Below are 141,734 nucleotides of genomic sequence, written 5' to 3' on the forward strand. Positions count from 1 at the left end.
GCTGCACGGGACACTCCGGGGAAGAGCCCCTCCGGAGCCACGGCGGGCACAGCAGGCCCAGCGAGGCAGCGGGCGGAGCGCGGCGGAGGCGGCGGCGCGGGGCCGCTGCCAAGCGCGGGGGCGAGCCCGGCTCCCCGCGGCCCGGCCCGGCTCCCCGCGGCCCTCTGCTCGGCGCAGTGGAAATTTCCACCGCCGCTGCAGCCCGAGCGGGCGGCGGGGCGGAGCCGGAGCCATTCGGCGAGCCGGGCTCGGGCTGCGATAATCCCCGCGCCCCCTCCCCGGGCCGGCTGACAGCCGCTTTAGTGGGGCACTGGGTCAGCGGCAGGAGCCGCTACTCCCGCCTCAACAAGAACTGCAGGCAAGTTTAGGTGGAAGGCAGATTTGCCATGAGCTCAATTCTGCCAGTAACGTCAAAGCTGCTTACAGCTCGTTTCTTTTCATTATTTTATGTGCAAATGTTGTACTTTCCCCCTCAGGAAGCACTGCCCCAGGCAAAGGGTCGTTTGGAGAGAGTTATAAAATACAGAAAAGAAACCTCTTTCTGCATTTAGATTTCACACCACTATTAAAGACTCTCATATCTCAATTTTAATGCACAAGCTAAAAGTGCATCATTTCTTTAATACTAAAAACCCGTAACTTTACAAAACCAGCTTTTCAATGCATTTTGTTTCAGGCCACTGACATGGAAACTAAGTCGTACTTCAGTGATAAATAATCTACTTCCTTGTTTTTCACCCCTGGTGACACCAAGCAGTGTTCCAAAACAAATAAATGAGAAAAAAACCCCACCCCTACTTCCCCCCCCACCAAAAAAAAAAAAAAAAAAAACGCCAAACCAAAATAAAATACATTGCCACCTGCAGTTTTAGACTGCAGTGGGGTAGTTCCAAGCCTCCAGCTGGAGTTCTCAAAGCAGGAGTGAAGGATCACAAAAGACTGTCAAGTGACAACTTCACAGAAAAGGAGGAAATGCAAGAGGCAGATTAGGCTGCATTAGAGAACATCACAAGCTGAGCCTCAGAGGGAAACAAGGACAAGTAATCAAGAACAGCACAGACTGAGCAAAAAAATGTAAGTGCAAAACAAAGTTAACTCAGGTTCGAAATAACATAAAAAGAATCTTGTAGATTCAACCTTGAACACATTAAGTGCTGTTAAACTTAAAACTCATCACTGTTACTGATAAACAAGAGGGAACTGAAAATTAGTATCAAACTGGAATTTAAATACACCACACTTGAAAGCATTAAGCACTTTAACCCCAGGATCAAGAATTGTGCTGTTCCTTCACTCAGCACGGGCAGTGCGTTGAGATTAGGGAGTCATTTGCACATATTAAAAGTCCTTAAAAAAAAAACAAAAAACAGCCCATGAGGCATTGTCATGGATCAAGAGCCCACTTCCCCTCCCACCACCCCCATAAAGAAATCACCGCTCAATACCAGTGTAAGTATAATTTGAAGTTTTAATACTAAGATCTTCCCGTTTCTCTGAAGCTCAGAAGCCTGCATGCTAACTCACAACGCCTGGCAGCTGTGGGTACACAACACTCAAGCCTGCTCTGCACATATGCTCGTGTGAAGGCGACGGTTACGGTGCTGCAGAAGCTTCCTACGCTCGTAGCAGCTTGTTAGCAACACCACTACAGAGTTTTGATCTTTTCCAAGAACTGGCCCTACGCTAGTGAGACAAGGAAGAACACTGCTTCCAATACTTTCCTGGAAGCCAGCTTTAATTTTCTTCCCCATCAAAGCAGAGCCTGCCATGCTAAGCAATCTAGCCCAATCAAGGCAAGGCTGGTATTTGTATAAGCTTAAATGTTTAATCAGACACAGTTGAGAAACCTTTCTAGAATTTAATATAAAAACATTTGACATATCATTAATGTAAAGTTGTGCACATGTTGAGAAAATTGTCATCTGAAAGAAAAATCGGTCTTCAAATATCTTTATTGGAAGGCCATGCACTGCCTTCTGTTACTGTATTTCAAATCACTGTACATTTACTTTGAAAACACTGTCTGCATTTTCTAGTACAAAAAACTAAAAATTGTTTCAGGAATGTAGAGAAATATTCAACTTAAATAGCGAAAAAGTGCACCATAATTACTGCTGCACTGCAGTCATTTCTGCATTTCCCATTTCTTAAATAACTATCCTGTTTTGATAACACACAATATAAAGAGCAATTATGAAAAACTGAGACATTTAAATACACTAAGTTATTGAGAATAACTTGTGGGCATGGGGTAACCTATCATAGGAGCAGCACCAGTGGCAGGGTAGGCGTACTGCTGCTGGTTCATGCCGTTGTGCATGTTGGCAATGTTACTGCCGTACTGCTGCTCGTAGCCGTTCTGGTACGCTCCTGTGGGGTTACCGCCGGCCCTGAAGCCGGCCTGCATGCCTGCAGCTGCAAAGCCATTCCCAAAGGGAGTGCCATTGCTGAAACTCTGGGCGCTGTAAGCCCCGTTTTGGGTTTTTGCTCCGAAGTCTCTCTTGCCTAGCGCACCATAGGTTCTCTCAAAGTTCTCCCTCTCTCTAAAGCTACTAAATCCACCCCTTTTGCCCGCAGAGTATCTGTCACGTCGGTCACCTCGGGAACGACCTAGTGAAAGAGACAAGACAGTTACATGTATGATAAAGGCTCTTCAGTTCAGCTAAGCAGCATTTATTTTCTGTCCCAGCAATTCAAACCTACTCTTGGTGCAAAACTGTCCCTACTATTCAAACCTACTTCCAGGGGCTTGCTGAACTCCAGTTAGATAAAGCTGTCTCACTTTTGGGAAGTCATACACTCCCCCCCATAACACAAGATGTGGCATAACAAGGCAAAAAGGGAATTTTGCCAGCAGGACACTTGGGTCCATCCCTCTTTCCAAGCCATAGGAAACAAAGTGTTTTATTTCAGGGCAAGTATGAAGCACCTCTTTGGCCTGCTCTAGCTATAGGTGCACCACAGCATAGGCTGGGGGCATTTAGGTGCTGCTTTTTGGCTTTTGTATAAATAAATACCTGAGGTCACAGTAACTGGTAACTAAACCACCTTCCACATTTATTGGGAAGAGAGGCTGGAGGTGGAATCAGAAGTTTCTATTTTGTTCTGAGAGGAAAGCTATGCACCGAGATCAAGAACAGCCCTTACCTGAACCTCTGTCTTCAACCAGCTGAAGCAATTTGGGGTTGATGGCTTGATTAGCCTCGCGAAGCACAGAGATGAGGTCATTTACTTGCTTAATATTGTTAGGAGTAAAGAATGTGTATGCTGTGCCTGTTTTGGTACTGCGGGCAGTTCGTCCAATTCGGTGGATATAGTCCTCTGAGGAGTTAGGGTAGTCATAATTGATGACAAATTTCACATCTTCCACATCTGTAAAGTGTTGCAGTGTGGCAAAAAGCGAGGTACAAAGTTTTGCACACCACAACAGCCAAATCGAAGATAAACATTAGACAAGAGTATTTTAAAGGGAATAATGGCTGCAAAGAACAATGTTAGAATCATCCATTTCTGCAAGAGCATAGTGGAAGAGAAAAGTTACGCACACTCCGTCTGATCCCGTTCTCATCACCCACCCTGTGAGCCAAAACCTTACCATAAGGAGTGTGCATTTGCTTGTCATTCCCAACTCAAGTGTCCCCTTTACAAATCATCAAGTGACATCTGAAAGCTTCTTGCAGTAGGGCCACTAAAGCTCACAGCAGCCTCTTCATGTGCTCATTTGAGGACCTTAGAGTAAAAACATACAAGGTCCTTCACATACACACTCATTAGAAGCTCAAAAAAAAGGGGCCACACTGCTCGTCTTGCCAAGACCTTTGAACTGCAGCTGCAAGAAAAACATACCTGTCCCCCCAAAGTCACCAAGTTGTTTTTATGCACTGTGTCTTGTCTAGGCAAGCGCTTCCAAGAAGCCAGGGTTCACTTGAGAATGGGTCTCTGGCAGGTCTCGACATGACGACTATGTATAGGTGGAGGAACTTTGACTTTCAAAGGCATTGAAAAGCCATTGCTTTCCTGCCCCACTTGTTAAAGTGAGAGGTGGACTTTTATTCTCAGATTTCATGTGCCAGTACTCACCAATTTGTTCAAGGCTTAGTACATTTTAAAGCTGCTCTCTCCATTTCATGGTTGAAAAAAATTTCATTGAACATTGAAGTTTAAAATTATGTTCTTCAACATTTCAAAAAACTCACTGAAATTCAAAGACCCACAGATCACAGCAGACAGTATGCACAAAACTAACAGTACTGCACCATGGCAAATCATGCAAAGCATGGAGAGAAGAGAAATACCAGGGCAAAGTGAACTGTGAATGAAACTGCTTATTTCATGAGAGAACAGTTTATGGGGGAGTAGTTTAAAGGATGATCTTTGCCTTTTGAAGATTACTGGCACACAATGCTCTCAGCTTTCACCTCTCTATTTGACTGGAAGCAGCCAGCCGATCATTTCCACTAGTCCTCCATCCCCCTCGAGTCCTCCGATTGTCATGCCTAGGCCTTGCCACAAAGACTGCACCTTTATGTGAAGAAAACTTAGAAAAATGCAGAGGTTAAAGAAAGCAATAGACTTTCTTTAAAAGCTGTGGACAACTGCCATTACGAGTTTTACTAACCTAGACCTCTGGATGCAACATCTGTAGCAATCAGGATTGGTGCTTTTCCATGTTTGAATTCTGTAACACAAGAAGTGAATCAATTTTTTTTCTCTGAAGCAGCACACATCAGATGCTTGCAGAAATGGCTGAAACACTCACCATTTAGAACCCAGTCCCGCTCCTGCTGACTTTTATCACCGTGAATGCCCATCGCTGGCCACCTGAAAACACAGAACTTACTGAACCAACAACACTCCAACTTGGTGGTTTCATTAGTCAAAACCTGGGCTACTGGCAAATTCCAGTCTGGGCATTGTAGCAGACAGCTGCTGCCACTGACAGTTCTGACTCTGAACTGTAGTGTCAAGAGCACATGCAAGACTATTGGGGTTGCTCAGTGAAGTCCCAGCTACTACTCACCCATCTCTCCTCATTTTTCTGGTAAGATCATCACAACGCCTTTTGGTTTCCACAAAAACAATTGTTTTGTTTTCCTTCTCGCTCATGATTTCTTCCATCAAACGAATAAGCCTATTTTTAAGAGATTATGGTTAGAGCTTCAACTGCTTTCTACTGTGCAAGTTTAAACTGATTTCTTGCCTTTAAGTTGCCTCAGACTGATGTCAAAAATCCATCAAAATAAGGCCTTCATTTCAGTTTATAAAGCAAAACTGACAGAAAACACAGAATGCTTTGCCCCCAAGCCTACTTACTTGTCATCTTTCTCTACATCATGACACACATCCACAATCTGAAGAATGTTGTGGTTTGCACTCAGTTCCAGTGCACCAATGTTGATGTGCACATATTCTTTCAAGAAATCTTCAGCCAGCTGCCTCACTTCCTTAGGCCATGTGGCACTCCACATCAGAGTCTGCCTGTCAGGCTAGAAAAGATCAGATCAATGAAAGATCAGTATAGGGTTAAGTTAAATGCCCAACCAAAACTACCCAGGCTTGCACTGCCTTTTAACAAGGGTAGTGGCAGTAGTTTTTATCTGCTATAGTGATAAATACATGAACCATTTATACTCACTCTGATCTGATCCACAATTTTTCTGATCTGAGGTTCAAATCCCATGTCAAGCATCCTGTCAGCTTCATCAAGGACAAGGTAAGTACACCTCCTGAGATTGGTCTTTCCAGCTTCTAAGAAGTCTATAAGTCTTCCAGGTGTTGCAATGCAGATTTCCACACCTAAAACCAAGCAGTCCCATCAGCTGAAGCAGTTTCCACATTGCCCCAGACAGAGATGCACTGGAAGCTGACCCATACCTCTTTCCAGGTCACGGATTTGTGGTCCCTTTGGAGCACCTCCATAAATACATGTGGACTTCAAACGACACGCTCTGCTGTACTCTGCAGCTACCTGCTGCACTTGCTGGGCCAGTTCACGGGTTGGTGCCAACACAAGACACTGCAAAGAGGATGTCCATCTTTTAGTTCAATACCCAGTACAAGATCCTAGTCTGAGACTAATTTTGAGTGTCAAGTTTAGTGCCAGACTGACTGAAGTAGATTTAAGTAGCCAAACTGGCAAACCAAGTTACCTGCCATCTTAACTACCACCAAACGTGTGAAGGATACCTGAAAGTCACTAGCTCCCAAGGATAGCAACTTCCAAAATATAATCCAAAATCAAACCCTGTTCTGTACTATTTTCAGGACAATCCTATCAGAATTTATAGAATCTGCCTGGGAAACTATCCCAACAAGAAACCACTTTATTCACACAGAGAAACAGAATGCAGCTATGCACTCTTACAAGCAGGGCCAACTGAGACTGTAAAATACAGTCCTTAGAAATTAAAATCCCCTTTCACTTAGGAATACTCACAATAGGTCCATCTCCTCGCTCCAGGAATGGCTGATGATTTATATGCACAATAGCAGGCAGTAAGTACTGTTTGGAAGAAAGAAAAATCACATTACAATCTCTTCCTAGAGGTGTTCACCCTGCACCAGGCTGCGCCATACTGGCACTGCTGAAATCCAGCAGTATTTCAGGCTATAATCAAAACTTACAGAGAGTGTTTTCCCTGATCCAGTCTGTGCCACTCCAACCATATCCAATCCACTCAATGCAACAGGCCAACCTTGTGCTTGAATAGCAGTTGGTTCAGTGAAGTTCTGCCTCTGAATTACTTCCATAACATTTGCTTAAAAACAAATTTAAACATATAGATTCAGATGTTGCTGTAACCCAGTCTGAAGAACAACCAGTAAACTGGTCTTCACTTACCAGGGAAGTTTGCTTCATAAAAGTTGATAATTGGTTTTGGACAGTTATGGCCCCTAACTGTGACCTCTTTGCTCGCTCTGTACTGTTCAACTTCTTGCTGCAAAACAAAACAGCCATTATTAGACATAACCTCTGATACTGAAGTTATATTTTAAGTTACCCCATCTGTACCTGCTGGGCCCCATGACCCTCAATATGTTTGCACTTTCTGTTTACTTTTGCTCGAGCCAGATCAGGTACGTACCGCAGTACGTCTAACCACATCCGGATGTTCTTGGTAGAAGTTCTTCTCAAATTTGGGCAGCTCATCCAAGTTCCATTTCTTTTTTGTAAGTTTCTCCCCAGGGTTTCCAAATTTCTTCCCAGAGAGAGGTCCACCTCTACTTCCTCCAAAACGAGGGGCTCCAAACCTAGGCAAAAAGAATACATCATAGAATGCAAGAGAAACATTTTGGTCTTCTTCCTGAAGAACTTCACCACCATCTCTGCACTCCACCCATTACTTTAAAATACAGATGTATAAACTCTACCTACCGAAATTTCAGGATACCAGAACTTTAAAAATCATACTTTAAGCTGCAGATGCCACAATCGGCCTAGCCACAATTCTTACTCACAAGCTAAGACAACGTGTCTTTCCTATTTCCATACAATGCAATTGAACAGCAAGTTACAACAAGCATTAACACCTTGGCACTACCCCGTGATCAAAATGGTTTCCCACCCCAGGGACACTCCTATTGCTGGAAAAGGGCAGGGGCAGTTACGAAACCTTGAGATAACTTTCCGTAAACCATTTTTTTTGCATATCCCAAAAGACAAGACTTCTTTTAACCACGGTGTTTTCTGAGGCCATGTGCTTTATTAGCGTTGCAGGTTCGGTCCCTCCGTTCGGCTGATCGCGAGAGCCCCGGGGCGCAGCTCGGCGCCGCGCTGAGCCACGCGCTGGATCCGAGCGCAGGGCTCCCTCCCCCGCCCCGACCGCTTCCCAATTTTGGCCGGGCGGGCTCTGGGAACGATCCTTCGCAGCACAACACGGCGCTTCCCGAGCGGCCGCTGCTTCCTGCCAGCGCTGTTTCCTTTGTCTCTCATTTCTGTCTACGCCACATTTTCCAGCCGCTGCCATTTTAGAGCCGGGGCTGGGCGGGGGGAGGAGGAGGAGGAACAAAGGCAGCAGCAGCAGAGCCGGCATTTTGATTCCCCTCAGCCGCCGCATGGCGGGGCCGGCCATTAACATCCGCTTACACAACACAAAGCGGAGCCGGCCGGCTCCTGCCGGCCACAGCCCGAGCCTGGGAGGGGGAAGGGAGGGAACCGCCCTGCCGAGAGCTCCCCAAGGCTTCGGCACTGCCAACCCACTGACCCACAAACCTCCAGCCCGCCCGCCGCTCTCAGCGGGGGGAATCGGGCTCTGCGGGGACCGTCTGTGCTGGGGGGGCGTCCCCAGGGGGTTGGGGCGAGTCTTTTAGTTCCCAACAGAAGAAAAAAAAAAATTAAAAAAAAAATTAAAATTACCCCGCGCTATTCTCAGCGCTAGCACGCCCGCGGGGGGTGCTCTGAGGCGAAGGAACCGACAGTCGTCCACAATCGGTGGCCTAAAAAAGCCCGATACCCTCCCACGGCCACCCCTCGCGGCGGGAGCGCTGAGGGAAGGGCTCAGGGCCCAACCCCCGCCCCGCCGCCATCTTAAAACGTCTGAAAAACAACCCCGAGAGCTCCACGGGCAGGCTCAGAGTCCGGACGCTGGCGGCGGCTGGCGCCGGCCGTGCCCCCGGACTCACCCTCTATCCCTGTCGCTGGAATACCCGGGCATGGCGATGGTGGCGGTGGGCGAGGCGACTCCGGTCACTTAGAGCGGGTGGCGAAGGGTTGAACAAGATCCAGCGCCGTTGGCGGGGGCCGCTCACTGTGGGCGCCCGGCCGCGCGGTCGCCGGTTATAAAGGGGGCAGCGGTGGCTGCCGGGAGCCGGCGCGTGACGCACGCGCGGGCCCCGCCCCCCCGCCGTTATGTAAGCGGCCCGAGCCGGCGCGAGGCTCCGCCCCCTTCCGCGTGGGCGTGGCCGCGGCTCGCCCGGCTGACCGGCTTTGAGCTCGCGGCCGGAAGTGGCCCCCACCCCCACCCCCTGCTCGCGCCTGCGCGGGGCGCTGCGGGCGGGAGCCTCGTTCTCGCTGAGGGCACCCCGGCCTGAGGGGACGGAAATGGAAATGGAGAATTCTCTCTTCCAGCCTGCACAAGTGCAGGCTTTCGGCCGCCCGGCGTATTCAGAACGCAGCTCAGCTCCTCAGCACTTTCGGCAGGGCAGAGCCGGACCCTGTTGTCTGCAGTGCAGTCCCCCAGTTCTCACAGATGTTTGTGAAAATCCTTGTGAAATAGCTCGAGATGAGCCCAGGTTTTTAACTAATAAACATTTTAACTAATAACTGATACTTCACCGTCGATTGGCCTCATGCCCACCTGTGACTTTCGCTCTCAGAAGGAGCCAGATGTGCAGATCCTGGAGAGCCGCACGCGAAATAACCTCAAACCTCTTCAGGCCAGTTCCTTTATGCTGTTACATTGCCTTTTAAAAACGTTTATGAATGTACACGTAAACAGAAACATTTATAAACGCACGTCAGCAAAGTTACCAGCGTTACCCTTTTGGATTCCACAGCAGGGCCGGTAACCTGAGTCAAAGGTCGCCTGAGGTGCAGCTGCAGAGCGGCTCCGAAGGCACGGGCTAAAAACACCCAAAACATACCCCAAAGGGTCACTGCTCCTCACCCACCGCCTGGCCAGCCCACCGGCCGCCACCTGAGGCTTTACACACGCAATAAGTGAAGTTTTAATCGCAAACAGCCGCAGCCACCTGCTGCAGGCAGAGAGGGAAGAAATGAAAACAACATAAGGAAGGAGAAGTACCATAACAACACTTCCCGTTTATATCCTCCCACCTTCTGGCAATCTGTGCTTTAGGGCTTTTCTGGGACAAAAATATCTGTATTTGATGGCCATTTCTTCACGTTTTGGTTCTATTTATGCCCTTAGCTTGTAAGATACCATGACAATGTGTTTTACAGTTTCAGTGTATCACCCTGAAACACATTTACTTTCACTTTCAACATATTGCTGGATAAGAACAAGGGGCATAAAACAATGAGTTAGTAGAAGTGGTGGGTAATAACTTTTTGTTTATTTACACTGTTTGTGGACATTAATACCTTCTAAGTCACCTCCTTTATAATAAACCAAAGCTGCAGTGTAATTTTTCCTCCTTTTAAAACAATTCCACACTTACAATTATCCTTGCCTTTTTTTTCTTTACAGTCAAGAAATTCACAGCATTTATCTCGACCTATACAGATCTACATAATGAAAATATAAAGACATTTTTGATCTATTGTGTATTATTTTCTAGCATTTTGAAAAAATTGTTGCTAAGAATAGAGCAAGGTTTGCAAAGACTAGAGTTCTGCATGATATTGTCCTCAAAAGCAACACCCAAGTCAGGCTTATTTTGTTTATGAAGAGCCACAGCTGTTTGACCCTCAGTAATCTGGAATTCCACCTCACTCAACCATTTTTGTTGTAATTAATTTTTTTTATTTCAGTAGCACTCCAGCTTGACTGGTTTTGTTAATACTACCCCAGTAAATTTCTAGTAGAGGAATCTCCCCTTTTTTTTTTCAGCATAGAGTTACTTATTTAATACGGCTTGTGAAAGATTTTTGTCCCCAAACACCCCTATTAACACTCTCCACCTTCTGACCCTACATGCTTCCTGTTCCTGACAAGTCTGAAAAAGATTTTTGCAAAGGCTGTAAAAATAATTTTTCTTGTTCTATTGCATTTATCTTAACACAGATTAATTTGATTTTGTTTGTGTATAACTTTGTGGCTGCTGTTACTGTGCTGTTTAATCTAAGGTTTCAATGAATTGAAAAGACTAAACAAAAACAGTCTCAGCCTTGTCTACACGCAGTTCAGTCTGCAAGGAACTCCTTTCAATTTCCTTGGTAAAAAAACTTCCTCATTTTTCTGTTCCACCCTCCTAAGTTCAACATCGTTGATTGTCTTAATTGTAGCCAACACATGGAAACAAATGAACACAGCTTTGTAGAGCTGTGTATGTAGCAGACTGAAATCCGTATTTAGTTTAGTTCCGATGGCGCTGATCTGTGTTTGCTTACACACAACAAAAGCTCGTTTGTGTCCCTGGGGTGCTGTGTGCACTTGGGTTTGGACCTACAGGTGACCCCCGTGGGCTCTGCAGCTCACAGCACCGAGGTTTCATGGTCTTATGGTCACAACCGTGCTCAAGGAGTTTAAGGATAAAGGACACCATTTTTGCTTGCAACACGGAAAACCCAGTGAGGTTTCATGGTCTTATGGTCTTATGGTCACAACCAGGCCCTCAGCTGCTTTGTCGTGCTCAAGGAGTTTAAGGATAAAGGACACCATTTTTGCTTGCAACACGGAAAACCCAGAATTCCTAAGGAGTGTGGAATGCTGTTGGTCAGAACGGAAAATAATAGACTTTCACCATCCAACCTGTCCAACAAACTGCATGCTAGCAGCCAATAGAGTAACTTTCATTTATAGATCTTGTTTTTAATAAAGGTTTTAGCTCTCCTTTCACGCAGAAATGCCTTCGGATTACCGTGTCAAACCTGTATCGTGGCAATTAACACAAACCCCGGTAATGGACATACCGGCCAGCAATGTCCCGGGTCAGCCTGCAAGGTCAAGCGCTAGCACCTTCCCCCTCTCCCGCCTCGGCGCTTTCCCCACCTCTTTCACCGAGGGAGCGCCAACACCGCCTCCCGTTCAGGTGACCCAGGCGGAACCTCACGGACAACGCCCCCCCCCCGCGCCGCCATTTTAGGCCGCCAGCCGCGCTCAGCGCCCCGGGCCTGGGGCTGTGCTGTGCTGTGCTGTGCTGTGCTGAGCTGTGCTGTGCTGTGCTGTGCTGTGCTGAGCTGTGCTGTGCTGTGCTGTGCTGTGCTGAGCTGTGCTGTGCTGTGCTGTGCTGTGCTGCGCTGCCGGGGGCTCGGCCCGCGGGGCCCTGCGCTGGCACCGGCCGGGCGGGGCCGCACCGGGGCCGCTCGTCACGTGAGGGAGAGCGGCGGGGAGCGGCAGTGACCGGCGCTGGGGCTCGGGCTCTTTCTCCGCTCCCAGTCCTATCGCAGGCCCGTTCCCAACCCCGCTACAGAGCGATCAGCCCCGCCCCGTTCCCGTAACAACGGCCGTGACCGAGAGCCGCGGGCCCCTTCCCGCGGCGCCGCCCCTTCCCGCGGCGCCGGCCAATGCGCGCGGGCCCGGTTCGAATGGCGGCGGCGGGCGCGGGCCCGGCTGTCGGTGCCGCCATGGGCAGCGCTGAGGGCACAGGTAGGGCCGGGCCCGGGGCTCCGAGCGCGGCTCGCCGCGCCCGGCCCTGCGGGTCCCGCTCCCGAGCAGCGCCCGGCCTGGAGCGGGGGGTGCGCCGGAGAGCTTCCTGCTCCTTCATCACCCCCCGCTGCTCGCATCGCTGGCGCAATTTTATTCAGCTCATTGTTTATTAATTTGTAAAGCTCCTCCATTTAGCTCGTGTTTATTCATTTATAAAGCTGTCGTTTTCTTGTGTTACGGCTTTTTAAGCTCTTTGCGTTAACCTCCCCCTTCCCCTCTTTTGTCTTTGTTCCTTTCCTGGCGACACTTTTAACTTACTAAAGCTGCAGATAAGCAGCAATTTAAATGTTCCAAGACATCAGCCTGAAATGTAGGGGCTGCTTTAACCTTTTGTGCATCTAAAACTTAAAGTGATGTCTGGAGCTGAAGGAGGAGTAGAGGGATGGAAAAGTAACACTCCTGTGATCGGGAGGCTGAAAACTGTACAAATTCGTTGCTGTTGTAGTCATTCTATACATTTTCCTCCCAAAGATGACTTATGCCTTCTCTCATAAGTTAAAGTTCTTAATGCTTGTTAAAATAAGTGTCCTTCAAAGCACTTTGATCTCAGGACTCAAATTTTGGGGAAAATCAGGATGTTAATGCACATCTTACTGCACTCAACACAGAACTTGGTGGGACCACTTCACTATTCTTCTAATCCTTAAATAATTAATTAAAGTAGAATTTACTTTTCATGAGGAGTCTTTGCATTAGCACTGATGACATTGCTGAAGACTATTAGAGAACCTGGGTTTGTTAGAGAAGCTCATGTTTTCCAAAAAGGAACCTGTTGTTTCTGATCATTGATAAATGGTCTATCAAAGCTTGGCTTGTTAAGGTCTTGAAAGTTTGGAGTTCCTGGCTATGAGACCAGATTCAAATTTGTTTTACATTACATGGGGAAAAAAATAAATTAACCTGCCCAGCCTGTGTTCCTTCAGTGCTTTTCACCTCCCAAGTCCAGCTGGGCTATGATTGCACTTGAACAATATTTAATGTTTTGAATGGATGGGTCAGGCTCCTGTGTTTGACCACCTCTGGTGGAATCAAAGACACTTACAGGGTTACCTTTCACTGTAAATAACCACATCTTTATTTCTGTATCTTTCAGTTCTGACATTAACATGTTTTTCTTCTGAACAGATTGGGTTGATGTTGCCAATGATCTTTTAAGGACCTGTCACATAAACCAGCACATAAAGCATATCTCAGAATGTGGTGCTGACCTGTTTGTTCATCTTTATGAGTCAATCTTAGGAGAAAAAGTACCAGGTAGGAATGATAACTGCTAAACCTGCTTTTTATTTTTGTCTCTGTGTATTTTGTAGTTAAATAAAATTGAAATTTGTAGAACTTCCTACAGATGTAGGGATTTAAAGTATTTGCATCCTTCCAAAGACAAAAATATAAGATTGACATTCAAGAGATATTGGCAAATTGTATTTTAACTTTGGCCTGCTATGAGGATAGCCACAACAAAACTATAAATTAGACCTTGAAAGCTGTCTGTGGGCATAATACTTTTGAAGGGTGTGAACTGGCTCATTTTATCTTACAGCACTGTTAGCACTGAAGTCTGCTCTCATAAAATGCTTGATACTTAGAGTCTGCTAAGAGCTGAGCTGAGATTGAGCCCTGCTTTAACCCAGCTCCACTGGACTTCAGCATAGCTAAGCAAAGGCTCTACAATTAGGCATTTGCTTTGTCTGTAAACTGTTATGTGTAGGAAGTGTCAGACTACTGATTGCAGAAGATTTTAAGAGCACTGAGGTAACTGGCACCTAGTGAAGGTAGAAGTCTTGTTAAATGTAAGCACAGAACTAAAAATAATGTTGTTCCCCATTAAGTAGAATACACTGTAGTGCAATTAGTGTGTGACAGGGAAAGAAGAAGCCCTAACACAAACTGCAATTCCAGTCTGATGATCTGAACTAGGTGTGTGTGCTGGGAGTGAAGGAGGAGAAATGCTTCAGTAATCTCTGTTCTTGAATTTAATCCTGTTAAAACCCTCAGATCTTCCAAGAGGTGTTCTAAGTTTGTGCTCAGTATTTATAAAAGGTTTTGTAAGGCCATATATGATACTTGGGCTTTTCATGAAGGACACAAGGTACTGAAAAAATACTGGCTTGTAAGCAGCAGTTAAAGTAGTTTCATTGTGAAGGTACTTGCAACAAGCTGTCCATTTAAATAGTCTAAAATCTATTATTTATTTTAAATAGATTTCATTGCTACTCCCAGAAGCCAAGAGGATGATGCACATAATGTACAAGCAGTAATAGATTCCCTGGCACTGGATTATTTGCAGGTCAGCTTGTCTCACATCACAGGTGGGTACTTGGTTTATGACACAAACTCAGTTGAATATCTGTGTGGTTTAATTGAAACCTTTTAAGAACCACGTGTTACACAGCTTGCTTTCATACTTGCATGGAATCTCTTCTCATGGTAGTGGCTGTCACAGAACACTGACCCATTGCCTTGGACATCAGGTTGGAAATTGAAACAACAAGCAGAGAATAAATAAAAGTAAGAAATGTTAAAGCTGACATCCAGCCATGCTTCATCTGGCTACCAAAGTGTTATCTGAAATCTGCTGCTGGCTCAGGCTTGGGCACTGTGCATCATAATGTACACTTGGACACTGGGTTTAAGACATGACCCTGGAGTTTCAAACTTGTTATTAGATTTTTAAAAGTTGGTGAATAAAGAGTTGAGCTGTGTTGTGTTATCTGTACACAGATAATGGCTTTCCCTGAGTATTCCTGTGTATGGTCTCACACAGCATAATCTGCAAAGAATGAAAACTGCTTGATAAGAAGTATCTGACTTGATTTCTGTACACAGTGGCTGGTGTTTGCAATCCTGCTGCCACTCCATAGACTGCTTCATGCTGTAGTTTTATATATATAAGAAAAATATTAAATATCAATTGTCACTGAAAATGTCCCAGAATATTCATTTTGTGAGTGTGTCAGCATGTACTGCATCAATAAACTTTTTAGAACTGAAAAGATGCAAATTTAGAACACTTAAAATATACTTTAAGCTTACCTACATAGTCATAAATAAGTGACCAGGTGTCTTCTGAGCTGACAACCATACAAGACTTTCCAAGCACTCTTCTACAGAAAATGCCTGCTTTTGAGAATTTTTCTTCTGTGAAGTACTAATTATTAATATGTGTCATTACCTTCTCTTAAGGTGAGAACATTGTGAAAGGAGACAAGGAATCTATCAAAAACCTCCTTGAAATATTTGATGGTTTGTTGGAGTATCTTAGAGAAGTCAGTGAAACCTCTTCTCAGACTGGAGGTGAGATGTAAACCCAAAGTGTTTCCAATGTAGCAAAGATTTATTTGGGGTTTTTTGTTACTTATAACCTTGACAATGGAGAGAAGAGAAGAGAAAGACAAAACTGACCCCAGGGGAGGAAAATTTCAGGGGTGAAGCTGAATATTTGCATTCCTTATTTTCATAAACAATAATAAAATAGATAATTTTCCCCAAAACTTACATAATCTTTCTGCTTCATTCTTGTGGCAGAAACCTACTCTAGACAACTCATCCTTTGTTAGTTGCTTTTCAGCCTATAAGTAGATGATTCAGGATTAGGATTCAAGGAGGGAAATGTTGCTTTAATTGGAAGAATGAGCAAATGTCCCTTTTACTTACTAGGAGAGAAGGGGAGCAACAGTCTTTCCTGGAAAGAGGGTCTTGGAGTAGTCCATAGCAGGGTTATTTTGAGGAAAATGGGAAGAGAAGCTGCTCAGCCCTGCAGAGGCATCTCACTGCAGGCAGAACTGGTCTTCCTATGTCAGAGCTGATAAGAGCTGTCACCACTGGCTGTTGCACTCTGTGATAAGGGGAGAGAGCACTTGGTGCCTGCGTTCCCCCTGGCCTGGTCCAGAGTGGACACAACTGAGGAATGTGCCTCTATGCTCTTCCCTTCCCTCAGACTGCCAGTTTTGTTACCCACTGGGGGTTAGTGGCTCAAATTTTCTAGCTGTAAGTCCACAGTTTAATTCTTTTGAGGAAGAAGAAAGTTTTATTAATAAATGGAACAAGGGGATATATGGTAGTGGTATAATCTTTCAAAATTTACCATAAAGGTTGCCCCACCTCCCCTACCTCCCCCTCCCCTCATGGGGAACATTACATGTCATCATTTTAGATGAAACACTACAATGTTGATATTACATAGAAACTGTTTTGATGATATTGGAAGTAATACCTGTTAGTTTATAGGTAGTAGTTTTCCTGAAAATAATTACCTCTTGGTTATTAACAGCTGACATAAATGTGCTGTCCCCTGATGAAATTCAAATTGCATCTCAAGAGCAGCTGGAAAGCACTGCTGATCAACTTACAGAACATACACTACTCTCATCAGTTGAAAGGTAAGAACAGTTCTGAATATTTGCTTAAACATAGTGATTGACTGTGTATCTGTAGGGAAATCAGTAGGTTTTTTATACTATAGACACCTACTGATTACATATGCCAAAAGGAATGTGAGGTGTCTCTTCTGGTTGGGCTAAAATTACATCTGGGATTTCTTTTGCCCTTGGAGAGTTGCTGATTTTAATTCCCTTAAATTTACTTTTTATGTGGAATGAAACAACTTAAAAACTTTGATCAGTTTTAAGGAATTGATTCATTCAGCTGAGTTCAGTTTGTGGCTGTGACTCCTGCTCTGGTGTTAGGCTCAGTTTTGTGACTCCTGCTCTGGTGTTAGGCTCAGTTTTGTGACTCCTGCTCTGGTGTTAGGCTCAGTTTTGTGACTCCTGCTCTGGTGTTAGGCTCAGTTTTGTGACTCCTGCTCTGGTGTTAGGCTCAGTTTTGTGACTCCTGCTCTGGTTGCTCTGTGGCAGCAGGGCCATGTCCTGCACGGCTCCTCGGCAGCTCCATCTCGTGGCTGAATGGGCAGAGGCTGAGAGAGGAAATATTTGATGGCTTTATGTTCCCCCCTAGGTCCCAGTCAGAATATTTTATTCCAGCTTGTGATACAGATGGCTCAGGATCTACCAGTGAATTAATTAAACTTGGAGATACTGCTTATTCATTTTTCAAGAGAGGGGAAGGTGAGTTTGGGTGAGAAAAAATTTTAACACACTTCTCGACTCTTCTCTAGTTAGACTTCTAGGCTTTTTTTTTGTTTCCTTTTAAAAAGTTACTTCTTTCAGATAAATACTGTTTTAAATCCTTGTTTAAAAAAATCCAGACAACCCACAATAAGCAAATACATCTTGCTGAAGTTAAAATTTCTGGAAGAAAATGTTCCAGGCATTATTTTTCATGAGTCCTGCACTACCTTATTTGGATAAAGGTTTATTGTTTGAGTTCTAATTCAGTTCTATGAATGCATTTTATCTTGTTCAATAGAAGAGGAGAATTCTGAAGACTTTGTTTCATTTGTTGCAGTGTAACATATATTATTTAAGACTGTAAAAGAATTAAGTTCATTCTTAAAGAAGACTTCTCAGGAGTGTCAACATATTATTTAAGACTGTAAAAAAATTAAGTTCATTCTTAAAGAAGACTTCTCAGGAGTGTGTGCCCCTTCCAAACTTCATGGATGGCTCTGAAAGGAGTAGTGTGCAGATGACTTATATTGAGATCATTCTTATTTAATATTTTTATAAGAATATTCTAATTCTTCCTATTCTTATTGATGATTCATCTCCTCAAGTAGAGGCATAAAGAAATATTGTGAATTATGAACATTTCATTGACTGGAGTTACAAATAAGAATTTAGCAGACCTATTTTGAGCTTAGTATGGATTGCTAACACCAAGCAATGAGCAGACATTAAAATTGTCCATCTCAACAGTTCATAGCAAGATGCTTTATAGACCCTCATTTAATTTTTTCAAGCATCCACTTCTAGAATTTCAGATGCCTGTACTTTGTCTAGCAGAAAAGGACACGGAAGGATCTGGAAGCACAGAGGCTCTTGCAGCATTGGCCAACCAGTTCCCAGAAAGTGAAACGGGGACTGTAAATGAAAGGGAAGATGGTGAGTATTGATTGTTCTGACAGCTCATCCACCTGATTTTGATTTAGGGGTGTAGGGAACTAGGGTAGTGTGGAGGAGAGCTTTAGTTGTGAATGGAAACACTTTAATCATGTTTTAAAATAAATTCTTTTCAGAAAAGCAGTATTTTAGTCTCTCAGAGTAGGCAAACTTCCATTATCTGGGGTATTTCTGCTTAGCTAGGATTTGGCTTCAGCTAGGCTGTTTTTAATTTGTATTGTGGTTTGTATTCTTTTCTTTTGTGGTTTAAAACACTAAAAGGTCCTTGTGGAAGATCTTCACATCCAAAATCATGTTCTCAAGGCTGAAAAATGTTACAGCACTGTCCCGTGCAATCCAGCAAAGGTGGCAGCTCACATTAGCTATCCCTTTGTTATGTACACACAATGCACAGAACAGGCTCTGCTTTCCCAGATAACACTTCAAGTTCTTTGTGTTTGCCTCTTCAGGAGGGATGGAGTCTGTTCACGCTGCTGAAGCTCACAGGGGCAGTTTGAGTGTCAGTGCTACCAAACTGGGGGAGCCCATCCAGCAGGCAATTCCTCTGCTGCCCCCGTTCCAGCCCTCGGATCCAGGATGGAGAGATCACCACAGCTCAGACAGACAGGCAGCAGCTCTGGCTTGCAGTCAGGCAGTGAACATTCCTACTGTAAGGAAAAGCTACCCTTTGATTATTGAATTTTCTTTTAGTAACCAACACTGCTTTCATTTGAAAACCTCCTAGTTTACTTGTAGAATGGGAGTAGATGGTCCCTGAAGAACACTTTTGAATGTGCCAGAGTTTATTTCAGTTCCAGGAATTTTGGATTGTGGATTCATTCTTCACTAAATGTCCAGAGAGGAATTTAGTTTGAGGGGTGTGTTTGTTTTATACATATATACATACACATCTCCACAGTCAATGCCAGAGTTTACAGTATAATAAACAAAGTAATTATAGTGATTTTTATCTATCTATAAAATCAGCATTGATTTTCATTTGCAGATAGACCTAATGTATGAGCTTCCTGTCAGCACTCTCCTGTGAATTTATAGAATACATCTTGCTTTTTATTTCAGATTGAAAAGTCACTTACCCAAAAATTTAATGGTGTTTCTGATGGTCTTCCTCTGTCCAGAAAAATCCCTGGTGAGAGAAAATTTGGCATCCTCTAGGGTAACTTTAAGTGTTATAATGTTGCATTTATTTTTACTGGCACCACAAAAACCATTGTTTTGAATCTACTACTGCAATTTTTAAATTCAGCCACAAGTTCATATTTCTATCTCTGCTTTACAGAGAAACAAAAATAGGTTACTTTTAATCTGTTCCCTCTACTGGAAAAAAGTAATCCATGTCCCCAATTCAACTCCTTTCTTAGTTAATCCTGTTAAGATGGGTCTATACCACAGAAACCTCTTCCAGCAGATAAGTCCCATGGCTGAGCTTATTCTGAGCAGAGAAACATGGACCAAACAAGCCAGTTTCAATTCTAAGAAAAAGCCATTAACTGCTATTGTAAAAAAGGTTTAGAGGCTATTTTTTTTCAGTACTCATTTTCTCTGTTGCCTTGGAAACACTGCTTACCTTTTTTAGTTTCCATAGCATTCCCATGACACTGAGCATTGAAGACTGGAGAAATTACCAAAATGAATGTCACAACTGGGTAACCACAGTTGCTTTGTCATTCTATTCTCTGAATAATTTGGATCCACAGGCCCTGGCTCACATCTTTTTTTCTTTGTTGCCCACATGAATAGGCACAGTGCCATTAACTCACAGTTACCTGTCATCTGCTTCTGCAGTGGGAGAAATGCTGGGAGATGATGCCAAAGACAGTATGACAAAGGTACATGTTGCATCTTAATTTTAGGAATTTCAATCAGTATTTTTTGATTTCTGCTTAGTCTGTTATCTTGTGGCACTTCTGGGCTTATTTCAAATCTGCTTTAGAATTTCTTTCCCCAATGTACAATCAGTGATGCAGTGTTGTTAGACTGTGATTCTGTGCAGTCTGTGAGTCATGTCAGTTCTTAGTTCTTCCTGGAGCTGTTTGCTCCAAAATGTACAGAGCCAGCACCCACAGAGTTCTATTTATCACAACCAACCAGTTACTGGTTATCTTGCTTTTTCATCAAAAATGTACAAAGCACAGAAGTACAGTCATGTCCTTTCTCTGAAGTGTATCAGCATTCTAAATTATTAAGAATTTTGGGGTTTTTGGCCAATAAAACTTAGATTTACTAATTTTTAAAGGTCCATGAACTGCTTATTATATTCTCTCCTTTTATTTTCTTGCATTGTCCTTTGCTTTTCAAAAACTGAATAATACAAAACCCACAAACTGACCAGCAGTTACCAATCTGTGCCCATAGAAATGTGTCTGTAAAGGAAGTTTCTTTCCCTGGAAACACAATTTTGCCTTCTGCAACCACAAGAGGTACTCACAGACTTTGCTTGTTCCAATAGTTTAAACAGCTTTTACTTCTGCATTGTCTCTGAAACTCCCTTTCCATTGGTGCATTTCCCAGGATGTCCATGCCAAGCCCAAGCTACTCCAGTTTGAATGGAGAAGTTACCAGGCAGAACTAAACCAGTGCAGCTAAATGGCACAAGAACAGGAGTGTTCTCTTTTGGCTCCCTGTGAAGTGCAGCTCAGTCTGTACTAAGGGAAATTCAGCTTATTTCCACTGCCTGGCATCACTCCCAGGCTGGTGAGGTGGAATGTGGAGATCCTCATTACCTTAACCTAACCCTGTTCTGGTTCCATGGCATGGCTGTGAACTGATCTTCCATATTTTACTAGTCCACTTCTTTAAACATCAGTTCTCTAAAGCACACTGTCTGCAGTCAGGAGCCTAGAAATAGAGCTACTTTTCTATGTCTATAGTCACAGGGTTTGGGATGGTTCTGTTACAGCATCTCTACTCACATGATCTATAAAACCTTCATTTACTCATTTTCCTAGGTGCCTCTGGTATCTGAATCTTCTATATCTACCTCTTTTGAGAAAAAGCTCTCACTATGTGCTGAACAAGTAACACAAGCCCCAAGACCTGAATCTCAGCACTGGCCTAGAACAACAAGGCAAGTTCAGATTTTTGGTACTGAAGCACACTGGCACTTTGATTTCCATGGCCAGCCAGCCCCCTCCTCCCTTTTAAAATAAGATCTTTCTTTCCTTGGCTGTGTGACAGTGAAAGAATAATTCTCACAGAAATATTTCCTGTTTCTCCTGACATATACTCATATTGTTGAATATGGTTATAGGCATTTACACATTCTGCTTTACTTACTCCTATAAAAACAAGCTTAGGCAAAAAGTGAGCTGGAATTGTGTGAGATAATGCTAATTGTCAAGTTTTTAGAACAGAAATGAAATCTGTCTGTTTTCTGCTTTACCAAATATGAAAATTCCACCACAGATTCAGTTGAAGATTCACTTTCCCACAGAACAACAAAGAAGAAGGTGCCTGAGCAGCAAGAGTTTAATGAAGCATCAGAAGATCTGTCTCACAGGCTAAATGAACTGGATTTAGTAAGTGCAGTCTCTTCTTTGTTGAGCTGAGCAATGCAGCTTTAGTAATGACAGTGGAGAGAATTGAGAATATCAGTGCAATATGGATGAAAAGGAAATCTGCAACTAACACCTGGCTTTAGTTCATTCCAGCTTTAGAACTGTCTCTTGAACCTGACCCCACAAAAAAATCTGTCCCTTAGATGTTGACGAGAGCTTTGGGTGAGCACACAAGAGAAGAGGAGCTGAGAGATGAGGACAGCCTGTCCCACCACAGTGACAGTGTCATGGACTATGGCCGAAGGACAGCTGGGAGAGGTGACAATCCTTATGCCAGTATTGGGATGGAAACAATATAAAAGAAAGCTGCTACACTGAATTGCAGTTAGTTACTAAGTTTTGTATTGCTAGTTAATTTCTAATTTTTTTTTCCATTTCTATTGCTAGTTCATTTCTTTTAACCAAACCTGAGCTACAGTAACAGAATTGCAACCAAGTTTCTGTTTGAAAAACCCTGGTAAAACTTTGCAAAAATAAATACAACTGAAACATAGTTGCAGTAAAAAATGTTTAGCACATGGAGGGAGAGAGAATACAGGCTCACAGGATGTAGTTCTGAAATGAGGGCCTGGTCACAATGCACTTCACTGGGGTTTTTGTCTCAAATTTGATGCTCAGTGAATGCTCTTTCCCTACAGACACATCACATCCAAGGTACCCAGGCAGGCCACGCTCCCTCTCTCCAGCCTCCCCCTCCTCCCAGCAGCAGGACCGTGGACTGAGTGGCAGTGGAGCAGGCCAGATAAATACAATACGCAGGCACCTGCGGGAAGAAAGGGACGAAAGAACACGAAAAACAAAGGTAATGTTTGGGTTGGACCTTGTGGTAGCTCTTACCAACAGTTATACTAAAACCTCAAAAAGAGAACTTTTATGTGATGGGAGCATCTGGTCTCCTCTAGTAGTCATATGCTGTTTATCTGTAGCCTGCTGAGGAAGAGACTTAAACCCCGAATTTTGCAAAAAAGAGTTTAAAGTGGAAGAAGCTACTTTGACCCATGCAGCAACCAAGTTGACAGGGTGGCTGTATGGACTGATTATTTCCTCTGAGAAGACCTTTTATTTTTGTTTTCTAGCTGGTCACTAAAGCTTATGAAAATGAGCTAAGAATTTTTGAAGCGAGGGGGAAGCGTAGAATTTCCAAGCTCAGAGAAGCTGCCAAAGAAAGGGTACGTGATGCACTGTTGGGATTGCTGGTTGTGTTTTGCTTGGTTGATTTTTTTCTTTTTAAATTTGTCTAGATGGTTTGTTCAGACACCTTTGGGAACAAAACCTCCTTGACTTCCAGTGTCATAGTTACAACACTGTACAACTGAAATAGTAACTTACTAATGCTGAGTGCTGCAGAAGAGCTGAGGTTATGTAATGATGAGATTTAACCTTTATTTGAACCCTGACCTGCATTTTGTAAATTCTGGCCTTCTGGAGAATCCAATGCAATATGTCCAAGTTCTCATTCTGAAGTCTGAAAGATATTTAAGTTCTGATGGCCAAACTGTGTTCTGTCAGTGTTTCCCTTCTCATACCTGTTCTCCATCTGTTTTACATCTGCTCCTAAGGAACAAGAGTACAAAGAAAATGTCTTTCAAGAACCTCCAAAAGTGTCTCAGCGAGTGAAAGTTTATTCTAGAAAAACCACACCTCAGTATCCCAAATACAGCCAGTGGATTCCAAAACGAGGGACCATGAAGCCAAAGCAAGCAGCTCCAAGTAAGAACTGCAAAACTATACTTGCTGGAAAACTGGCATCTTTTGAAAGCATGTGTTGAACTCCAAGATGAAAGGCACCAGTCCAACATATACCAGTCAGCTGTAGCATTTTCCCTTCTTCTGACCTCTATATGTCTGGATTTTTGTGAGGGAAGATAATGCTTTACGTAAATGTAAACCATCAGTGCACAATCAAATTGTGACCCATTTGCTACTTCCTTAAAATCCCTTGGATTATTTTCAGGGCTTTTTTCCATTGCTGCTACTCCTGTGCTTATTCCACTACAGTCTGAGCTCTCCTTTTGTCATTTTTCTGAGCACATATCAGATTTAAAATTGGGCCTGTGGCTAGAGCTGAGCCAGGTACAGGTCACTGAGCAGGATCTGTCAGGACCCTGCCACTGTGGTGTTACTGCTGCCACTGCTTCTGCTGAGTAAGTGATGCTTCAGGAAAGCCAGACTGCAAATCCTAGGCCCAGTTTTGGTAACCAGCACTGTGCATGCCTAGGGATAAGATCACCAGATAATCTACATATCTGGATGTTGCTCAGCTACACTGCCTTATTATTATTCCAGTTTTTGAAGGCCATATACTTGGTAAATACCCTTTTGTTTCATCTCCCCATCATCTTTTCCTGCCAGAAAGATCAAAGATGTAATGGATGGGAATGAGCTGGTTGCAAACCAGTTTATTTTGCACCTGTTTACTTGACCTGGATCTGTCATTGCCATGGCTGTGCTGGCTTTATTTTAAGTTGCTGCAACCAGAGAGAGAGAGAGAAAGCAATCTCTGATTAGTGATGGTCATAACCACATGAAGAAAGAAGGGGATACCTGTCTTAGTTGGATGTGGTGGGGGTAGGGAAGTGACATCTGAGCTATAAAATCAATTCTTCAGAGAAAACAATAAAATATTGGGATTGCTTTCTCTGTGCTGTACTGGCAGGATGATATGTCCTGCTGGGCTTAGCTTGACATGGTAACAGTAGCATGGTGATTTTATACAGTGTTCAATGTAAAATATTTCTTGACTTATGCTGACACTGGATGAATTTACAACTAAATGAATTTATTGCTTACCTCTTTTTTTATCTTACAGTGACAATAAGAGACAATGACCTCCTCTTGCAGCTCCTGGAGGAGTTTCCCCACCTGCACATTTCCCCCAGTACTCTGAATAAAATGTGGCATCAGCAGCTTGCACAAACTCTGCACCTCAAGGCACCCTCTGCCAGACCTAGACCAAAACTCCAGAATGAAGTGAGTGTTGTCATTCTTACCTGCTGAATGGCAGCAGAGATGCTCTGGCAGGGCACCTGCACACCCCCAGCACAGTGTGGAAGGATGTTCTGGGGGCTTGGTTAAACAGGGATGTACAGATTTTACATAAACAAGTTCAACTTTTCATCAGCCACTTGAGTATTATGGTCCTTCTTTGATACTGATTTCTTGAATTGCTGTTGCTGTTTTAAAAGCATTTTGTAGTTTCCACTGCTAGTTCTGAACAGTGTTTTAGTTTAAAAGTGAGTTACAAGATGCAAAAGTTGATTAACTTACACAAGGCAACTCTCAACCAAACCCCAAAATATAGCAGAGGGGCAATATTTAAATCTGCTACATAGGACAGCTTGTCCTGCAGCATGATGCAAGTAATGAGCTTTTTTTAAATCTCCAGGTTGAACAAGCCTTGAAGAAACATGAACTGCTTGCTGCAATTATTAAGAAAGATCAAGATCACAGCAAGAGACTGGTATGTTCTTTGAAGACTGTTTGTTACATAATGCAGAGATTTCACATGGAGCTATCTAAAATGCATATTCCCACATCATGAAAGTGGCTTTTTGTGTTATGACAACTTTATACTTTTTGAGTAGCTGTGGTCTCAAAATGCCACATAATCTGTTTGTTGTGCAGCTACTGGGGTTATGAGAATGGAATGTCATTATTATTACACTGCACTGTTGCTCTAAAAGGTAAAACAAATTCTAAAAAGGTGCAAGGAGGAGAATGTTGCAGTTCCGGTGACAGTGACACAACTTTGTCAGAGGTGACAAACGCTTTAAAACCAGAACTGCAAAGCTGCGGTGTGGAGCAGGTCCTCAGTAAAGCACCCTAATTAGCAATAATTAACAAAGCTTTGCCTGCAGGGCTATCTGTTGGCAGCTTGGTGGTCTGACAGCTGCTGCTCTCCCTTTAGCAAGAAATCAAGCAGCGCATCCACCGGCAGAAGTGGGCTCAGAACAAGGTGACGGAGAAGCGGCAGCAGGCGGCGCGGGCCAGGAAATACTACGAGGATTACAGGGTGCAGCTCCGGGCCAGGCTGCTGCGGGCCAGGACACGCGAGGAGAGGGTGAGCCCGAGGAGAGGGTGAGCAGGGGGGCCTCGCCCTGCAGGGCTGGCATTCTCTCCTGTCAGGACCCCAGCGCTGAGGTTGGGGAGTTCAATGCTGCACATTCAGTGACCAAAGCAGAGCCAGGATGAAGTGGTTGGTCAGGGCTCCACATGAAATGGTTCCTGCTCTGGAAATGTGGATCAGTGCAGGGCAAACCACTGTGAAACAAGAAAGGATGATTTATGGGGCTAAGAGGAGAGAAAAAGTGAAGTATCAGTGTGGAAAAACAGGGCTGGTAACATGAGAAATTGGGGAAATGAGTTTTCAGAAACAGTAGGATTAAGAAGTTGTTCCTACAGTCACCATCCAAAGAAAACAATCTAAATCTTCAGTTAAGGGAACTGATCAAACAGGCAGCCTTGTTAGTCAGTTGTGTTTGTAAAACAGAGTGGACTTTGTGACAGATATGATCTAATTAGGGCTGGACATCAGAGTGAGGGAAAGCAAGGAGAGTTATTACAACTCTGCAAGAACAGATACACAGTTGTCACCTTTCAAAATAAAAGATTAGATGTATACTGCATAATCCACTGGTAGAGATTTGAGAACTGTTTGCCTCAAGCTGTGAGCTACAGCTGCTAAGTGTTCTTGTGGAGGAATGGAAAGCCTGAGTCCAGCCTGGATTTCCTGCTGCTGGAAACCTGGATGAAGGTCCTGAAGTCAGACTGCAGAGTACAGGGTGGGTTGTAAATCACAGTGCATGTTCAAAGGCCCTGGCTTGCACAGTTGGGTCATCTGACTAAACTGACAAGAAAAATTATTTTATCTACCAAAATTTCAGCTAAATGAAAAATACAAATCCAGCTCAGCTGTATCTGCACCACCATTTCTAGGTACATACTTGTGCTTTTTCATGGGCTGTGGCCTATCCTCACGTAAACATCATTCCATCAGGAGCTAAAGCAGCTGAGAAATGTAAATGTATACTTACACATTCTTGGGAAAGTTTCAGGTTTGCTTTTTTTTATTGCTGGCAGATATTTAAAAACTTATTTGAAGAAGGCTTAGAAATTCAGAAGCAAAGACTGAGGGACCTGAGAGTTTATGCTCGAGAGAAGCGCGATGAGCAACGGAGGGAGCACCAGACTGAGCTGGAGTCTCTGGAGAACTACTACAAAGACCAGGTAAAGCTTCATCTGGATCAGGCAGATCATATTTTTCCACTTAGAAGTCTTTCTTTAATTATTTCAACTCACACACGTGTTGTGTTTAGTTTTCCATGCTAGCAGAAGCTATATCTCAAGAATTCCAAGAAATCCAAACCAGAGAGAAAGCACAAGCACAAGTAAGTACTCTTAATTTTTTCCAGTTGCCTTTTCTTTCTACATGCTGTGGCTAATGTCAGTATTTTCTTTAGATGCTACAAAAATCAAAAAGCGAAGTGAGATCAAAGCTGGAGAAGGAAATACAGCAACTGCAAGCAGCAATCATGCACAATGATGATGACACCTTTTTTCAAGAACTGGAAGCAGACAGACTGAGATCCAGACTTCAGATGGCTTCCTTCCAGTACAGCCAAAGCCACTTCTTCTGAGACTTGGGCAAATGGCACTGCAGTCCTCCCTGGCTAAGATGATCAGAGTCTTCGAGAGCTGCTATAATGGGAAGATTGTGTGAGGCTGGTTTTTTTCTCTAAATTATCTGTTCTGTCATTTTACCTGTCAGGGGTGCAGCTGCTGGGATCTCCACAGCACTTTCATGATCACCAATAAAATTTGTGAACTACTTTTTACCTTTGTAGCAAGGCTGGGGTAATGTTGGGCTCTACCCAGAGGAAGCTGGGATGAAGTCAGAGTGCTTTAGTGAAGTTTTCCTGGTGGAACAGTTGGATGCTGAGGCTCCTCTGCATCTGTGCTGGGATTGCTGCTAAGCCAATCTAACACCATTAGCCAGAAATCATGGATTGGAAAGCTCACAAAGCACAAGGAGATCTTTGAAAGAACATCAGAGGTTCAGGTTTCCTGTGAAAAGCCAAGTTGGAGAATGCCTGCACTAAACCTGACATAAGTAACTGGGAATTTAAATACATCAAGCAAGGGAAGACTGCTTCTTCCACTTCTGCTTCAGTTGTGCTCACAGTGTTGGCATTGCTGGCTTGATAAAATACAAAGGTTTATAAAATACTCTTTCTATGCCACAAGTGCACTGAGAAAAATAATTTGAAACAGAAAACAATGCAGATTCTCCTAAAGCTGTACATGATCACCTTCTGCAGGAGGTGAAGCCTGGGAAGGAGCTGTGGACAGCATTCCTCATCCTCCACAGGGCCACACTCACAGGTGCAGCCTGATATTCCATCTCACACTGACAGAATTAAAGAAGGATTCAATATTTCACCAGTCAGCTTTTACCTTCCTTCAGGCTCTAAGGTCTGCTTCCAGGCAGAGCAGAGCTAACAGCAGGCACTGCACATCTTGCAGAGCTAAAAACAGTGCAGGGCCCAGCAGGAAATGCAGCCAAACACTGTGGAGGTGCCAACACAGAGGGATGAGGACTTAACTGAGAACAATTCCATAAAGCCAAGCTGATATTAATGAAGTCCATTACTGATACAAATGTGCAACTCTTAATTAGTTTATCTTGGTAGTAGAATAGTTCTTGTTTAAAATTGCTGTGTGAGAAGTGATATAGGAATACTGGAGTTAACTGCACTGTACATACAATAGTTAAAGGTTGCCAGGAAGGGGTGGCTCTGATGGAACTGACAACACACAGAGCATTCACATTCATTCACTGAAAAAAACCTAATCAGGAAAAAAAGCCCCCAACATCTGAAGGAGCTTCTTTTACAGATAAACCAGCCAGCTGTTACAGCATGAAACACCTCACTGCAAAAATACAGACCCAAAAATCACCAAAACCAGAAACACAAACCCCTGACCTAGCCAAACCTTTTCAGGGAGCTGCTGTAAGCCTGGATAACTTGAAGCCCTTAAAGGGACAATATTGATCACCTAAGTTGATGAATTTTAGCAAGTCTTGACCAAATTTGCCTTTATTTCCCTCAGGAAGATAGTGTAGCTCCACCAAAACCAGAAATCAACCCCTGACCTAGCCAAACCTTTTCAGGGAGCTGCTGTAAGCCTGGATAACTTGAAGCCTTTAAGGGACAATATTGATCACCTAAGTTGATGAATTTTAGCAAGTCTTGACCAAATTTGCCTTTATTTCCCTCAGGAAGATAGTGTAGCTTTGCTGAGTTTTGAGAGGAGTCTGTTCATCTGTTCACCAGTGCTGAGATAAAGTCCTGGCCAAGCCATGCCAGTACCTGAGAGCCAGAAGTGAGACCTGCTGTGTTTGACTAGAACATTCTGCACACTCCTCACTGTAGGAAGTCACCAAGTTTCAAGTATTTTCTCCTGAAACAAAGTCAAGTTACTTAAAAATGACATTGTTACATTTTAAAGATTTAATTAAGAAAAACTTAAAACTTTTAAAACCATTGATGCTGTGACAGTGCAAACAGCATACAATTTATTGCTCAACTTCTGCATGGGTACATACATTAAGTACTTAAAAACCATTTTATACAGATTTTTTTTTTGTTAAAGCTCATGTAACAGCTGGGTGAAAATACAATGATACCAATGCTAAAACACTCTGTAATAAATACAATGGAAATGATAAACTAAGAACTGTCAGTTTGTGGAGGAGTAATTACACTTGTATAAACTAATTACAACTACAAACAAAGAACTGAGGATGTGTAGAGCCAGGAACCTCCTACATAGTGTAAAGTACAACAAATGGCACCTGTTAACTGTGTGGTGCTGTTTAAAAAGATGCTACATCGAGCTGGAGGATGGTGCTGTGACAGGAGCAAAGCTTGAACTTCCATCAATGCAGCCTTTTAAACACACCAGGAGTTCAGTACACATGTAGTGTTGTGGAACAGGAATTTCAAAATAGCTTGTGTGCTCTGGACTTTAGTACAACACAAAAATTTGGTACAAATAAATCAGTTTAGGGAAACTGAACCTATGTGCAAAAAAAAAAAAATTAGAATACATACTGTACAAAGCACCATTACAAAACTCTTTACACCGAGAAATTAAATCCTCTGAAACTCAACTGTGAACTGTATATTTGAAATCTACAAAAGTCACTGTTCATAATTAAACATTCATAATGAAAAGCAACAGCATAAAACCATGATGTGACATCTCTAAAACGACTAAAGACTGGATAAAGTAAAACCCAGTAAGAGGGACACATTGAAATAAATATTCACATTAATCATGGGGTGAAAGTCCAAGGTTACAATGCAATATTAGGCTTAGCACCTTTTTGAGGGGAAAGTAGCTGACATGTACTTGAAACAAAATTTTGGAAAGGAATCAACCCTTTACCACTTTCAGATAAACATCTGACTGGGTGATGAGGTGCTTTAGTTAAAGCTCTCAGTCTTTATGAAGGTAGAAAGGCACTCAAAGTACTTGGTATATTCATCCTCCTCTGTTAACTATGGAAAGTTCAATGCAGATTTGTCTAGTTTTGCCTGTAATATATTAAATTTACAATATCTGTAGCAGTTAAAAAAATTCTCAATGCCATACCAAAATGTTTAGTAGAAAAACAGATGTACTGCTAAGGCTGCTGTGAAAATGAATGCAATTATCAGCTGATCTCAGGTCTCAGTTCTGCAGAGCTCATCTGCTCCCTCCCCAAAGGTGCTTTTGTGACAGCCAGGTGACCATAACTATGCATTCAATAAATCCACCATCCAGATTTTACATTTGCCATGTTCCATGCCCAGGGAGGCTGTGGCAAACACAGGGGATAAAACAAAAAACCAAACCCTTAAAAAATCACTCCTATCACTTCCATGACACTGGAGTGTCTCCTGTGAACAGTCCAAGAGCCTGTGTCTAAAAGCCCTGCCACAGCCCTGCCACCACCCAGAGCTGGCAGGGCTGAGCAGGGGCTTTGGCAGGGCTGGAGCTGGTGACAAACTGAGGCAGGAGCTGCTGTGCCCCCCCAGAGCTGCAGCCCCCCTGCTCCCAGTGCCCTGCAGCCCCGAGCTGGGGAGCCCAGCAGGGAGGCAGAAGCAGCAGCCCTTGGCAGGAGTGCCACTGGAATGAAAAGGCTCTGCTGTGTTCAAGCCTGCCTGTCACAGCAAGTCTCTTGGCTCTCTGTTCACATCCCTAAGGAGCCTCATCCTGCAGGCAGCCCAGAAAGGGAAACAAGTCCCTTGGAACAAACCTGTACAAAAGAATAATCAAACCAACGTGTGGCTTTGGCTCACCAGATTCTCACCACAACTCTATAAAAGTAGTCCCTTGCCCACTATTCTGACACACAACATCCAGTAGTAGTTTACTCACTGTGGCAGTCAGACTTGGCAGAGCAAAATTTAGTTTAAGCTCCACAGAACAGACAGCAAATGAGCTGGTTCACTGTGACTTACACTGCAAACATGGAACAGCTGGTTACATCCCATCCTTAGCATTTTCAATACCTTCAACTTTCTTCTCATTGGCAGTGAAAAAATAGTGCAGATTTGATGATTAATTGTAACCTAAGTTACAGAAACACAACACTGATTGGAAAAAAACTGCTACTTATTCCAAATATCCTCATGGCTGAGAGGAGAAGGGCACTGTCTCTGAAGCAGCCTGATTTATCCACACACCACGAGCAGATCAGACAGACCTCAACTGAGAATTTCCAAACTAACACCAAAGTTCAGTTCCCTCTACTGGTAGTGCATTTTATTCCCCTTTGAAGAGATCAACCCATGCTATAAATCATATATATACTTACTTCCATCCCTACAATCAATAAATTATGTGCTCTTACAACCTCATTTCCAAAGCACATTACACATATTTCAGTCAATACACCATTTTTCCTTAGCTGTAACTTAAACCCACGTGTCATGAGCAGCTGGACAGAGATTACAACGTGTTTTACCTGATAAATCTTTAGCATCAACAAATACAGAATATGATTTGGCTGCATTCAAACAAACTTTGGTTGACTGGACAGGATGGATTCTGGAACAAAACTGCTGACAGGCTTCTGCTGGCAAAGCCCATCAGTGCTTCAAGAGCTGAAAAATGCAGTGTTTCAATTTAAGGTCAAAAGCAACAAAAAGTACTCTTGACAGACTTGTTAGAAAAATGCTGTTTAAAAAAAAAAATCAAAACATCTACTGTTCATTAAGAAAAGGTTATTCCACGTGTAAACACAAGGACTGTACCAAATAGTCTGTGTCACTCACTAGAAATTCTGCTGGAGGAATCTGACAAGTGATATAAATAGGACCCCAAAATTACATATTCGGAATTCCTGTTTGAAAAATATAAAAAAAGCCCCTGTGGCAACATTTACCTGGAATTTACATTGCAGAATATAATGGTGTACTATAAGAAAATGCAGTTAACATGTAAGTGGCTTTCATTAAAAAGATTAATGGTTCTTTCAGCCAATTTTATGCAAAGTTAGAATAATCCAAAATATTTTTTTCCAAAAATAGCAGGTATAGATGCTGTTCAGTATCATACATTTAAAACAGGCTGAAACGTGACTTGTACCGACTGCTGAAGTTGTGTCTTGGTATCTGAGAATAGAAATCAGGTAGGCAAATATAATAGATTACCTCTTACAAAAATAGTAGTAGTCTTTAAGTATAGAATACTGCTTAACTGTTGAAATGTAGGAAAAGTCAGCATTCTGTATGTTCAAGATATTAGTTTTTAATAGCAGCTGAATGATCCTATGGCAGGAACCACAGAACCTATTTTCTTGAAATAAAAAAAATTTAAAAATTTAAAAAAAAAAAATCCAAAAGTTGTCCTTTCCCTCCCAATGTCCTAGTGTAGAAAAGGGAAAGTTTCCTGTATTTCAAGCATTTCTTGAGTCTTGGCTGAGGGAAGGAAGGGCTTTCTGGCTGACAGGATATAAATAGAGGCTGGGAGAGGCTGGAGGGTCATTCCACAGCAAAGCCACAGGTCTCCTCGATGGCCGTGAGCAGCTTCTCGTAGAGCTTCTCGTAGCTCTCGTAGGCAGGAATGTCAATCCTGTTGAAGCTGGGGAAAAGCAGAGAGGTTTCAGCTCCCCACCACCACTGCCAGCTCTGCCACACCTCCCCGGGCTGCAGAAGGTGCCAGCAAGGCTTAAGGAGCTCCATCAAACAAAAGCCATCTGCAGATTTCACAGCTCTGCTGCTCCCTAAGGGACAGCTTTGATTTGTCATGAAAGCCAAAATCCTCCAATGCTCCAAACACTCTGACAGCAGATTGCTCTTCAAGCCACAGACCACAACAGAGAACTGAGAAACTCTTACCAGGTATGAGCTTTCGGCAAGTTATTAGTGCTGGCATCAATCTGGTGTATTGTGAAGAGTCGTGGGCCTGCAGCACCTGCACATCCAGAGGAGATCTCTGTTACTGTGTGCAATAACATGGAATGTCTTCCTTGCACTGCAGCTAATATACAAAGAGAAGCTCTGCACCAAGGAAGATGAAATCATAAACAGGCAGGAAAAAAGTGCAAGGTCCCAGTGGCTGTGGGACAGACCCCTCCTTGCCCACCCAACAGCCCTGCAGTTGTTTAAAGGAAAGGTAAGGGAAAAAGCACTGATGAAGAATAAATCAGCTTTTTCACACAGTGTACTGCATAATTCCAACAGTTTTTAGTTTCTCTTCTCTCATCCCTCCTATACCACAAAACTTACACAGCTGTACCTGTCCCTGTTTTATAACAGGTCTTGAACAGTGGCCAATTCACTGGAATCCCACAGCACCACAGTGTCAATTCCTTATAATTTTATTAAATTAATCTGACTACTAGAAATCCCTTTAATGTCTCTGCTAAAAAAGAAAGACTGCAGCACAGCCATTGTTTAGACTTGCTCTGCATTGAAGACAGGACAGGAGAGGCTACAAATGTCCCAGCCTGAGCAAAACTGGAATCCTGGTCTGAGCAGCCATTAAAATACAATTCAGAGGGTCAGTGTTTCTCATGGGGACTCTGCTGTTAAATAAAGACTCTGAGCTTGAGCTGTGTTACTGCATTTCAGTCTAAAAGAACCCCCAGAGCTGTGCAACTGATGAGGACTTGAAAAAGTCAGGAATTAAAACCCTGACTTCTGGAACCCCTGTAAGATCTGAGCTGATCAGAACCCCCTGCTAGAGAAGGAAGTGAAGAAATGAAATAAAAGAGCCATTTGCACAAGAAGAGCTACTGGTGACTGCAATCAGCCCATTGCAATGGCTCTTTGGAAGCTGGCAGCCCCTCCTGGAGCTGATCGTGCCCGGCACTGTTACCTTGCAGTGCCTTGAAGCCCTGCAGGGGCACCCGGGAGGAGCCGGTCACGAACTGCAGCAGCCGCGCCCTCCTCTCCTCGTCGAAGAGCTCCACAGCCTTCCAGAACCACTTCACGATGTTGCTGTCGGGGGTACAGTGTTTTAACCTGGTATTTGCCTTCCAGTCGTTAACGTCGATTTTTCCCAGTCCACAAATGATGAGCTGTAAATTTAAAATAGGTTTATTTATATTATTTTGTCACTGATCACTATAAAAATGGGTTTGGAGTCAAGTTATGAAGAAATGATAGTGAAAAATGGACAGATTTTATACCAAAGGTAAGTTGTAACTTCTCCCTCATCTTAAAAAATGCAGAAATACATCTTTCTTGTGTTTTTTTTAAATTTTACCTCTGTACACAAACCATTTTTCAAATGGTCTCTATTCAAATTAAAAAGAACCCAAGCAACCATTCCAAACTTAGACAAAAGGGCCTTGACCTGTCCATTAAACAGAAGCACAGATTCTACCCCTGTATGACAGTGCAGGAATAATTCACATTTGACCTCAGTATTTCTTTCAGGAGCATGGCACAGGGTGCAGTTTGGCTGGTCCAGCTCTGGACTCCCAGAAGGAATCTTGTTGCTGTGATACCAGCAAAGCACAGAGCAGCCTTTCCTGACACTGAGCTCTCAGAGCTCCTGAAGGGAGAGCCACAATGGATCGGGTGCAGCTCAGCGAGGATGTGATCATAACTCTGAAGACATTTTTATGGCTAAGAACACTGGACCTTCCCCTTTCTTATTCTACAGCTGCAAAATGGTTCTGAGCTAGCAGCATGGCTGGGAGTGAGAATATTTGGGATGAAGGAGGAGCAATCACCACGTTCCAGCCCAGGGATCAGAAGCACAAGTGAATGATTTACCTGTGGCCATTTTACATGGCCACAGACTGCAATTAAATTTCAGTTTAAAGCAAGCTTGGGATCTGTGGATTTCTCTTCAGAGGATATTGTTTGGATGCTGACCCTGACATTCTGTAGCACACTTGTTTGTGACAGCTCCTTTCCTTCTGCTGGATTTATGGGGCCATTGGAGTCTGGCAAAACGAACTCTGCCAAACCCCAGGTGCCTGAGACCATTCAGGGCAGTGCACTGAGGGTGGGAGGGAGTGACAGCCTGTTCTCCTGGCAGCACTGAATTCCACATGAGGAAACTGCCCTGTGAGAACTCTGCACCAGGACTCTGCTGGAGCAGTGACACCACCCGAGGCCACTGCAGGTCCTCACAGGGCTCAGAGGGGTTTGAGCTACGAGGGAGGGGCTGCAGCCACTTGTGCAGCTGCTGTGAGCTGTCACCTCCAGGAACACTGCCACAGCTCTCACGGAGGCACACACAGCCATGGTCCCCTGAGCTGCTCAGCCCTTGCCCTGCCCCTATCCCAGCCAGAGCACACCAGGACTGCTGGCACAGCCCTGAGGCTCCTGAGGCTCCAGGGCCTGGTTACACTTGACACAACACAACACAACACTGGTGCACTGACCTCTAACTCCTTCTCATCAAATGTCTTCAGCAGATGTTGTGGGATTACTTCATTAAATCCCTTCTGGAGCGCCAGAAACTGAGCTTCAATTCCTCGTAAAAACCGCCAGTTCACATAAAGTCTGTGAGCAAGTGCAAATTGGGTTTGTGGAGGATGTATTCAAATACAATAAACTGCAATTTATCCAGCCCCAAAACACGGCCCCACTGACAGGATTCCACCAGAGCACTGCACAACCCCACAGCACAACACTGACAAGTACTGCAACAAGCAATGGCTCCTCCTCGTCGCAGGAAACAGAAAAAGCCCTGGGAAAAGCTACTGATGTACCTGACATATTCCTTTTTGTTCTCCTCTGTCACGGGGATGCTTTTGCCATTGGGTTTCAGCTCGTGCTGGATGATCTCCCCATAGGCATTGTGCTCCACACAGAACGTGTGGTCCAGGACCCCGGTGATGTCGTTCTCACTGGTGCAAAGAAAGCAGCAATGACTGAGGGAAAACATACTCTGCAAATATATGAAAGCCATGTTCTATCTGACAGAAGCACAATTTCATTTTTCAATGGCATTTGAGAGCCCTGCCTGGATGCAGAAAGTGAACATACAGTTCTACTCTGTTACATTTTAAAATCTTTATCAAAGTTTCACTGTTATATTTTAACAACCTGTTACTGTTAATAATAGGTAAAATTAATAAATTAATATTAACTCCACACACCTCCCCCCTAAAATGTGAGTAGCTTGAGCATTTTTAGCATTAAAGAAGCTGAATTGTGTGGAAGATATTTCTTAAATCTGCCAGAGAAGGAGATCAAAATACACCTCATTTCCAGGATTTCAGACCATTATCACAGAACAGAGACAGTATTCTAAAACCCTGAGGTACCCCACAGAGTACTTACAGTATCCAAACTAAGCTGTTATGGAGATCAGGGTCCACCAATTCCATGTCATCCAAAGTAATTGGCTTCCCAAGCAACTGCTTGTAGAAAGGCAACGTGAAGCCCCCGTCAATGTAGTGCCCGTGGAACACAGCCATCCCCATGATGCGGCCCACGAAGTGGAAGTAGGACAAGTGTTCCTGGAACAGAGCACAGACAAGGCCACTCTGCTCAGTAACACCCCCACTGCTCAGCGTGAGACAGAACCCAACACCCAGAAAGAAGAAAGCCCCAAGCCCACGCCCTGTGTGGAGGTTTTGTTTTGTTTCATTTTGAGCATTTCACTTCCAGTCCAGGAGTCTTACAAGCAACAATCAAACCAAATTTCTCCCGAAGGAATCATAAATTGACACCTGACAGAAAATTAAGAACACACTTGAGAAGTTTGATCAGTGCAAGAAAGAAACTATAATGTAAGTGTACAAATTCAGTGTCCAGCAGTGCCAACTGTCAGAATTTGGCTCTAAGTGCTGCGCCCTGTCCAGGTGAGCCTGACTCCTGGTCAGAAACACGGATTGACAGCACACAGCTCCAGCCCTACCGGGTTGACGGCGGAGTCGGGGTTGATTTGCAGCGTGTAGATATCATCCCTGGAATACTGGAAGAGCCCATAGTATGGATTCAACATTTCATGGGACAACAGGTACAGCCACTCCCTAGAAAATAAAATCATTTATTGGTACTCTACAGACAAATGCATTCCTACAGAGAACCATTTCAAAATAATCTGATTTTTTAAATTTTGCTATTGAACATAAATGGGAAGGAAGCTATCTCTGAACATGCTGAGATATGGCTGAAATCAGAATTATGTTTACTAGCTCAGTAATCACACAACACCTGACAGCTGATGGATTTCCAGCTTTCCAAGATTTTCCTTCATGTTACTAATTTCCAAGAGAGTTTCTGACTGTGATTCTCCTACATCCATTACACACTAAGACAAGACATTGAATAGAAAGATGCTGGAATCAAAGCTTTTGATGTAAACCATCTTTCAGGTAATGGATATATTTAATTCAAGTTTTAATTATGTATTCACAAATCAGTAAATAATGGTCTGAGAATTGGGCATGTCATTTTTTTATACAGGAAAAATAACCTCAGACTACTGACAGACTGCAGTTGCCCACCAACAGCTGGTGGCAACATTTTGCTTCAAACTGCAGTGAGAGTTTGCAATAAAGCATATTTTTGGTTAAAACTGTGCCATAAAGCCAAGTATTTAGTGGCATATATTCTCACATACCCAAACTTCACTAACCAAAGAAAAATATGTTAATTTCAATAGATACCAAAACCTCTCATGTATGACAGATATTTGACATGATGTGTAATTTGCATTTTATTTTCAATAAATTAGCTCTTTTTTGATGCAGTTTTTCTTTTACAATAGTACCTAGAGCCGTATGATCTTCTGACATTTAATCTGTTGCAGAAATAAAAATAAATAATAATAATATAAAAGAAGCTGGGCTGGTTCAGGATTCAAAGCACAGGGGAGGCTGGCAGGGGTGGGTGCAGGGGAAACACAGAGGAGCCACTGTTTACCTGGCAACTCCTCCATAATCAAGGCCCTCCTCCCCACGAAATTTTATCATCAATCGTTTCCACAGGTCTTTTGGCCTCATCTTCATGACTTGCCTGTAGGATTCCTGTAAACACACAACACTTCCTTTTATTAACTATTGTTTACAGAGTAAAAGCTGCTGCTGTGTATTGGAAGTGAAGGGGGCTCAGACTCCAGTCCAAAGGGAGCACTCTTAAAGGGGACATTATTTTACTGATCTTCATCAGTTTCTCAAATCACAGATTGTTTCTTCATTTTCTCCAAATGTGATAACACTTGTCAAATAAAATGATGAGAAGATGAGAAGATGAGAAGAACCACACCCATCTAAATTTCCAGGGGTGAACAGTGATCAGAACATTCTCCCTCATTCTCACATAATTTATTAAAAAATTGTGTCAGTAAACTCCTTTTGTATTCCATAAGGGCTCCTGGTTTTTGCAGCTTGAAAAGCCAAGAGTGGAGCTTGTGCTCTGGGTAAAACACATGTGCCAGCCTCCAAGAAGCACCTTAAGAATGGAAGCAGCAATGCCATCCCAGTAAATCCACAGGATTATTCCTCTGTCAGTAAGTGTTCACCAAGGAAACACAGAAAGCAAGTTGGAAGGCAGAACAAATGCAAAGGAATTAGAGAAAAGAGAAAAGTCTGGTTCTTATTTATATCCAGTATCAGCCCCAAGCTCTGCCTCTACAGGACAGAGGAGGCAGGTGGGTGTGTGGGGACCCAACACACTGGACTGAACAAGAACATCACAATCCTGTAGCCTTCCCCCCCTCCTTTCAGTTGCTTACAAAGTGACCTGACTCTCCAAGGGGAAGACCAACACAAATCTTTCTTGGCTGGGAAAAACTGTGACAACAGAGTGGGGAGATCAAGTTTGTGGGTGGGGTAAAAATGCAACAGGGATGGGTGAAAGTCCTCAAAAGGACAAACGGTTCTCCAGAAAAGACCAATGAATTATCACTGTGTTTAGTCAAGTGAACAGAGTGATTCTGCTGAATCACATCCCCAAGCAGAATGCAGAGACCCCACTGTGGGCATCTCTGGCCATTCAGAAGGCCTGACAGTTGTAAAATTCTGATTCTGCAGAGACAATTCAGATTGATGATAAGAAATCCAAACTATGAAGAGGAATCCTGTTCAAGTAGCAGTTTTACTTAAGTTACACTGTATCAAAGATCACTAATAATAGAGTTGAATTTTTAACATCCCCTCTAAAACACTCATCAGCTTCTCAAATACAAGGAAGAAGTGAGACAAGATCTTCAGATACATGAAGTGCTTGGACTCCTTCCCCAGTCCCTGACACAGGCTGCACATCTCCAGCCACAGAGAAAGTTTGCCTTGATTTAGTTCATCTCTACAGGGTAAATGCATCTATGTCAATTACATGACAGTCCTGGTATCCCCTGGAATGCCTCCTATTCCCACAGTCCTGGTATCCCCCTGGAATGCCTCCTCCTCACCACAGTCCTGGTATCCCCTGGAATGCCTCCTATTCCCACAGTCCTGGTATCCCCCTGGAATGCCTCCTCTTCCCACAGTCCTGGTATCCCCTGGAATGCCTCCTCTTCCCACAGTCCTGGTATCCCCTGGAATGCCTCCTCTTCCCACAGTCCTGGTATCCCCTGGAATGCCTCCTCTTCCCACAGTCCTGGTATCCCCCTGGAATGCCTCCTCCTCACCACAGTCCTGGTATCCCCTGGAATGCCTCCTCTTCACCACAGTCCTGGTATCCCCTGGAATGCCTCCTCTTCACCACAGTCCTGGTATCCCCTGGAATGCCTCCTCTTCCCACAGTCCTGGTATCCCCTGGAATGCCTCCTCTTCCCACAGTCCTGGTATCCCCTGGAATGCCTCCTCTTCCCACAGTCCTGGTATCCCCTGGAATGCCTCCTCTTCGCACAGTAAAATCCCAGTTCTAGCTGCAGCCTCCGAGCTTCCATCTAAGTGAACAACTCCTTTCCACAGCCATAAACAACCCCCCTCCCTTCCCCCCCGTTAAGAAACGAGTCCAAATCTCGAGTTACCTCAAAAATCTCCTCCCTGGAGACCTCGATCCGACAGTGGCCGGCCTGAGGCTGCTGCTGGGAGAGCTCCTGCCGCAGGATCTTGAGCTTCTGCACCAGGTCGCGCTTGTAGCGCGGCACCGTCAGGCACTCGGCCTCGTCCGGCAGCTGGCACAGGGACACCACCGGCGGCGGCTGCTGCTGCTGCTGGTCCTTCAGCTGGTTCTGCCGGCTGCAAGCACACACAGCTGCCTCAGAGACCCTGCAGGCAGCCCCTGCTCGCTCCTTAAACATTGTACCTGAACTGCTTTCAATTGACTGTGATTATTGCTGTGATTACGCTGAAAACGCCTGGGGCCAGTAAAGAATAAATTCAGAGCGGTTTTATCCTGACTGAAGACATATGGGTCTGTCTTTCTTGGCAACAATCAGGTGTTTTTAGGGCTTGTTATTTCTATTAGTGCTACTCTACAAAGTATGCAAAAGGTTACAGCACATACAATAAGGTATTATCCATACAATTTTACTACTAAGCTGCTGACACTGAATTTCTCAGAGCCCATTTCCATATTTCCTTTACGTGTTTTCCCTTCCTCCATTTTAAAATTCAGGGATCTGCCAAACACTCTGCCTCTAATCTACAGTCAATACCATAGTCTGTTTTAAATGGCTTGTCTGGAAAAGAGTAAGCTTACAAAAAGATGTTTGTACTGGCAGCTTGGCAAGGACCTTGTCCCTTGTACCTGGCCTAGTCTGGACCACAGGAATGTGGGAGTTCACATGGAACTAATTGGCACAGATAAACAAGTATTTTTACTAGCAATTCTAAGAGATTTTGTAAATCTGACTTCTTACTAGGAAAAGTAAATGGATCATGTTGCAGAGATGTTCTCTCTGTGTCGTTTCTTGTACACAGTGAGTGGATATTTTTATAGCTTTTTAGTATGGCATTCCCAAGCAATACAGGATAAAAACTGTATTTTTAAAGCCTAAGAATATCATCTCTCTGTGAAGCACATGAGCACATTTACTGGATAAATAAGAAACATTACAATTTAGAATGTTTTCCAGTGGAAGGCTAGTTCTTTTTTTCTTTTTAAATATCAAAGATTAAAAAAAAATAAATGGAACCAAATACTATTTTAAGGTATTTTATAATTTCAGACTATTATCTGTTTTGAGACAAAGCCTAGTAGAAAACTCTCCTGGCCATCCAAAACTTACCTCCAGACTTTTCCACAGGGACACCCAGAAAAATACAAATCATTGTAATAATTTAGACACACGCTGGCTCTGATTCTGTGGTTCTATGTCATTTGTGCCATGTGCATGGTAGCTTTCACTTGAGATTAGTTTTAAATATGAATCTCATTTAAACTGTATTTACTCGATACAATATTAAAGCTAAATCCTTATTCTATCATCTGGAAATTCTAATTCCATAAGCAGGACTAAGTGAAAATATTCCTTGTATAGGACTACCAGAGAAGACCAAATTTATATACTAAAGTGAGCACTACTGCATATCACATTTAAGGGTAAAAAGCCACAGTTCCCCAAAGCACAAAGCTGGACAGAGTCATTCTTAAAGGAAATGTAATCTCTGAAATGAGCATGATTTTAACATCAAATGAAATTGTTACTTTTCTCCACACAGTGCTTCCCAAAATAAGGAAGTATTAGGCGGAGAAAAATAAAATGCCATCTTCCAGATCTGACTGAAAATGATCAGTGCAGTATTAGCTAAACAACCTGCAGTGCTTGAGGTCACTACACCTCATTTCTCAGTTTGTTTTCACAGCTGAGTGGCTATGCTTGCTTCCATACAGTGCTTTTAAGGATTCAACTAAATACTTTTCAGGTGCTATAACTTATCAAAATTATCACAAACTCTTGGTCAATGTTTCAGAGCAGAACTGGGTAACCAGTCTGATTATTTTCATAGCTTACAATGTCATACCTGGAAGAACAAATGGCTTTACTCAGCTCAAAAGAAAAAGTATCACTGAGAGTAAACGTTTTCTCATGCCTTTGAACCTAAAACTCTATCACACCCATTCCACACGGAGTCTAAACTTATTTCTTAGATAATTTACAAAATGACAGGCCTAAGGCAAACTACTTTTTTTTTGTTTGTTTTTTAAAGAACAAATAAGGAGGTGGGCTCAAGGCAGGGGAAACTTTCACACATCCTGTTTGGTGTAATAAAAGAATAAACACCAAAAATTATTTATCAGGCAGCAGACTTTGCTGATGACACTGTTGGGTGAGTTTCTGAAATCCTTTCTTAATGAAAGACAGATGGACAAATGAAGAACTTCAGCACACTGCAGGAGAACTCTAAGTTCAAATAAATGCTGAATGGTTCTGTGATTCTGGAAATTAAAAGTCAAATTGGATTTTCCAGCTAACAAAGGTAGCTCTGTTATCTGTCCTCCACAATCCAGAACTGGATACTGTGCCCTTTCTGCCATTTCAAAATAAATCCACATGAGGAGGCCAGTTTGTCAAATACAGCCCAATTCACTGAGTTTTCTACACTTAAAAATTGCACTGCTGTAGCTAAGAGGGTCTGCAGTTTTTCTTGAAGTAAAATACCTAAATCTGAATTGATTTTAGGAACTTTTCTGTGTTTCAAACATGAACATGCTCCTTCACTGCTGATGTTTTTCAAGATCATTTTATTTTCAAGCCACCAATTTCAATTCAGCTAAAATGAGTACTGATTTGTTTTAAACTAAAAAAAAAAAGCAGCCGCAGTATCTCGATGATGATGGCTTACTTACTAAAGTCCTGCAACATACACATATAAAACCAATGACTTCTCTGAACAAAATACATATTTTCTGTATTTAGGCTCCTCTCTCTCGGGGTGTGAGGTTCAAGTGTATATTGGGTAGAGGCTAGACAGCTTTTGTGTAATGTATAAAAGACATGCTGTCTCCCGGATATGACTTTCCACTCCTCAGCTTTGTCCTTTCGGTGCTTGTTCCCTTTATTCTTCCCTTCAGCTTTTCTTCCCAATGATTCACTTCCTTTCAGGACTATTCCTCCTACTGACTCCTCACCCAGGCCTGCCTGGCCTTCCATCTAACCAACTCTTCATTGTTTCTTCCACTTAACACCTACTCAATACTTTACAGGTGTTTCCCAAGAGTATTAAAAGGTATTAGCAGGAGAAACAATAGAATCAAACTCCCAAGTACCGCGGACAAGCCCTCTGAGAGAAAAAAATAAATAAGAGAGAAAAAAGAAATATTTGTTTGCTTTTTGGTTTCCATTTTTAGTAGAAAATCCCCAGTGTGTAATGAGTGCCTAGGGAATAAAACACGAGCCGGAATTCTTTTAAGTTTCCCATTCTCATTTTAAAACGGTGAGATGAAATTATTATATCAAAACACGAAGGCAGAAAAAATGTGGTTCCTATTTTATCCTTTTTGTAAGAAAACGGAGTTAAATTACTGGGGCCTTATTTTGAGAACATATCAACTAGTCCTACTCTAAAACTGAAGGCAGGAGCTGAGTTATTCCTCCTTTACTGCAGGAGAACAGCTGGGCACTTGTGCACCCTTTCCTAACTCATCAGTATTTCACACCACTGGCTCACATGTAACTTCTTATTTTAAAACAAGTTCTTCATAACTGAAAATAGAATGAAGTATAAAGAAAACAAAAGTGTCTCTCTTGCTGTTAGGAAAAAAAAAATCCATGGGCCAATCTTTCCCATCAGACAGCGCTTGCCTCCCTCCCCCTGTGCATCACAACAGCCACATTCCTGCCTAATGCTCCTGCAGACTTTTCTCAAGCTCATCTTTGCCGTGAAGCAGAGTAAGTGTCAAAGAACTGGTGGTGTGTCACAGAACTGCTCCTGAAAGGCTCCGGGAAGGGCAGGGAGCATCCCGAGCCAAAGCAGGCTCCACTCACTTGAGCACCAAGTGCAGGTTCGCAGAGAGCCGCGGGTCCGTGAACTGCGTCGTTCTGTTGTTATGGTCAACAAAATAAACCCTGCCTGTTGCTGTATTTCGGATCTCCCATCCAGGAGGCAGTGGACCAAGCTCTTCACAATTGATGTTGCTAAGATCCCTGCGAAAACAAATATAAAATGAAAAATACCTCAGCAATTGGCCTCCGAGCCAAACAAGCGTAAATGTAACAGAACAATTCCATGAAGTCTCAGAAAATGTATTGTTTCAGAAACCTGATCTGTTCAGCTGGAATCTCTGCTCCCAAGGTACAAGCCCACCACAGCAACAACACACACCCCAGAACACATGCCGTGGGGAAAAAGTTCTTATCAAACAGCCCTCATTTTACAAACTAACTTCAGCTGTTAAATTAATAAAGGCTTCAAACAAAAATAAAGACCATTGCCATATTTGTCAAAATGGAATTGCAGTTCTGCACCAATTCTGACAGAAAACATTTTTTAAAACAACATTAGTCACGTAAGGAGCTGTGAATCACACTTTAGAAACTCATACAAAACAAAACTGTATTTCTGAAGAGTTAGACTTTCCATGAAGAATTACACATGGGATGTGTATGGCACTGGCTGTTTTGCCCCAGAACCCCATGAGCTTGTGGGAAGCTCTCGAACCAATTATTTCAAATCAAGGAGTAGATGAACAATGACTCAGCTCTGCCCTGAGCAATGCAGAGGTGGCTCAATAGGGTCTCAAGAAAAATTCTGCTGAAATTAGGAAGGTGTAAATTCTTTCCAGAGCCTCACTGAAAACAAATGCTGGTCTCCAAATATATACACTGATTATTCATGGATGCAATTCACACCTCAGACCCCTCACACTGTCCAGTGCAGCTCTTCCCAAAGGTGTTCAGCTCTCCCAAAATCATAGGAGCTGAGGGAGGAAAGAGCCAAGGGACAGAATGCCTTAAAAGGTGCAGTCTGCAGGGATTCCAAAGACTTGAGGAGCCACTAATGGAAACATGGAAACAAGCTCTGGGAGTGAACTGCTGCTATTCCCCACGAACACACTGCTGCTGTCCTGCAGGGATTACTTTTGCTGGCTACATGACTGTGGCTATTAGCCTCAAAAATACAATATTCCTTAGAAATGACATCAATTCTATCCTCATGCAAACAATTCTTGTTCTCAGAGACACTCCTGCTGTTTGTGCTGCCACACCTCAGGGCAGTGCTGACTTAGACTGCACACAGAACTATCACACCCCAAACTTAAGGATTAGATCTTCATATGATGTTTTTTAGAGCCTAGTTTTGCATAATACACAAGTCACTGACCTTTAGGAGGCAAGTGTTTACAACAGGATTTATTATAATTTACAACAGGATTTCTTGGTTATTTAAAGGACAATCAGAAGCTACCAATAATTTCCACTATCATCCTTTCCTTTCAAACACAACAGCAATATTCACATGTACTTTCATGAACAGTATGTACATGTATATTGTGTAAGTAAGGACACGAAATTTAAAATACTTAGCATTTGGTTTTTCTAAGCATTGAGATAATTGCAACAGGAAAAGCAGTTTGACTGTTTCAATCCAAGCCAGTTTTCACCGAAGTATCTTGATGGAACTTCTTCTGGAAGTGTTCAGATTCTACTGTTTGTTTCATTATGTTGCAGAGTACTAAAATCTGGACTTGGCTCTAATTCATAAGCAAAATCTAGAATCAGTGAACTGTTCCTGTTTCCAAAACACTACTGTAACTTATTTCCTAGTTTTCCATTTTTTCATTAGAATACCAACTTGAAGAACTGGGGAAGAGAGACTAATTTGTTCTGATGAATGATGTGTTAAAATAATGTATTAGGGGCCAAGAATCATTAGCCAGAGAAAACTTGGAGGAGAGCACTACTTAAATGATTTTGATTTGAAATATTAAGGGTACTCCCATCATTTCTTACCTAGGTACTCTTGGATCGTGCCACGTGCTGACACCAGTTTGAGTATGCAGAAAATAGACCTGACCTTGCTGAGTTGTCCTTTGCTCTGTGAAATCAAGACAAATTAGTAAACGTAAGAACAAAAAATGCAGCATGAAGATTCACAAAGACTGATTTCCTTCAACTAAGCAATGAAAAGATCTTCCACGTGAGAAGACACAACCCATTTTCCAGTTTCTTGAGATCCCCCACAAGATTTCCATACCGTATCCTTCGGGCAGGTCGGGAGGAGTGTGCAGGTGTGTCCTGCTCATGTAGTTCCTGTGCCTCTGGGAGCGGACCCTCCTCTCGGCCAGCCGCGGATCCGCCGCCTGCCCGCAGGACGCGCCGTTGGTGCCGCCGATGGGGGTGTTCTCGTCCACCAGGCAGCTCAGGGGCCTGCCCGGGCTCGAGTACTCGGACGCTGGCCTGGGGACAGCGGGGAAACCTCAGTGTGGTGGCCACGCAGCACAGCTGGGGCAGCCCAGGTGTCCCTGGGCTCTGGGGACACCTCAGCGACCTGCAGCAGGAAGCTCCTGTTCCACGCTCACCAGAGGAACCTCCTCGCCTCCAAACTTTCTCACCTTGCCTTCATCTGGCTGAGGAAGTGATTCCTTCTAACTTTTGTTATTCCTTCTAACTTTTAAGGAATATTACTAGGGCAGGAGGGTGAAAAGGGGCTAAGCAAGAATAAAAGCAGTTGCTCATAAGAGCAACACTGACCACTGTGATTTTGTATCTCAATGCTGCTTTCTAAAGGATTTTAAATGGGTTAAAGGGGGATTGACAAGGTCACAAGAAATCTTCAACACAAATGATACATTTTGCATTTGTTTTTCTACTGTGTCTAGAACTTAGAATGTGTATTTCAACATACAAGGAAAAAGAGAAATAGGAAAACAAAAAGCTGTTCAGTCCTTTCAATCCCAAACTGCAAACATGTAAAAGAGCTGATAGGGTTAACAGTCCAGATTATTTAAAATGAAATATATCCATGCAGAGACCAGAATTATATTGAGAATGGAAGAGAACATCTGCCAACACAGACAATCTGCAGAGGATTCTGATAAAAATGCAATGACACTGCCTGCAACACAGGCAACAGCAAAAGTGGCTTGAGGAACAGTTTCACAACACACGTCTACAGTGATCAGAAAAAGTGATCACAATGGTTTCCAAACACACTCTGCAGCAATCAGCTGTAACTGTTCTGGGTCACAAGGTCTCAGAGCAGTGTCTGACAGCTACTCGTGGTCTCACTGCTTCACCCCTTAAGATGATCTAGAGCTCTACCACAGCATCTCTACAAGAAAGCAAAGATGTTAGACTAGGGCAGGGGGAAAAGGAGCCAGAAAGATCTTCTGAGTTAAATATTAGGCAGACTGAAGGAGAAGGATGCTAAAGAAGGACAGCATTCAGCTTGTGCAGAGTGACTGAGCAGAGGAATGAGCAATCCAATCCCCCTGTGAGAGCCACTTGGAACTGCTCAATGATCAAACCCTATCCTCCCCAAGGAATTCCTCACCGTGTGGGCCGCTCCCACTGAGTTGTCCGTGTGATGTGGTTTAAATACTGGATCCTCCCCGAAGCCGTCCTGCGCTCCTCCCACCTGCAGTCACACAGGCACAGATAAGGAAGGCACTGAGTGGCATTTCCAGGAAACCAGGGCACAAAACGTTTCCAACAGAAATGCCCAGCTCAGGAAGACTTACACTGCTATGAATCATGTTAGCTGAATGAGGAGACAGGAAACAACTGGAAGTTCAACTCAGAAATGGTTTTACATATTCTTCCCTTGGAACCAGGCACATCATTAACAATATCACACCTTCATATTTAATAATGGCTTGAATTCTAATTAAATCCAAACAGCTACATAAAGGAACTTCTTGGAAACATGTTTAATAATGCATTTAACTTCTTTTGACCACTGACTCTAACAAATGCTTTCAAAACATCTTCATGCACTACTTGCTTTCATTAAAAAGTCAGCTTCAAATAATGTGACTTTTTAATTATCATTAAATTTGCACTCTCAAATGCACGAGGCTGTACAGCAAATTTTGCAGTTACACAATTAAGTGAGCAATATTTATGCAAGGAACATTCTGAAGTGAAAATTTAGAAGCATTTTCAAAAATGGTTTTGACTTATCTGGACACCAAATTAACAAAAGAATGCTGTTACAGCCTAGGATGATGATTTGCATTTCAAAATTCATCCTCTGAAAATTCATTTTCTCCTGTCTTTACCTGCCAAGAATCACATTCAGAAAGTCTGTGTTTGCTCTGAAGAAGTTGCTGACAGCACCAGAACCTAAACCAGAGTATTTTCCTGTGTTTGCAAAACTCTTCTAGGTGACAATGATGTCATTAACTCTCACAGGGACAAACAAGATTCCTAAACCCTACTTTTGGAAGGTAAATGCAGCAAGAACTTGGGCTGCATTACCTTTTCCAGTCACGTTTTCTTCCCTAAGAGGAGCATGAAGAAGAAGTGATCCATGTTTATCACAGTGGATCTACACCTCTGCGTGGTGCTGAAGAAGGGCAGCCAGGCCCTGTGGTCACTTCCTTGCTACAAAACTACTGCACTTTGCTGGCTGTGATTTAATCTGAAATATGTGTTTTCTTGGACAAGTTATTTTTTCAAAGCATTTCTTTACATATGTCACCTCCCCTTTTCCAAGTGGAGATAAGACAACAGCCAAACTATCAACCGCTCTGCACAGCCCAGCTGGCTCAGCTCCTGCTCTGAATGCAGAACTGCAGAACTCTGAGTGCAAGATTTAAAATAATTTATCTGCACACTGAGTTCTCACTAGTACAGAAGTCTGTTGTACGAGCTGTTTTTGTGTTTACATCACAGTGATGTCAGCTTACCCATCTGGTAAATCGTTATCGAATAACCGACTGCAATCCACAACTTGTCCTCCTGTGCCTATTCGGTCTCTGGACTGAAGACTGACTATTAGGATAATAAAAGAATTATTAAAGATGTGGCATCTGAATGCAAATCGTGGTTACATTTGAAAGAGAACTGGTATAACTTGGAGGATTAAGCTGAGACACGTTTGGGATATTTTTTCCTTCTCACAAGTCAAAGATGTTTGCACAGGAACTCTGTTTTCATACATGGAATTCTCTACATCTTACTTCAAAAAAGTCAGCTTAAGGCATATGAGTGCATGTTAAGGCAGAAAAGGAAGTGAACTGTGAAACTGCAATTAATTTTGTGTGTTGAGGTGGACTGTGACACTTAACTGTGGCAGTGGGGTGCCACCTCACCCACGGCTGGGACAGGGGGAACAGCAGAACTCTGAACAGGAAGAGCTAAAATAAGGAATTCCTCCCTGGTTTTGACTCCTTCTCGTATATTTTGTGCGCCCGTGAGTTTCAACACACACACAGACATACAAACACAAAACCAGGCAAAATGTAACTGCTAGAAGCACTTCAGATTTGGTTTATTGGCTACTTTCTAACACTAGTAAGAAGTCAATGTAACTCACACAAAGCAGCCTGAAAAGCCCTTGCTTGCCCTCACCAAAACTGCTTCACTTTTAATTTTTTTTACATGATTCACTGTAATGGGTATTTATGCCTGAAGCTTTTGTACTGCAATTATGAAAACAGAGATTTTTTTTTTAGACTGCTTTTGTTCCCAATATCACAGTTCAAAAGTGTCCAATCTGATAATTTATGACACTTGTGTTCCTGTGGAGTTGGGGTGGTTTTTTGATGTTTTGTTATGCCTTTAACAATAAAACAATTGCTTAAAAAGCTAAATACGTGCTGTGGCCCACATTTCTTGAGGTGCCATTAATGTACCTCTGGACAACTGTCTTCGAGTCCTATTTATATGCAGTGAAATTATCTTACAGACCTTAACCTGGATGCAACCAAACTTTTGTAAAGATTAGAAAGTTAAAAAAGCTGGAGCAGAACTGACAGATTTTGCCTGAGTCCCCAGATTTTCAACAACAACATGTTTTGAAGATTAGAACTCAACAGACCAACCCAGGGAGCCCTGGAGTACCTGCTGCATTCCTCATCCACATTAACCCCTCATCATCCATGAACTCTAACATGACAAAACAACTTCAGAGGGAAAGACACCTTTAAATTCAAGCAAACCAGGATGTCACACGATGTATTTATTCTGCCACAACCCCACATACTACAAGTTCACACCACTGTGGGTATGCAAGGTTTGGGAAGTAAAACACACAGGAAGAAATTAACATAAACAAAAGAAATTACCTCCCCTTTGCCTACATGAGGAGCAAAATTTGTGCATGACTTCATTTTGTAATAAGGAAGGGCTTATCTTTTTCTGCACTGCCACATCAGAAATAAAGTGGTGGCACAGAAGAGCTGCAAGATTAAGAGAATTCAGATGCCCCTGGATCCATTGCTGAAAATGCTCCCTTTCCTTCCTCTCTTTGAAGACAACCCAGGGATTTAAGATAAAGATCCCCCTGGTCCCTGTACCAAGGCATACCCATTGTGCACTTGATTTGCAAGATTATAATCTACTGAAGGCATCAATTACATTTTAATATGGGTTTGCAATATTGCATGGTCTCTTAATTTAAGAGTTTATAATTGGAAGAACTGAGAGTATATTTATAACTTATTCTGCCTTAGTTTGCAATATTGCCTGGTCTCTTAATTTAAGAGAGTATATAATTGGAAGAACTGAGAGTATATTTATAACTTATTCTGCCTTTTACTTATTTTAAATCCAGATTTCTCTACCATCTTACTACTACAGTGGAATTATCTAGTTTTACTCAGGCTCATTCATCCACTCAATGAAGTGGTACTAGTGAAGAAAGATTAAAATATAAGAAGATTAATAATGACAACTTAAATTAAAAAAGACAGGAGTCTCTGGAATCTTACCAAGGATGCATTAAATCAAAACAGAACCATGACTGAGTCTTTCTGATGGCATCAACAGCAAACAGAACACTCAGATTTGCTCTGGGTCTCTGCTGTAACCTGAAAAGGTGGCTTTCTGTAGGTTCAGATCCAACAGCTCCTGGTGTCAGGGGCAGCCCCAGCAGCATCCCAAGAGAGCCAGAGCTGCTTTGGCTGCACAGGCACATCAGCTAAAGGCAGCCTGGAGTCCAGCCTGTGCCCACACTGCTGACTAGTTCTGACTGTTTCTCCCAGACCAGCTCTCTCTGAAGTCTCTTTGTCACTCACACTGCAATGCATTTGCCACAGGCCTGCCAGCCCTTTCTGCTTTGGGAGGGGTTCCTGGGCTGGTGTTTCCCTTGAATGAATGGCAGCACTCCCCAGCGATGTGACCAGGGTGTGAGTTCATACTCTGGAGGGCAGCATGAGAGCACAGTCCCTGCTCTGTGCTGTGCAGCTGCCAGCACACCCTGAACCTGCTCTGCTGTGCACCCAGCTCAGCCTCCCCTCCAAGGGCACCCACACACAAAGGGATGCTCAGGGGACCAGGACACTGCAGCAAAGCCACAGGCAAACCAAACCCACAGCAAAACACACCCCAGAGAAGTGACTGATTCATCCTTTACTCTTCTGTGCAAGCTCATGTGGAAAATTTAATTGAGAACAGCCTGAAGGGTCAGCAAGGAACTTAAAATCCACATTTCTACCACCCTTCACCCTCCTGTGCCACCACACTCTGATCTTAATGCAAGCACTTGCAGATCAGACAGAGACAGACGATTAAAGCAACACCAAGAGGTAAAGTCACAGCTGTTGTTCAACAGAGGGAGGCAAACAAACACACTTATTTGCTGACTAATATTTCAGAGGTGTTCCCTGGCTGACAGAAGTGCTGTTTGGATATAATTTCAACTAGGAATTGAACATAAAACTGAGCATAAAAATTCACTTTTCTTTCCCTCATGTCCCAATATTCTCATTAACATCTTGCTGTATAAATAACGTCCTTATCCTGACCAACTTTTGACTTATATGACCTGTTAGAACTGCTGAGAACTGAGAAGGAACCAAACAAAGAACGGAGAATGCACCAAAAAGAGAGTGTTTATGAAGTTTTTTGTAGATATTTACTTTTCAATTTTCCAGCTTCTAATATTTTTAATTCTGAAGTTATTTAAAGTTCATGAGTTCACAGAATGACAAAGCACAGTTATTGAGGTTGTTGACTTGTTAATAAGACTTGTTAATAAGCCATGAAAACACAAAATTAATTGATCAAGTCATCCCAGACAGCAATTTTACTTGCTTATAAGCAAGATGCTTTTTAGGTTTTCCCCAAAACCTAAAGGAAGCACAGCCTTGCTGGAGATCTCAGTGGCCAAGTATTTTGTAGTCAGTTTTTCAGAGGCAGCTCACACTCAAACTGCCACCATTTATTACAGTGAAATTAAAAACTTTCTAATTTTTTTACCTATGGTCTTATTTGCCCCAACATTTATTATAATATTTTGGTTTGGGGGGTTTTTTAGGTGGTTTGAGCATTTTGGCTTGCTTTTTGGTTGTTTGGGGTTTTTTAAAATCCTCTACCTAAATAATTCTAGCCTGAGGTCCAAATGGCTCTGGCAGTAGACAGGAGAATTCAATATAGAAAACTGACATCTGGAAAAGTTACTTCCATGGCTACTATAGAAACTAAAGATAAAAAGAGAACTATAAAATAAAAACCTTTACTCACCTACTATCTGTCCTCTAACAGTATCATTGTCATTTGGCCCAAGCTTGCAGAGATCCAACCTCTGATCTACAAAATGAGGGCACAAACACCATCACAAACTTTTAAACCACCTGGAAGCTTTACAAAACCCAGCAAAAACCCAGTTAAGTGTCATTCTTCAAAAGCCTGTGCATGCAAGCTTGGGCTGAAAGAGAAGAAACCTGTCCTTAGCTTACTTACAACCAGTGTCTTTAAGGCGGTTGATTGCGTTTGAGAGAAGTCTCACACAACCCAGAAATCCAGCTCCCTGCTTTTTATGAATTTTCTTGTGATTCCACACGCTGATCGTTATCGAATCTGACTTCCCAATGTATCTGAAAAACGTGGAACAAACAGTGCTGTCAGTGGCACTCACTGCACACTTTGATGATGCATCAGAAACCACCTTGGGGGGAAGAAAGATCATCAACCACTACATAAAAAATTTAACACACACTGTAATGGCAAGAGAGAGCAAGTCATCTGCAGGTAAGATGTACATTGTACTTCAATGGAAGCATGTCTCATGGAGGAGCTCACTTGAACACAAACTGCTCTGAAAGCCTGATTTGGGAAGGGGCACTCACATGAACCAAAATGTGCTCAAACAGCAACACCAGCAGGCTGCAGGCTGCCCCTCCACCACAGCTCTGAGCAGCCACAAACATGCTCAGCCCATGTCCCAACCCAGCCTGCCCCAAAGGGGACAGTGCTCATGGCACCCCAGCAGTGAGGGGCAGCAGGGACAGTGCTCATGGCACCCCAGCAGGGTGGGGGGCAGCAGGGACAGTGCTCATGGCACCCCAGCAGGGTGGGGGGCAGCAGGGACAGTGCTCATGGCACCCCAGCAGGGTGGGGGGCAGCAGGGACAGTGCTCATGGCACCCCAGCAGGGTGGGGGGAGCAGGAGCAGGGACAGCAGCCCCAGTGCGGGGCAGGAGCCGGGAGCACTCGGGGTTCTCCTGGAATTCAGGGAGCCCCAGCAGCGTCAGGCCAAGCCAGCACAGCTGCAGCTCCCCAGCCAGGGAGGCTGGTTTACCCTCAGGGATGTATGTTTGGGACACACATGGCCCCTTACAGCCACACAGGGCTGGGATGTGCCATGTTCCCTCCTGCTCGGGACTCTCTCCTCACACAGTGCCACGGACGTGCTTGGCCAAAGCTGGATCTGTGTGCACTGCCTTGGGGAAACCTGGACACTGCAGGCTGCTTTATTTCTGCTTTTTTTGTTTGAAGCTTTGTTCTTCACAGGCAATTACTTTGTGAGCTTGTTTTTGTTTTCAAAACTTTCAGAGGACAGTTTCAAAACACTCAAGATAAATCAGTGATTGCCAATACTGAATTATTACGGCTGTTTCAAGTTGAGGGAAATGAATTTGTAACTATGGCTTAGATCCCAAGAATTGCTTGTAGTTCTCTCTTCCCAGACCACAAATTCTGGCCTTAGTTTAGTTCCAAGTGCTTCTTTTTTGTTTGTTTTTGAATGAAAACTGATCAACCAATGTCTAAATACATCTCCCCATTGACTGTGGCTTTACTGGCTTTTAAACATCTTAATATTTTCATAAAGATAGAAATGATACTGTCAAGGTTGGCAAACCAAATAATTGAACTAACTGGCATGGCTTAAAATTACAGCTGTGATCAGGTTAACATTTCTCCCATTTTTCCTTTTCCAAAAAGCAGAACTTGTACAACTTCTTTTTCCCACCTGCAGACAGCACCTGACCCAAGAAGTAGGAGACAGAAAAACCTCATGGTTAAAAGTAACCACTGCACATTTACACAAAAACAAACCCAAGCAAAACACCAACTTCACATTAAAAAGCCCCAAAGTTTTTTGAATAGTAAACTGATTATATAATATAGGTTAAATTTTTGGCCTTACAACCTTGACAATGCCAATTTTGCATAAAAAACGAGATGAGGATGGGTAATCACGTGCACAGTTGCAGTCTACAATGCTTTATGTACTTAAAACAAATTCTTATGAGAACAATTTAGGTGCACTTAAAAATAAAGACTTATCATGACCTGTCTTGAATTTTCCAGTTTTCCTTGTTGCTTTAAAAAAGTCAAAGGTATATGGTTAAATACAATTTCATAACAGAACAGTTTGAATAATATGTAGAACAGCTGAATACACAACACAGTTTCCAAGAATTCCTGTAATGTTTCAGGGTGAGGTTCTCAGGGCTGGGATGAACAGTCACCATCCACACCAGGCAGGTGGGAACTCCACATTCTACTATAATCTACTCTTGATTTTTGCACTCAAAAACCTGAGCTGGTTCACACTTTAAAAGGAAATAAGCAAGACAAGCTGCATTTTTCCAAATAAAAAAAATCTATTTTTTTTTAATAAAGGAAGAAAAGAAATAGCTAAGTAACATCTAGTTGGCTTTACAGCAAAAGGTTTCACCTACATCTCTGCATCATTTCAGGCATAAAAATCCATGGTTGTATTTAGAGAGTGACAGTAGGACAAGCTGACATTTCCAATTCATTTGGTGGGTAAGTTACATTTGTTTTACATCATCTGGCAATAAAGTTCCAACATAAAAGCCTGAGCTAGGAATTTTATTTTTTATTAAAAAAGAATGTTCCAAAAACTGAAATGCAACAAACCAAACCACAAACAAAAAACCAGAACCCCCCCATTTTGTGGGATGACTCTCTTCCTCCTTGTAATTAAAGTTCTTGGAGCTTATATTTCTTTTTTTCCTCTATCCTATCACCAACATCTATTTCACAGCTTCAGTACTTCAACAGAGATAACTGGATTAGTATTAATGAAGTGGGAACAGAAATTCAATTGCATACACATTTTGTTGACTTGCATATTTTCTGAACCTTTAAAATTAAGACTCTGGTTAAGAACTGCATGTTCAGAAATTTTAACTTCCCTACTCTTAGCACTTCCACTTCTAAGAAAAAAAAAATCAAATTCATGCCTTACTAGAAACCTCTACATTATTTAAATAAAAAATTAGAAATTTAGAACACGGGGACAATTGTTATTTTGTCTACCACTGAGTAAAGTCTGGAATCAAGTGACTTTTCTTCCCCATGGCATTACATACACTTTCCCTGAAGAGTTCACCTCACTGAAGAAATGTCGACTAAAGAAAGTGGAAAAATATATTCCTGAAAAAACACACCTCTTCCTGATCACAAGCCAAACACACTCCCTCCAGAAAGAGAGAAAAAATGCAGCATCACAAGGTATGCACTCAGGTTTGGGAGCCAGGAATTCCCTATTTCTAATCCATGCTGTCACACAGACTGTTTTTATGACCTGGACAAATTATTTGGTTTTTTCCTCCATTTTCCCATTTCTGACTTTTTTTCTGATATAATCTCAGTGTTCTGCTTTGAGCTACCAAATGCTTTCAGACTGGGGAGAAGAGGATGCGAAGAGACAGAATGAAAAATAGCACCCCAATTTTCTCATTCACTTCCCTCCTGGCATTTCCCATCTGTGCAGCAACTGAAGGGTGTCAGAGCCTCTGGGTGGTCCTGCCAGGGCTGTGGCTGAGGCAGGGATGGGGCAGGGATGGGGCAGGGACACGTGGTACTCACTGGCTGCTGCAAAGGGCATCAGCTTCATCCAAGGCCCAGGTGAGAAGGAAAAGCAGTTGCACAGAGCTGTTTGATGGCTCTTCAGGAGCTCATCTAGGATGGGATTGTCTAAAGCAGCACTAGGCAGAGCTGCTGCCTTTTCTCTCCCTGAGAAACATCCAGGATCCTTAGCATTAACTAGACAAAATAGAGTCAGAGGACTGGGGGAGAAAAGTGATTCTGCCAGGGCAGTGCAGCAGCCAGAGGATGTGAAGGCACCAGAGAGCAGCAGAAGCTGCAGTGAGGAGATTTTGGGAAGAGGAGGAGTTATTTGTGGCAGTTGGGTGAGGTTCCACTGGAGAGAGATCACTAAGGAGAAGAGTCCATGCAGGACCTGGGGGTGAGGACTTGAGGGGCACAGACTAAAGCTGGGTTTGAGCAGGTTTGGGTGGAGATGATGGCACCAACACCTTGCAGAGAGAAACAGGGGATGGGACCTGCTGTGCCTCAAGGGCAGGGGCTGCTGGGGAGCCTGGGGCACACTGGGGCAATGTGGGAGAGGGAAGAAAGGGGAAGGAAGAGGAAAAGGGGATTTAATTTCCTGAACTGCTGCTTTAGGTAGTTTAGTTCTGAATGCAAAAAGTCTGTAAATGTGTCAAGTATGGTTATTCAAAAGCTCTGAGGAAAGGCCTGAACAATAGGGAAAACACAAACAAGACTGAAAATAAGGAAGGGGAATACATCCAGGGCAAGCATGGTATTTTACTGACATTAAACTACATCCAGACAGCAACTATTTGGCAATTTCTTTCTGGAAAGTCTCCCAGATTCCCCCTCTCTACACACACACCCATCTAGGCTGAAGAATCCAAGCAGCTAATTCAACCACTTCCTTTTCACACCAAGACCTGAATTAAGAACCACGTAAGGCAGAAGCTAACTCCTTTTTGCTCTTCAGAACACTGCAGAAGTCCTTCTAAAAAATTCTTATACAACAGAATATCTACTTATGCTGAATCAGGTTAGCAAGCCAAAAAATTCTCTTGGAATTAGCAACTTAATTCAGACATTGCTACATGAATGTATTACAACAGCTCCATCTGACTGTGCCATTTGCATCTGCCACCATATGGTACATGAAAAAATTATCTTAATATCTGATGCAGATGAAAAACTGAGACCTGGCATTGAGTATATTATACAGCAAAAATTTACTTTACAATAATAGCCAGGCAGTGAGTTGTTGTACCAAAGAGATTTAATCTTTTACTGCTGTGTTAAATAGGAAGTGAAGATAATGTGACTGATGTTTATAAATGGAAATACATTTCCTTAGAGTAAGGAATAACAGGTGACACTATAACAGGGGTTAAATTATTATGAAGGAAATTTGGAGCAGGAAAGGATTATTTTCTAATAACAAGGCTTGACACCACACTGAATTTTACTTTGGATTAGAAATACTGGATATACTTCTGTCACCAAGGAATTCAACAGCCAGAATCAAACAAAGAATTTTTCCCCAGAGGACAAGATTTTATATTGAAAATAATACACTAACGCAACAAAATAACATTTTTAAGGCAACTTCTCCAAACAAGAAAAAAAACACACCACCACCCACAAAAAATACTTCACACAGGTCTAAATTCCATTGGACAATCCAGCAAGAGATGCTTCAAATCTGCTCAAGCAAAACATTCTGCCAGAACCCCCCTTTTTCTCTCTGCTTTTTATTATATGTTGTGGATTACAATCACAGCCTTGGAAAGACAATACAGTATCCAGATACAACCATGGCTTGTTCTATAAAACAACCTAAAAATACCTCCTCATCATCCTTCCTTAAAAGTTACAACCAGAAAGGAATTTTTTCTAAAGATTCTAGTTTTTTTCCATTACTCTTCTTGCATATCAACATCCTTCCTCATTTCCCACGTCCTCTGCTTCTTTTCTCCAGAAGGGAATCAAATCATCAGCCCAGGGAGCACTGAGCAGCCTTGACAGCCACTCCAGACAACTCCACTGTCCCACAGCACTTCAAACTGGCCCTTACTGGGGCAGCCACAGGGAACCAGCAGGAATTCCACACAGCATTTTGACATCTCCCACACAGAATCTCACAGAGTGCCAAGCCATGCCCTCCCCAGCTGCACAAGGGTTACAGAAGGATTTGCACTCAGCCATGCTGGCAGCACTTCCCACTCTCTATCCCTGGAAAGCTGTGCATTAATGCTCATTAACAGGACCCACCTAACTAAAAATCAATCAAAGTCTGTGCTTGGTTTCAGGGATTTCTCCTTAGCTCTACTCTGATTCTTGGAGAGGACATGGAAAGGCAAAGGTCTGAACCTTTGAACAAACAAAGAGAACCTCTGAAATCTCCATTCTGTATAAATCAATATTTTGATAGGTTTAGTACCATTAAAAAACCAAATTAACTTACAATTCCTTCAATTGAAAAGAGAGCCATTTGCTACACATGAACTCAAAACTTGTTTTGCATCCATTTCTCTAATGAATATGAATTACAGTCTCACATGCAGAATCTAAGCTTGAATTGGGTTTGGATAATAAAACTATAATATTATTATTTCACTAAACTGCCATGATACTTTGTTAAGCAGTGAAGAAAATGGTCTGTAACCTGCACTAACACATTATGAACAAGGACTTGACATATTTAGTCTTGGATATTCAAATAAGGAGGAAATCAAGACATGACTTTAAACCAGGCCTTTCATATTCTGCTGTGAGACCCATCAAGCAGCTTTTCTTGTGAAAAAGAGGGAAAAGAAATTGTCTGTGTACCAATACCAACTTGCTGTAGATTTGGTGATGGCCAAAGTTAACATAAATATGCTCAAACAGTTTCTAATAATATAGGACAGGGAATGGAGCCATGGGGAAAAAGTCAGAGATCAGAACAGGAGAACACAATGAAGCAAAACAGTTCATTTCTCTTCCTGATCTTTCATCATAAGGAAAAAGATAAAGAATAAAAGACAAGGAAAATAAAGCATGCACAGAGACCTACATAAAAATCAACGCTTTAATAACTTATATTGTACAGAAATATTCTATGCTTTAGAAAGAGGACATGACATATATGTGCCATACTGATTCTACTGCTCAGAAGCACCAAAAGGTGCTCAAATGATGATAACAATAATTCAGTGAGAACATTTGGGATAGAAAATGACAGAAAGGAGAGAAAATTGAACAAAAGGCACACAGAGAAAAAGATACTGTGGCACCACAACCAACAAAATTGCACCAAGAGAAGAGCAGTTTGAGGGAACTGCTGTCAATTACTTGCTTCATTTTAACATGAAAATACCACAATAAAACAATGCTGTAGTCCATGTAAGCATGTTGCATATGTCAGCACCACAAAAACAAGTGCAGTGTTTAAATTTTGAGGTAAATGAGAAAGTGGAATTTTGCTAGGTGGACTTTTCACTCAATCTTATAAAGTCTGGGATACTTTCTAAGCCATACATAGGACAGGATAAAGAACATCTGACATTGTCTGTGTAATTTAGAGGATTTCACTTCAAACCTTTGGTTATCACTGTTACCACCTACAGGTCATAATGCTGATTCCATTTGGGATCAAGTGTATTCTTCACAGTATCTGTAGAATGGCATTGGCCAGATCCATCCACCACAACCTTAGCAAAGGGATCAGGAAGTCCTACAAGGAGGAAAAGAAAGAAAAGCTGCAAAGTGGATCAGGATGCTTTGAAGTTCTTTATCATTGCTCAGTTATCTAATCTTTCATTTGAAGATTTATTTGCCTTTTATTCATAAATAAGCCCCCTACTTTGTCAATGGGAATAACGTGACGTATTAAGCATGGGAAATGGGTAAAATAGCAATTTATTTCACTGATATACAGAAATTCAGACAGAAGCAATGTTTTAGAAGTTTCTCAAATCCCAGTATAATTCTGGATCATTGCCTCTTCTATTTCTTTCCAAAGCTCAGGTTTGCTCTTCTGAATTCCTCCTGCTCCCAGGTGGGAGGTGGCAGGCAGGTGATCTGTGCATGCAGGACACAGACAACGGCATTCCTTTCTGCCTTCTTCATCTACTTCTTAGCACTTCTTTCAAAACATTATTAAAATTAATTAAAATATAATTTTAGAGTACGTTGGGGTTATGAGGTGGTTATTAATAATTAAGGAGCACATCTGTTTGCTTGACAAAAGGTTCTTGGATGAAAAATGACTTAATAAATATATGACACTAAATTTGAAAAACATGTAATTTGCCTGAGTGGATAAATTTGTTTCCCACTCCCATAAAAACAGACAGAGTGTGTCAGTGTTTTAATTATTATTATGATTCTGTGCTGAGTGTCACCTAAGACAAAAACAGAAGCCCTGAAAAAAACCATCAAAGCCTTCAGCCCCCTTACTGCAAATATCTCAATATAATGATCATATGCAAATATAGGACTATAGAACTTGCAAAATCTTTATTCTATCTATAAAAAAATGTATAAAACTATAACAGCTACTTACGGAAAAAGTCCTTTTTCACCAAGTTTTTTGCACACAGTACTGCAAGAAGAACAGAAATACAAAATTAAGTTACTGATTGCCAACTTTAAAAAAACATTTTACCTGTCCAGCACTTCAGAAAATCTTGCTTAAAATAAAACGAACATAAATGTGAACTGTGCTCCTTCATCATTTATACTGCCTTGGGAATTAATTCCTGAAAGCTGAGCTGGAGGTGTCATCTGCACCTGGAGGCAGATAACAGTGCAAGTGAGATGGTCGTGCTTTCCTCAGGCAATAGTTTCACGTGGCTTTTTTTTCTCCCCATCAACCGTTTTGCCAACTGTGAGTTCACCAGGGAGGGACCTGGAGCACTCCAGGCTCACCACAGTCAGTGCTGGGACACGAGCAGGGGCTCATGCTCAGTTCTAGAGCCCAGCAAAAGTTTCCTTGATCATAAAAAGCAGAACATTAGGCAGCCAAGGCTCTGCTGTTATCCTGCATCCTTAACAAATAAAAGGTTTTACCTGAAAAGCATTTGGGTGGAGCACACTAACTTCTAAAGCCAGAGTTTTGATGGTTCCAAAGATATCTTTTATTTGTAGCAGCTGATAATTGTTTCAGGCTTTTTTTGTTTGTTTGTTTAAATTAAAAGGAAGGAACATTTGCATTTGTCAACTAAAAATACCCAGGGGAAAACAATCTCCTACGAGAATAAATTTAAATAAACAAATAAATAAATAAAAGGTCAAAGGGGACAAATTTCATATAAAGGTGCCAAGGTACACAAAGAAGACTTCACAAACTGCACCACTGCTCAACTACTATGCTTATCTATTATCACAGGTTTAGTAAGCAGGAAATATTAGATTCCCCTGTGAAACATTAAAATATTTACTGATAACACAAAAGGATTCTTGGGGATTGAGCAAAAGCATGAATTCCCACAGCTAGTATTAAAAAAAAAGGGGGGTGGGGAGTGGGAAGAGTTATTTGGTTGGAACCTGATGCTGCAAGAGATTCCTCACTATATGATTCCCTTGGATATTTTTCCTATGAGATCGCCAATAGTTATTACTGCCAGGAAATGCAAAGACAGAGAAGTGCATCCAATAAATCACATCCCACAGGCACCACCTAAAAGCAAACACCATTGGTCATCCTTTCCCCCCCAGAACACCCTCCCACTGATCCTGCAAGGCTCCTGATCCCCAACCCAATTTCTGCCTAAACAAAAGCAGGCAGAGGCAATCCATGAGCACTCCCATGGACATCTCCACAGCCAGGACAGAGAAGCACCACCCTGGACAGTCTAAACAATGGAATTCATCTTTTCCCAATTTTTACATTCATAAAGATGCTGATTTTAATGAAGCTGCTTTTCACTGGAAGTCAGCACTGTAAAATCTGGTTACAACACTGCTCAGGTCTGAGGAGTTTTGGTCCTCCATAAAACACAAGGAGATGCCTATCAGTGCCTACAGGGAGTCACAGAACAACTCCACAACTCCTTCAACTGACCTATTCCACAGGAAAGGGACATTTCTATTCCACAGGAAAGTTCCCAGGAAAATTTCAGCACAGTAGTCCGATACAAGGGGCTGCTAACAACACTGTTGCCCTGATAAAGAAGTGCCTGCTTCCACGTTGTAGCTGCTGGGGTTTTTTAAAGACGATAAAAGTAGTAAGTGTAATTTCTCTCCATTCAAAGACATACTGGTAGTCCTAAAGCAGAGCTCCATTTAAGGGATTTTCACCCAATAATTTCAATCTGAACAGTCAAGAGTAACAAAACACCAACAGAGAGTCAAATGTTTCAGGTATTTGATACCCAGCATTCAAGTACATATAGGAAAGAGATTGTCACATCACTGCTCCACAAATCAAATAAAGTTCTTTGGATGGTGTAATAAAAAAATCCAGTTTTCAAAGGCTTCCTTGTGCCCAACAATCTAAAGTTTACGCTACCCAGAAGTTTGAGAACAACCTAAAGGCATCTGAAAAAGAAGAGGTAATAGAAAAACTGCTTTTGCTGCTCCTTAAGGTTTTATTACACCAAGAACATCCTCAGATGAGTGACAACACAACAGACATCATCTGCCCAAGAACTGCAATAGGTTATTGCTCACCAGCCACCTTTCATCTAGTGGCAAAAAACTTCAAGTAAAATAGATGCTTATACAGATGGCAACTTTCTAAAATATCTAAAAAATATTAATTGCTGTCACAGTTTTACCCATTACAAGTAATGGCAAGTGTCAAGTGAAGCTGAGGGCTTAAAATCCAATAGTTAAGCCAAATTCATCTACAGCACAGCCACACGGGGTGCTCCTGAAACTTGTATAATGTCCAAGACACAAGAGGTTCAACTATTCTTGTGACAGAAATTGTAATGTTAACTAATTACAAACACTTCTTTTCAAAAAGAAAGTAAGCCTGCCAGTGCAATTTAACTGAAGTCTCATTTTTATAAGATTGGGCACACGCAGAGCACACAGACTAATAACTGCTTCCCCAACAATTAGCCACGAGTGAACAAACTAGTATTTTTGGCTCAACTTTTCCCTCTCTAGTAACCACATTTAAGGCAAGTCAGATGTCAACCCACTCTGGCTTTGTCAGGTTAACAAATCAGGAGAGATGCTGAGAAAGCTTCCACTAACAACACCCTCTCTGCCAGGTATTTCTAGGTGAAAAAGCCCAGTCCCAGGAGCATCAGCTCAACTCAAAGTGAAACAATCTTTTTCCACACACAGAGCTCTCATCTATCTCAGGACTTTTTTTGGACTTTTCCCACTGATGGGAAAACTACCAGAGTTTATGCTCCACTTTTCTAACAGTTTCAACACTGTATTAAAACCTGTCCTGAATATTCTGATAACCAGCTGATTAATAGTTCCTTGAGAATAAAGGCTAAGGAAGTTTGGTTTCCTGTGGATTTATGTTTCATGGTTGACTGAAGGCTTTTCCCCTGGGCATTCAGACAGACCCTCCCCACGCAGGCTCTCCCCTGGTCTGGCAGTGCAGGATCTGCTGCAGCTTTTTCCTCTGGCTTCAGGTCACTGCCAGGGTCTCCTCTTTATCCAGGCAATGACTCGCACTGAACTCACGGGACTTAATTATCTTTGAGTCCTCTATCCTACGCTCAATTTAAGCTAAAGATTCAAAACCCAGAAAGAACTAGAGGGAGATTTCTTTCCCTTGACAAAGGCAAGTGAAAGCGCTGATGATTCTGGACCCAACGCTCATCGTTATCAGATCTACTCAGCCCCAGCACTAATGGATCCTCTGGAGGCACAAGGGCACTGCAGAAGGTTATTTATTATGTGGATGTGCTGGTTTTAAAGCACTTTCTGTTACAATTCTTTTGAAACAAAAAGTTAAGCTATTTAAACTTGCACTGGAACTAGAATGCAAACCAATGGCTGGATATTCTGACAAAAAACCAGGGGGTGTGTTGTACCAGAAGTGCATCATCAAATGACATTAATGGCTTCTAGCACACATGTGTAGATAAAGTATTCATTACAGAGTATCAGTGAGTCAATGGATAGCTATGTTTCTGTTTATTACAGACTTCCTGGGTAGTCTACAGAAAAGAGAACATTAATATTCCAATATATACGTGCCAAGACAAACAGCACACCAATTTTAAATAGTTTACATACATTAAATATTTTTATCATGCTTTATGATCTCATTCTAACATATGCTACTCGGGTCCTCTCACAAAACCATGAAAAGAGCATAATGTTATGAGCTACCCAGTCTCTTTCTATGACAGCTTTGCCACACAGTCCACAAATATTCAAAAATAGGAATTAAGTGAATCATATTTGCCAATTTCCTTTTTTCTTATTTATTACTCCTGTGACTGACAAAGAATGGTTTACTGAAAAATAATGTAACTATTATAAGTAAATGCAAAATATTTAGTATCCCCAAACGCCTGTAATCTATGTGTTAGTTATTAAAATTTACATGCAATTATAGAGGGGGTGAATAATTGGTTCAACTCACATAAAAACTGAAAGGAACTATGACTATCGAAAAGGTCAATTTAATAGAAAGATAAATATTTCCCTCTCATTTTCTGAACTCTGTTTATTCTTTTTGCTAGTTACTGAAGAACTCTTGTTACAACTGCTGCTAACTTTGGAACCAGTCTTACAGAAAAATCCAACTTTTAATGACATCAAGCTGTTGTTAGGGAAGGTATCCAATGTTATACATTACCACTGTTTTTTGTAAGTATGAAAAAGTATGTTTATTTCAGAATAATAAGTATATCAGTAACACCAGGTCTCCACAGTTAGAGGGAGGAAGAACATGAAGCCCATGAAGTGGAAAGAGAGCTCCAATGCCCGCGTTGAAAACAAGTAAAAAGTGATAAAGATCTATGAGATTTCACAGAATCACCACCTCTCAGACATGAGCTCAGAGTCTTCAATGATCTATTCACCTCCAAAGGCGGGGTAGCACCAGAATGAGTGCTGAGGAAGCAACCTTCGAGGGAAAGAAAGTGCTATGTGAATTCAAGGAACCCGGACATTTAAGGGCTGTGTATTCAACCCTTGTGGGTATTTCCAGCCTGTATCAAACTGTTTGTAGCCAATTTGTTCACCACATTCACCTGCAAAACAGGAACACCACTACTTTATTTCACTTCACAGGTAGGTTTTCGTGTTACATTACCTGCATGTTTGTAGCACTCGGTTATCTGTTATTATGCACCTCTTTATTTATGCCAAATGACAAGATTTAAATGTGTTTGTACCCAGCAGCCTGAGGTACAAACACCTCAGGGCTACAGCTGTAGACAATCATTTTACAAATATATTAGTCATAAAATTCCTATGTTAAAAATAATATTGCTTAAGCCATCTTAAGTAAGTAGTTCTTAAATGTGTATATCTGAGACACACCAATACTATCAAAGAAAGATTAAGGAAGACAGGTAAGAAAAAAACCCAATCACGAATGTCCATGGAAGTGAGCACACCCACTGCAGAAGGAAACACACAATCAACACATTTCAGTCTACACATGGCTCAGCAGAACCCCCCATCCCATGGCAAACATCCATCCGTGAGAACCCACACTGTGTCAACACACAGCCCCGAGGTTATGGGGAGGAAAGCACTCGCTCCAAAGCTAAGATTATGTTTTCTAATCTTCTGGCTTTCCACGTGTCATCACCACAGAAGAACAAGTTCAGCCTTCTGAATCCAACCAACAGTTTGAACATTATCATTCCTGTTGGTTTTTCCTTCCCCGAGGGATTTTCTCCCAGAAAAAGCACTTGTTCAAGAACATATGTAACACACGGGAGAGCGACAGGCTGCCTATCAATTTTTACCACAATGGCTCATTTTGAAGACAAGTCTTTCTTCCCCCACAGAAACACCATCTTTTACTGAAAGCCATTAGCGTTGCGTTTTGTGATCAGATCCCAGTTGTTTGCATGTTCTTTGCGGGGCAATACAATCACCGAAATAAGTCCCAGCTGTAGAAACACAATGCTATGCTGTTGCTAATGTGTGTTGTACTGATAATGAATGGTCGTCTATGCTTTAATCTGAATAAAGCTCCCAACTGCTCTGCCTCTCCTTGCCAAAAATTCCCCTTCCTCCTCCAGACTGTGGTTGCATTCCAATTACACTGCTGATTGGAATGAGCCTGCTTGGGGGAGGGAGAGGGAGGAAGGCAAATGAAGCCACACTCACACCCCTCCTCGCCTTCACGGCTGCCCCTGGGACCCAGAAATCGCTTGGGTGTTTGAATCTAAGGCTGACATGATGTACTTTTCTCCACAATGTACAAAACACTTTGCAAATTCACTTCTTTCTTTTAGAAAAGCCATTTGTGACAGGCAAACAGCACACTGTGCACAGGTTCCAGCAGGATGGCTCAATACTTTAAACAGTTTTAAACAAATTCCTACTGGTTTCGTCCATTGTTGGCACGCTCACAAGAAACTTATATTTTCCTGCTTGTATTCCCTCCTTGGACCTGCCTGAATTCCCACATGGGAAAATATAAAACAGGAGGTCCTCAACTATTTATTGAACAAAGAGCTGTAAATAATGCCTTATGGATTTTGCAAATACAGATGTTGAGGTAATAACTACCTCAATTAAGGTTTTGAAACTAAATTGTTTACCCTAACTATTCACATGAAGTTTTATTTTACAGTTAATCTCTCCGAGGAAGTTTTTTAAGGTTCCATTTCCTTTGAAAGGTGCTTTTTCTGCAAATGAACAAAATGTGACAGAACACCACCGTAAAACTCAGTTTCCTTTTGCTTAATGAAATTCCTGCATTTTTGAAGGTTGCAATGGATTGCTGTCAAGAAGGGACACACAAAGACAGGTAAACCTAGCAAATACTGTATTTTACAGGTGCACAGGGGTTTGGAGTCGAGGTCTTGCAGCACGAAATGGGTCAGAACACAGCAGCTGACCTATTGCGAGCAGACTGGAGCGCGCTGGAAGGTTTCAGGTTGCACCCAACAGTTCAGGGGGCTGCAGCTGCTCCTCCCTCAAAGCAGGTCCAGCCAGCACAGGGATACAAGGTAGGGCAGGAAGCTCAACTGGCTTAACAGAAAATTAACCTTCTGGGGAGACAGATTAGTTCACCGTGGGCTCCTAGAGCTGCACAGACTCACCCTTTGCCATCTGCAAACCTGTGGCAAAGGAAGTGGCACAAGCACCAGGGAGGATCAGCCAAGCTGCCCTTGCTGCAGTTGTGCTGGAGAAGTGCACCCCATAAAACAAAATGCTACCCCAATGTTTTCATTTTAATGCAGATATATAGTTTCTCCTCCTGCCTCTGTTTGGCGGCTCCAGAAATTTATTTTATTAAAAACAAAATTAAGTTAAAAGCAGATTTTGCCACCAGTATACCAACATAACCAGTTAACACCCTTCAGTTTTTAGAGACACAATCTTCTCCTTAAACATTCAGCTTTTCCATTTCCCATTGCACATTCAGAAATGCAGAACTAAAACACAAAAAAGCACTTCTCTTGCAAGTACACACACAATTACTTCCAGGCTGCTCTGTTTTACTCATGGACAGCTGTTCCTTCTGGGTCTCACAAAGCAACCGAAATTCAGAATAACCCACTGGGCTCTAAACTGGAGTCAGTATGAAACATGTACACACACAGAGAACGGTAGGATCATTATTTTCCCCAATACTTCATTGGTAAATTCAGCATCACCCAAATCAACACTCCAAACTGCACCCTCTGCAGGGCCCAGTGGAGCTGCAGGTGCCACATGCCAGCACACGGAAGCCCAGCTCACCCAAGGACACTGGCAGGCTGATGCTGGTGTCAGACTCTGCCCGATGGCACCCAAGGCAATCCTCTCCCCCAGCCCTGCATCCCAGCTCTGCAGCAGGAAGAGCTGCAGGGCAAGCAGCCAGGTGCACCCCAAACACCATCCCTGGGCTGCTGCACCTGGGTTTCTTCTCCTGATGTGATCCAGGGGCTGCATCACACGATCCCTTCTGCTCCTGATGGGAGCCAGGGCAGCTGGGAGGGGATGGTGACATCTTCAACAGGCACAGCTGCCTCCCTGCACATCTACAGCTAAACTGCTAGGAAATTAATTTCTAATTCTCTTACAGACTTATAAACCTTGTTTAAATTGAATGCAAACTTAGAATCATGTACCAATTCTAACTCTTATTAAGAATAGGTATTAGAACAATTTGAAAGTACTAATGGATTTTTAAAGTGCTATTTAATACTAACATGTCAGGTTGCAGAAAAATATTCTGAGTGACATATAAAAGCATCACTGCTAGACTCATGTCCAAACACAAGGTAGACAGCTTTAAAATAAACTCAATTAAAATATGCATTAGTATAAATATGGTACTAGAAAAGCACTTTTAACAAGAATTTCCTTAACTAATTGTTATAATTCTAAATTTTCCCATAAACACATTTCTCTAAGTTCAACACAAGCCAGATGCTACATCCTTAATACATGACATGTAAAGTGAAACCCATTTCCAAGGATCACATACATTATAAGCATTGTCAGTTAGAAACCCGTGCCTCAACAAATCAGAATTTTTCCCTGGGACTAAACAAACAAACAAACCCATAATAATCAGCAATATGCATATCCAGAAGTGACAAATGCCCTAATAATGCAATATAATTTAAACTACTGCAAAAGATGCCAGAACCTAACACAAAACCAGTCCATTTTCTGTTCAACAGATTCACTCCAAGTTCTCCACAAGAATTGGCTGTGCTGTGACTAAATTTAGAATTCCAGACCCATATAACTTGCACATAATGTAACTCACGGAGTTTAAAACTCCAAATGAAAACATCACACATTTATCAGAGGGAACAAAGATGCAATGCCTCACTGGATAGAAACAGTTACGCCAATAAATCATTCATCTCATGCAATAAAATTCTGCGAGAGAGTGTCCAAGGCTATTTTAAATTCCCGTAAGGGAAGGATGGCAGGACAGCGACTCCAGACTGCAGCAGTCTGTGCAGGGACTCGTGGCCACGGCCAGATGGAGCCTGCCCAGATTTGCCATGTTTAGACTCCTGTTTTTACATCACGATGTCTACTTCACAGCATTGTTTCACTGTAAACAAAAGGCTTCCTTTTCCACTTCTCCTCCCTTACTTCGCTCCAAGCCAAGAGTAAAACAAAACACAAAACCCCCCAGCCCATTGAATTCCTCCTCCGTGCAGCTCCTGCATTCACGTTTCCCAGATTCATTGAGCGATGGGCTCGCTGCCACACACGTCACCCACCCTATTCATGTGTCCACTTTGTTTGATACGCCTCTCAAGAGGTAAAGGAAAGAAATTATGCTGCCACTTCTGCAATGAAGATAGCAGCCCTCCCTAGGCACTGCAAACCCTACCAGAAAGGTTTACAAGTCTTTTTCATGGAGATTCACATTAATTCAGGTTAAGTTGAGTAAGTGGATGAAAAAAAAGTTGGGTTTGGTTTGCTGGTTTTTTCAGCTATATATCAAATGTGTAAATTAAAGCTGAATGACACAAATAAACCATGCTCATCAGGGCTCTGTGTAAATTAGGGCTTCAGCTACAGCTCGGTGAGAAGGAAGCAGAAGTAACACGTGGGAAACTTAAAGAAAACAAAGGCTATTGGGAATATCTGCATTTCCTGGTTCAGTGTGGATGGAGCCTCTCGGACCAGCCAGGATGTTTCCAATGCACAACTTTCATACCCTACAAATTCCATTTCTCTTCTCCACCCTCCTCCAAAATGGCCTAATCATCCCATTTCACCCATTTTTCAACATCTGAAAAACCAACCACTACTGTACCACGGAGCTGTGGGACAGACACCACCTACAGAGACTCAAAACTGTGCTGTCACCTGGGGTGGGGGGAACAACACAGCTTTAAATTAACAGCCAGCAGAATGCTTCAAAGGAAAAAGCCAGCAAAGATCAATTTTCAGACAAATTTCAAAGTTATTCCTTCTGTTTCTCATATTGGTGACAAGTATAAAATCACAGTCCAGTAAACAAAATCAGGGTGGGAAACACAAATCAATTAAAAAGATGAAAGAATCCTCTAACTTTGTTGTTATGTTTCCTGTACAGTCTCAATTATTTCTTACTATCCTGCAATATTAAAAAAATAGTCCATAAAAAAAATCTTTAGAGTACCATTACTAGAATTTACTAATCTCAAAATTAACTGCAGAGGTGGCTTTTATATCCAAGCGTGAGTGAAGTAAACTCTAATTCAATTTTCCAATAAATACTGGAATAAAATAGTTTTTAAGAGCTCAGGCAAAGAAAAGGGGGTCACTCTTATCTCAAACTCTTATAATTGTGCTAAAAATCTTACCTCAGTCCTTAAAGACTTCTTTATAATCCCAGCAATTAGTTTTTAACCAAAACAGAAGCAATTAATCCAAAATTATCAACTTGTAAAATACTTCAGGGAGCACAGGATCATTCCTCTGATGGGTAAATAGAAAAGGTAACATGGAAATTCACCCATCTGTTTCTCAGTTGGTTTTGACAGGAACAGGAGTGAGGGGGGGAACATTTAATGGGAGAAATAAATGATAGCTCTGCCTGATGTGCTTCATGCAACGTGCTGGGGACAAACCTGCCAGCAAGGAGCAGAGCCCTTGGATTTGTTTCACTGCAGTAAAACTCTCCACCCTCTGAATGAGCTGTAGTAGAGGCAACAACAAAAGAAACTCATGATCTAATTACCAACTGGACAAAAATGCCCTGAATTTTAACAAGGGCTCAGACAAGAGGCACCTGCAGCTCAGTCAGCCTCCTGGGTGTCAGGGATTGTGGGTCCCAGCAGCTCCCAGGTTGGGATGCCAGCGCTGTGTGATTGCAACAGGAGCTCTCAAAACTCTGTCTCTGCTGCACACATGCTCGCTGGGGAACAGCACTGCTGCTGGGGCTTTTCTGGGAAGAGGAGAAAGGAAAAGAACCAGGAAAAAAAAAAAAAAAAAGAAGAAAAAAAAAAACCCAAACCCACGGACATAACTTACCCTTCACAAATAATTCCCATGCCACTCCAGCAAAATGCTGTACATATTGATTTTATCAGTACTACCAAAAGGATTGTCAGATGCTTTTTAAGAAATAATTCCTAACTCATGAGAAAAGCTCGGGCAACAAATTTTATTAGGGAGAAAAAAAGAATTCTGGCATTTCAAATATATGTTTAAGTATTTACAAAAAATAATCCTCTAATAAGTAAAACCATGTTAAAGAGTTCAAGAGGGTCATGATTTTGATACCATCACTAGCAAAAATCATTAATTAGACATCTGCCCTTAATCCAAACTGCTAGTTCAGCACAATTTTGTTTTATTACTACACCTGATGTACTGACATGATGTACTGATATTGCATGGAGCAATACAGATGAGTAATATACTTTTATATCCTCCTGCATTATCATCAATATCCACAACCTCAGACATTCTGTCTCCTTCATAATATGTGGATCCTCCCTCTTCTTATTTAGTACAGTTGAAAAATTCAAGCACAATATACCTATACTCACATTTTTTTGTAAAATTTGTTTTAGTGGAAAGCTTTCAACTCTGGAAGTTGCCCCTCTCTCTCTCTGGATCGTGACAGTTTGGCTTCTGCCAAAAATACAGCAGGGTCAGCAGGAAGGTGTGGGGACTATACACACACACACCTTTACCTGGTCATGCCTCTGATGATGGAATTCTGCCTGGACCTGCAGAAATACAACATCATCTAAATCAGGAAACCTCCAGCTGCTTCAAGGCAGCACACATGGAAAACCAAGAGAATGTCACCATTCAAACATCATTAAAACTCTCATGTACCTCAGTCCAGTCTTATCCCCCACCACACACCCATGAAGCTTCATCTCCAGGAGATTATTACATCATTAGCCTATACCATTTATAAACTGATTAAGTATTGCAGTCCTTTAATATGGACAGATTCAGTTTGGTTTCCCTGTTTAAACAGATGTGTTCTACAGCACAAATCCAAACAGTTTAAGAAGCTGCTGCTGTTGAAGATATGAGCTAACTGAATGAGCAATCTTATTTATTTCAACTGAAGCAAAGCAACTTACAGGAAAGCCTTGGTTTTGTTTTACTTTGGGTTTACACAAGTTGATTAAATTATTTAGTCAAATCAGTACAATTTATATAATATTGTAAGAAATAATATAAAAGGGAATTTAAAGAAACAGAACACCAAGAGATTCAGATGAAACAGCTCACCAATACATGGAAATAAAAGACCTTGCCCAAAAACCACTGCCATGCTATTTAAACTACAGCTTGGAAGATGCAATGCTCAAAGTAAAACGCATTCATTTTTTTTGAAAAATAAGAACACAGAGTAGAAGATATTAAGCAGGGTAGAGTGAAGATAAAGAAAGATAATGGGGAGGAGCTGAGACTGAAAAGAGGAGTGTAAGGTGATTACATGAATGCAAAAAGTGCATCAACACTCCGAGCAGTAGAGCAGATGGATAAAAACCCAGAAAATATTCCCAACAAGTTCAAGAACATTTCATTACAGAAGGCAGAATGGCTTCCAAGCCAAGGAGCATCCAAGTATTTCCAAGGACCTCAAACACCAGTTATGAACTTCAGACAGTCTGAGTGGACATGATGGGGGATTTTGAGGGGATACAGAAATTGAAAAGCCTCACTTTCCTGCAGCCTTTCACTCTAGGAACCTCTTGCAGTTCTGCTCACAAAGTGTTATACTAAATAACTTCTGATTTCTACCATTTCTTACATGGCTGCAAGGTAAGAGCAGGCCAAGTTTTCCAGAGGAATCTTTACATGCATTTCCTAGACACACGCTCCTTGGTTTCCCTGCAGCCTTTCACTCTAGGAACCCTGAACCTCTTGCAGTTCTGCTCACAAAGTGTTATACTAAATAACTTCTGATTTCTACCATTTCTTACATGGCTGCAAGGTAAGAGCAGGCCAAGTTTTCCAGAGGAATCTTTACATGCATTTCCTAGACACACGCTCCTTGGACATCTCAGCTGCTAATTGAGTGCTATCCCAGGGCACCCAAATATAATTATTTGCTAAATAAATATATTAACTTTCCAAGTACAATGGTATTTCTCTCACAACCATCTTCTGACATCTCAATTATTTAATGCTAAACACCTTCCAATGACCAATTCCTTTAGTTTCTCTATCATTTATATATCTTAGAGCCATTATGACAACTTACACTAAATACCTGATCAGTTATATGGAGACAAAGAAGGCACAGGCTTTTTCCCTTTTACATTGCTTCATCCAACTTTGTAAGCAGTACCTCCTTTCTGCATTAAGAAATTAAATTTAAGAACTCATAAATATATTTCATTCTCATCTTTCAGCATTGTGGTCTATGAATGGCATTGTTTATGTTAAAGTGATGCAAGTTTTTAAAATACTAAAATTCAAAATGCAGTGATCACCCTGGAACTGGCATCCTACATTAAACTACATCACAGCTAATCATGCATTTTCAGTAAAAATAAGCAAACAAAGTTCAGGGAGCTGTGCCTGCACTCCTGGTCCTCACTAAAAGGTGCTGTTGCTGAAGGATCACAGGACAGGAGTGCTTTCTAGGGTGCACACAAACATTCTGTCATTTGGCTAAAAATTTTAAAAATACCTAAAAGAGATTAGAAGAAACAAACGAGTCTCACAGATTTTGCTCCTAAATCCAGACTGTTCTTCAGGAGACAATAAAAACCACGGGATTGGAGAAGATAAAGTGTTAATCACATATTTGGTGGTTTATGAGCCAAAGCAGTCTGAGGTTTAAACTGCTTCTGCTCAGTGCTCATCCCATTCAGAGACGATGAATCATTTCCCATTTGGCAGCACTTCTGCCTACAAGGCTTGTCTTCTGTGAGATTTCTCCTGTAGCCTTGTAATAGATTTGCTAATTTAGTACACCTGACTTTGAGCAAAAGCTATTGTTGCCAGCTGTCAGACTAGACCTCGTCCTGTTTATCAGACACATCTCCAGCAGCCCGGCCTGCCCCAGCCACAGAAACACAACACTCCTCGCTAATCCCAGGGCAGTAAATTACTTTCTAATATCCTTGTTTTTCTTACTCTGCCAAAATACCAACACATCACAGATTTAAAGCAATAGCAAAATCAATTTATCCTCAGCAGCTGGGCTGATACCAGTTTATCCAATAACCACATTTTTTAAAGTCATTTTTACTGTTCTAGTCATTCTGTCCATGAATTTCTGAGTTCCAGCAGCAGAGGTTTGACTGTTTTACACAAAGGTAACATAAGCTCACAGGGAGTGTATTCTAGTTTTTTAGGCAGGACTCCACGACTCTTTGAAAGATAAATCAGAGCAAAACAAAATATTAAATGCCTTACACATACTGAAACATTTCCTGATTTTCCCCAGAGCTTTCTGCATGCAAAAGAAAGTGCATTACTTGCTGTTTATAAATATTTGTGTGGACAGAAGCTCAGGGTAGGGGCAACAGAAAAAACACAGGGAGATTTGGGAGGGCTTTGCTGTTTTGGGTGTTTTTTGTGGTTTGGTGTTTTGTTGTTGTTTTCTTTTAACCTCCCTATAGTGAATCTGGGAAACATATGAAAAACCAATTTGTGTATGATATTTTTATGCCTAAACAAAATCTATCAGAACTTTATCCTTTACATTCTAGATTACATAAATCACTTATACAGATACATAAAAAAAAGCAGACCTGGTCTGTACAGGTTTCACAGTGTTCACATAAAAACACACTCACATAGTAGATGCTCTTTTGATACTCTTACTCTTCTAAATGTTTTAAACCTCAGTATAAAGAATGCACACTTGGCTAACAAGAAATAGAGAGTATTGACATTGCTCTCTTGCATTCTCAGGGGGCTGTGGAGCCACTTACTCATCTCTATCACTCCAATCTGGCTGCTGAATTCATGCTGAGCAGTCAAGGAAATGCACCTGGACTCTTCCACCTGGCACTGAGGTGAAAGGCCAGACAGAAACTGATTCAACATGCAAAGGCCATTCACCATGGGCAGGCTCCACACCACCCTGTGGTTACCCTCTGCTATACCTGATACCAAAATTAAATCTCATTTGCCTTGTAGCACAGCAGAGGATCCCCTCTGACCCTTTCCCTCATGACAAAATCCATCCAACACCCCACTGCAAACACCCTTGCAAAGGGATCACAGGCCTGGGAGCTCAGCTGCACAGGCAGCACCTGCTCTTCCAGCTGGGACACAGGAGAAACCTGGGAAAGAGAACAAAACCTTGGGATTTTAGGAAATGGAGTGAAGTCAGAGCAAACAACAGACTCAAGGAGCATAATAACCTCATTGCCTTGCAACAGCTACATAACCATTCTAGTCCCAAGTAAAGCTGATGTTCTTGCAAGTCAAAAGACCTGTGTGTATATATAGTTTATATACACCTGTGTGTATATATATAAAGGTTTTGCTTTGTAACATATGACATGATGAATCAGACACTGCATTTCGAGTATTATTCATCTGCACAACTTAAGCTAGCCCTCAGGAACCACTAAAGAAAAATATTTGCCAGGAAAAAATAACTTAGAATATATGATTCATTCATTTCTGAAACAATAAAATGGTTCACTATAACAAAAATAACTATATTGTAAATATTTCAATTAAAATGTAAAAAAAACCCTAGCCAAATACAATGAAGAAAGCATGCCCTCAGAATAAAAACAAACCATTAAACTTGAGTATGTGTGCAAATAACAAAACCTCTTGCTGGAAAAAGGTAATTTTATGAAATGCAGTTAACACCATATCTGATAGAAATGGTACTCTATTTTTTTAGGGATTTCATAGTTTTAGAACAAAGACACACCTCAACTCTCAAACATAACTATTCTTCCATTAAGCTGATAAATGGATATTTATTTTAGCAGAAAGCGATGCATGTAGTGTACACCTAAAAACCAAACAGATCCTGAACATTCCCCTGGGAAGCAGACAAGGCTACCAGTGACCTTAAATCATGATAAAAGGGATCAGCGGAACAAAATCATGTATTTAATAACTTTATAATTGTCCAAAGCACAAAGAGGTGTGAAAATGAGCAAAGAAGTCCCATAGGAGCAGACTTTGTTTCAGACTAGTGTCAAACACTGGGGGAAAAGTGAAGCACTGTTACGCATCAACAAATAACTGTAAAATATAAAAACAGTCTGAAAACTTCATTTTTCTTCATAGTTAGACAATATTAAGTTTACTTAAAGTGAAACCTTGCAGTTTCACATTTTGTCAGTTCACTTATTTTTAGTTTTCTAAAAAAAGAAAAAAAAAATCACCCATCTGAATGCACCCATAACTCCTCCTCACTCCGTCCACACAGACCTCTACAAGAAACTTCAGACTGCACATCTGCCTGTCTCTTGCTGGAGATACACCTGCCCAGTACAGGTAATTTCTGGATTGTTTCTTCACTGGTCACACTCTGCTTTTGCAAGCTCCTTTGTGTGTGTTTCATACACACAGAGAGTGAAGATAAGTGGTTCACAACACTGGCAGCTCAGTGCAAACAGAGCACAGGGCACTGAATCACCCCCCTGACACGGGAAGATGCTCTGGTGCAAATCCCTTTAATTTTATATTTTATAGTGGAGATAAAATATAAAATTAAAGGGCTGCCCTCTTCTACAGAGAAATATTCACAAAGAATTCAAGATCCATCACAGTGTACAAATATGACTGCCATAGCTCGTGGCTTTCTCTTTTTGCTTGATATTTAACATATTAACATTGACTCTAACTAAAAAAGCTCAAATCTTTCATGCAATGAACTCATCAACAGCAGATAACACCTCTCTGAAAACATGTAACTTCTGGAGTTGCATTAATTGTAACTCCAGAAATTTTGTGAAAATATGGCATGTAAATGAGCCAAGGAAACTTTAAAACTACATAATTTAATTATAATTAACAGCAAGTTTTCTACACCCTTTTAAAGTAATAAAATATTAGCATTAACGAAGTGACCAAGATATTCTTAGAACCAAGGGTCTTTTTAAAAAACTTCTCAGGTTTGCTAAAAACTGAAGAATTCCTTTTGTTCTACTCATAAGGAGTAACCCTGATCTTATCTTCAAGCCTTTTCAGAATTATGTTCTGAATCATGGCCACTTAGAAGCCAGCCCTTAATTCCCTATTTCTTCTATATAGTATCAAGGTGGTGGACATGTGAAGCAAAGGAACAGATGGGAGAAATTTTGGGGTGGGTGTTTTTTCCTGTTTGTTTTTAAACTTCTGGCCTCTTCCCAACTGTAACCACTCACATTCTCTGCATGTTATGCATCTTGAGCTCCGATAAAGCCCCCCTGCTGTAGATGACCCCTTCTTGAATAAAACAGATCAGCAACAGAACATCACAAGGGCAGAAACAGCATTCCCTGGATGGAAAGCCAAGTGTTGAAAGGTCTGAACAGGAGACTCTGGGCTGCCTCTGTGACCCTGTGTCACACTGAGTGCTGCAGCACCAGAGCCCAGGCACCAACAGATGCCTTGTACTGCCAAAATCTGCAGACTCCACCATCTGCCCATTGCCCCGGACAGCTCCTTGTTCCAGCTCACTCCCTCCTCCTCCACCCTCATCCAGATTTTGTGTCCTGTGCATTGCAGGTGGTGCCTCTCTTCACACCAGGAGCACACTAGCTCAGCTTCAAGAGGCAGAGCTCAGCTCCTCACCAAGCCTGCCCCAAGCCTCACCTGGCTGATTCAGCCTATCACTGTATCCCTGTCTGACAGTGCCTCTGCCCCAGAATGAAGGATCCACAAGAACCAAGCATTTCTACATGATGTGCAATGTATTTTTAATCCTTTCTGAAACTGGTTGAAGTTTAGCAGAATCCTCCCAAAATAAATTTGGTCTGATTGAGCTCCTCAGCATGAAAAACGTCTGTGTTAGCTGGCTGCTAACATCACTGAGCAGTGCCTGATAATGGGAAGTGCTAACTGGGGCTGGCATTATTAGCTCCAGCTTGGTATTCCAACGTCAGCCAGAGTTACAAATTTCACTGATGGAAAGTAAAAGGCCAAGATGGTCAGACAGACAAAGCAATTCCATGTTCAAATGACACAAAGTAGAAGCAAGTGCAGGCCCCAGAGCCCCCAGTCCCCACAGTGCTGAGGGGACAAGGAATCCAAGGGTCAGGGTGACCAGGGACAATCTTCCTGTGCATCTGCTGCCACTCCACTGCAGTGACACAGGGTGGGAGCAGGACAAGTGCATCTCCAGACATGGACCACACTGCAAAGAACTGCTGAAATGTGGAGAGTGAGGTTACTAAATTCCAATGAACTTATGAAAAATAGAAAAGTTTTGAACGGGTCCAAAGTCCTGCCCAGTGTAGATGAAGTTACATTATGCTGATACACAGGAAATAGCTGACTGATTCTACAGGATGAACAATTCACCAGAGGAAAGGAACTTTCAGGAAAAATGATAAATATTGTAATGAGGAAATCCGAGGCACGTATTCACAATGCCACATTCACATCTCACAAATGAACAGAAATTTCTTCATGATCCCCTGGCCACAGAAGCAAGTGAGACACAGACAAATATAAATATATAGGACCTCCCCCCAGGCAGAATAACCACTTGCTGTTTGGGAGGGGAACCAAGAACTTTACTGTCTGTCCTTGTAGATGAGACTAAAGAACTTTTAACCTCCTTTTACCCCCCTCGTAAGAGCTACTGAGAGAACACTGTGAACTGTGGGAACGGCTTGAGGAAGGGAGAGAAGACTTCACAAATATTTTATGACAAGCCAGGCACGACGCACGTACTACTGAAAATTACTCTAAGTCATTTTTTCCTTAAAGGCCTTCTCTTTTCCTGCTGCAGAAGAAAGCAGAAGCCAACATTTTAAATCATCTTTCAACCCAGCTCTTAAGAAGAAATCCCAAACATGAAGGATTTTCACAAAAGGGCCACAGTATTACATGACAGCACAACTTCAGCATAAATATTGTCCCCCTCATATTAGTACAATCACAAAGATTTAAACCCTTTAACTTTTAAACAAAAAGCTAATATCCAGCTATTTGAGGCAAATTGGAATTATTGCACAGCATCTGGAATTTACAGACAGCAATTGCTTCTCTAATAAACCAGGGGCACTTCCCCTGGGCAGCAGCATTAATAAGCTTGAACAGAGGACAACAGCAGTTTTCCCCCACTCCTACATCCTTAACCAAGAGTTTATTATAACTATGTGTGAGATATAGAGATATATAGAGATATCTCACATATATGCATTTGAAGATTCTGTTCACCACCACCCTGAGCTTCACCAAGCATCCAGAACTGCTAGTTAGACATTTAGAAATGCCACATACACAACCCATTGGAAATTATGAAAGATGGCACAAAAATTTTTTATCATTCCTCACAAGCTTCAATTAACAAGAACCTTCTGCAAGATCAGTATGAAATATTTTTGAACTTTCTACTACAATTCTTTAAATAAAAGCCCTAGAAAATTTCTGCTTTATCATGCATTATGCCCTTCTTTAAGTCTGGGCAATTTACATGTCATATACTGTGCACTCAGGCTTAAAGAAGGCAGTCATTTTTAATTAGTACTGCTGAGCAAGTGCTCTCCAGAAGATGTGAGGATGAGGTCCTTCACATCTACTTCAACAGGTATTTTGTATCCTTTAAAATACAAGTATTTGTATTATCAGGATGAAGAGAAATGCTCAGCATCTTCAGATTTCCACGCTGACAGTGCAACCATTGAATCATTACAGCCTGGCTCAGTGCTGGACTCACCAACATGACATGTACATTTCTTTACATTTCAGCCCAAGCACAGGATCCCACATTTGTTTTCTGCTTCCACTACAAAGTGACCCAAAACCTGGGAAACTTACAGTCCCTCCACATCCCTGTGCCACCTCTTGAACAATTGTACTCTGTCCTGTTCCACCTCTACAAATGTCCCCTCTTGCCTCTGAATGGCACCACCTGCACCAGCTCTATCCTATGAAGTTTCTTATGCCTGATGCCATCCTTTTTAAATTAAGACAGAAGAACTTACTCTGCTGCTAAACAAAAAAGAGGACACCTAAATATCACTGCAACTAAGCACAATGCTATTGCTCATCTAGTCCTGCACACAGTCTTCTGTACAGAGCTATAAACTATTTTATAATCCACCAGGGAAAATAATGGGAAGAACTTCTTCTCTGAAAATAAATATTTATAGATATTATAAATAAAGAATTTCAGAACAAGGTGAACATTTTCTGTTAAGAGTCGAATTGAAGGATTATTTGCCATGAGGATACCTAAATGCTTGGTACAATAAATGCCATGAATTTCTAATCCCAAGCAGTTAAGTATGAATATAATTCTATGAATTTTATTCAGACGTGTTTCATTCCTTTGCACACTTAAGGATTTTTATTTTATTTTTTTTTAACCAGCCATATCCAGAAACATCTAACCCAGAAACATATCTCCTCCCTCACGAGTAATAAAATTAATTTTATTAAATTTTACATTTTTTGCATTAAAAATACCTGCATTTACTAGATTGCCTTTTACTAAAATGAACAACAGATTACTAAGTACACTCCATCTACTTTCCTCACGTCCTACAATATACACAAAGCAGGAGCTTTATCATACATAATTTTAGAAGTGTATAGCCTGGTCTTTATCTATCTTAGGAAGAAATCTTTAGGTTGACCCAAGTTCAGAAAATGCCTCTAAGTATTACCAACACAGATTCCACCTCCAGTTAAATACAAGCACTACTGCATCTATAATTGAATTTATGTATGCATCTATATATAAACTCCAAATCAAATGGTTAGCATGTTAAAAAGAAGCATCATGACAGATATAATTAGTTATTACTCCATTTAACTCCATCAGTATTGTTAAAATCTGGGTCAAGGCAGAATGAAAATGCCACCAAGAGCCTGCTGGTCTGTGAACCTGCCTGGAGCCACCACTCATTTACACATCAGCCCACCACAGCCCTCTACACCCAGAGAAAAAGGGGCATGACAAGAGATGGACTTTAATGTGGATATATTCCTCAGCCCACCCATCTGACAGCACAAGATGGAGCAGAGGTTCATGTGCATCCCAAAAACTGATGCTGTGGGCTGGAAAGCTCTGCTATGGCATTGTCACTCCGATGTTTGTGGCAAGATGGCATCACACATGCTGATTGAAGCATGAATGGCACAATCTGGGCACAGAGTTTTACTGGGACCTGTAAATTACATAGCATGGACATTCTCTGCATATTTGAAACAACTCAAATGAATTGCTTACAGAAAGGAAGCGTTGAAGCCATTCCTCTGACAATCCCACAGCCATGGAGTGACTCTCCCTTTCTCCAAGAAAACAAGTCTCCTAACTTGGGTTAAATATGCACTGGCCAAGAGTCAATCCACAAAATTACCAACAGGATACAGCCACAGAAACTCATATACTGCTACTTTTTCTTTCACTTTCAGAATTTTGAAAATGTGAGTAATGCTTCATCAAAAGCAATACGCGTTACTCATTTCTGGGGATATCAGCCCTCCTGGTCTGATCTGCCTGAGCAAAAGCAAGAAAAAGTATTTTGAAGTGGAAAAAAAGCAATTCCTAAGAGTCTGAAGGATGCTAAAGCACACAAATATGGCATATGAGCAATAACTGAACACAAATCACCCCAACCACACAGTCTCAGAGGGCCCAAAACAGAATCATCTTTTCTGTGGATTTAAACTCAAAAGAAACAATGTTCATGGGCACAACGTCAAAAGATAGAGGATCTAAATCCCAGCTTTACTTGGTTTATCCTTTTTATGATCTTGAGCTTGTCTATTCTCTATCCTGTGTCAGTCTCCCCCTTAAACTCAGATGATAATGCTTAGCCAGTTTTGTCCTCAGCTTTGTTATCAACAGACGAAGACTTCTTTAAAGTTACAAGCAATCTTATCTGTGCTTTCACTGGAAGTACTTAAAGATGAAGTAGTAAGAAAAAACCAACAATTTGCTCCCTTGAATGTATTACTGACAAATGTCCCTCAAGATTCTGATCCTCTTCCCCAAAGAGGAATGTGCTTTGCTGACAGCAGACACACAGAGCAGCTCCTCCTGCATGCCCTGCCTGCATCACTGAGGTGAACCTTCCCCAGCTCTCAGGAGTCACTGCAATGACCTCAGCCCTGCACGTGTGATGAGCATTTACATTCTATACATGAAAGCAAGCACATAACAGCCTGTGCAGTAATGCACTCGTGCCACTCAGCCAAGTCAGAAGCCAGCTCACGTCATTGTTGTGAGGAGGGCAGGGAAGACACCCAAAGAAATCATCCACCCTTTTTTAAAGGCTGCAAGAAAGGTCTGGCCCAGTGGTGAGATGTCATTCTAAGTAAGATGGCAACGCAACGAAGCACTTCAAAGGCCATGAGATAAACCAGAACAAAACATTAAAAGCTGTCTTCTTTGAGGGATCTACCCGTTCACCTTAAAGACACAAAGACAAAATGTTTTCATCTGGGGCCTGATCAGATTTTTCAGTGTGATTAACAAAGAACACAGAAGATAATTTGTCACCACTAGATGAGTTTCTCAGCTTTGTACAGCTACACAGACAGACATTACAGGACAATGTAAACTCTTTAAACTTCACTGAAAACTACAATTCTAAACATTACTTGCTAATATTCCACCCCCAGGATTCCTTTTATTGTTTTTCCCAGCAATAGCTTTAATTTTTTTCAACATTACCATTAGAACTGCCTGCAGATTTCCCATATGTCTCCCACATATGGCCCATATGTTACCTACACATGTAAATCCCCTTCTAGCTTCAGTGTGTACAGCCACAGGTGAACAGCAGGGGTTTTTAACTGAATTTCAATCTTTTAACTGAAGCCCCCATGTAACTGTTCCCCTACTACAATTTCCTCCCCCAAATCCTTTCTGATCTTTGTTTTCCTTGCCATGATACCCCATTATGTACTCTTGAACACAGATATCTAATTTTATACCCAGATGAATAAAACTTTGTCATACAAGCTGAATTCATAGAAACAAACAGCTGAAACTGCTCCATACAGCTGCTCAGTTGTTTATTACAACTCTTTGGCATCTGTATGATCCACAACTGATTTATATGTATATAAATATCTATAACTGTATACTGTGTATAGAAGAAAGCATATATTTACACACACACTTTGTACTTTGATGAAAATACTGAGGGCCAAGCAGCCATCAGTCCCTGCACATCTGATTAGACACGTCTATTGACTTTGTTATGACTGCACCAATTTAATCCACCTACTATGTAATTTATTGATTCGGATTTTTTAATGACACATGGCTTACAAAAACTGGTAGTTAAGTCAAATATACCTTACATGAAGGAACCCCATTGTTTTATTGTTGACCAAAGCCTATCTAACTACAGGCTGCTGGTAGGAGAGGCAGCCCTGCCCTCTTTGCAGCTTCTTCTCTGCATCCCTCTTCTTCAATAGAAAAAACCATTTTTTTCCTGGTAGGATTAGCTTTCAGCTCATCCCATAGCTACACAGTTGCTGGAGACAACACAAGGGAGGGCCCAGAAAGTGAAGCCAGGGACTACAAAGAGAAAAAAGAAACAGCACTCAGACTTTAAACTGACCTAAAATGGCACTACAATTTCAGCCAACTATAAAACCACTGCCCTGCTACATACAAATATAGGGAGCTGCTTTATCAATTGATCGATCAGATGTTCCCACAGTGAGGCTCTGCTGTCCATAAACTTCAGTCCTGCTTCCACCACCACTGATGGAAAATTTAGGATTCAGGTAAACCACTGTCTCAACTGGATTATTTTAACACTTTGATTTATCCACTGCAAAACCCAGGTTTGAACATTCCATGTTGTTTTACAAAGCTCAGGAATACTTTGGCTTTTTTATAAATAACGCATGTTTTGCAAGAAATATTATCAGCATTATAACCAGAGTTTCTATGGTCTGGTAAAACAGCAGCACTTTCTCCTTCAACACTGTAACTTCACAGCACAGTCCCACCTCTGTACTGTGAGGGCTGAATAGACAGTAAAGCAGCAAGACAGAAGAGAGAGAGGGGCAGCACATGAGATGCTGATCCATTTTCCACAACACAACATCCAGTGCTTTTATTTCTCTAATCAGCAAACCCTGCAGGAAAGCTGGAAGCAGTAAGAAGGAGGAAAAACAAATCCAACAACTCTTCAGGCCTACGTCTGATTCTGTACCAGCAAAACTCTTCCAGCTCATTCCAGTTTTATCCATGGGATATTTATTACCATTTTTTCTAGCCCAGTGTAACTGTGCTTTGTGGCTATAGAAGTATCTTTACTTGTTAACAATTCTGGGACAAACACTACCTGCAGCACATGAACTAAATAAACTTCTGCACTGAACCTTTACTCAACATATTCTAATGCTCACAGAGTTTTGTGGACCTCAAACTGATTTTAGAAAGTATCTCCTTGATAAAAACAACCTTGGGGGCTTCAGAGAGCCATCATTGATCTCCTGAGTGAAAGCAGCCACATGTAGCTATTTTAACATTAGAAAATTCACATATTAGGACATAAAACATTTAGTGAAAACAATGGTCATTTCTCAGTGTCCTGAAGAATGAAAGATCAACACAATTCAACAGTGGGGTGAAAGAAATCATAGCATGTTCTGACTGACAGTGTAGTGTATTTACAAATTCACATATTCAACACAACACTGAGAAAAATCATACTAGGAATGGAAGGGGATGACTGCACTTGCATCTTCTGTAGAACTCGAATGTACTCAGGACAGGACCAGATCAAATGGTGATAAATATGTGAGTCGAAGAAGTTTTTCTTACACTTCCTTGGACACTGTTATTACAAGCTGCTAAGATGAATTTTGCAGAAGACTAGTGCAATTCTAGACTTTAGCTAATTTAAATTACACTGCCTATATTTCAATCAGAAACAAGGATTTACTCCTCCTGCCAGAAGTATCATCAGAAGCCATGACACTCGGATTTTAACAATTACCCAGTGATTTTTTTTAGCCCAAGGTTATGTGAACGGTATGAACATATGTATTACTAAAGACTCAAGTGATATTTGCAACAAACAGCCAAACCTTTGCAAAAGAATAACCTTTTGTAAGAAAAGTATAACACAGATGCACTGTAAACTAAATAAAAACTTACTAGAAGTATGCCACCGCTGTGGTTTGTCTCTGTTGTGGAACCCAGACCTAAATAAACTGTTAAACACTTAGTGTAAAGGTATGCCAAACATTTCTCAGAACTTTCTTAAGGTCTCAACAAAGAGTCAACCTTTTTTGCAAAATGAGGCCTAGGTTAAATATTTTATTTGGCTCCTCAAGATGGACTGAGAAGTTGGGCACTAGCTCCAGATCAGTTCTTGGACTCACATCAAACATTACCCTGTCATTTATCCAGTCAGTCAAAACAATGTTTTCCATCTAAACCTTTAATGTTTATGTCCTGAAAAACTGCTAATTGAATCCAGTTCTTGAAATCCATTTTTTAATCTATACCATCTAATTTAGAGATACTGAACAGAAAAGATAAGCGTTGAACAATGATTGCAGAATTAATCCCATAAACATTCAAGCCAAAACAGAAGACTGCTAGTTTCATAGAGCCAAAGAAAATTAAGATTAAATAGTATTTGTCAGTTTGAGAATAAACTTTTAAAAACACTGGATATACAGATTCTTTTAATTCCAAACAGTTTTAGAACTCAAGAGCCCTCAAACTGCTTTTCCAATCAAAAAGGGTAATCAAAACCACATAGAACACTTAAAACTATTCCTAGGCAAGAACTGACAACATGTCAGCTGAATTAATAAAATTCATTGTTTTCCTTAAACATGTAAAGCTTCCTTACAACAAATGACCCTACGTGAAGCAGCTCCCCATTAGCTAAAGCAGAAAATACCTCAAGCTGTCCAGCTGGAGACACAGGCCAATGTTTCCTATAAGCTTCCAATAACAGAACTGGTCCTCAGAGCCTGCCAGAGCTGCTAACCCTGGAACAGTCCTAAAAAGACAATTCTGCCTTCATCCCATGCTCTGCACATTCCCTTCCTAAAATACAAGATGCCAAAAACGCCCAAAAACGTTCCTTAGGGCTGTACCTGCTGCATTTGGGGGCTGGCCACAGTGTGTAAAACCACAGCCTGCTTCTGGTCACAATCACACTCCCCTCCACACACCGACTGTCACAGGCACAGCTTCAATATATACTTAATCCTCAATAAAAATAAAATCTGAACACAAAACACAGAGGTGAGAAAGACAACTCCCTAGACAGTATTTTCCATGCTTTTAAATAAGGCTACAGACCATTTTTAATGTTTGAAAGATAAGCAAGTCTGAGCACTCACTACTCAGGGAAAGAAAGTATTAAAGCACTGCATCAGCACAGCAATAACCTGAGGAGAAAGCTACAAAACACTTGGTAAAAACAAGGCTGCACTGTTCCATGCAGCAGCCCCAGCTACGCTCATTTCAGTTTTATTTCCAAGTGTAATATACAGACACTCACAAATCTCCATGAAAACTAGATTACAAATCTAGTCTGAGTAATTCCAAAGTAAAACATAAGCAGATACATTTTACTTTTCCTGTGAAAATAACATACTTGGAAAAATCAGTATGAAAACACCTCTCTTTATTAGGCATTAAACTGGAGATATTTCTCACGCACCTAAAGTAAATATAACAACTCTTTTAATATTTTAAAAATATTTCTTTTGCAAGCTGCTTAGGTACACTATATAAAGATGGATATTTACAGTGAAAAGCTACACTTTTCTAATTGCTTACCTTCCTGTACTGATGCTTCAGGACACACAGTATCATTTATGTACTGGAGGACTTAACAATACTCCAAAGAAAAAAGCTAGATCCAAGTGTCCTGAATTTTTTAAAAGAACCCTCCAGCAGAATTTCCAGTATTTTTTCCTCTAAACCTGTTTATCTGGGATTTTATATGGAAAAGGACATAACTTTAAGTATTTAAGACCAGATTCTTTTTCTTCCCAGCATACAGGTGAACCGTTTTTATGGTATTTTAAAATATCAGAGGTCAAGTGGTCTGGAGGAGGGCAGGACAAGGCATTTCACCCAAGAACTGTGAACAAACACAGAATATGCTGAGTTGGAAGGGACCCACCAGGACGATGGAGTCCAGCCCCTGGCCCTGCACAGGACACCCCAAAATCCCTCCCTGTCCCCAGGAATGTTGTCCAAGGCTCCTGAGCTCTGCCACCCTTGGGGCTCTGACCACTGCCCTGGGAGCCCCTCCAGTGCCCAACAGTCTGAGCTGAGGAAATCGCCTAAAAACCCCAACAAAACAACAACGATAAACAAACAAAGAGGTCAAAACAAAGAGCGTGGCCGTTTCTTTCGAGAAAGACGAAGGGAAAACGCACGGCAAAGTTGGGGTGCGGTGGCTGAAGTTCGCCCAGGCGGCTGCGGGGCCCGGGCCGGGCGGGCGGCGGAGCCCGGACACGCCGAGCCCGGGGCCGAGGGAGCCGAGCGGAGGCAAAGCTCGCCCTCCCCTTCCCTGCCGGGCCTGAGGGGCCGCTCCGGCCCCAGGTTCAACCTCAACGGCACCGGAGGAGCCGCTGCCGCCCCCCGCCCGGGCTGGCCCCGCGCCCCCGGCCCAGCCTCACCTGTCAGCCGCAGCTTGACGGGCCCGTTCCGCCGGGCCCCCGGGTTGGACATGGCCCCGCCGGGGCTCCCCCGCCGCTGCTCCGCCGAGGGCTCGGGGGAGGCGCGAACACAGCCGGGCCGGGCGCTCAGGGCAGCGGCGGCCGCCGAAGGAGGAGGAGAAGGCGGAGAGGCCCGGATGTGCCCAGCGTCGCCATGAGCGGGGCCGGGGCCGCGGAGGAGGAGCGGAGCCGTCCCCGCTTCCCTCCGCTTCCCTCCGCTTCCCCGCCCCCGGGCCCGAGCACAACAAAGCCGGGACGGAGCCGCACGGACGGACGGGCTGGCGGCGGGCTCGGCTCCTCTCCTCTCGCTCCGGCCCTCCCTCCTGCCCCGGGGAGGCCCTGCCCGCCCCCCGCGCCCCGCCTCGGGTCAGCCTGGCGGGGAACGGCGTCAGGTGGCGGCGGCGGCCGGGAGCTGCGGCTGGGGAGGCCGGGGGGACGGCCGTGTCCTGGGAGAGCGGGGGGGAACGGCCGTGTCCTGGGAAAAATGGGGAAAGATGGGGGGAACAGCCGCGTCCTGGGACAGCTGAGGATCAGGAAGGATAGGGGGAATGGCCGTGTCCTGGGAGAGCTGGGGAAAGATGGGGGAATGGCCGTGTTCTGGGAAGGATGGGGGGAATGGCCGTGTCCTGGGAGAGCTGGGGAAAGATGGGGGAATGGCCGTGTTCTGGGAAAAATGGGGAAAGATGGGGGAAATGGCCGTGTCCTGGGAGAGTAGGGGAAGGATGGGGGAATGGCTGTGTCCTGGGAAAGATGGGGGAAAGATGCGGGTGCTGGCCGTGTTCTGGGAGAGCTGAGGATCAGGAAGGATAGGGGGAATGGCCGTGTCCTGGGAGAGCTGGGGAAGGATGGGGGCATGGCCATGTCCTGGGAAAGATGGGGGAAATGGCCGTGTCCTGGGAGAGTAGGGGAAGGATGGGGGAAATGGCCGTGTCCTGGGAAGGATTGGGGTGCTGGCCGTGTCCTGGGAAGGATTGGGGTGCTGGCCGTGTCCTGGGAGAGCTGCGGATCAGGAAGGATAGGGGGAATGGCCGTGTCCTGGGAGAGCTGGGGAAGGATTGGGGGTACTGGCCGTGTCCTGGGAAGGATTGGGGGACTGGCCATGTCCTGGGAGAGCTGCGGATCAGGAAGGACAAGGGGGCATGGCCGTGTCCTGAGGAGATCTGGAGTCTGGGCAGAACGTGGGTGATGGCCGTGTCTGAGGGGGACTAGGGGACTGGGAAGGCTGTGGAGAATGGCCTGGGAAAGCTGGGGATTGGGAAGAAATTGTGGGTGAATGGCCAAGGTGGGGAGGAGAGGGTGGCAGAGTGTGGGGAGTTGGGACAGGGAAACCGAGGGCACAAATGGGAAAAGACGTGGCAGGAGAATTCAGAGCCAGGCTGAAATGGGTGGTCCCATGCAGCCGTGCTGCAGATCCGTGACAGTATTCCCCATGGACAGGGTGTGACAGACCAGCCCTGGAAACTGTTAAACTTTGGACCAATTTGGTTCTTATCTGCACTGTGTAGAAATCAGCAGTTGGTTTCTGTGAACTGCCATTCGTAGAATAATAATAATAATAAAAAGCCTTGCATCCATGCCATGTTGCCTAATTTAACTCCCACCCTGTGGGAAAGGTGAGCCTTTCCAGAGTTTTCCCAGCTCTGCAACACACTTCCCATGAGGAGAGCTCCATCAAAGTCATGGGCAGCTTTCTGCAGGGCCAGAGGGGTCTGAAGGGTGACAAAAGCTCCCAGAAAAGCTACAAATGTGTCCACAGTCAAGGTTGCTTTAGAAGTTTAAGCTAATAACATCACACACCTACTCTTACTAACAACCTTGCTAATCTACTCGTTTGATCATGTCAGTGCTCTGGCCTTTCCTGCTGAGGTAACCTGTGAAGTATTATCATGTGGGCAGTCAGGGATGAGGATCCAGCTGTGGATCCCCATCATGGGATGAGAAGATGACCAGTGCTTTGCTGAGTCCATCCTGTGGCTCCTGCACAGCCCAGGAGGTTCTCTCTGTGCAGCTGCTGGAGCTGAGCTGTACCCGTGCCTCGGGTGGTCCCATCCTGACAGCTCAGAGCTTGGGCCTCGTTCATTCAAACCTGGCGTGTGCAACTGATTTTTGGGGTTTTTTTTTTAATCCACTGAAGGCCTTGGAAGTGCAATGTGGTTCTCAAGGCTTTCCTTCCATAAAATGTGACCTCTCCTATGCTGTGCATGGGGACTCGCTTCCTCCCAAAGTGTCTCAGGTGCCAGGTGGAGATTTCCAGTGCTTCCTGCAGTGGTGGCACTGCTGTTCCAGAGTCACTTCACCAGGGAGCAGAGGAATCCTGGGGTCCCTTCCTTGGCCAGGGCTGTGCCTGTTCCCTGTGCCATCAGCTGTTTATCACAAAACTGGCAAATGTTAGACACCTTCACAGCACAGGCAGAGCACAAGAGAAAGCATTGGTTCAGTGCTTCGCCACTGCTTCAGAAGAAAAGAATTTGAGACAAAGTCTAAGCAGCATTTACTATAAACCATGAACTATATACTTATGGATTTTATGGCTTTACACTGCAATGAAACAGTTAAGAAGTTACTTTGTAATGGTTATGTAAATTCACACACACACACCCCAAAGACATTCCAGGTGTCCTGATTCTTGCATTAAAAAAAAGAAAAAGAAAAATCAACATTTGTAATTGAAGGTCATGCTATTAAAGTTTCAATCTGTTACAAATTCACATATCCTTTTCTCAAACCAAGTATAAAACAAAGTATATAAAGCAAATGGCTGATGGTTTGCAAATATTGCAACGTTACCTGGCCACTGCTAAACTGAACAGAAAAGCAAAAACATAAAACTACTTTTCACATACTTAACATATTTCTAGATTTTTCCTAACATGATTATTCATTCCTAGGCTCTTGCATTGCCCTTTGGACCCAACATTCAATAATTCTGATATAATTTGACAAAAGTACTTAATGTTATATTAAACATAGAATTCTTTCTACATGATCTTTTTCTAATGGATAACTAGTGTGTCACACATTAATTGAAATGCCAATATTTAAAAAACCCTTTGGGATTAAATACAGTATTTCATTGTTCAGTAGTTATATGAACATTTTAATGCTTTCATTAAAAGTGTTTTTTAAAGGTCATGAAGCATACTTGGTTTCAAACTGCTTTTCAGAAAGGAACTTGCTGAACTATAAATTTTTCTAAGGTTTTTGGGTATGCTGCTCACCTTTCAGTGAAAACACTGTGATATATTGCAAGTGTTAGAGCATTAAGTGACAGTCTGTGCATTTGGGTCAGCATGTAAAATGTACTGCCTGCAGGATGGCTGCTACTGCTGCACATTTTTCTCTAATATGTGCCATATTTGATTTTATTTACTTAATTTTTAAACACCCGACATGACTTGAGCGCTTTTACAAATAAAGCCAAATACCCCAGTGACACATGGGACAGTGCTGTAGAGCAGGTACAGGGGGTGAAGAGGGGCTCCAGCTCCATCAGCCTGGCAGGGCTGGGTCCCAGTTGGGTCAGGACCAGGTCCTCGTGTCCCTAAGGTGGGGAGAACAGGCTGATCTCAGACACTCAGCCAGCTGCTGCTCCCTCCCTTCTCTCTTTGTCCCGGGGGCACAAGGGCCGTGCCTTGGGTGTCCCACAGCTGTTTGTGTCCTGTCCTATCTCCCAGTTCTGGTGGGAAATGAGGATTTTCACTCACTGTTCCCTTCGCTGAGTAGAACTGGCAGGCAGGATCTAAGCTGAGTGGTTTGTGAGGGACCAGAGTGAGATCTGCAGGCAGCAGATGAAGGGAAGCCTGGCAGAGCACCAGGAGCTGCAGTAGTGAAGGGGACTGGCAGTCCCTGGTGGTTCAAAGTGCTGCTTTCCCAACCAAGGAATCCCACTGGAATGTTATGATCCAGAGGTTCTTGAGCCAGCACAATCCCCCAAATTCTCAAAATATTCTCAGATTAACAGAACTGATGTCTCCCTGATCCTGCTTTCGCTTTCAGAAGCCAAGAGTTTGCAGCAAACTGTGTATTTATGCAGTTCCATTTCAGGAGGTTTCACTCTCCTGTGAGAGAGACAAGCGAATCCCTTCAGAGCTGCTGACAAGAGCCCCATGCTCCAGGGCAGGCTGGTACCCCTGAGCAGCACATCCTTGCAAGATGAGGTAGCTCGCTGGGACCCGCAGGGATGGGAGTGCCTTGCATCACCCTGCAGATCATTTTGGATGACAGCCTTGCTGCTGGATTTGGGAATTCAATCCAGCCTTATTCAGGCAGAGCTTCACAGCTGAGCCACCCCCTAAAGGATTGGAGGAAATGTGTAGAGACGGGGCAAGGTCAGGTATCTTTAGGACACCAACAGGGTGCAAAATCCATAAGGAGAAAATAAAGTAATAGTTGGTATCCTTATGATATCATACCGGTGGTATCGGTGTCATATGAGTGAAACTTTGAAGTATTTAGAAATAGAAAAATTTCTTCTGTTCCATGGCTGCACAAAAAAGAGCTTTGATTTCTTGAGTTTACCAAGAGAAAGAAGGAGAAGGTTTTCCTTTCACAGGTAGTTCTCAAAGGATTTAGTGGTTCTGGACATTGGGAAATATGTACAAACATCTTTAACCAAGTAGTGTTCATTTCCAGAAGAGGATGGTTGTTAATTTTTTAGAGGTGAGGTCCTCCCCATCTTTAGAAATGGAAGAGTATACTGGAAACTCTTTCCTCAGCGTGTGGAATGTGTTCAAAGCAAATCAACATTTAAGAGTTATATTCCATTTATTTCTATATGTAGGTTTAATCACAGCACATTCCTTCAGCAGTAATGAGAGCTGGCTGGTATTATATCACATTCTTTCCTTGTTTCTGTAGAGGTATCAAGAAAGCAAGAGAGCTCTGCCCCTATTATTCTGATTTTGTGAGTTAATTAAAAGGTTAAAATTATTTTCCTGAGGCAATTAAAAAAATCTGGATTGTATTTACTTCTACTAGCCATCATTTACTAAATTTCCCAGAGCCTGACATGGTTGACATGGTTGCCATTATAGACACCACACCTGGGGATAATGGAATTAAAGATGATTTGATCAGTAGAGAATCCCACCTTCATTTCTTCTTTCTCTATGATGTATTCCCACTGAATGTGCAACTGATAATGCTAAATGCCTATTTTGCCACCTAATGGTGTAGTTCTGAGAAATAAAGTAATATAGCAGATTACATCTAGGTAATCCCAAAGATTTTTAATTGATCAGGTTTAATTCCATCTAGAAAGAGATACATTTGAAATATTTATGAAAGTCTGTTCCCTTTCTTATCACATCGGTATTTTTCTTTTTTTGGTAAAGCTCTGTTAATCTGGCAAAAAAAATTAGAAAAATGAAATTGTGAAGAATGATGAATGTTTGTTCCAGCAGTTTTCTCTGCCTCTTTGTTAATTTGCCTGATTAACTCATACCCTTTCAAAGCATTCATCAACACCTTTGCTTGCAAAGGGCATTGTTCTCCTGCTCTACCTCTTTGGCACAGGTTTTTCTTCTAAACCTTCCCTAAGCCAATCATAACTTCTTACTGTAGCTAATGTACTTCCTGAATTCATTGCAGGTCCATCACATTTTTGTCCTGTTCCTGGATGGAATTCTGTCCTCCATGAGGCTTTCTGTTACCTTCCCTGCTGCTCTTCTGTGCTAAAGGAGCAAACCCTACTGCAGTCGTGTATAAAATGCCTCTGCACTTCAGGAATCAAAATAAGGAACAGAAAATTTCACCTGGTACAAGATTCCTTTTTTCCCTTTGCAGATTATGAAAATTGTCAGACTGGAGGATTATTTGTGTTGCTGCTGAATGGAACAAACTACATTAAAGCATTGAGATGCTTAAATATCTGGTTTTACTCTGTCTCTGTTGCTGCTCGGAGACAAAGAGAGTTAACCCAGCAGAGGAGGACAAACCTATCAGAGCCCTGGGATGAAGAAACATGTCTAGACAGGGGCTCTGGTTCTCACTAAGGCTCCCTTTGGCATGCAGAGACAATGTTTATGCAAGAGGTCAAGAATCAATCCATTTCTCAAGCTGGAGCTGGAGATGAAGCTTTTCAGGAGAAGAAACTAGGAAGGAAATCTCCACCCATGTGCTGGCTACTGGGAAAGGGGACAGCAGCTTGGAGCAGAGACACTGTGGCCCTCTGAGACAGGATGTGTCTTGGGGAAATGATGTGTCTCTGAAGGGAAATGACTGCAGCTGTGGCTACAAAAAAAATGCATGAGCTTCCATATCACAGGATTTTCCAGTGGTTAGTCACTAAGATAACTTCTAAGTCCATCCATCCAGAACAGATTAGTAACTGATGCACAGATATTCCATGCAATTCTCTAGCCATGCTATTTCCTCATCATGTCCTGCAGGACAGCCCTATCCTAATGTGACTTTAGCAGAAGAAGAAAAGAGAGATTTTAGAGACAGGTATTGAACATGGAATAAATAGATGTGTTGTATTTTATTACTAGACAGGGGCTGAAATCCACTTTCTGAGAGGGGAAAATCTATAGTGAAAAGCCATGTCCTGGTGCCTGGACAAAAGATTGGAGGTGACACCCATGTGCCAGCCCAGCCCCTTGTCTAGCTGATTCACCCCTGTTCTCTGCTGCAGGATGTGTCTCCCAGCCCAGAATCTAGTGGCAGGTGCTGCACAGCATTTTAAGAGCCTAGAACACAGGACAGAGCCCAGCTTCAGTCTTCAAGCACAATGATGTGTTTTAGGCTTAAAATATATTCCCTGACTTGTCTTGATTCAAAATCAATGAGACTGCTGACGTGAAGTACAAAATCAGCTTCCAAAAGTCTTGGGTCAAAAAAAAAGGTCTCTGTCTGAAGAATATTTCCTTTATTCTTCTGTGATTTCCACTTATTTATCCATAGGACACTACCAATAATACAATTTATTTTCCAGACTCTTGGACAATTGGCTTTGTCAAGTGCTCTGAGAGGTACGTGCTAAATATACCAAGTTAAATTAGGGAGGTTTCCTGAAAAACCACATGTTCCCTTGTGCAACAGCTCTGTGCAACTTTCTCGTGTTGTGAATGAAGCAACTGTAGAATCTCATCTTTAGATTTCCTTGGCTGATACAAAACAGGTTCCTAGAAGGCCTTACAGAAGAAGACAGCTGGAAACAGTCTCTTCTGAGTGACATGCATCAAGAACTTTACTGCTGGACCACAACATCTGTCTGCAGATAATGTCTGATTCAATTTGACACTGTGTGTATTGTCCCAGAGCTCAGATAAATGAGGTGTTTTGAAGAAGAATCTCAGCCCAAATCAGTATTTAAAGAGTTGACTTACAGCACTGTTTTAAACAAGCCACATTATTTAGCCACTAAAGGAACATCAAACCTTCTCCAATCTTTCATATTCCCTGTGACCCAGCATCAGTTTGAAGTCATTATTTTGTCATCTGCAAAAGGTGAGCTGTAAAATCTCCTGTACTGCAAATCTCTGAGCTTTGATTACGGTGGTGATGCTGAGAGCAGGGTGCCACTGCTGGGGATGCCAGGGGCTGACTCAGCCCTGCTGCTGTAAACTCACCCTCAGCCACTGTGACCAGCACTGGCAGGTGCTGCGCTGTTAAATCAGCCCCTGCTCTGCCCAGACAACACCCAGCTGGCACCACAGCCCCTGCTTAAAGCACTCACCCTCAGCCACTGTGACCAGCAGTGATGCACTGGCAGGTGCTGCCCTGTTAAATCAGCCCCTGCTCTGCCCAGACAACACCCAGCTGGCACCACAGCCCCTGCTTAATGCTTTGGAAGAAGCAACAAATGCTCTGTGATGCAGCTTCCAGCCATGCAGCCGTGGCAAGCTGAGAAGCTTTCCTGGCTCTCCAAAAGCCCTGGAACGTTGTCTGATAAGCCTTGGTAATTTGGCATAATTAGCCAGTTCTCCCTGGCCATCATGAATTATCCAAATATCCAGAGATGAATGTTCCAAGCTGTCCAGAATTCCACGTGTCAGGGCTTATGATGAGGTTTAACAGGAGCAATTGATCCCATTCCAACCTGTTGCAGGGACTGTGGCTGTTAGGGAAAAATGCAGCCACAGATAGGCACAAGGCTGGCAGCAGACTCCTCTCATGTTGGCAGGGAGAGCATCTTGGGGCAGTGCAAGTCACTTAAAACAGCCCTCACCTCATAGTTCTGATTCTCTCTTTCTTCAAGCAAGTGGAAGTTTTTCCATGTGTGTCACTCAAGTTACTTCCAAATATTTCCATTCAAGAGAAAAGATTAATTCCAGGAAATGTATCAAGTTATAACAATATTGTCTAGTCCTACAGGTAGTTGAATGTGCAAGGTTCAAACCCAAAAATAGCTCACAAAGCCTTAACCCCATGGGATGATTATTTTCTGCCATGGGGAAGCAGACACTAAGGTCAGCTCAGCAGTCTCAGGCTGTGCAAACCACATTTCCTCACAGTTCTGGGAATTGCTGAAAGGAGCTCGGGCTGTCCAGCTTTGGAAACACTCTGGTCTGTCTTACATGAAGTCTGGAGACATTTTTAAACATGCTACATGAAAACTAAATCCATAAATAAGCTCAGTCATGACACAAAAGCATTTGCAGGTTCAATAAGCTCAACAATTCCTCTTTTTTAAAAGAAATCTTTTTCCTAAAACCTTCTGAACTTCAAAAATACCTAACCTATCCATAGGCTGTACTGGCTTCTTTTGTGCTTTTTTTAAACAAAATCACCTGCAAGTCCACTGTGAAATCAATTTGAGAGGATTTAAGATAAAGTTATCTCTAAAAATACCTCTCAAATATTTCATTTTAACAGTTACAAAGCAAGGTTTTATACCAGATAAGAACAGCACAGATATTTAAGTAGGTTAGTGGGTCTAGTGAAGCGCTAAAAGTAACCCAAAGCAAAATCTGTCACCATGTATCTTGTTCATTCCTTTATTCCACTCTTGAAACCCTTTAAAATAGAACTGGAGGAAAGGTAGTTTTCTCCTTTTCTCTTTAGCATTAATATTCAGGGGCAACATGTCTAATTAGGCAGTGTGTCTAATGAGAGATGGGAGGGTTTGGCTCTTCAGTCAGATACAATCACCCTGCAAGCAGACACACACAGCCCCTCTGTGCACATGTTCTCACTCACTGACTGCAAAATTCAGGCTTTTTTGAGCAAATGTCATGTCCCATTTGTCCTGCAAAGCACTGCACAGTTTGGCCGCTACAAATTTCACAAACCCTTGGATTATGTTGCTAGAAAGACATTATGTTCCAATTTGGGTCCAATACGCAGTGGGTTGGCTATGAGGAAGTAAAATTTCAGTTAAAATGGTTTTGTTGGGGTTTTTTATGTCATGTTTATTCCTGGGTTGCTTTTTTTTGGTTTTTTTTTTTTTTTTTTTGTAACTACAGCATCCTGAATTCTGTTGACAGCTGCAAATCTGCTGTGCAATACAGCAGATCAAATTTTGTGTCCTGCAGCAGGGCAGGATATCTGCATGAGCTCCTGGTTGTACTGAACAGAAAAGTTTTTAAAGACAGTTTGGACTAAAGCTGCAGGAGTGGGCTAATCTGATTTTTCTTAAGTAATTTCTAGGAGCAGTTGCTATTAAAATCGGATTTATTAAAAATTATTAGGTCCCCATTGTCAGTCTCCCTCAGTCCCCTCTGTTTTGCCTTTCTGAGTTAGTTTACATCTTGCAGAGTTGTTCCACTCCCCCTCTGCTTACATTTTCCTTCCCTAATCCCTGCCTGGCCCCAGACTGCAGGTGTTGATGTACACTTAAGTACAGATGGGGTAATAGCTTCAGTTTAAGGAACTACATAAACCAGTATTTGTACACAGATGACAAATTCCTGCTCCATTCAAGTCTGCAAAGCAGTTCTTCAGAACTGGAATGTGGCTGTCCTGCCTGTCCCATCCCCCTGCCCTGATTTCCCTAGATTGGTAATGTTCTCTCTCTTATATGTTATATGAACTGCAGCAATTGGGGTTTTTTAGCCATTAGGGGAAAGGAAATGACATATGGAGAGAATTCAAGTCCCTCCTCATTCCTAGAGAGTCTATCCAGAAAGTCAGTGTGCTGAGCTCCATCCAAGTGTCGTTTCCTGCTCAGAACTGGGAAGGAGAGCTGAAGGTGGGAGGAGAGAGGGATACGTAACATTAAATTGCTGCTTCTGATTAACAGCACATTCTGCACACGATTTCACAGTATTGCTTTGAACAGAACTGAGCCTCTGCAGTCCAAATATGTGTAGCAATCCACTGATGAAAGAGCTATTTTTACATCTGTTTCATATAGTGGGTAAAAATGAAGTGACTGGGATGGTGGAAATGTGCTTTGGAGATTACTGAGGATTTTCTGATAACTTTGTACCTCCAATCTTCCATATGCCCACAGAGCATTATTAATACTCCTGGTGGTACAGCTATTTTACCACTGTGAAGCTGCACACAAAGCAATCTGTTACAGAGAAAAAATTAGACAGCTTTGCACTATTGTATATATTTTAATATATAAATGTACATATGACCCTGTGATTTATATATATATAAACACACAAAAAAAAATCAGACCTTCAAAAGACGACCCCATGATTTTCATTTCACATTGCAATGCAAATTGAGAAAGATATGAAATAAAGGAGAATGGGTCCTCATTACAAGCCCAACAAAAGAGGCAGTGTAACTTGAATCACTCCCCCACAGTGAAGTCAGTGCCATTGATTTTGCTTTCAGTGTGTCAGTCAATTGAAACTCTGTTCCTGCTACGTGATTTACACACCACTTCTGGAGCTGGCCCATTGTTTTATTCAAATGATCAGCACAACATTTTAATGTGGTCAAGCAAGTTGTGCTTGGTAAGAACTACCAGGATTTCTCTCCATCCTGCTTTATTTTTTTCTCTCCCCTCCTCATCCCTTTGAATCCCAACGTCACTTCCCTCCAGCCATGGCACTCCCCAGGGCAGTGGGTGAGCTGCAGCCTGGAGAGGGGCCACGGCTCTTCCACGAAACCTCCTGAGGAAGAGCATCCATTTCCTGGAGCCAGTCTGAGACAGACATGCTCTGCAGTCGGGGCAGGACTGCAATCCAGCCACCCTTAATCCATAGGAAGTGCTGTGAACTCCCAGCAAATCCATTCTCCCTCAGCTGGCCGCAGGCTGAGCTCTGCCCGCCTCATGTCGCTGCCATTCCCTGGCTCAGTGAGAAGGTGTTTGACAAACACAGCTCTGCACACCTGGAGCAGGAATGTTCTTGTGAATGGTTTGGCCTGAAATTCCCAGTTTCGGGGGGTGCACCCTCCCAGCCTAAGGAGGGGGTCCCCTAATTCCCTTTTAGCCTTTTTTCCTAACGATCCTCTGAAGGCCAAAGGGTTAATGTGTTTCCTGTTAGGTTTTAAGTGAAAGTCCTAACATTTTCCTCTATGGGTCAAATATAACTAAACACAATTAACCTTAATTAATTACTTCTGTTTTGACTAACAGTGCCTCTTCCCGAATTTACACACCTTCTGAAGTTTAGACCTGTACTTAAATCTACATCATACCTTATCAAAATACCTTATCAATGCTCCTGGGATAATCCCATATTCAGCACAAGGATAACAGTGACCAGAGGTGCCATGGGTTAATTTCAGGGACAGACATCAGGATTCCCAGGCTCCAGGTAAATTCTGCCAGCAGCTTTCTGAATGTCTGTGGATAACTTGTGTCTCAGTTTGCTCTGCTGCAAAATAGATTTAGAAACAGAGGAGATCTGTGAAATATTGTTGGGTAGTGAATTCCTTTTCCTGCAGAACTACAGCTGCTTCTTGCTGCTGATACACCACTGTGGTTCTGTGCAATTTAAATCATTCTGGATGGAGTAGCAGGAAGCAGCTTTGCTTCAGAGAATACTTCAGTCTAATTCACAGGAAAAGAAAAAAATAGATTTCTACTGATTTAACCATTCCTAACTTTCCCACAGTTTAAGCTGTTTTTCCTGCAGGGGAAAGGGAACAGAACTGCAGGCCTGCAAAGTCCCAGCTCTCCTTCCAGAGCCTGGCACCTTGGGGAACAGCAAATGGAGCAATCAGCCAGGCAGCATCTGCTGCCATCAGAGTTTCAGAGGCAGTTACGTCTGCTGAGATCTCAGACTGCAATCTTGCCATCACTCCACAGATAAAACAGCATTAGCAACAACTGCATTCCAAGCCAGTTGATGTCAGCAGGGGTCTGTTATTGTTGCTCTCAGCACAGAGGAGTTGGCAGACTGACACACAGGCCACCAGACATTGATTCCAGCCCTTGTCCTGAATGAGGCATTTGACGAGCTCTTAAATCTGACTGGGCCATGCACCAAAAAAAAAATTAAAAAAAAAAATCACCCCCAAAAAACCAAACCCAACAACCTAAAAACCAGGAGCAATAACAATTCTCCTCTTCCTTTTTGCTCCTACCACTTTTTTGAAGCTAGAGACGTATCCTCATGGGTGACTGTGATCCTAACCTCAGAAATAGTTTGCATTTTCTTAGAATAAGGAGTGACTCACCACAGTCACTTACTCATAACCATTGTAGATTGTTGTTTGTGGAAATACATGCTGCCAACAGGGTTCACTCGTGGATAGGCTGAACACATTTTTTTTTTTGGATAAAAACAGTCTCTGGCCCTAGAAAGTTAATTATTAAGCCACTGAGCTGTCAGGCATCTAAAGACCTTGCAGTGTTCTATTATTAACTCAATATATTGGATAAATCTGAAATAAGTAATGCATAAAAAAAAGAAACCAAGAGAACGATCTTGAACAAGTGTTGTGCATTTACTAGATACAGACAGAAAAGCCAAATTACAAATGCTAAAGAGAATTAAGGGAGTTGTGTTTTGACGTAAGGGTATTCAGATTTTAAAGGGACTTTAAAAGGCTGTATCTTATGTTGGATATTTAACCTAGCTGAACACTTGGGAGTTAGCAGAGAGCTGCTCAGTAACCACACGGAGCGCCCCGCAGCCGTAGCTGGGTGGTTTTTATTCGGGAATGGAGCAGATCCCACCTGAGCATTCCCGGTGGATATTCCCACCTCGGGCACCGCCCTCTGCCGGCCCCGGGCTGCTCCACAGCGACACAAAACTGTCCCTGCAGCTGTGCCCCCACAGAGCCCAGAGAGCCCAGCTGGGGAGGAGCGACCGCGCATTAGGGCTGACTTTGCATAATTGCTCTTATGCAGGTTAATTCTTAAATTTTCTACAATCACGTAGGAAACCATCATTTTCTAACTGATGCTTTCATGTCAAGGGTGGAGGTTTGACAATAGAGCAAAGCACACAGAGGTGCACTGCAGGTGCAGAAATGCCCCGTTTGGTTGTTTTTCCCCCAGAAGGTAAAGGCTGCACCATTGCAAGGCTGCTCCTTTCCCCTGTGCACAGGTCTGACCATCCCAGACTCTGGGCCCAGGGGAGCTGTGGGACCTTGGTGGCACTGATCCCCCTCCAGTTCAGGGGCAGGCAGGGCTGGAACAGAGCCCAGGCACAGTTCAGCCTCTTTAGGCACCCACAGAAAGGCTTGGTACATGCTACAGCTTTTTTGGAGCTAAAGAAAACCAGTTGAAGTGGTAGAGGCCAAAGTATGAAGGTCACCATGAATCAGTTCAGGATGGTGTGGTTTTTACAAGCCAGTGTCCTTTGTGACAGGTAGAATCTGCAAGCCCTGCTGGTGCATCAGTGACAGCAATGTGTCACCAGGGCCATGCTCTGAGCTGGAAGCAGGAACTCCCACAGCTCCAGTAGCCCAGCAGGACAATCATTGTGGCAGTGACTCACAGAGATTGCTCTGCACAAAACAGTATTGTTGCTAACAAGATGTATAGGACCGTAGATACAGACAAATTATCTGCTGCCCTTTGTAACTTTATCACAACCCAGCAATGCCAAAGCTCCAGGGAGATCCCAGGGATGGATGTCATCAGCAGCCTCCAGTCAGGGAGGGAACCAATTACCATCAAGTGTGGGATAGGGAGCAGCAGACCCGCCCCACACTAATGAAAGCAAGAGTGACATCATCTACATTAGCAACAACACATTTAAAGAGATCTTTGTTAGCAGCACACAAGAGTGAATTCTTCATGAAGCACACCTGATCTTCCCTGGATTGCCAAAGAGTTACACCCAAATCCACTTTTCTACCCATCTGCACTTCAAAATAAACTTGGAAGCATACAAAAGGTGACTAATACTGGAGACAAAACCTGATTCTATCAGGTTCACCTAGCAGAATAAAGGGGGTTTTTTTCGTTTTGTATTTGAGGTTTTTTAATTCCCCTCCACCCATAAAGGTGAAAACAAAGCCAGTGGAAACTCCGGGAGAATTGCCTACATATCAGAATTTCCCCCATACCTTTTACTAGTAAAAGTGACACACTGTGGGTCCAATTAAGTCATGTTTATGAAACATCTAGCCCTGAACTCTGACCTCTCCTACACCATCATTGGAGCTAGAGACACTCAGTAAGCTGAGACAATATAGTTATTCCAGCAGATTTGACTCCTGGGAGGGTCAAGTTAAGTACCTCAATCCAAGTTTTTCCAAAAAGCTGGAAAACAGAACTACAGTTCTTCCTCTCCACTCAAGACTGCTTCCCCTCCAAACCCCACCCTGCACAACCCCTTTAAGGGACAAAAGGCGTTCCTGTAAGTAATGATTTTAGCAATAAAAGGATAGCTGATTGCAAGACAAAGCCTTCACTTTTCCTCTCTAGGGCAGGCAACTGCTTCCAAGCATTTCCTATGCTCTGTCTAAGGATACCTGAACATGTATGGAACTGGTTAACTGCTGTACTTGCCTCTACTCCACACTATTACTTACAGTTAAGCAGCACTACTAGTCTTTAAACAGTTCTCCAAGAGGCTGAAGCCAGTTTAGCTCAGCTATGCACAGGGTAAGATGAATCAGATTTCTACAGGAAGTACCTGGAGAGAAGCAGCAGTTCCTTGGTCCTGTAATAGAAGGCTGCTGTATGCAGAAATCAGAGCTTGGGGTCACCAGGGTGCTTTAAAACCACCATCTTCAGCATTGAATCTCTCATGGTTTAGACCTGCATTCATGCCATTATCTGTTTTTTGACTATGTTTATTTACCCCATCAGTCAGCTTTTGAGAGAGCAAGCGACACAGTTCAATTTGATGTACTGACAATACTTTATTGAACTTCAAGTAAGTCTTCCTTAAAAGCCTGTTCAGTGTACTTATTACTGCAACAGGTCATGTAGAAGGTGAGAGGCTGTGGGGAGGCCTGCAGAGCAGTGGCTCAATGCTTTGTGTGAGGCCTGAACTGCTCACATGCTCTTTCCCCAGACAAGGACAGAAACAGGAAGTATTTACAAGTGTATCTCACAGAATGAGGTTTACATTTAAAGATTCACAGATACATATAGAGTTTGAACTGTTCAAGTATGTTTCAGTTGGACAAAGTGCTACAGGACACAGAAGAACCAGTAAAGGCAAGAGGAACTATTAAGACAAAGAGGTGGCAGTCATCTGTGTGCTAAACCACTTGTAGGTGGTTGCAGTATAAGCAAGACCTAGAAGTTGAAAGAATTTGGGGTACTGTCCTGGATTTGGAAAGTGTAGCTGTCAGCAGTAGAGTCTGGTACAACATTTTGGTCTTCCTCTTCCTAGAAGGAAAGAAAAGAAGAAGGTTAGAATAGCAGTAGCATTTGAATCTAGTAGTCAGTGCTGGAAGAGGTAATAAAAGTGGGAGAGACCCCTGAAGCCACTTACTTCTGCTGAGAAATATTTCTCAATGATGGAGGATGAGGCCCTGTACACTTGTTCATTTTCATGTGACTGGAGAGCTTCAATTCTGTCTAGACCCCCACACTCCTCAATCATGAGGCAAAGCTTTTCAGTCTCATTAATCTTCTCAGCAGCCTGCAACAGAAAAGTGTGGAATTACCTCCAGAAAGATATACAGCAGCAGCTACTGGAAAGCCATTAGCAACAACATGCACAATAATCAAATACACTGCATCCACATACCAAGAAGATGTTGGAAACTGCATCCAGGATAACAAGCACAGTTTTGCTGTCTTTAGTTGAGAGAAGATTCAGTAGGGGTTCAAGAACACCAGCCTGAACAAGGTACACGATCTGGTCAATTGTTCCACCACTTGTGTAGTTTGTCACAGCCCACACAGCTTCCTTCTGAGATTTGAAATCCCCCTGCCAAGGTAAAAGCAGAGTGTTTGAGCACAGAGAAGTAATAGGAAAAGGCTCAGCATGGTAAATATAGGCTTTGCTTACCTTCCTCAGAACACCAATGAGATAAGGCACAAGTCCGTGGTCTACAACTCGCTGGATCTGATCCTGACGCCCAGCAGTGATGTTGGACATTGTCCAGGCTGCTTCTTTCTGAATGTTGTTTTTATGATGAGAAAGGAGACTTGGAAAGACAGCCAGTGCTCCTGAGTCAATGACAACCTGTGTCTGCTCATCAGTACCAGTGACAATATTTCCTATGGCTCTTAGTGAAGGAGTCTGAAACAAAGATGAATGGAATACTTAGGAAAATTGTTCAAAACTGGATTAGATTATAGCAAACAGCTATACTTGATGGTACTTGATGGCCACCCACTCTAACCTTCCCAGTTAACAACATGACTGCTACATATAATAGGGATTTGTGCTCCTTGTTAGCATTCCACAGGCAGACACTCATGTCTGCATGCAGAGACTGCACACCTCCCAAGGCCAGTCTGCAAACAACCACCATGACAGAGCTTAGGGAAACTACCTGCTAAATACTAATGCAGTTTTATTATGCTCTAATTATAGTGTGCACAGAGCACACTTGCGAGCACTGTCCCTAGAATTTGGATCTGAAACAGCAATTGAAAGGCAAGCTTTAGTGAATGTTGACTGTTGTGCTGGCCTGTGAAGTAAATCCAATGATTATGTAAAGCAGCTCAATAGTCATCAGCACCACCAGTCTGCCTCGTGTGGGACAGCACCCAGGCAGGACAGAAACTGATGTCTCACTTCACAAAAATTAGAACACCTGACTCATGTATGAAAAGAGCCATTCAGTTCCATGGACACTACTCTCCCTAACTTGCTTTATTTGAATCATGGCTAGAACTGCACTGCAGCCTGCATATCCAATCACTCACCATTATTGGCAGTTCACTACATCCCAGGAGTCTCACAAGTTGTGGCACCAATCCAGTTTTCACAACAACTTCTATCCTGTCATTGGAGCCGTCTGTGAGGTAGGAAATTGCCCAGCACGTGTCTGCCAACACCTCAGGGTCATCGTGGTGCAGGAGCCGGACAAGAGTTGGAAGGATCTGCTGGATGGCTTCAATGGGAGGCGCAGGATTCTTGTTGCGACACAGGTTTGAGAGGGTCCACGTAACGTTGCGTAAATAGCCAGACTACAACGGTTGGAATAAATGGTTAGCAATAATTCACCCAGTTCTACTCAGTAATTGTAACTTGAATCACTCTGCACACTTACAGCCAGGGAAGAGAGGTCAGGAACGGCGAGGAGACTCAGCAGTGGCTCAATTGCACCATATTTAATAACCAGGTCTCTGTAGGCAGAACCATCCCCTGGAAAAAAAAAATCCAGGTGAAGACCAGAAAAACACAGAACATGTGTACACAGAACCACTGTGGGTTAGAAGATAAATTCTTCTAGTCCTTAAGAAGGGCTGGATAAAATAAGAAGGAACAAGAGGAAAAAAGGACTAGTGCCACAGTTCAGTCACATGACAGGCATGTTCAGTCAAGCCACTGAGCTTCACCTTTTGTTTTGGAAGAGGTAATGCAGAGTGTTTTCTATGCAGCTTTTCCTAAGAGTTCATAACCATGCAGGGTTTTGCATGTTTCTTTGGAGACAAATCTAAACCCTACAAAAACTCCCACAATATGGGACTCAAAATGCATTCTAATAATCAGCTGCATGATTGGGCACTACACAATAATGCTGACAGCATGTCAGAGTTTGACTGAGAACTCTATTGCAAGGTATAATAAATACCTTATAATTGATTTTAAAACTCTAAGGACAAACTAAGAAAATCCCAATTATTTGAGTCACTGCTTCCTGCCTTCCCCCTTTTAGTCAACACACAGAGCAGAGCTCATTGCTGAGTCACAAAAACACTGCGATGTCTGAAAAAGGTTTGTGTTGTAGCTTGATTAGAGATCCATCAAACCTGAGCTGAAATCTGGAAGCAGTGCCCACAACACAACCCACAGGTTGGGCCAGGCATTGCATGAGCTCTGAAGACAGATTTCCTGCTTGCTCTGCAATGCAGGGCATGTCATGACTGGAAAGCCATTGGGGCAGAGCTCCCAGGCAGCTCAGCACAGGGCATGGCACAGCAGGAGTGATGTTGGAGTGATGCCCTCCCACCTCAGACAAGGGCACAGGTCTGAATTACAGAATTCAGAGAATTACTAGGTTGGAAGAGACCTTAAAGATGCCCTAACACCTCAACTAAACCATGGCACTTAGTGCCACAGCCAGTCTTATTTTAAACACATCCAGGGATGGTGACTTCACCACCTCTCTGGGCAGACCATTCCAGAACTTTATCACCCTTTCCATAAAAAACTTTTTCCTAATATCCAGACTAAATTTCCCTTGGTGCAGCTTGAGACTGTGTCCTCTGGTTCTGTCATTTGCTGCCTGGTGAAAGAGACCAACCCACCTGACTCCAGCCACCTTTCAGGAGGATAATTAGAGTGTGCAGCACAGGGACATACCTGCAATATTCCCCAGGGCCCACACAGCCTGCTCACTGATGTGAGCGTGTGGAGAGGCCAGCAGGGAAATGAAGGCTGGAATTGCCCCTCCATCCACCACTGCCCTGGTTTGCTCTGACGTGCCAGAGGCGATGTTGGTGAGTGCCCAGGCAGATTCAAACTGGATGGGACTGCAGTCTGCTCTGCCCAGGAACGAGACGAACTTTGGAATCAAACCAGCCCGAATTATGTTGTCTATTGGGGGTTGTTTCTCTCTTGAGAGGAGTTTCCTAAGGAGGAAGACAAACAGGAAGCATTATTTTAGCCTGCAGACATCTGAACAACAAATTAAAGTCTTAAAAGCACCATATGTAAAAAGCTTAGCATTGTCTTAACATGCAGAGAAGGCAACACAGCATGAAAGAGAAACACAGACAAGCTGAACACTGGCTTCCTAGGCCTCTGTTCATACTGGATTTGGCATGTCTTCACTATGTGAGAGGCTCTGTCAGACTCTGAAGTACAGCAGACCTGCAGGAGTCATTACACATCTGAACTGCTAGAGGCTCCTCAGCAGAGAGAGGTTAGTGACTGCCAGAAGCAGCACTGCAGCAATATGCAAGCTTATTAAAGGATATTTTAGATTTGGAATGAGAAACAAACGTGGCAGACTTCAAAACCCAGCCATCTCACTGTTCACATCATTCTAAGGTGGATTGCCACACTCGTACATACCAGCCCTAAGTGTTAACACAGTTTAAAAGGTACCTTACACTTTGCTATAATAAAGGGTTTACTATCATTGCTCCTTCAAATCTAAAGTGACTACTTTGCCACCACTAAAGCAAATTACCACTTCCTACTAAAATATTCAGGCACTTGAAACAGTCAAAAGCCACATGGTTTCAATAAAACCATGCCTGAGTTATGGGTACCTCAACATGGTATATAAGATGGTGTTTGCTGGAATACTGCCTGATAAGAAAGGCTCATAAGTCAGTTCTCTCACCTTGCCTAGTTATTGCCTCGCACAGCTGAGGTGGTTTCCTCTGAACTGCTTACCTGGCAGCTTGAGTAGCCTGTAGCTGAAGCTCCATGTTGTTACTGTTAACTCCTTTGACTATTTCTTCAACTGACCAGTGTGCCAAAACCTGTACAAGAAAACATTACATGAGTGCTTCACTGGGACTGTTGTGTATTCCTGACCACAGAGAGCTCTGACACAACACCATGAATGGTCCCATTTTACAGCCACCACCATGTGATATTGCAAAACCTCATCAGCTAGCTTCATCTACAGTTATGTGAACTGCTGAAAGCTTTTTTAACCAAGTGCTTCATACCAGTTTTGCTAGGCTTAAAATGGAGCTGCAGCCACTGATGCCTTCTCAAAAGGCTGACTTAGAACAGAGGCTAGACAGAGTTAAAAGATAAAGTAGGTATTTATGAAAAGGCCTCAATGGATACTCCTTGGGCAGTGCAAGAGCCTGGCAAGGGCTACATCAAAGATGAACACAAAATGGTCACAAGGTCTGACACTATAAGTTTTGGTCCATTTGTATATTGGAGTTAATTGTCTAATTATAGCTTTAGGTTATGAAGTTCCATCCCCTTTATTTTTCTCTCTTCAATTCATTGTTGTTTATACTTTTTGGGCCTGGAGGTTGTAATAGCTGTCCTAGGACAGGATAGAAAAGGATTGTTTTGTCTGCCTACCCTGTGAAGGGAACTTGCTAACACTTAATATGAAGCTCAGAGTTATACACTAAAGGAGCACAGAACCTGAAAAATATGAAAGTTAAATCTTAAGGCATCCCCAGTTGTGTGCAAGAGTGCTGTCCATTAGAGGTGATAATAGAGGCCTGAGTTGTTAATGCAGATGTAGCAGTGCTGGCCTGCCCTTGAGAAGGGTAAGAGTGCTGTCCATTAGAGGTGATAATGGTGATAGAGGTGATAATACAGGCCTGAGTTGTTAATGCAGATGTAGCAGTGCTGGCCTGCCCTTGAGAAGGGATTCATGCAGGCCTGGTGCAGGACCTTAGATGGCAAGACCCTCCAAGTGTGCCTATTCCAAGTACACACTTACCTGGTTGCCTTTGTTTTCCTGAAGGGGAGAAGTAGCATCGTCTGGTAAAGTGCTCACATTTCTTCTTTTCAGCATCTGATCATCTTTCTTAGCTTTCCTCAGCTCCACATTGACCTCGATGCGCCGCCTTCGCATCTCCTGGAGGAGAAACACTCAGAGTAAGTTCTTGGCTTTCAAAACTTAGAGACAATGGCTGGCTAAAGTACTAATTGCACCAGAGTACTCACTGTGCTGTCCTTTCCTTTGTTCTTGAACCTGTTCAATCGAGCTGATGGTGTATTCTCATTAGTAGACATCTTGCTTGTTAGATTTTCGAGCGGGACAGATAAAAACAAGTCTGAAAACAGAGGAAAAAAAAATTAAATTTTAAAAATTGGATCCATGCTCAAAAATGAGACAATAGATTGTATTAATACTATAACAACATCTGACTTGATCAACAGCTGTCTCTTTAAACAGCCAGATGTCACAACAAGCTCTAGCATCAACGCAAAAGCAGAAGACAGTCACGCGATTTTAAGATACTTTAAATCAAATACTATTAGTTATTATTTTCAGGAGCAATACAGATTTTCCTTTCCACAGACAATACACAGACGCTGTTCAATACTATTTTCACTGTCACATACCTGCGCTGCACAGGATCCCACCCAGCCCCACCCCGACCTCTCTGGACGAGAGCAGCGAGCTCTCGCAATGGCAAGGACCCCGGAGGGCGTTTGCACAGCGGCTGCAACCAGCAGCACCTAACAACGGCCACACGGGTAACGAAGCAAACCCCCGCAGCTCGGCCATCCCCGGCATGAGAACCGGCTTCGCTTCGGCCACAGCCCCTCCGGAGCGAGAACCCGCGCTAGGATACACCAGCCCTGCCAGCCCCAGAGAAGACAGTAGGGACGCGGGAGGCCCCGGAAGGATTGCAGGCATGGCTCTTTCCAAGAGGGCAGCGCAGGGCCCACGTCCCGCCGCCCCGGCCCCGCACCTGGGCCGGACGCGCCGCCGCTCGCTCCGCCGCTGCCGCACGCTGCCACTGCCCACGGCCGCCCCACGCGCCATTTAAATTTCCCGCGGCCGCGCGCTGCCATTGGCCAGTTCGAGCCAAAGCAGCCTCCTGATTGGCCGGTTTGAAAGCAGCCCGGCTCGCGATGACGGGGAATGCCCTCCCGGAAGAGCCGCTCGGACGTGACGTGCAGACAAGGTCCGGTACTACAGCTCCCGGCGTGCCCCGCGCCGCCCCACAGAGGCTTGCTGGCGCTACCTGCGCGAGGCACGCCGGGAGCTGTAGTGCGCGGGGCCGGGCTCGCTGCTATCCCGGGACGGATGGATCGGAGTGAGGGAATTGTATCCCCGAGCGGTCCCCATCCCTGGAAGTGTCCAAGGCCAGGCTGGATGGGGCTCCAAGCAACCTGGGGTAACGGAGGGTGTCTCTGCCCGTGCCATATCCCGGGACGGGAGCGAGGATCGCCGTGAGGGAATTGTATCCCCGAGCGGTCTGGCTGTGGCGGTTTGGGGCAGAAACACCCATTCCCTCAAGCAGAGCGCAGATTCTGCCTCAGTAACCAGCGGGGTTCCCCTGGGACAAGCGCGTGCAGTGACAGGACGAGGGGGAATGGCTTCAGACCGAAAGAGAGTGGGTTTAGATGGGATATTGGGAAAAAATTCTTTCCTGGCACAGGTTCCCAGAGAAGCTGTGGCTGCCCCATCCCTGGAAGTGTCCAAGGCCAGGCTGGATGGGGCTGCAAGCAACCTGGGGTAACGGAGGGTGTCTCTGCCCGTGCCAGGGGGTGGAACTGGATCAGCTTTAAGGTCCCTTCCAACCCAAACCATTCCGTGATTCCATGGCTCCATGCCTCACTTATTGTCTCCTAGAAATGTGGTGCACAGAAATGCAAAGAAAAGGGGATATGAGATTGCAGTTGAAAGCAGTTCTACAGCGATCAGGGCAGATGAAAAACAAACCATACGGAACAACAAAAGGGAAGGATTCCTGCCGCTGTGGCATGGCCTGAAAAGGGATGAGATTGTTTCTGATGGTTTGGCCTGCTCATGAGGGATGGAATACAAAAGAACACTGATTTTCACAGGAGACGTTCAAACCAAAGAACTATAGGGAAAACATGACTCTGACAGCAACTCTGACATTTTGAGATACCTATAAGTCACAACACAGAGAAGTGTCAGGTATGCACATCAATGTCTGTGTGCTAAGCCATCACATTAAACCCCTTATGTCAATCTGTAGGTGCACACAGGTGTGGAGGGTGTTTGCTGAGGAGGAGGAATTACCAGTGACATCTCATAGCTGGTTTTGGGCCTTGCAGCAATGAGCTTTGTGAAAAACACCCACCAAAACAAACAGAGCAGGGAAGCCAAAAGAAGTACATTGCTAACAAATGGAGATGTTAAACAAGAGTAGTTTGACAAAAAAAAAAAAAAAGGCAGTTTAAAAGCAGAAAAGGAGGTAAAAAACCTGCTTTCGTGAAGGATGGGAAAGCTGGCACGAAGAAATTCCATTGGGTCATGACTCGCTGGCAGTGCATGGTCTGCAGCAGTGAAATCTGGGTGCAGGGATGGGTGTTGAGGGGAGGGAGAGGGCTGGCAGTGCCTGGGATGGCCGAAGGAGTGTGTGCGAGGTGCTGCCAGCGGTGAGGCTGTGAGGGAGGCGACAGTGCCCAAAGCTTTTACCAGCACAGTGAAGTGACAGGAAGGTGGAGGGAGACTGGGCAGCTGGGGCAGGACAGCGGCCGAGCTGCGGGTGAGGTTGTGGGGCAGCAGAAGGCGTGTGTGAGGCAAAAGGGCGTGAGGGGTCACGGAGCCCTGAGGAGGTGTGTGTGGGGGGGGGGGGGTTCCCTGGGAAGGCCGAGTGGGGAGCCGCCGGGACCCCGGGCGGGTCCCCTCACGCGGCCCCGGGCGGGTCTGACAGTGACGCGCTTGCGCCGCGGGCGGGGACCCGCTCTGAGGCGCGGGCGGGGCCGCGGGCACGCGCTGCGGGGCGGGGCCTTGGGGTCATCGCGACCAATGGTGTGCGAGGAGGGAGGGGCGTGGCCGGCCCGCCACGAGCAGGGAGAACGTGACGGCCCATGGGGGGGCGGAGCCGGGCCGGGCCGGGCGGAGCTCTTATTGGGTGGCGCGCGCAGCCTGTGCTGGGTGACCCAGTGGCCTAATGGATAAGGCATCAGCCTCCGGAGCTGGGGATTGTGGGTTCGAGTCCCATCTGGGTCGTGCCTCACTTATTTTGTGGCGCTGCCGCAGGGCCGCCCCGAGCTCGGGACCCCCGACTCTTTTACCGCAGCTGCCCTGGGCCCGGCCTGCCAGCACTCCATGCCCGCGTACAACGTACCGCTTACTGAAGCCACCCTCCCGGCAGGGATACTGCGAGTGAGTCTCCATCAGCTGGTGTACGGGAACACTAGGCAAATACGTGGCTTTCCGTCCTTGTTTTGCCTAGCACAGCTGGGAAAGCTTTTCCGTCTCCGCTGCATCCCGGGGGTGCTGGAATGCTGGGAGAGCTCCAAACACCACTACAGCGCTCTTAACGGAGATCCTGCCCCGGCAGAGAGTCTGGGGAAACAGTGCAGACACAGCCGTACATGAATGAGGGTTGAATTGCACCACCAGCTAATTCAACAGAAAAACCCTTGGCATACAGGTCTGTGGGATGCTCATGTGTGTGTACGTCCATCCATCCACTCATCCATCATCCATCCATCCACCCATCCATCCATCCCTCCATCCATCCATCCATCGATCCATCATCCATCCATCATCCATCCGTCTGTCTGTCCATCCATCCGTCCATCATCCATCCATCCATCATCCATCCATCGTCCATCCATCCATCCATCCGTCCATCATCCATCCATCCGTCCGTCCATCCATCCATCCATCATCCATCCATCCATCCATCCATCCATCCATCCATCCATCCATCCATCCATCCCTCCATCCATCCCTCCATCCATCCATCCATCCCTCCATCCATCCATCCATCCCTCCATCCATCCATCCATCCCTCCATCCATCCATCCATCCCTCCATCCATCCCTCCATCTCCTCCCTCCCCAGTGCTAGCGCTCACACTCCAGCTGCTGCTTGCTGCAGGTTCCTGCTGCTCACCAAAGCAATGGAGGAGCCCTCCTCTCCCTCATCCTCAGTTTACATTCCTATTCCTGTAATAGCTATCTTGGGAGAGTTCTGGAATTAAAACGTTTCAAATAACAGAGGAAAACAAGGATTAGTAAGTGCTGCGGTAAAAGTGTAACTCCTTGAGCAATAGATGTGGTGAAATGTCATTTATTTTCCATGCTATTCTGGTGAAATTTCGGTATCTTCACCCATGGCTGCTGCAGACAAAGCCCCAAGCTTTTGGGAATCCTATTGAAATGTTTAATTAAGGCAGGACAAAACAAGCTGCTTAAACTAAGTAATGCTGAATCCCATGCCACAGGCATTGCTGAGGGTTAGATTTTCCTGTCAAGGGTGGGTTTCAGGAGCCTTTCAGTGCCTTTATGGAGTTTTAAATTGTTGATTGTCCCTTAAAGTCATGAGCAGCTTCCACAGCACCCAGCAGCAGCTGGTGAGTTAAACTGTCACAATGGAAATCTTGTGTAGCAATAAGGTCACATAGAAATAAGCCTTCTTAATTCAGTAATCCAAATCAGGGTTGGCTTGGTGTGTGAAAATTTGCAGAGTTCTTCATGATGGCAAAGAGAGATTTAAAAATAAAGCTGTGTGGGATCAGCAGAGCTTTCCCTTGGACTAGACAGTCACTACTGCATTTTTCAGTCTGAAAAGAATCACAGAAACTGGTTCCTGGAAGTAAAAGAGGAGATTAGCAGCTGTATCACTGGAGGTGGCCAGAAATCCCCAGATATGTTCCATTGCCATGCACATCCTTACAGACAGACCCTGCATCCCGGGGCTCTGGTGTATTCCAGCATCTCCCAGTGCCCCCCAGAACACAGCTCTCCACAGCCACCAAAACCATGCTTGTTCCCTGTGATTTTCCCCTACAGAGCACCAGAGGAGGGCAAGGCTCTCCCCAAAATAAAACCCTGCTGCCGGAACCACGCGTGGGTGTGTTATTCCCAGGACACAGGTGATGCAGCCAGGGGTTGCTCCCTTTGGGAAGGAGCACGCTGGTGAGGCAGCAGCTTGGTCTTGCTCCAGTGGGTTGTCCAGCCAGTGATTCCCGTTTCCCCTCAGGCTGCCTCTCATTAGCATGGATCGGGGGGAGGGCATAAAAGACTCCAGCTCATTTTGAGTCTGGAAAAACTTTACTTCAAAATGACAGCCCGAGTGTTCTGGCTCCTCTGCTTTGTCATTAGATCATCCTCTGGTAAGTCTGTTCCCTTCGGACGGGGCTGGGGCACGTCTGCCTCGGGGAGCAGGGGAGGCTGAGACATTCCTGCAAACCGGGCAGCCCCCAGCCTGCAGCCTTTTCAGCAAGTAAGGGCTCAAGAAAGAAACATTTGTGGGATGGGAATGTAGAGTGCAATATTTAATTTGCCAGCATTGGGAAGAATTAAGAGCACCTGGCAGAAGCAGGCAGGGAACTGGTGCTGCTCTGTCCTGCCAGCCACCAGTGGCAGGTGAAGTTGGATTTGCTTCTGCATCTGGGATTTTTATATATATAATTTGTATGTGACCGTTTTCTTTTAGTCCCCTTCACCTGTAACTCCAGGTGTCTGACTGCCTTTAACATGTTCAGTGTGCCTTGCAGCAAGGCGTCCTGAATGGATTTGTTTGGGTTTTAGTGCCTCACTGACAGAACAGAAATAGCATTTACATCTGTTCCACTGAGAGTTGGTTATGTTGCAGTCGTATTTCTGAGGCTGCAACAACCAGACAGGAATATGTTGGTACAGGAGGAGGAACCTCAAGGTCCTGAAGAGACTGAGCAGAGAAAAATGAACTATTTCTTGATACAATCCGTGACTGAGAAGGCGTGATAAAGTGGTAGAAGGGTTTATTTACACACCCAAGTCTGAGACACCTGTTCAGAGGGCACAGCTTCACGCTGAACCATCTCCAAACCCCCCTTGCCTGCTGCATTCAGCAGCTTGGACTTCTTCCACCCCTCTCTCCATGGACATTCTTTTGACTTTACGTGTGGCCGGCCCAAATATCAGGGAATCTTTCCCATGACAGCAGCTGGTGAGAGCACAGGGGGAGAAGTGGCAAGGTCAGCAGTTGAGTCAGTTGTAGGAGATAAACCAGGACGTTGTTCATCTGTGTATGTCAAATCTCTCTTTTCACACAAGGAGCTGGGAGCAGCCTCCTACACAGGACAGCCACGGCCGCGAGCACCAGACAGGCTGTGTGTGGGTGAGCTGTGTGAAAACTCTGCTGGCTCACTCCAAGCCTGCAGGGAAGGTCTAAAGGAAAAGGAAAACAGACTGCCAGGGGAAATTTCTCTCCTGCCTGGCTAAATATTTTGGTAATTTTTTTCTTTGTGAGGCTCAAGAGATCAAGGTGAAGCTGTAAATGAAAGTGTAGGCGATTGCCCAGCTTGTGTGAACAGTGCCATTACGTTATTTTTTCCCCCTGGATTCTCAGACACTTCCTCTTTCTCAAATGTCCTCTCAAATTAAGCAAAGCCTTGAAATAATTGTTACTCAGCAGCATTAGCCTAATTACTGCTACTACATGCTCAAGTCAGAGATCCAAATCTGTGGATAAAGACCTTTCCAGCAGTATCCAAAGGCGCTCAAGAGTCTGGATGACATTGTCAACAGGCATCCCATGCATGGGAAAACCAAAAAGTTCTGCTGTCATGGTCTCTTAAACAAGCATCCCAAATGCAACGTGAACCTTGTTTCCTCAGATGCTCCCTGGAGATTCAGGGGTTGGAGAAAAGGGTTTGTTTTTAATTTGCAACAATAATAAAGTAAAAATGCAAATCTCCTGTTTTGTTCACACAGCTGCATTCCCTGTACTGAACCTTCAATATCTGAGTAGAGGGACGAGGAGCTCTACTGTGCTTCATCTGTTGAGCTATTTATTTATTGAGTTGGTTATTTGCTGAAGGCCTCACTTACGGATTAGAGCCTCAAATCTTCCCATTCTGAAGCACTTGGAATAAAACATTTAAAACACTATTTTCTCTCTTTTTTTTTTGCCTGTAGGATCCGTGCTGTACGCTGAGAAGCCCGGGCAGGCTCTCAGCAAAGATGTTTTTGGTGCAGCTCGGGGCAAGGCGGCAGCGCGGGGCCCGGCCATGGCGCCCGCGCCCCCTCAGCAGCCGCGGCCCCCGGGGCTGCCGGCCCTCGCCTCCGACACGAAGAAACGCGCGGAGCCCTCCCTGGAAAACAGCACGGGGCAAAGGAAGCACCTCGGGCAGCTGCGGGCCGCGGGCAGCCCGGCCCCGGGGGCTCCTCCCGGCCCGCCGGACCCGGGCCGGGCCAACAGGCCGCAGACGGGCCGGGGGCGGGCCGGGGCCGCCAACAGCGCGGGGAGCCTGCGGGCCCGGCCGGGGACCGTGCCCCTGCTGCGCACCCAGCCGAGCCCCGACCCGGGGGAGTCCAACCGAGCAGGGAAGGGGATGCCCTCCGGAGAGCCCCAGCCCTCCAGCGGCATCCCCGAACCCTCGTGGGTCACCAACCGCGGGGCGCCCGGGTACCGGGCCGCGCTGGGGGAAGGTAAGGGACACGCTGCCACGGCTCCCCGGCTGCCCCCGGCACGGCCCTGGGCCCCCCTCAGGCTGTGTGTGCCCTTTGCAGACGGTGACAGGCAGAAGGTGTGCCCGAGCGAGTGCAGGAAGGAGCGCGATGAAGGGGAGGCTCTCTGTGCCAGCGAGTTCGGTAGGTGCTGTCCCCTCAGCCCGCAGCACTGAGCACCTTCTGCGCACTTGGCGCTGATACTGCGCTGCTGCTTTTAAAATACTGTGGTTAAGATACGGTAAGTATGTTAAATAATTACCAAATATTCAAAAAGGACCCATCACAACTCTTCATAAACACTTACATTATCCTTTCCCTGCCTTGGGCTGCCCTGTTTTCTGTTTCCTCTGGAGGAACAGTGTCCTTGGGACTAGTCAGTGGAACTGAAAAAAAACCCAGTTGTTTTAGAACTCTCAGATTAAACATTGGAGCTGGGTTATTTATCTATTACTATTTAGACCAAGTTTGATTTTGGGGATTGAAGTTTGAAATTAAAATAAAATGGTGAACCAAACAGAAAGAAGGCTGTGATCCTCTCTGTAGAGAGGATTCTTCTTGAAGTTCCTTAGGATTCAGTGTCTTTAGTCCTTGTGTTCACATTGATGTAACTAAAGGTGGCAGGAAACAGCCTGGTATTTTTGTACAGACTTTGTTTAAGGACAAGCATTTTCTGACTGAAACCCTGCCTTGTGCTTACAGAGTTGTGAAACAGATACCAACTTTTTCTCACAGTATTTTAAGAGATAAGGAAAATACAAGCCCAGTGGTAACAGATGTTTCCATTTGTAGAACATAAACACGTTAGGAGACATCTGTTTTCTCTAAATGGAGAAGTCAGGAAGTGCTTTCTACAAATGCTGTCCTGCTTTGGTTTTACCACTCTCACACATTCCTGTCCAACATGGGCTCCACAGCAACCCGACCTCTGTGTGTTTTAGCCCTTAACAAACAGCTCTGCTCCTAAATTGAAAGGACAGGTAGGAAAAAAATCTGAGCAACAGATGAGCCAAGGTTCCACAGCAGCCATCAGAGAGAGCTTTTCCTTTCTTTATGTTTACAGTGCAGATAAAAGAATAAATGACTGGATGAGAGTTCTCCCCCTGAGGCAGGTGGAACACCAGGTGCAGTGGCCCCACTGACACAGAGCTGCTTTCCCAGCCCTGCACTCAGCTCAGCATTTGCCAGAGCCAGAGATTGGGAGAGCAGCATGAAGTGATTGTCTGAGCTCCCAACACAACCTACACGTGCCCCTGTCTCTTGGTATGACAAGGGCCTTTTATTTCAAAAGCCAAAGTGTTTCATTACCTGCTTGGCTTTGTACTTCATTGGGAAGTTTTAAATTTGAAAATTTTACTTTGTTAGGTAAGTATGCCCACTTTTTATATAGCAGGATAGAAAATGGTACTAAACCTATTTCCTTCTTCCCTAAGAAACATCTCAAACCTGTAAAGCACAAGGTTTGCAGAGCAGCAAAACTTTAGGCAATGACCTCACCAAATGTGATTATTTGAATTCCTACTGCCCACTCTTGAGCCAAAGGATTCCTGCTGACATTTCCTTCACAGCATTTCAAACTACAGCCTTCAGACATACCCTGAAAATTGCCACGATATAAAACCTGATCCTATTTTCCCTCTCCCTTTAAGCAGCAGTGAATGGAATTGTCTATAACCTGGAGAAGCTGGGGGATGGGGTGCAGTGGATCACCCTCCTGGTGGACAGTGCTGGGCTGTACAAGATGAGCCGCCTGTACGTCACTCCTGACGCCGCCTTCTTCCGAGCTCACATCCTGGTTGTGGATACTTGGAACTGCACTAAACCATGCCCAGACTTCAAACTTGGTAAATCATTCCAGCTAAATCCATTCTGCTGTTTCTCTGCATGCACTGCAATCTCAGTCTGCCCTGCTTTAATAGGCTTAGCCTGGGTTGTTGGGAGAATTTGGAAGAAAAGTATTTACTCAAAGTTGAGACCTTTTTCTTAAAAGTTTCTTAAAACTTCTGCAAGAGAACCAGCTGCATGAAGCAGTCAGGTACCAGTGCAGCCCTTTAATTCTGTCCAGTTCCAAAATGATGGCAAGTTTCCAGGGCTCCTAAAACAATACAACCAAGAGCTTAAGCTGGTGTCTTTAAGTCATTCCATTTTCCTTTTGTGAGAAACAACTGCTCACTCTGAAAATTTAAAGAGGTTTATTAAACCTTGACAAAAATACAACAAAAGGAAATAGGAAAATTTCGCAGCACTGGGAACTGCCCTCGTGGATACCACGTGGCTGGTTCATCTTCAAGGTGGATGCTCAGTCTTTTACACCCTGGGGGTTGCATCAGCCCCTCCCAAAGTCTGTCAGTCAGCTCTCTGCCGTTTGTCGGTGCAGGCTGCTTCCTTGTAACTGGATTGGAGGTCAGGTGTTGCCATGGCTCACCCCCTGAGCAATGAGCTCTTCCATTCCCCACTGCCCCATGCAAGGGGCAGATGTGCTCACCTTTTTACCTGTCCTGGACAGCCCAGGCTGTCTGATGGCAACAATACAGGGGAAAGGGAACCATGGGGAGAGCAGAGGACACCTAAACTGCAACAACATAACCGTACATCACTAAAGCTTTTCTTAATATTCACACAATACTTATCCCTTAATTGCGAGAGCCAATCATCTCATTATCCATCTGTAACACTTTTAAGTGCAAGTTTATCAAACAGCAGCACTTCCCCCAGCAGCAAATCACCATTTCCGTGCCAGCGGAGCTCAGGGTGCCCCGTGTCCAGGACGTTTCCACAGGCACAACTTCCCGTCTGTTCCCAGCGCTGCTGACCGCCGCTGTGGGCTTGGTGTGTGTCGTTGCAGGCAGCAGGTACATCGTGATGGGGCACATCCACCACAAGCGCCGCCGGGTGCCCGCCCAGCTGCTGCCGGCGCTGCGCGGGCGGCTGCGCCCGGGGGACGGCTGGCTGGGCAGCGGCAGCGGCTACGCCAGGAGATTCACCAGGAAAAGCGATCTCAGGGTGAGGGCGGCGCGCTCCAAGTGTGCCTAAGGCTCCGGGGCTCCGTCCGGGACGGGAGCAGCGGGACGCGCCCTCGGAGCGCCCCTGGCATGGCAGCGCTCCCGCCTGGAGCCGCGGCCTCTGTGCTGCAGCCAGCGCTGGGTGCCTCCAGCAGGCACCCCCGGCAGCCCCAGCGCAGAAGTCACTCCAGGGAATGTTAACCGGCCGTGAATTTGCTCCAGCTGCTTTCAGAGCCACAGGTTGTTGTTGCTTCCCCTGCTGCAGTGTGCCCTGAATAATCTGTAGTGACTGTAATGCAAAATTCTGGCAGTTTTTTCAGCAGTACACAACTGCACTTTGAACCCTTCACCTTGAACACATTAGATGATGCCACAACTTTATCTACACAGGATGTTCACTGTGCTTTCACAGTTCTGCTTAAAGCATTTGATTTCAGAGAAACCAATACCACTGAGTACCGTTTGTATTATTTTTGTCTCGTCAACCATGTCCATGGTATTTCTGAAAATCACACCATTCTTCCAGCAGAGCTGGATGTTCACACAAAGCATACAGAATAGAATGTAATAATTTGAGTGTATGAGCACTGACTGAAAGCAAATCAAGAACTGCAAAACACAAATGCCTGGTTGCATTTACCAGTGACGGCGCAGGGAATGCAAAATGAGCACGGGCTGCACAAACTGGGTGTGCCAGGGCACCTTGTCCCAGAGCTTGCTGAATGCCATTCCCCAGCAGAAATATTGCCAAGCTTGTACTTGCACAAGAGCAAAGTTACTTTTTAAATCAAAAAGACAATATTTTATTACCTTTGGTGTGGTGAAATTGAGATGTTTGTTGTTCCCAGTCAGTATTCACAAATAATAAGTCTGTAGAAGAAACTAAGAAAATGCTCATGAAGTTCTTCTTTCATTGTCTCCTGGGTTCTGGAAGACCCAAAAAACTTCTGTAATGATGTTGCACAAAGGCATCTCCTTGTGTGACAAGCTGGCTGAGGATTTGATACATATTTATGTTAAGAAATGTAAAAAATGCAGTACAGCTTAAAACCCCACATACTCAGCGATATGATGTGACCTGCCACAGGAAGCAGTGGCTTCTATAGAAGCATTTTCTGTTTTGAAACAAGGTAGTTCTGACACACTGTACTGGTCACACACCTCTGCAGCTTCATTTGGTGCCACTGGAAAGCCACGGAGCAGGGGATGGGATGGGCTACACTGCATCAAGTGTTTCCTGACACGGAGCCAAATACCAAGAGCAAACATCCCCTGTTTGGGACCCACAAGGCTCTTACTGGAGGATAGAAATTTACTCACAGCATGAGTCTACCTAAAAAACACCATTTCTCACTTTTGGCATGTGAAAGACTTTGCATGGATTGACGGAATTTTCCTGAGAAAATCGGAGGGGGTTTGATTTGGCAGAAGGACTGTTCTGGCAACGAATCAAAGCTCTGGAGTGACTGGGAGGGACAGGAGGAGGAAGGGTTACAGTGCATCTCGAGTTTCTTTCTTTCTATTTTCAGGGGAAGTCCAGGGATTAAGCAGCAACTCCTCCAGGCATCCCAGAGCAGCAGCAGAGCCCCACTGCTGTTGTCCTGCTGCAGCCCAGGGCAGCGTGGGCACAACCCAACACGTGGGCCTGGCTCTGGGAAGGGACAAACACAGTGCTAAGGACACCCCAAGCCCGAGTTCAGTGCCCATAACTGACACAGAACACTGGGATACAGATGAGCCTGAAAAGTGATTTATCCCACGTTCTCTTCCTGTGTTACAAGTCCTCTTACCTTTCCCTTCTTCATTGGAAGGTCCCTCCTTAAAATGTTCCCACAGCACTGAGCAACAAATCCCTGTGTGTCACAGTCCCACTGAGACAGGGCTGGAGCAGAGCAGGACTGTTGTCACCAGGCTCATCACATACTAAACACACCTCCTGAACAATTCCCAGACCAGGATTTCCAGTCTTGCACTTGCTATTCCAAAACCCTCCCTGCAATAACCACACTGGGAACAGGAGGGCACTGATGTTCAACAGCTGCCATGGTAATTTTGGTACCTGACAGTCAGTAATTTCCTTTCCAGCGGGATAACTATGGAAAATTCTGCTGCCACCACACAGAAATCTGGGTGTAAAGGAATAACTGTTCTCACCCTGCCTGTCCAGGAGTTTACTTGAGACTTTTGGGTAAGCCCAACTTCTTATTGTACTTTAAATCTCCATTAACTTCTGCATGAACTAAACTGAGATTGAGGATAATTACTTCAAATTTGAGGAGACAGAAAAGGAAAATCAAGCTGGCACAGCTCACATTATCAATATCTTACAACACATGACCATTTCAAAACAACTGTTGCAATAATTTATAAAATACAAAGAAGACAAGGACTGAGCAGAGATCACAAATCTTATGAACTTTATGCTTGATGGCAGGTGGGGATTAATTACAAGTGATTTATTTTCTGTAACACCATTTAACTATAAAACATCACCACTAGTAAATCCAGAGAAGAAGCTTGACCTGCCCAATGGCAACTGGACACACTGAAACAGGCTCTCATGGAATCACAGAATGGTTTGGGTTGGGTGATTAATAAGCAGCATTAAATTGCATGTATGGATCATTTCCCTAATCAACCAAGATCTATATCCAATAACATTATCAATGTTTCATTAGAAACACCACCAAATCCATGTCAAACACATTACTTTATTTGTCTAGGATGATGTGTCCTATAAGGTACAAAAAAGTACTCTTCGGTTTGCCACAATTTGTTAAAAACAGCAATCTATTGCCTACACGTAGGAAAGGTTTAAACCATGTCAATATGGATTTAGGTATGAATAAATAGTACAGAAATGCTGAGAAGTTGGGATGAGATGCAGGATATGTCCCAGTGCTGCTAAAGATGAGATTTTTCCTTGTCCCATTAAAACACAATGCTTACAATATGCAGCATTTTTTAAAAACGTCAAAGGACAACATAACCTAAATGCAACTACTCTTTGACTTTCAGAAGCATAAATGGATTATTGTTTTCACACTGAACAATTAGTAATTTTCACAGATTGGTTAAATGACAACATTTGTATGTACAAAAACACACGGGTTTTTAGTAGATAAAATCCCCCCAGAAGAACCTGAACACCTGAGCTGGAAGTGTAAGAAAGGGTGGTCAGTAGCAACATCTTTTTTAAGAAAAATAACAGAGGAGGTTCTTGCATAGCAAGGTGTGAGGTTAAACCCAAAAGGAGCTTATCCATAAATCAGGAAAATCCCAGAGCACTGCAGAACAGAAGCTGACTGTGAGTTAGTGCAAAGGCTGGTCAGGCGGGTGAGGAGCTGCAGAGAAACCAGGGCTGGGAACTGCAGACAGGCACCAGAGCAAGCCAGACACCCAGGGAAGGAGAAGCCTCCTCACCTGCAATTTGCATCTTCTTGGGCTCCAGTTCAGCCTCAGGGCAGGGCAGGAGCCCCCAGGGACACAATTCCAGGTGGCACTCCATGTTCCCAGAGCACCTGGCAAAGGTCACTGAGCTCCAGTGGGCAGGAACACCTCAGCAACAGCTCCTGCCCTGTGGGAATGTCTGAGCAGGATAACGGGGCTGGAACCAGCACAGCTCCTGCCCTGTGCCAGCTGCACGGGCAGGGCTGGAACCATGAACAGCTCCTGCCCTGTGCCAGCTGCACGGGCAGGGCTGGAACCAGCACAGCTCCTGCCCTGTCCCAGCTGCACGGGCAGGGCTGGAACCAGCACAGCTCCTGCCCTGTGCCAGCTGCACGGGCAGGGCTGGAACCAGCACAGCTCCTGCCCTGTGCCAGCTGCACAGCCCTCCAGGCACCCTGTGGAATGTCTGATGGGGATGGGTCCCACTCCCTGGCCATTCCCACCCCTGCTCCTGCAATCCCTACACTCCTGCACAGATCCCCAAAGTGTCTCACACACGTGGCAGCGCACACTCAAACACACCTACTGCTGTGGGGAGAACAATGATCTCCATTTATTTTGTTTCATATACATCCATATTTTGAATTTTAATACAAAAGAAAAAAAAATTAGAATCTGACAAATGTTTACAAACAAGATACCTTCAAATAGATTTCACTCAGTTCAGTCTGGTGCAGAGTAAATGACAAATTGTACTGTTTGTTATATTCAAGGCAACAGAGTCTGTAGTCCATGACCACTCAGCCCAAATTTTATGCAAGCTTGTTTTTATCTACCATGAATGATAAACTCCTTGTTGATTCCCAGTCCTGTGTGTGTGCACATGTGTACATAGCAGCTCCTTTCATAGAAAGAAAAGACATCTAGAGGTCTTCTTGTACTTTTACCTACAGGAATCATGTTAAGATACAGAATGGATTACATGGAACCAGGGCTGGATTTTATAAGAAAAAATAATTAGCTGACAAATGAGGGCAGCAATAAAAAAGCGTCTTTTTTGCAACAATAAATAAATACAGTCAAAGTTTTCTGTGTGGACTTTAAACCAGCTTCTTCACTGAAGAACAGACGTGGCATTTCCATGGAGTTAAACGTGACCCCATTTACTGTATCTTTTTTCTTGCTCTCTTTCTCTCTCTCCTTCAACAAAACAAAGTTTTCCTGCTTCTGCCACAATAGTACAACAATTTGATCTTGACAAGAAAGTGGTGCTGCTGATTTTTATTTCTTTGTCCTTTGGACAAAATAAGCCAAGAATATAATCTGACTGTTGTGACCAATAAAAACGCAGTTTACATCAAGTCTTGTCAGGATAACCTGACTAAAAACATCTGGCTCCTTAATTAAAAATTGTCAGACAACCAGATCCTTGCTCGTGTGTTTGGTTAACACGCTGAACTCTAAGAAGCTGTAGACTGCAGTTTGTTGTTATGGGACCTGCAGAGTACAGAAGAAAGTGAAGAATTAAGCACCCTTCAGTTTGGAGAACACAGTTGCTGCAAGGTGTAGCCAAAAATAAATCACAATAAGGGAATTACCACCATATTGCTTTCATGTTTTTTTCCCCTTTAGAAAAAATAATCATTCCTGCTCTGAATTTTAAGCCCATTTTCTCCTCCAGAATACAAATATTTCAGTACTTGTAAAATGCAGTGTGTCACTGGGATACTCCAAAATGCCTGAAATAAGTTTTACTCACATATTTACATAATAGTAGTCCATTGAAAGGAAAGCAAAAAGACATTTTTAGTTTTTAATATTTATAATAAGGTCTACTTTGCTTAAATTTATTCAATAAGTCTTTGGATTAACTTAATAGGAAAAAACTGAACAGGCATGTTAAAATCACATTTTTCTAAGCAGAGTTCAGTGAAACTCCTCTTTGACATTCACAGTTTTATTAGTGACTTAAACTAAAAATAGAATACAAGGTTTCCACGATGAATTTTTCATTTTTCTCAATACAGTATTTGAGGAACAGAACAATTTTTTTGTTAATACAATTATGTTCACCAGTGTGACTGCTGGCAACAGAAACAACATTTACTTTTTAGACAAATGATCTGGATTTTTAGGGCAGTTTAATGCCATTGGATTTGTACAGTAAAAGAAAGTGACCCCAACATCCAGTTCTGATTCCAGTTAAAAAGTTCAGACTAAAGATATCACAATCTGCAAGAAAAGAAAGAAGATGGATGGTATAAATGAAAAACAAGAACAAAAAAGATGCAGCAGTGAAATCAGTGTGCAAGCACAGGGAGTGCTGGGGACCCAGCTAAAGGCAGTGACACAAACATGGGTTGAAAACCACCTGACAAAAATCATTCTTACAGTATTGAACTGGAAGGAAAAATGCATGTTCTTTTTCAGGAATGTCTGTGTAAGGGAAACACTCTACATCAGCCCTTCTTCAGGAAAAAAAAAATTAGAAGTTTAATTTTGAAAGGTAAATTTTTAATTTGGTTTCATTTTTTGTACCCTACTTTAAACCTTACTTACTCCCCCGTTTCAAAGGTGGAAAATGATAAAAAGATGAGAGGAGTAACACTGAAGTACTTTAATTTCTTTCATTGGCTTATAAGCTTCACAGCAGGATTGTCTCTTACTAGCACGAGAAGTATCTACTGCAGAGTAGAACATCAGCACAACTCAGACACAGGATTTGCCCTGATCAGAAATTAAGTTTTCTGCAGCAACAAGTTGAAGTATCACTCAAATGTTGAAAATTCATGATACCACCCAAATTTTTAACAGCTCCTTTTGAATAAACATTCCAAAGTAACCATCCCAAAATCATATTTAAGCATTAATTTTGACAAAATTTTCCAGAAAAGTGCATGGAGCAACAAATCCCTGCACAAACACAAGATAAGTTTAGAATGGAGATTTCAGGGGCCAACACAACACCTGTGGTTAGGAACACTCCAGCTTACCTGCTTGCCTTAAATCCTTTTAGTTTCTGTACAAAGAAAGACTCGAGAACTTCTGCACACTGGTAAAAAGGGGAGTCACTTGGATTGTAGTAACGGCAGTTATCAAAAATTTTGGTCATGTCTGCCACAAACTCCGTGACCTTTTTGTAGTAGCGTTTCAGGATTCTTTCCTCCATGGTAGCAAGGTCTTGAAAGAAACCAAAGATTATTTAAATGAGAGATTTTCATCCTAAAGAGAAATCTACATTGTCAAGACTGGGAAACAAGGCATTATCCAGACCAGAGGCTTTCCCAGGAATCTCTCAGAAGAGACCCTTGGGCAGGAATATGTTGTGTGCAGGTAAATTCAATAAAATGCAAGAATCACCATGACCAGGGAACACCTTTGAAAGGAGCTCACACTTTTTCTGAAGAAATGAAGGGAAAAGAAGGTCAGACAATCAGGATCCAGGTACCTTGTACATGTCACAGCCATCACCTACTGATTATTCTTTGAATTCCTGCGTTGCTTTGAATGAGCTATCAACTGAATGAGTTGAGTGAGCTATCAATTCTCCTGGGCATGTGCACATCACACATGGCACAGATGAGAGATTTCAAATGCAGGGTCATGCACAATGCCAGAGCTCTCATCCTTACTGACCAGACACATTAAGGAGACAGAAATGGTGATGTGAGTAGTAATTGTCCTATTCTAATGCAAATATCAATTAAAAACAGGGAGAGGAACAAAACCTCTCAAATAAAAATACAGCTGAGTAAATGTCTAGTGGCATTTCTAGTCAGAAAAACAAGTATCTGCCCTTAGAAAATGTATCAAGGTGCTTATTTTGTAATACCAGTGATGCCAGAACGTGTGCAAACAACTGCAGATGGGTCTGGAGTACCTGGTGTATTTTGCTCAGATTTACTTGTATCACCAATGTCTTCTCCTCCTACTTAAGCCAGAAAGGGCTAAATGCACTTTTGTTTGCTCCATCAATAGTACTGTTATTTGAGCTTTCCTTTAACCCATCCATCATGTTCAGCATTATCATAACAGCACAGTCCAAAGCTTTGGAACAGGAAAGGACACAATTCCTAAACCAAATATTACTTTCAGTCAACATACCACATTTTGCCAAGATACTAAACTGAACTTTCCTATGTCTAGGATGAGTAAGGAGTAGGTGAGAAAGCTCAAATGACACAATGGCTCTCATTTAGAGATCTGAAAAGGTATTGGTTCAACACTGTAAGGAAGGGAATAACATTCCCAACACCATTTCTGTCAGGAGGTGGATTTTCCCAGGTTTCACATGCAAGTGCTTATCCAGTTTTAACTGGTGAGCTCTAAGAAGATCAGAGTAAAGCACTGGAAAGTGCAGCATCCCCCCTTCCACTTTGCCCACAACATCTGAATCCTTTTTATCCCTGCAGCTTTAAAGACAAATTACACCTAATACAAAATTTACTATACTATCAAGTCAGATTAAGATAATTTTGAACTCCATCTTAAGGTGCCTGTCACACATCCATAGCATCACCTCCTCCTCAGCCTCTGGAGCACACATCCCAACCTTTGGAGGAGAAGTTCATTACAAAGACAGAAAAAAAATAGTCCTCTTTGAATACAGAAATTTGAAAACATGAATTCTATCCTATTGTTACACTGACTTCCACCTTCATCTGTAAGGCTGGCAGCATTCAGGGTGAAGCAGTCAGCCTAAGAGTGGATAAAGCAGCCCTCATGAACTTCTGAATGCATCAGTGAGAATCACAGTGTTTCACCTGCCTAACCTGTGTATTTTGCAAAATCTGGCTGGAAATGGTCAGCAGGAAAGGAACTTGCTATTCCAAAGCCCAAACCCAAAGGCTGCTCTCACCAGCACTTACCCATTGGCTCTTTGATGACACCATAATAATCTGGGGCATCGTTGGGATCTACTGGTTCTAGGAATGGCCATGCCATCTTGTGAGCCTGGCAAGGAAACAGGAGAGAATGAAAACATACAATTAAGTTAAATTAGGCACTACTAATAGGTAAATATTTTCATCCTTTTATCTGTTGGGGTCTGGAGTTGAATTTCAGGAAGAGGTGCAGCATTATATGAAAAGGAATCAGTTCTCATCTGATGACTGGGTAAAGTTTTAAATGTCAGTGACCCAGTAGTTGGGCTTCAAAACAGGAAACTGAAATTCAGACATAACAGGATACTGTGCTGAACAGGCTGCATGGAAAAGTATGGAATGGATTTACTGAGAGTGCTTTCAAGTACCCTGAAATTAATAAACTTTTATAAATGTATGTAAAATACAGGAAATGCAAAATATTACTTACAGGATTTCTGTTATCATAATTTTAAGAATTTTACCAGAATTCTTAAAAATTCCTTATAGTTGTAGCAGAAAAGCCTATTTGGGAGTGACAGACAAACCAAAAATATCAGACACTGTGCATAATTCTTATTATGAGGATGCCATCATTTACATGCTGATAATGATCCCTGTGAGAACACTCCTGAAATCTGGTTAACACTGAATTCAGTAAGGAAATGTGGATCACAACCCACAGCAAATTGATCTGAGAACAGAACACTGTTCTGTTCCATACCCTGTGCAGCTGGGCTCCCACTCTGCCTTTTGGGATTCTAAAGCTGCTTCCTTTAAAAGCCTTTCACTGAAGGGATTGTTTAGTTTCACCCACCCTGGAGCAATGATTTACTAACTATTGTAAATCTTCCCCAGCACAGGTTTGAGGCTGACACAGCTTTGCTATCCCCTCAAATCTCAGAGCCAGTAAGGAGAAATGAGCCCTTCCCCCAGAGCACTGGCTCTGTCACACTCCGGGGCTGGGCTGCCCCCTCACCTGCAGGGAGCGCAGCACCCTCCTCAAGCCCTCGTAGTCTTTGTCTGTGAGTGGACTGAGCACAGTCATGGCATCCTCCGTGGACTGGCACTGGGGGCACACGTACTCGTCGATGAGGTCGGCCTCGCTCTGCAGGATGCCCACGCAGCGCCCGTGGTACCAGTTCTGGCAGCGGTCACAGCCGATGTAGAATCTGCAAGGGCCAAAGCAGGGTCAGTGCCTTCATCTAGCTCAAGTCCAGCTTACATTTAAACACATCAACCTGCCATCCCTGCACACAAGAGATACTTGGCATGATTAAAGACAACAGGTAACGTCAGATTTCAGAGTGACAAATTCTACTCCGACTGCTTTTGTATTTACAGACCATTTCAAAACATGTTCCTAAATTTTATACTTTCAAGCAATCAAGATTTCAAAAATAATTCCTCTGCTTTAGAGATGAAAGGAACAGTGTAAAGCCAGAAGCCTCACCCAGCCAGTATCCAAACCAATTCAAGATGTATTTTGCACAAACTGGACTACAACTAGGGCTTGTTTCACTCCACACAAGCACTTTTCATATGGAAGCTTCAGCCTTGTAACTGAATACAGAGGGAGTATTCTATGACACAAAGCCTTACAGTAAAAGATGTATATAATTCACACACATATGATCATATACCAACCATATACCCCCCCATACTAAAATTATGTTCTCCAGCCAGATCAGATTTAAGCACAAAAGAATCCACTAAATACAGCATTTGTCTTTTAGTCTTTCTAACCATCCCCTGTTAAAGAAAATAAAATAAAAAAAGAAAAGAAATCCCAATTTAAAGCACATGGTGTTTTAGTAGTTTGTTGTTAAAAATAAAAAATAAAAACCACAATACATTTTGACTGCCCTGAGGGACTTGACTTTTCCTAAACATTTACTGAACAGAAACATTCGGGAAGGGGAGACAATTACTGGAAAGCAATTTGTATTACGAATGAATACAATATATGCAGAATAACTCGTTTTTTACTCTTTGCAAGGAACAGGAAAGCACAGTCAGAGCAGTTTTGCTACCTAGACATGGAATAAGAGGTTCTTATCCGAACTCACTGCGACTCATCATAAGGTGTTCTGCAGATACAGTACAACTCCTCACTGCTGCCCTCTTGTGCCCGTTTACACTCATTACAGATGTACACATCCATTTTCTTAGCCTCCTTTTCTGTGATTCCAACACATTCTCCATGATACCAGTTAGTACAAAGATCACAGCCAATATAGAACCTAAAAGTGTTCACAATGAAAATGACAATGTAATTGTCATTTCAAATGGCATGGCACTTTTCCCTGCATTTCTCTCTGATGCACTTGATGCTGGGCTACTTTCTGTCTCAGCTTCCCTGCTCCCTATTCCTTACAAACTAACAACTCATGCTGCAGCTAGACTGGCAGTAAGGTCACTTGGGTCAATTTCAATTTGACAATTCATCAAAATGCACATGTATTAATATGTACATATTATTATGTAACCAGACTTTGACAAAGCTATGGGCTAAAAATCTACTGACTTCAATGCATGTGTGAAAAACTGTCAAAGGCACAAAAAGACAAGGCCAAAGGAAAAGGTTTACATTTTCAAAATTGCAGCTCAAAAGCCACTGAAACATTTCCTTAAGGTTTGAAAATGTAGGTCTCAGTTAATTTAAAAAACAAAAGCAAAGCGCAAACACCAACTAGGAGTTACGAGTACACTACAAGAACATGCAACCAGCAGTGTGTAGGTACATCTTGGTGTAACATGACACGGAAGAAAATGGGGTCAGGGCATGATTGTCAATTTGAAATCTTGGTGGGTTTTTTTTAAGGGGGTGTGCACTGAAAAACTGATAATAAACTACTTAAAACTGTGACAAAGTGGAATTTTGAGTGAATAATGTCTCCTCTCAGACACAGCTGTGTGACAGAACCAGGTATGGTATGACACAAAGTGAAGGCAACCAGGGACAGAATCATGGGGATGGGACCTTGCACAGAATGATGTGACAAAAGTGTAAAATATTATGCCAGGATGTTTGTAACTCGTGTATGGATCTCTCAGAACACACCTATGACCAGTGACAACCAGATGGGCGACGCTCACATCCATTCTCTCTGCCTAAGCAAAAGCAAGCAGACTCAGAACCTCCATCCTCCTGGATTTTGGAGACCTCAACCCCCTGCCAGGTGCTGCTGTAGGAATTCCTGCCACCCTGTCAGCCTGCAGGCAACACCCTGGGGACACCACAGCACCAACAGGGCAGTAGCTACCCCATGTGCCACAGGAAGCAGCTCTGATTTCCTGGGCCTCTGCACACATCCTGGACGCTCAGATCCTGCCTTTTCTCTTGTTTTTCAGTCAGGCAAATCCTAAAATAAATATCACACAACTCAATTTCCATAAAGAACAGCTAGGCATAGATTCTGACAACTGCCAGTAACTCAGCCTGCACCCCTTCCCAAGAGGGGCTGTGTCTGCTCCTGGTGATGTGGGAACACGTTTGCATCCAGGTGTAGATGCTAAACCTTGCCACTGCAATGTGGAGCAGGTGCCACATTATGATTTAAAAAATAAGTCAGTAAGATTCTTAGTAAGAATCTTAGAAAGATATCCTTACTGACCACCCTTGGAAACAGTACCAGCAAATCCCTATAATCCTGCAGTATCATGAAAGAGAACTAAACATAAGAGACCTGCAATAAAATACACAGCACAAAACAACCTACAAGGTTTTACTAAACCAGAGAAAATACACAGGGTATTCATAAAATACCACAACTTGGCTTTTCAAGTAGCACATCTATCTTTTCTGAAGTAGAAAAGAGACACCCGCACAAAGAGGACGATCCAATGTCTGCATATACATTTAAAAAAAATTTAAAATTCTCAGAAAACTGTTTTAAATCTTGACTAATTCCTTTCCAAACAGTGAAAGGATTATATACTTCAACAGTACAGACACCATTTGTAGGAACATCAAATTTAAAATTCACAGTCATACTGCTAAGAATACTACTGAGTTATTAGCATTTCTTTTTCTTGATTTTTTTTTTTATTCAGTGCACTGAAGCACTGTTCTCAATTCAAGCTACCAAAATTCACTCTATGACCACTGGAGTCAACACAGTCTGACAAACAAATCCCTTTGCTCACTCACTAAGTCCAGATGCAGTAACACCCAGACCTCTGGTATCACAACCAGAGAACAGGGTCCCTCCTAAGTACACTGGGTGACAGAAAACCTGACACAAAGTTAAGAGAGGCTGGGGACATCTCTCAGAGGTAACAGTGACATAACAGCCAGAGCATCATTCTGCTCTTCCTGCAGCACTGGCAGTCCAAGGAGCAGCCCACAATTTCCCACACTGAAGTCACAGTGCAATGGTCAGAGCTACTCAAAACCAAGGTGAAAAAACCCTCAAATACCTCAGCTTTGTTAAAAGACACAATTAAAACCCAAAAAAGGCTAGAAGGAACCTCAGGAGGTCCCCTAGTCCTAGCCCTAAACTTTGTGCAGTAAAGAACCATGACCCATGGAGTGAATGCACCACTCCAGATCTATGGCTCCCCTGATATCAGCCATTCAAGTACTATCAAACAGTACCAGTTCTTACTTTTGGGTATCGACACTCACTTGGAATTGACCTGAAGTCAAATTTATTGTACATACATCTCTACACAGCTCTCAGACGTGAGAAAACCATTACTAACTACTGCTGTTAGTCAGCTCTAGCTTAAGCAGCAACATAGAACACTATCCCCTGGAATCCACTGGATTCTCCCCTCCAGCACTTACACCATTTCTTCACAAGCACTGTGAAGAAGCATATTTTTCCTCATTCACAGTAGAATCAAACTACAGAGAACTGCAGTTTTCACTTTATCAAATGCTTGAATATTCATTTTTATCAACCCTAGCATGCAAATAATAATGCATGGAAACCATTTCTCCCTGAAACATTCTCCAAAGTGAACTGCAGTCCAGTGACTCCGAGCCCCCTTACTGGTACTGCCTTACAAAAAAAAGTCATTTATTGGAAGACGGTACCGAACATCAGCTACTTCTTCCGAAGGAATTGCTCAAACCAAATTGTCACTTGCTTCTGAGGCAGAGGCAAAACGGCAAAAGAAAGAGTAACAGAGCGGAGGGAAAAAAAGAAAGGAGTATGTGCATGTGAGACAGGAAGGTCACACAATGGAGACATGCAAACGAGTACAATATAAACCACGCACGGTAACAGTATCAATCGAGATGTTAATATCTGTAACTGCTGGTGGAAAATAGACTTTATTCTCTTCACCTCAGTGATCCCTGCAATAACCTGCCACTAGCTCCACTTCTAGCACTACCTGGCACCAAGAGCTGACACTAACCCTAAAGCCAAGGCCATGCAGGAGGGGCTGTGGCATCGCTACTCACTTGGACTCGTCGTAAGGCGTTTTACAGATGCAGTAAAGCTTTGTGTCCTTCTTCGTTTCCTTTGAGGTAGTAGAAATCATTTTCTTTTTCTTGGACTTGGAAGCTGAGGAATCTTTCTCCTCCTCTCGTTTCCTCTTCTGGGAGGAGACTGGCACGGGGACAGTGGTGGAGGAGGAGGAGGTGACGCTGGCTGCTGGCAGCTGTGGCGGTGCTGGTGGCACTGGTGGCGGTGCTGGTGGGGCAGCGGCGGCGGCCGCGGCGGCTGCGGCTGCTGCAGCAGCTGCTGCTGCCTGGGCTCTTTCTTTCTCTTTCTTAATTTTAGTCAAGTCTTTCTTTAGCTCCTCCTGAAGTGTATTAAATGAATAAATAGAAGGAGGCATTTCATATGATTATTGCAAGGGTTAAAATCTAGGCAAAAATCCCCAACCTTAACCAAAAGAAAACAATTGAATCCATTTAAATATGCATTTTTTCATGTTTTGAACCTACAATTCACATAATATTAAGGGATGGCATTCCTGGGCTACAATGGCCCACTGGCTGTAACTTATCAGAAGCTGTTTCATGAAAGAAGGTAATTTCAGTTCCCTCAAAGGACACAAGAGCAGCTTTGCAGAGATCCACAACCACAGCTTCTTCCTGTAAATTCCCTTAAAATCTCACTAAGCAAACAGACAAAGATTAACACAAAAATATTTTCCTCAGCTTAACATAAATTAGCCTTTGAGACTCTGTCCTTACCTGCACTTCAATCTGCAGATCTTTGTCCAGAAGTGCTCTTTTTTTCAGTATTTCAGCTTTCAGCTGCTCTTTGTGCTTGAAAAGCAGAGCTGAGAGCTTGGTCGCGTTCTGTTTGCTCCGCTTCTGCTCCACGCTCTCTTCTCGCTTCCGTTTCTTAGCTGCCTGCTTTTCTTCTTTGTCTATCTTATCCAGAATATATTTCATCACTTGGTTGCACACAATCATTCTGGGGAAGGAATAAAGGAGAAGGACATGGTGCTGACCTGCTTGTTTATTCCCAGTTGAGAATGCAGAATCAATTCTCCAGTCACTGCAAGCTCATTATTGTATTTCCTAAGATGTACAAGGTAAATTTAGCAACACCCAGTGCTTCCACTCCTGCTTATTTACTAGAGCACTGCTGGGAGAGATCAAGTCCCTTGTTAGGCTCAAGAGGGCCAATCCCAATTTCACTTAAATGATCTGAGTACTAATTGTTCCTCCCCTCCCCCATCTGATTCCCAACAAAGCTTTGGCTTTAGAGAGAGATTTTCACTCAATTCAGTTTCCTCAATTTGTTTGAAAGAGCTGGATTTTTATTCTGATGTAGGATGAAACTGAGTTGGAAGCCTGTAACTTATTAAAAAATAAATATTCCTATACTCCAGTGACTACAAAACACCACCAAGATTTTGTGTTTTGGCATAAGGACTGACAAACACTTTTCACTGTATAGAATTCACTATAAACAGTTCCAAATTTCTCCACTAATAACAGTTCAAGATTGGTTTTTTCTCTGCTTGTTGTACCTTCAACTATAAATCTATTTTCCTGCTCACTTGTTTTGCACCTTTCATTTATTTTGCTTTATATTTCAATTAGAAATGAATGTATTTTGGTTCTTCTGAATTTATTTTTCCCTTTCCCATTTTTTTCCAAAACCATTAGAAAACCAAATGCTTCTTGTTGCCAGAGTGACCATGAAAAACAACTCCCACTGAGCTGAGAGGAAACAGCAGAATAGCAATGGCCAGGACAAGCAGCTGCTAGCAACTCTGTGCTCTCAGATATTTTGTCCTTTGATAGACAGCTGGATTTTGATGGCAATGGAATATATAGATAAATATTTGTAGGGTCATACAATTTTGTTTAGTTTGCTCTTTATACCTGCCCTGTATCTACTTGGTTTAGTCCATTTTTTTCCACAGACTGAAGAGCTCAATATTGTATTTTTGAAGAAGAATAAATCAGTGAGATGGAAAAGCAGCTGCACCACTAACCAAGCTAGTTAGAACTATTTTTTTCATCTTTCTCTTAAATTGGGCTTTTGTCAGTCGAAACACCTATTTGGTTATCTGACACCATGAAATGAAGAGAATATCCAATACATCTTTTCCTTTATGCAACTGTGAACAGTAAAGGAGTGGCACCCAGGGACAGTGCTGTAATCAACTGAGCTTGTGATTTGATGATCAAAATTTTATAGAACATACTCTTCTTTTTCTTAGTATCTGACACACACTTGTGATTATCTAATTGGAGCCACTGCATGTGTGAAAAGGAGTCAAAATAATCCCAAGATAAATGACAAACACTCCAAATTTCTGTTTAGCAGCTTCAAGCATAAAATCTCTCAGTTTGTCAATCTGTCTTCCAACTCTTCAGCTCCTTCTGTAGAGTGGGATGTGCAGGGACAAGAATGGAAACACATGGCCATGATAAAGGACAAACAAAACCCAGGCTTTTTTTTTTGCAGCAGAAGCATTAATTCTCCATTCTGTGCTTCTTTACTTGAGTTTAAAAACTGTGGCCAGCTTCAAACACAATATGTAACATTATTTAAAAACATACTAGCAAAATAAAATTGAGAATACAAGATGAAATGAGAGCATTATGGAAGCTACTTTAAAGTGTTACTATAACCAATTTTAAATGGCAACACTTAAGCAGGTTTTTCCAAACCCGGATTTCATTATGACACCATTAAAGGATTAAACAAATGAAAAATGGTATCTACAAATGCACTGTGATGCACATTCACCTCTGATTTTCTTCCCTCTCAGCTGGAGTCAGTGTCTTCTTCTGTTTCAAATGTTCTATGACAGCATTCTGCTTCATAACCACCTGTAGGATGATAGAGAATACAAATTAAAGATGAAAACTTAGCCAGTATTTCACAGTATTATGGGGAGAACCAGGACATTTCCTAAGTTAAAGTGTTACTTATTTCACTGAGTGACAAAGCTGATTTTACCAGGGGAGCAGTGCTTGTTTAAAACAATTATTTGAAAATTCAAAAAGAAATTAAGAAAGAAAACACCACCACCCCCAGAGTAGGATATTTTGCTTATGTCAAATTTGAACCCAGGACCTAAATGTAAATTGACTATTTCCTCAGTGACTGGTTGTTTTATTTGAAAAGTGGTAATAGTCCATTATGTATCTTTAAGCCCTGCAGCCGTCCAACAGTGTCACATTTCAGATACCTCTTTGGAACCTCAGTTTTCAGGTAATGAAAGTACCACATGTGTGTTCTGGCCATCAGCTCTCCTAGCTCTGACCTATCTTTCCTGAATTGAGAATAGAGATGGATTTGTCCCAGCAGCTAATGGGAATCAAGGTGACAGAAGAACCCAAACATGGTACAAGTGACTTGATGTGCTGAATTAACTTGGAACATGTCATTAATTGCCAATAGCAATCGTGCACTATCTTTGAAAGAATCAAATTAACTGCCTATCAAATGTATTAACATTGTTAACAAGAACAGGCATTTGAAATTAGATTTCTTTCATTTATTAAGTGTTAATTTCCTTCTGTTAACTTTACCTGTTTCTGGATAATGTCACTTTGATTAGAAGCCTGAAGGGTGTGCTCACGTTTAATTTCTATCTGTTGCTGCTTTTTCTTCTGCTGCTGCTCCCTGAGCTGCTCCTGCACACTAACTGCTTGCACTGCCACCACACTGGCCATCTGCTGAGCCTGTGCTGGGCTACTGTGCTGCACCTCGAGAGGTGACTGAAGGTGGATGAGGGGCACGCTGCCCTGCTGGGCTCCTAGCTGAGCCACAACACAGGGCTGCAGCTGAGAGAGGACTTCCACTTGCTGCTGGGGCTGGGGCACTGCAATAACACTTGCTGGAGGCTGCTGAAGTTGCAGCTGAGGATGAGCTGGGCACTGCACAGGAACCTGATTTAGACTTTGAGTACTCGCAAGGGCTGTGCCCGATGTCTGAACCTGAGGCTGTGATTGCTGCAGCAGAGCTGGAATGTGTAAGGGAGTGTGGGGCCACATCAGACCGGGGTGTGGGGTTGGAGTTTGCACCTGAGCGGGATGCTGGGCCTGGGCCTGGCCGGGGGGCAGGCCCGCGGGCGGCGGCGGCATCGGGCCGGGCGCTGGAGAGAGCCCCGGAGCCTGGGCTGGAGACTGAGCCGGGGACCTGGCGGGCTGAGCCTCGGGAGGGGCCGCGGGCTCAGCGGGAGCCTCGGGCAGGCTCGGGGCCTCGGGCTGGGCGCCCTGGGGCTGAGCCCCCGCGGGCTGTGCCGCGGAGCCCGGCTGGCCCTGGGGCTGGCCCGGGGGCACGGCCGGGGCCGCCTGCAGAGCCGGCTTCGCTTCCCCGGCAGCTGTGAACACACAAAGAGCAGTCCGTTAATGGCAAACGGCATGAGACTGATAACCCAAACCCTCTGGAACTGCTGCAAAGCTCAGTGCAGGAACTCAACAGACTCTGCAATGCACTTCCAACAAATTTACTGCAGTAACAGACAACCCGCAGCTGTATAAAGACTCCCATGCAATTGAAATGGAAGCTTTTTTTCTGCTGAGCAGAACAGTGCTTACCCGAGGTGGAAGTAGAAACGGTGGTTGTAGTTGTGCTAGCTGTAGTAGCAGCTGCTGGTAGTGGGGTGAACAGAAATCTCTGAATTGTACCATTTGGCATAGCTGCTTGCATAAGCTGCTGTCCTGGACCAGGTATTACAGTCACACCCTGAGGGATTAATTGTAACTGACCAGTAGTTTGACCTTGTCCCTGAATTACCACAGTTAAGCCTTGACTGCCACCCTAAAAAAAAGTTAATATTGATGTATTAGTGATGTAATTCTTAGACAAACTTTGCTGGAAATCAGAACAAGTAGAGGTTTGGATTTTAGAATTATATATTTTCATCACATACCATACTCCTAAAATCTAAAACCAGTATCTGAGATCATTAAATACTCAATGACTCTTTCAACTATTCTATTGCCAACAAATGACTGGGCTGGAGTGACACATTTTGTGAACCCAAAGAACACAACACAACTCTGAATCTTTGGTGTAGAAACTCACAGAATCACAGAATGGTTTAGGCTGGGAGGGACCTTAAAGCTCACCCAATTCCACCCACACCTTCCACTATCCCAGGTTGCTCTAAGCCCCATCCAACCTGGCCTTGGACACTTCCAGGGATGGGGCAGCCACAGCTGCTCTGGGCCAACTGTGCCAGGGCCTCCTCACCCTCACAGGAAACAATTTCCTCCCAATAGCTAATCTAAATCTATCCTCCCCTTCAGCTTAAACTCCAAGTCTTCTTCCACAAACAAAAAACCTTATCTGGCAATGAGCAGTCTGTACATCACAATAATTTATATGAATTATTTATAGTTTGAAGAACAGATGTTGTAGTACATCATAGACATTTATTTTTACCCAAAAATTGACTCTCCACTTATTTTTTGCCAACAGACCTTCATTATCTGAGCAGAAGTTCTAAGAACTTTTTTCTCCTCTGCTCACAGATACTGCAACTTTTCCTCTGAGATTCTGGATAGCATGAATGAAAACTAGATCTTCACATCAAATCAAAAGACAAGTAATCAAAATTATGATCTGAATGTCTACAAAACAGACCACACAGAATAATTATGTCCCTTACTGCTATTAAAGATTTTTTTGCTGAACACTCCTGATGCCAGTTACCTTACTGGGAAATACAACAGCAAAAGTTAAAACCTTACTATTAAAACTGCTTACTTTGCATTTACTACTTATTATATTTATTTACTATTTAAGCTGCTTTCAGTCTGTAATTATGCCACTGCTCATCCTAAATGAAGCCAGACACAAATTTAATGGCACAGGCACCACACTGCTGAAATGCAAAGGCAGGACAGGTTAGCACACTTCCACACCCAGGGCTGTCCAGTGCTTTACCTGCCCTTGTGTGAGCTGGGTGAGCTGGGCCATTGTCAGCTTCACCTGGCCCTGCTGAGGCCGAGGGGGTGCTGCTGGGGTCTGTGGCTGAGCTTGTTGAGGGGCTGTCCCAGAACTGGTGATGGTTTTCTGCCCAGTGCTGGAAGAAGCTGTGCTGGTACTAGAAACTGCTGTTGAGACAGGCTGACCCCTGATTATCTGAGTCACCACTTGCTGGGTCTGACCTGTAAGAGAAGAATTTGAGCTAAGAAACACATTTTCAGCTTTTTAACTGTAAGCACAGCAAACCTCCAAGTCACAAATTGCAATGGGGTGTGATGGTGATCAGACAAGTGAAGCAAACACTGCAGTTTGCACATAAACTTTCTTTACGAACCATTTGTGTGATAGAAAAATGTCTGCAAAATATTTCCTATTTTAACTAAGGCTGCATGCATATGGAGAACTTAAAAAATACTGTTTTTTCTCTTTAAGAAAAAGCATACAAAAAAAGGCTTTCTCAATGCACAATTACTCTATATGTTTTTAGGGTTTTTCAATTGTGTGTGTGGGTTTGGTTGGTTGTTGTTTTTTTTTTTTCCCCAAAGGAATGGACTTAAAGTTAAGTACTACATTTCCCAGTGTCAGTGATTAATAACATTGACAAAGCCTCCAACAAACACATCCAAAAGCTGCAAAAGGCATTATTTGAGCATCAAAATGAGGGATTTTTGCATTGGGGCACAACGACACACAAGGAATTCATGAAGAAACAAACCATGGATTTCACACTGGCAATTTAAATATTAAAGTGAACCTACTGGCTGGCAGAATACCTTGTTGCACCACTACAGGTGTTCGGATGATGGCCTTGCCCAGGGGGGACTGCTGCAGCGGGGTCCGGATCACCGTCATCCCGGGGCGCAGCGGCGTCCCCTGCACCACCTGTGCAACCAGAGAGGAGACCACCTGTCAGCTTGAGCAAAACGCCCCTGGAGCAGGCCCTCAATGGTTTCCCACGTGTGTTTTGATTTTCCCAACTGGAGGGAACTGTTGTTCCTCTTGGGAATAAAGGACGAGCCAAAACCATTGCTGAGACGAGCCAAAACCATTGAAAAGTGATTAGCCAGAACTTTTAATGTCTGCCAATAACTTAAAGCCTATGCACCTACATTTTTTTGAGTTAAATAACCAGAAAAACATCTTACTTGTGAAGTGCTTGTTGTTCCTAATGTCCCTGTGGTGTTTGGCCTAATGGTTACAGTTGCTGTCCTTGGCTGGAAGGAAGTAAAGGTTTGACTTGCACCTGTAGTTGATGGAATGATACCCAATACCTTTTGCTGAACTTGAACCACACCTAATTAAAGAAAAATTGAGAATTCATTAATGACATAATGGCCAGCAAAAGAAGTAAATGCAACTCCAGGGTGGCATTTAGAACACAAGTCTCCAGGTTTCTAGAATACCTTTGAGCCTTTCAACATTTCTTGGGAAAGCCTTTGTCATATTGTAAAAAGAAGCAGCATTATACTTTGTCAGTAGTCCAACTACATTTTAAGTTAAGAAACAGATATTTTAGAGAAGATTAAGGAAAGTGTGAATCTTCACAAAGATCAGTTTGATAGTAACTGCAAAGAAGTCCTTGCATTGACAGAGTGCCACAAATTAGTTTTATACAACCATTAAAAGCTATAATCTGATTAATTTCAAACGTAGGAGAGCAGTTTAAACACTTTTCACCTACAACACTGTGGTGCTGAAGAAAATGGGCAATGCTTCTCCTGTCACCTATGAAATTTCAATACAAAATCTGCAGCTTTCATGATGTGCTCAGATGCTAAATATAATGGAGACAGAGCATTGAGATTTCTGTTCAATATACATTCACAAATCTCAAAAAAATTAAGTCCTCTTCTTGAAGCAAGAATCAAAAATGCTAATCTTAGTCTGGAGACAAATTCATCAGTGAAGAGCAGCTGTAGGCATTACTATTTTTGTTAAGAAAGTTTCTTTGTTGATTTAGATAACAAAAAAAAAAAGCATGCTTCATTCCACATTGTTCAAAATAAAACTCCTAATTTTGTGCTATGAAATGCAGAATAATTTATAGGCAAAAAACTTGCATTTTTCCCCTTACAGACACAAATATGCAACACAGGGGGAACAAGCTGTAGAAACTTGTATTTATATATAGATATATTAAAAAATATTTTTCCCCCTTCACATCATAGTTTACTTCACTGGGAAAATAGTGTCAAAGGAGAATTAAACAGCAAGCTGGAATACAATTTTTATTCAGTTCCCTTTGCCCTACCTCCTTGAGTTGATGGCACATTGACGGCAACAATCTTGCTGTTTGCAGGGAGTGGCAGCTTAGTTATCACTTTCCCTGCCATCGTTACTGGGCTGCCTGAGAGCTGGAAGGTCTGCCCTGTGCTGGCAATGGTTGTGGCTGAGGTGGCAGCTGTGCTAGTGGCTATTGAGGCACACAGAACAGGCA

General features: G+C 43.2%; 6 protein-coding genes and 1 non-coding gene across 23 annotated transcripts in view; 3 read left to right on the top strand and 4 right to left on the bottom strand.

Annotated features, from left to right (window-relative positions):
• Positions 1–1,448: 1,448 nt before the first annotated feature.
• Positions 1,449–9,414, bottom strand: DDX5 (DEAD-box helicase 5). Of its 3 annotated transcripts, none has more exons than XM_039716364.1 (13): positions 9,297–9,414; positions 7,086–7,251; positions 6,842–6,938; positions 6,625–6,758; positions 6,437–6,502; positions 5,875–6,016; positions 5,636–5,796; positions 5,314–5,486; positions 5,021–5,131; positions 4,760–4,821; positions 4,619–4,678; positions 3,148–3,372; positions 1,449–2,610 (listed from the first exon to the last, which is right to left on the bottom strand). In XM_039716364.1, the coding sequence occupies exons 4-13, from the start codon at positions 6,748–6,750 to the stop codon at positions 2,225–2,227; spliced, it is 1,512 nt and encodes a 503-aa protein (XP_039572298.1). In that variant the 5' UTR covers positions 6,751–6,758; positions 6,842–6,938; positions 7,086–7,251; positions 9,297–9,414; the 3' UTR covers positions 1,449–2,224. The 3 variants fall into 3 exon arrangements, with proteins under 3 accessions (XP_039572298.1, XP_039572297.1, XP_039572296.1); XM_039716363.1 differs by lacking the exon at positions 9,297–9,414 and adding an exon at positions 8,647–8,847; XM_039716362.1 differs by lacking the exon at positions 9,297–9,414 and adding an exon at positions 8,623–8,843.
• A 2,420-nt stretch (positions 9,415–11,834) lies between these two features.
• Positions 11,835–28,866, top strand: CEP95 (centrosomal protein 95). 3 transcript variants are annotated; one of them, XM_039715912.1, is made up of 22 exons: positions 11,837–12,209; positions 13,395–13,523; positions 14,471–14,578; positions 15,453–15,563; positions 16,540–16,648; positions 17,223–17,332; positions 18,170–18,268; positions 18,736–18,935; positions 19,346–19,415; positions 20,027–20,115; positions 21,235–21,353; positions 21,720–21,804; positions 21,987–22,101; positions 22,482–22,645; positions 22,920–23,012; positions 23,403–23,553; positions 24,653–24,813; positions 25,229–25,303; positions 25,751–25,903; positions 26,923–27,069; positions 27,159–27,230; positions 27,303–28,866. In XM_039715912.1, the coding sequence occupies exons 1-22, from the start codon at positions 12,128–12,130 to the stop codon at positions 27,477–27,479; spliced, it is 2,619 nt and encodes an 872-aa protein (XP_039571846.1). In that variant the 5' UTR covers positions 11,837–12,127; the 3' UTR covers positions 27,480–28,866. The 3 variants fall into 3 exon arrangements, 2 of the variants coding, with proteins under 2 accessions (XP_039571846.1, XP_039571845.1); XM_039715911.1 differs by having other exon boundaries at positions 11,838–12,209; positions 21,669–21,804; positions 27,303–28,865; XR_005628226.1 differs by lacking the exons at positions 27,159–27,230; positions 27,303–28,866 and having other exon boundaries at positions 11,835–12,209; positions 21,669–21,804; positions 25,701–25,903; positions 26,923–27,059.
• Positions 28,867–29,376: 510 nt separating this feature from the next.
• SMURF2 (SMAD specific E3 ubiquitin protein ligase 2) lies at positions 29,377–88,542 on the bottom strand. Its single transcript, XM_039715913.1, has 19 exons — positions 88,167–88,542; positions 60,934–60,972; positions 59,994–60,102; positions 53,047–53,180; positions 52,828–52,893; positions 49,050–49,134; positions 47,693–47,776; positions 46,394–46,596; positions 46,150–46,234; positions 44,185–44,343; positions 40,282–40,492; positions 38,232–38,335; positions 37,222–37,336; positions 36,642–36,820; positions 36,068–36,205; positions 35,738–35,858; positions 34,216–34,417; positions 33,234–33,309; positions 29,377–32,976 (listed from the first exon to the last, which is right to left on the bottom strand). Exons 1-19 carry the CDS (start codon positions 88,216–88,218, stop codon positions 32,877–32,879), a joined length of 2,262 nt encoding a protein of 753 aa, XP_039571847.1. The 5' UTR covers positions 88,219–88,542; the 3' UTR covers positions 29,377–32,876.
• A 14,806-nt stretch (positions 88,543–103,348) lies between these two features.
• On the bottom strand, positions 103,349–110,051 carry KPNA2 (karyopherin subunit alpha 2). Its single transcript, XM_039715917.1, has 11 exons — positions 109,996–110,051; positions 109,241–109,350; positions 109,014–109,151; positions 107,990–108,078; positions 106,949–107,217; positions 105,693–105,787; positions 105,346–105,609; positions 104,480–104,713; positions 104,216–104,398; positions 103,958–104,107; positions 103,349–103,851 (listed from the first exon to the last, which is right to left on the bottom strand). The coding sequence occupies exons 2-11, from the start codon at positions 109,307–109,309 to the stop codon at positions 103,759–103,761; spliced, it is 1,584 nt and encodes a 527-aa protein (XP_039571851.1). The 5' UTR covers positions 109,310–109,350; positions 109,996–110,051; the 3' UTR covers positions 103,349–103,758.
• A 2,111-nt stretch (positions 110,052–112,162) lies between these two features.
• Positions 112,163–112,235, top strand: TRNAR-CCG. Its single transcript has one exon. It is a non-coding gene; the product is annotated as a tRNA-Arg (tRNA).
• A 44-nt stretch (positions 112,236–112,279) lies between these two features.
• CUNH17orf58 (chromosome unknown C17orf58 homolog) lies at positions 112,280–120,973 on the top strand. Of its 3 annotated transcripts, none has more exons than XM_039715919.1 (5): positions 112,280–112,662; positions 116,141–116,653; positions 116,735–116,815; positions 118,324–118,515; positions 119,390–120,973. In XM_039715919.1, exons 1-5 carry the CDS (start codon positions 112,608–112,610, stop codon positions 119,872–119,874), a joined length of 1,326 nt encoding a protein of 441 aa, XP_039571853.1. In that variant the 5' UTR covers positions 112,280–112,607; the 3' UTR covers positions 119,875–120,973. The 3 variants fall into 3 exon arrangements, with proteins under 3 accessions (XP_039571853.1, XP_039571855.1, XP_039571854.1); XM_039715921.1 differs by having other exon boundaries at positions 112,290–112,662; positions 119,517–120,970; XM_039715920.1 differs by lacking the exon at positions 112,280–112,662 and adding an exon at positions 113,593–114,351.
• Positions 120,974–123,652: 2,679 nt separating this feature from the next.
• Positions 123,653–141,734, bottom strand: part of BPTF (bromodomain PHD finger transcription factor) — a 52,401-nt gene continuing 34,319 nt past the window's right edge. For 5 of the 11 annotated variants that reach the window (XM_039715904.1, XM_039715902.1, XM_039715899.1 and 2 more), the window contains 14 exons: positions 141,549–141,710; positions 140,443–140,591; positions 140,056–140,179; positions 139,256–139,479; positions 137,902–138,124; positions 137,386–137,684; positions 136,103–136,185; positions 134,083–134,308; positions 133,342–133,685; positions 129,995–130,168; positions 128,905–129,097; positions 127,932–128,016; positions 126,057–126,243; positions 123,653–124,560 (listed from right to left, as the gene is read on the bottom strand). In XM_039715904.1, the coding sequence (XP_039571838.1) occupies positions 124,524–124,560; positions 126,057–126,243; positions 127,932–128,016; positions 128,905–129,097; positions 129,995–130,168; positions 133,342–133,685; positions 134,083–134,308; positions 136,103–136,185; positions 137,386–137,684; positions 137,902–138,124; positions 139,256–139,479; positions 140,056–140,179; positions 140,443–140,591; positions 141,549–141,710 (2,510 nt within the window). In that variant the 3' untranslated portion in view covers positions 123,653–124,523. The other 6 variants (XM_039715894.1, XM_039715895.1, XM_039715901.1 and 3 more) reach the window with 6 other exon arrangements.

Source organism: Passer montanus, unplaced genomic scaffold, assembly GCF_014805655.1.
Source record: "Passer montanus isolate IOZ18808 unplaced genomic scaffold, ASM1480565v1 scaffold35, whole genome shotgun sequence".
Taxonomy (NCBI): Eukaryota; Metazoa; Chordata; class Aves; order Passeriformes; family Passeridae; genus Passer; species Passer montanus.

What these genes read in the sequence shown, in the direction of transcription:
- DDX5 (XM_039716362.1), bottom strand. Translation starts at nt 8,654, where the DNA reads ATGCCCGGGTATTCCAGCGACAGGGATAGAGG. An exon ending in AGCGAGGAGATGGACCTATT is followed by an intron (nt 6,017 to 6,436) that starts GTGAGTATTCCT and finishes TCCTCTTTGCAG; the next exon opens with TGTCTTGTGTTGGCACCAAC. An exon ending in AAATTGTGGATCAGATCAGA is followed by an intron (nt 5,487 to 5,635) that starts GTGAGTATAAAT and finishes GATCTTTTCTAG; the next exon opens with CCTGACAGGCAGACTCTGAT.
- CEP95 (XM_039715911.1), top strand. Translation starts at nt 12,128, where the DNA reads ATGCGCGCGGGCCCGGTTCGAATGGCGGCGGCGGGCGCGGGCCCGGCT. An exon ending in GGGCAGCGCTGAGGGCACAG is followed by an intron (nt 12,210 to 13,394) that starts GTAGGGCCGGGC and finishes TCTTCTGAACAG; the next exon opens with ATTGGGTTGATGTTGCCAAT. An exon ending in ATTTTTCAAGAGAGGGGAAG is followed by an intron (nt 17,333 to 18,169) that starts GTGAGTTTGGGT and finishes TTTGTCTAGCAG; the next exon opens with AAAAGGACACGGAAGGATCT.
- SMURF2 (XM_039715913.1), bottom strand. Translation starts at nt 88,218, where the DNA reads ATGTCCAACCCGGGGGCCCGGCGGAACGGGCCCGTCAAGCTGCGGCTG. An exon ending in TGTTAGAGGACAGATAGTAG is followed by an intron (nt 49,135 to 52,827) that starts GTGAGTAAAGGT and finishes TTATCCTAATAG; the next exon opens with TCAGTCTTCAGTCCAGAGAC. An exon ending in CCGACTCCGCCGTCAACCCG is followed by an intron (nt 36,821 to 37,221) that starts GTAGGGCTGGAG and finishes GCTCTGTTCCAG; the next exon opens with GAACACTTGTCCTACTTCCA.
- KPNA2 (XM_039715917.1), bottom strand. Translation starts at nt 109,309, where the DNA reads ATGTCTACTAATGAGAATACACCATCAGCTCGATTGAACAGGTTCAAG. An exon ending in CTGACCTCTCTTCCCTGGCT is followed by an intron (nt 105,610 to 105,692) that starts GTAAGTGTGCAG and finishes CAACCGTTGTAG; the next exon opens with TCTGGCTATTTACGCAACGT. An exon ending in TCATTGGTGTTCTGAGGAAG is followed by an intron (nt 104,399 to 104,479) that starts GTAAGCAAAGCC and finishes TTACCTTGGCAG; the next exon opens with GGGGATTTCAAATCTCAGAA.
- CUNH17orf58 (XM_039715919.1), top strand. Translation starts at nt 112,608, where the DNA reads ATGAGGGTTGAATTGCACCACCAGCTAATTCAACAGAAAAACCCTTGG. An exon ending in GAAAAACCCTTGGCATACAG is followed by an intron (nt 112,663 to 116,140) that starts GTCTGTGGGATG and finishes TTTTGCCTGTAG; the next exon opens with GATCCGTGCTGTACGCTGAG. An exon ending in CCGGGCCGCGCTGGGGGAAG is followed by an intron (nt 116,654 to 116,734) that starts GTAAGGGACACG and finishes TGCCCTTTGCAG; the next exon opens with ACGGTGACAGGCAGAAGGTG.